The following is a 144,179-nucleotide window of genomic DNA, read 5'->3' on the forward strand; positions in this document are numbered from 1 at the left end:
TAGACGCACCATCGCATTGTATCTGCATAAAATAACACAATTTAACTGCTTTTATGCGATGAGTATTAGCGATCCAATTTCTTTTAGTTCGACGCATTAATCATAATATTGCCTATTTCAACATCTCTTTCTCCCATTGTTTTAATAATTTGAGCTTTAATAACTTGTATTTCAACCAGTTATTAGTATTAAAGAGTGTTTTTTGGTATATTTTTGGTAATTTTTAACGCGTTGTGACTTGTGAAGTTTGGAAAATTTTGTTGTAAGTTAAATTTTAATATTTGATTCTTGTTTATGTTTAGGTTGGAGTACTTGGTGGAATTTTGTAGTGATTTGTGTAAACCACGTGTTGGGTAGGTGGATTAAGTTTTGGTAATGTATGCATTGGAACTGGCCTTAAAGTTGAAATTAAAGTTATTTATGCTTTATGTTTAGGCGCCTTGATTCAAAAATTCCAAAGCCAAGAGGGAAGTTTAATTGCTTGATATTTAGGCTTAAAATCAAGGTAAGTTACCTACTATCAGTTCGTTCACAAACCTAAGTGTGTATTAAGTATTGGTCCCTATGTTGGTTTGGAATATTACAACATGTTTGTTGGTCAGTTGGAATTGTGGAAACTAATGTTTTGCCATGGAAATCTTGATAGTATGTTTTGATGCATGTTTGACTGATGGATGGATTTAGACATTTTCTTAAAATCTCTTAAGCATGATTTATGACTATAATTGTATGCTTATGACTAAGTTGAATTATAGTGGTTGTTAGCCTTTTTAACAGGCTATGCACATCATGAGTAGTGAGCCTTCGGGCTTACACCTTATGCCTATATATGGTGCCTAGGGTTGGCCCCCCATCCCCGCCCCCTTCCCCGCCAATTGAAGGAGGGGACGGGGATGGGGACGAGGCAGGAATACCCTCCCCATCCTCGTCCCATCCCTGACCGGATTAAAATCCCCGATTTTACCCCCATTAAACTGGGGATTTCCCGCCCCGATCAGGGTGGGGACCTAATCCCGTGAGGATTTTTTCCAACCCTAATGGTGCCCCTTGAGATCACCACTTATGTTTATGACTATGTCCCTCCGAGGTCACTACCTATGAAAGCGTGTCTACAGGTTCGTCTCTTATGCTTATGCCTATGCCTATGCCTATGCCTATGATGTATAATGTGCATCTAGTCTCGATAGGAAGTCTAATAGTTCACTTAGTGGACTCAATGGTGTGTCGCTTACTGGGTATATTTACATACTCATCCAATTCCCTTCATGTTTTTCAGATAAAGGTAAAAGCAAACCGACGAATGACAGGAGAGATCCATGACTCGCCCATTGGGATATGTTATCGCTTCCACATTCATGTTGCCATTTGATAGGAGCTTGTTTAAGAGTCTAGCATATCAAAACTCTTAGTTACTTCATTCATTCATTTATTAATTTGTTTATTTGCTCAATTTATTCTAAAATAAAATCAGGGGTACTCTGAACAATGTTTTCTGGATTTTAGTGTTTTTACTTAAATAAATAAAAGTTTTATTTATTTTATTAAATTTTTCTTTGAGAAGTTTATTCTCAAGCCTATGCATGCATATAGTAGCATCCTAAAAGTATCATAGAAATTTGGGTCGTTACAGTTAGTATTAGAGCCTAAGTTTTAGATTCTGAAGATTGACTTATTAGGTAAGTCCAGATTGTCCCATTGGCCACAAACAAATCCTTCGTCATCGCAAGGTATGTCCCTTAAAGAAAGTTCTTTAGGATTTTATGCATGAAACTTTACCTAAATTATAGTCGTAATTGACAGGATTTCTTTTAAGAGTTTTTGTTAAAAAATTTTCATATGGCTATTGATAGAGTAAACTAACATGCAACAGATGAAATCAGAATCAATAAGCAACTAATTACATTTAATTTGAATTTAAAGCATGCAACAAAACAGTTTTCTAAAGAGGGTTTCAAGAATTCATTACCTTTGATGTAAACTCTTCAAATTTCAGCGAATATCCACGAAATTGTCCTTCAATATTTTAGTAAACCCCCAAGAGAAACTTTTCTACTATCCTCAAGCTTGGAATGCGTGGTGGAAATACTAAATTGAAGGCAATTGGATTGAGATGGAAGGGGTTTGGAGAAGGAATTTTTTGGCAGAATCTCAGCAGCCAATTTTCTTACATGAACCACAATTTGAAGTCAAGACTTCAATTTATTGAGTTGGAACATGCAGCTCAACATCAAATGTTGAAGCCACTTCAATTTCCATTGAGATTGAAGTGGCATGTGATGGAAGATTTAGTGGAAAAATCTAAAATTGGATTTTCCCACTTTCTTCTCTTTTTTTCTTTTTTAAATTAATCCAATTTTAATTTTAATCTGATTCATTAAAACTTAGTTAAAATGTGATTTTAAAATTTCAATTTTTAAATTAAGTTTTAAAATATTTTGAATTTTCAAAAACACCAAAATTTCAATTAATCAAATTACCAATTTTGAACAAATTTCAAAATTTGAATAAAATTGGATAATTAATTAATTTAATTTAATATCAAATATTAAATATAATAATTCACCTCATCAAATATTTAAATTATTATTTAAATATTTTTTAACTCTCCAATTTCGTTTAATTTCAACAAAAACAAACGTTTTAATTGTACTATATATAATTGGTTAAAACCATAATCGAATTTGAACAGTTCAAATTCAAAACCCTAATTTCGAATTTGAACATTTCAAATCGGCTCGGACCTACAGATCATGAGCTCCAATGATTTAAGATTAATTTGCTAAACTCTTTAGACTGAAATAATCAATATTTGTTAACTACCGAGACATACTACTATAGCTCGATAATTGCACTCTCCTCACTGTAGATATATTTCCGTCCATAATCAGTAAGTCAATCATTCACAAGTTGTTAATATTTACAGCTAGGTCAAAATTGTTGTTTTACCTTTGTAAATACATCTTGCTCTTTAAGCTCCCACTGATCCTCTATTGAACAATTTGGTTGTTAGTCTGACTAATAAACCATAACTCTCTCAATTGAAATAGTGGTGTCTCGTTGTTCAAGACCAGAAATCAGCGTTTAAGAGAACAACCTATCTGCTAACCCTAAGTCGGTAGGAGTGAATTCTATCTTGCAGAACTATGTCCCCAGCTATCTATCAGGTCTTATCCCCAAAATAGGAGACTTATTGAGTAGTACTGTTGGACGACCCTCACCTATGAAAATCAAAGGATAATCCCGAATAAATAGGAGTTCATAGTTAGCTCAGGATTAAGATCGAGTTATCTTAGGTCATTGAATTTGAAATAGTCAGTTTTAATAGTAAACGGTCGTTATAATGAAAAATAACTATTTCGAGGTCCGGTCTTATGCAAACTCATTGCATAGGATGCCTTCACTCACATGTCTCCACATGAATGATTTTGGGATCTCATCATTTGTATCAATTTACAAAATGGGCCGCATTCAATAGTGTCACCAAGATGAGGTACCCAATCTCATCCATATACTTATAAATCATTTTGGCTATATAATAAAACTTGATCCACTTTTATGTCGCCACATAAAGTTACATGGATTCGTTTTTATTGGATTTTTATAACAAAATGCAATATCAATAATAATTTATTGTATAAAATACTCAATAATATTTTTATTGATAAATAGAATATGTTAACAATATTTATGAACTGCGAGTTTTATGACATTCCTAACAGTTATCAGGATATGGCACCATAAACTAGAGGAAGAGGCGGTCAAGGTTAGTAGGGAGTAGACTCTGAGGTGAAAATCCCAGAAACACGGGACCTGCCACCTCTTGACCCTTCTGGGTCAACCTGGTAAAGGGTTAGAACAAGAACCGGGCCTCAAAATTCGATCACGCCCTCACAAGAACCAAGACCCTCAAAGATCCCGACAGAGTACACTGTCATGGCTGTAGCAATTGGAAACGTGGTTAGGAAGGTTATGGTAGGGCAACTAAGGACATTGTGGCCGAGTAGATAGTTCAGCATGAATAGTCGCAACATATGCTACCTCGTCGGCCTCGACACCACAAGTTCATAACCAAGACCAGATACTAAATCAGGTTGTCGCAAGTTCTTCTCTAGAGGTCAAATATTTATGGGACTTCAAGAAATATGATCCCCGCTGTTAATGGGTCTGTGAAAGACCCCACTAAAGTAGAGTTATGGTTTTCTATTGTGGAAGAGATTTTTCAGTACATGAAGTGCCCAAAAGAGTGAGAAGTTGCAGTGTGCTGCCTTTGTACTCTTCGATAACGCCAAGCATTGGTGGTACTCAGCAAGGAGAGTGATAGAAGTTAATGGGGGGCCAGGCAACGTGAGACCAATTCAAAGAGTGATTATATGAAAAGTACTTCTCTACCCACGTGAGGTACAACAAACATGCTGAGTTTATGAATCTGAAGCAGAGAACCATGACAATGAAAGAGTACGAGGAGTTTGACAAACTGTCTTGCTTCCCCCCTAACCTGATGTCCACCGAAGTGAAGGGAGTTGAAATATTTGTTCAGGGGCTTCGAGACGGGATGCGAGGCATTGTGCAAGCATTTGAGCCTACCATCTATGCAACAACGTTCCAAGCGATAGCACAAGTAGGCTGTACATCGGGGCTAGAATTTTTGAAGTCTTTGACAGCAGAACCCGCCTCAAGGAAGAAAAGGAAAGCTAAACAGAAAGTATCGGAACCTCCGCAGAAGGTTCATAACATAGACAAAACGTTAGGGCACATCAAGCAGCAAGCTGCTAATTCATGAAGAGTCTTGAGGGACAGGCCTGTGTGCAAGTCATGTGGGAGCGTCTGATAGCTCTAAAAAAGAGTTATTATTCCTAGCTAAGTTTGGGGTCGTTATTGATTTTTATGTGTTTATTTTTCTATTTTGTAGGTACCGAGCAACCATGAGGTAGAATTGGCGATTTGAAGCTAAACAGGGTTAATTTGGAGCAATTTGGAGTTGATTTGAGCATCTGGGCTTCAAAAGAGTTAAAAAGACAAAAATGCCCCTGTTAGAGCATCACAACGCTCATGATTTGCCTTGGCCTGACGCTCGCCCAACGTTGAAGGATAGAATAGGTAACATTGCAAGGCTCACTCTGAGCGTCGCAACGTTACGATGTTGAAGACAGAGAAACCCTCGCGCGCGCAAGTGAGCATTAGCCTAGTGTTGGACTTCTATGCCTAACGCTCAAAACCAACCGCGAGCGTTGCAACGCTATACCTTTTTATATAAATACTTCTCTTCGATTTTTAGGTAAAAGGATGCTGAATTTCAATGGAGACCGAGGAGAGGCCGCATTTTCTTCTTCCCCCTTTATGTTTTCAGTATCATTAGGCTACTTTTTAGTTTAATTTTGGATTGTGAGCACGGATTGGATTGTATCTCATGGGTTTTTTTATGAGTCGATGAGGTAATTTTCTATCTAGTTCTTGGATTAAGGATTCGATGTAATCTTTAGAGTTTTCGGCCCAATTTGATGTTTATAATTCAAAATTATGTTTTTTCTGAATCTTAATTGAATTAGACTTGCATTTGTGTGCTGGATTGACACCCCTATCATGATTGCAATTCTCTGCTAGTTAATTTCAAGTTCACACATTTTCTCGTAGTTCGTCTATGCTTGAATTTACCCCGGTAGTAACAATTGAACGTGTATGTTTAGGTTTACAGGCTGACCTTGAATCTTTACATTACATGTTTAATTTAGATTTGAAGAATATTTGGTTAATTGAACATGGCTTTTCCTGACAGTTAATCGATAAAGTTGAATCCTAAATCTTAATGCATGTGTTTCTAGTTCTTTATGGCTACTAAGAACCCAATTGAATCTAGGAGAACGGTCTTTCTAGTCTTAATTATTAATTAGGACACTTGATTAATTTCGATTTAATTGATTGTCAATCTTCGTAGAGATTAGTTAAATCGTATTAATTGGGTAGTTATGCATGCATAATTTGGTGACATAGTCAATTGGTAGAAAACAATGATTGAAATTACATTGAATGTTTACTTGATCTGAGAACTAGATTAACCAATTACGGCTTACATTTATCCCTTGAAATTTATTTTCTTGCATGTTTTCAAATTAATAAAAAACTAAAACCCCGTTTTTACTGTTTTCCTCAGTCAAATTTAGCTTAAAAGAAATTAATTCAATGTTTCTCTATGGTTCGACCCCACACTTACCACTATTGCTATGTTTCAGTAGTAATAGGAGTAGTACAGTTTTTACAAATTTTCTTTTAATCAAGTTTGAGGCTTATTAACGACGTAAGTATCAAGCTCTGTCATTGAGGACGTTGTCTGATTGGTACATGGACTTGCTTCAGGTATAAGCAGGTAGGACATACGGCCGACCAGTGCCCTAATAGTGGCTTTAGAAATGGTAGGGGTCAGCCCCGAATTCACAGCATGGGAGTATAGGTCAATAGCAACAGCACAACTGAGTTTATGCTATGACTTGACATGAGGCAAATAAGTCAGACTCAGTGATGATAGGTACACTTCCCATTTTGGGACATTATGCTTATGTATTGTTTGACTCTGGTTCGATGCATTCATTCATATTGTCTGTGTTTGTGAAGCATGCTAGTATAGAGTTAGAGTCGATGCATTATGTATTATCAGTTTCTACTCCGTCTAGAGATGTTATTTAAGTGATACAGAGAGTAAAAGCATGTCAGCTTGTAATAGCAGAGCGTATACTAGACGTGGCTTTGTTAGTCCTAGAGATGATAGATTTCGATATTATTCTAGGCATGGATTGGCTGGTTGCCAACCACTCCATCATAGATTGTTTTCGTAAAGAAGTTATGTTTAGTCCGCCTGCAGAAGCTAGCTTTAAGTTCAGAGGAGCTAAGACTAAGGCTTCACCTAGGGTAATCTCAGCTTTAAAAGCTAGAAAGATGTTTAGTCAAGGTGCTTGAGTCCTTTGGCCAATGTGGTTGATGTTAGAGCCCCTGAGGTCACCTTGTCATCCGAGCCAGTGGTGAGGAAATACACAAATGTTTTTCCAGAGAATCTCCCAGGTTTGCCACCATACAGGGAAATAGATTTCATTATTGAGTTGGAACCAAACACTACCTCAATCTCTAAAGCTCTTTATAGAATGGCTCTAGCTTAACTGAAAGAGCTTAAAATCAAGCTGCAAGAACTACTTGACAAGGGTTTCATATGTCCGAGTGTGTCACTATGGGGTGCGCCAATGTTGTTCGTAAAGAAAAAGGATGGATCATTACGCCTATGCATAGACTATAGGGAGTTGAACAAAGTAACTATCAAGAATAAGTATCCAGTCTCTAGAATTGATGATTTGTTTGATCAGTTACAAGGAGCTACTGTATTCTCCAAAAATTGACCTTCAGCCAGGTTATCACCAACTGAGGATAAAGGACAGTGATATCCCTAAGACTACGTTCTATTCTAGATACGAACATTATGAGTTCATTGTATTGTCGTTTGGTTTGACCAATGCTCCAATGGTGTTCATGGACTTGATGAACAGAGTGTTCAGGGATTTCCTTGACACCTTTGTAATTGTTTTCATCGATGATATCTTGGTCTATTCCAAGATAGAAGTAGAGCACGATGAGCATCTTCGGAAAGTCCTAAGAACTCTGAGGGAGAATAAGTTGTATGCTAAATTCTCAAAGTGGAAATTCTAGCTACGTAAGGTATCCTTTCTTGGACCCGTGGTGTCGAAGGACGGGGTTTCTATGGAACCAACAAAAATTGAGGTCGTTACGAATTGGCCCCACCCCACGATAATCAGTGAGGTACGTAGTTTCTTAGGGTTGGCTGGTTATTATTGTCGATTTGTAGAGAATTTCTTTTGCACAGCCACCCCATTGACCTAGTTGACCAAGAAGGGAGCTTTGTTTTTTTGGAGCAAAGCTTGTGAGGACAGTTTCCAGAACCTCAATGTGACATCCCAAATTTTTGGGGTTTAAAATTAATTATCTCGAACTATTTGGAATTATATTTTTTATGTTTGGAGTTCTACATTGAATTAAAGGTGATAAGATAATTAAGTTTATATTTAGTTATGTGGATTTCTAAATTATTTTTGTGGGAGATTGAGAGGTTTAAGGTGCAAAGGAAAAGGAAAAAATGTATATGTATATTGGGTGTTGACTGGTCAAATTAGGGTTTGACTCAATCTTAATATATATGTATGTGTATATATTAAAGGGAATCGACACTCGAGATTTCCATGAGCAACAGAAGCAAGACTATTCCAAATTACAATCATGAATCAACAAATCATTTACAGTCGACTTCAAAACAAATAGTTATACAATTATACAGAGAAATTACAGCATGAATAAACTCAAAAGAATAGAGATCAAACTCTATACGAATATCGGCAGAAGCGTCTCCACACTCCGATGTGCTACTCTGATCAAACAACAGCAACCACAAGCGCTCGATCTACATGACCGCAACACTGCAACAACACGCATGAACACTTCGCGCTCGTCCTCAATGATCTCCTCGGTCACAAATTCCTCCACAACACGAACGAACACCACACTCGTCCTCAGCAACACGAACGGCCTCCACAGCACCACGAACGGTCCCCAGAAAACCTCGACGGTGTCGAGTTGAGTCTGACACCACCAACAAGGCGACCTTGGTATTCTCGGTGTGAGAATCCAGGGTAGGCCCTGTTCAGACTTGGTATGAGGCAGGCGAATGGAGGAAACAACGATTGCGTACACGACTGGGCAAGTGGAAATTGGTTGAGACCTATCGTATAGGTCGATGCCCAATCGTTTACATAAAGCTATACGATCGTCTAGCAAAAGCTATGCGATCGTTTAGTCTATCATCTAGCTCAGTCTGTCGCCTATAGACTCTACACGATCGTGTACCTTGGGCCAGTGATCGTCTAGCAAAGTTATGCGATCGTTTAGTAAACACTGCACGATCGTTTAGCTCGCACCTACACGATTGTTTAGCACGTCCAGCCGTCATTTAGTAAATCTGTATTTACTTGACGACTTTTGTGAGTCTCTTTTCGCCGGAGAGAAAACTCAAAATCTTTTTCAAACTTTTGTAAAAACTTCTTTTTCAAAATAGGAAACCACTTTCCTTTTAAACTCACGGTTACCATGATTCAATAACCACCCACTACTTTGGTTATTTAAAAGAAAAAGTATTAATTATTTAATAATTAATATTATTATAAACATAAATGATAACCAACTTATCATACTATATTTATAACCTATAGTTTTAAGATTTCACCTCATGAAACATATAAACCATAGTTCTTTTTCTATTCCATGGTACTTAATGTAAATCTCATTTACATCAATCCTCCACTAGATGTATCTCATACATCATACCGATTATATCATATATAATCAAAATACCTCTTGTAAATTTGAACATTTCAAATCAACACCAAGAACTGATCCTCAATAGAATCCAAACTACCAAGGGGACCTCATGGTAGGGGTAGTCATTCAAACCACAAAAACCAAACCATTTCTAAAAATTGAACTGAACCGAACTGAAAACTCAGTGAAATCGAAAAATTCGGTTTGGTTCGGTTTCACTTTCGAAAATTAAATTTGAAACCGAACCGAACCGTTTTTAACTAATATATATACATTTATTTATATATTTCAAAAAAAGAGTAAAATCGAACCGCTTTTAATTTAAAGAACAAAATCGAATTTAAAACCGAACCGAATCGAACCATTTTTAATTAAAAAAAAGAACATAATATGGATTTTTTTAAAATGTCAAAACTGAATTTGAAACCAAACCGAACCGCATATATGCGGTTTGGTTTTCGGTTCGCTTTCGGTTCGGTTTGAACCAATCAATCGGTTCAATTCGGTTTGACCACAAAACCGAACCGAACCAAACCGTTTCGATCCCTACCTCATGGACCTGTAGATCCGAAGCTCCAACGGTACGTGAATAACTGACTAAACTTTTTATTCCTGGGATCCACCATCCGTTAACTGCCAGACACTCCACTAAAGATCGACAACTAAACTCTCCTCACTACAGATATATTATGTGTCCATCTTAACCAATCAACAGTGCGACAACTCTTCATAGATCGCTCATAAGTACAGTTAGGCCAATAACCGTTATGCCCCTGTAGTTACATCTGTCTCCTTAAGTACCACTGATCCCTCTAATGAACATAAGTCATAGTCCTACTATGATTGAGTCTTCTCTTCCAAAGACGAGTTGTAGCCACTATGTTCAAGCCCCGGAATCAACCCTTAAGGGAGCAATCTCTCTATTTATCCCTACTTTGGGAAAGGAGTGAATTCTATATTGTGGATTGAGTTCCCAACTCCCAGATCAGACAAGTCCCCAAAAAGGTAGGCATGTTAAGTTGGCAATCTGGCCACTTTCACCCATACTAATCAAAGGACCGCCCTCAAAGGTAGGAGTTCCCAAAACACTCAAGATTGAGGTCGTGTCACCTATGGTCGTTTAGGTGAGACGCAAGTCTCTAGTATTAACGGTGTTATATATAGAGTCTAGTCATTTCGTAGTTTAAGTCTTATACAAACTCTTTATATATGACACCCCCGCTCCACGTCTCCACACGAATGGTCAGAATCTACCATCTGTAGTAGTTTACAACACTTGCAAACCTCTACAAAGCGGGTCGTATCCGTAGTGTCACTAGGATCAGGTATCCCACCTTAATCCGTATACTACAGACCGATTTAGGTTATCACTTAAGGCATGATCCACTTGTATATCACATATACATGCTTAAGTTCACATAAGATAATCAAGAAGCTTTGTTTATTGGATATGAGTAAATGGCAGAATTAAATAACACTTATTTTATTCATTGAACAATGTGTATCTTTACAAAACAACGAGACTCCGGGAGAATTAGGACACCAATCCCAACATATATATATATATATATATATATATCTAAGGTTAAATAAATAAATAAAAGAAATTTGGTTTTTCCCTCTTCTTCACGCCTATAACCGTGGGCTTCCCCCCTCCCCGCCCCCTACCCCCTCCCCCCAATCCACAACTTTTTCTTCTCTTCCATTCGCAATCGTGCGCAACCCTCAGTCCCTAGAACCGCTGCCCACACAAAAAGCTCCAAATCTTTCGTCCTACGCCGCTCCGACCATGCAAGCCGCAGGTTCTCTCAACTGTGACCAAGCGCTGCTTGTTCCGTCGGAATTTCAGATTGCGTCGTGATCCAATCGTAGCCCACCTGATCTCCAGCCGCCTCATTTGCCTACTAGCGCTGTCGCTGGAGTCTAGCTGCCAGATTTGAAGTCGCGCCGCTATCCATAGTCATTCGTAGTTGGTGCTCAGCATGGGCATTCGTGTGGTTTTCGTCGGGTCGTCCGTTCTTTGCAACATCCACCGTTTGGTCTGCCGCACTCATCCATCACCGACCGTTGGTCACTACCACTGATTCTTTGCTTTACATTGCCAAATTTTTAGAGTTCAATGGGGTTCTGGTGAGTTGATGAGATTTCGTTGGGTTGTTTTTTATCTACTGGTGTGTCATTAGTTTAATTGAGTTTCAAATGTGACCATGGTAGGTTAGTCTAATTTCAGTTTTCTTATGCCACCTTGATCATAGATTTAATGTTCTGGAAAAATTCGAAGAATTTTGAAGAAATTTCCAGCAAGGTTGGGTCAACAATCAATGAGTTTTGTTGGATTCTTGTTTAACGGTAGATTACCCATTAAGCTTTGCACTGGTTTAAGTTTGTTGCTCACAATGCTTGTGTTAGATTGGAGCTTTGAAGGACTTTGAGGCACTATTCCGAAGCCGTTGGGTTTTTTTAAGTTATCTTAAGTATAATTGTTGGTAATTTAGTCATTGTCTTATTGGTGACTTGTGCATAGGCTGGACTACTTGGTGGACGTCTTTGAGTGAAATCTTGGATTTATCTTGTTTTGACCTCCATTTGGGCAAGTGGGTTAAGTATAGTTGAGGTAAAGTGTGTTGGAAATTTATGCTTTATGGGATGAAACCGATTATGGTTTATGTTTTAGGCTTTAGATTAAAAAGTTTGATAAATAACTGGATGAAATCAATTGGATTTACTCTAAGGTAAGTGATTTACTACTGGTTCGCACTCGAACCCAAGTTGATCTTAAGACTGTGATTGCACTAAAAGCATGATTCTATTTTGATGGGTTGAATTGCTATGACTTGCTATGGTTGAACCATTGAGGGTGTTATGGAAACTTGTGTTTATGTTACCAGAAATATGATATTATGTGAATGATTTGCTACGTTTGAATGATGGATGGATTGTAAAGACTGTTTTGGAAACTCTTGAGTGAGTATGTTCTAAGATTATGATTACATGCTTATGACTATGTTAGAGTAATGGTGACTGTTAGCATTCCTAACGTGTTGTGTACATCCCATATGTATATTTTGGCATCCTTATGGGATTGTCACCTATATTTATGATTTTTTTTGTGACTCTTCAAAGCCACTACTTATGAAAGCGTACCTTCAGGTTTGCCCCTTATGTCTATGCTTATGCCTATGCCGGGATGCACACATTTGTCTTGTTAGGAAGAATAACCTATACACCTAGTGGGCTCAGTAGTGGATCGCTTACTGAGTATTTTTATACTCAATATTTTCTCTATATGTTTTTTTTCCAGGTAGAGATAAAGATATACCGGTGAATGACAAAAGGAATCCATGACAGAGCCATTGGGACTTGACATCGCTTCAACACATGATTTTCTCAGTGTTATGTTTTGTTTTAGAGTTAAATATTTAAATTATTCAATTGTTTTAGTCAGTTATTTATTTAATTTATTTTGAAGTGGATTAGGGGTACCCGAACAGTGTTTTTATTTTATTTTATTATTTTATAGCTTTATTTAATGAAAAAGTTTTATTTTTTTATTGGATTTTTCTTCTAGAAATATGTTTTCAAGCTTATGCATGCATGTAGTGGTGTCCTTGAAGTATATTAGAAAGTTGGGTCGTTACACTCAAGCAGAAGTTGGTTTCTGCACCAGTTCTTACAGTACCAGATGTCAGAAGTTTTGTGATTTACAACGATGCTTCTAAGAAGGGGTTGGGTTGTGTGCTTGTGCACCATAGTAACGTGGTTGCCTATGCCTCCCAACAAGTTGAAGAATCATAAGCGAAATCATTCTACCCATGACTTAGAGCTAGCAGCGGTGGTCTTTGCATTGAAAATCTAGATACACTATTTGTATGGAGAAAAGATACAGATCTTCACTGATCATAAGAGTTTGAAATACTTCTTCACCCAGAAGGAGTTAAACATAAGGCAACGCAAGTGGCTCAAGTTAGTGAAGGATTATGATTGTGAAATTCTTTACCACCCAGGCAAGGAAAATATGGTGGTCGATGCTCTCAGTAGGAAGACAGCTCATTTGGTTGCCTTGATCACTAAACAAGTCCAACTATGTAATGATCTAGAGCAGGCAAAAATTGCAGTAACAGTGGGGGAAGTCTCCTCGCAGCTAGCATAGTTGATGATACGATCGACTTTGAAGCAGAGGTTTACTGATGTGCAGTAGGGCGATCTGTACCTTGTTCAAAAATTTTATCAGGTGGAGTTAAGTCAAGACAGTGAATTTTCAGTGTCCATAGATCATGGTCTTCTGTATCAGGGACAATTATGTGTATTTGCAGATAGTGGCTTTAAAAGCGAATTGTTGGCAGAAGCCTATAGCTCCCAATTCTTAATACATCTTGGCAGAACCAAAATGTATTAAGATTTGAAGTAGTATTGTTGGTGGTTTGATATGAAATGAGCAATAGCTGAGTATGTCAACAAATGTTTAGTTAGTCAGTAGGTTAAGGCCCCAAGGCAGAAGCAACGGGTTTACTGCAACCATTGAATGTACCAGAATGAAAGTGGGAGAGTGTCTATAGATTTCATCATGGGCCAAGACGACGAAAGGTTTTTCAATGATATGGGTTGTAGTGGACGGACTCACTAGGTGGCATATTTCGTTCCAGGGAAGCCCACGTATTCGATGAATAAGTGGGCTCAGTTGTACATGAAAGAGATAGTAAGATTGCATGGTATGCTAGTGTCGATTGTATCCGGCAGAGACCCTCATTTTACCTCTAGTTTATGGAAGAGCCTCTAGGAAGCATTGGGGACTCAATTGAACTTTAGGGCAACCTTTCACCCCCAGACAGATGGGAAAATTGAGCGCTTGAACCAGACGTTGGAGGATATGTTGCACGCTTGCACGTTGGAGTTTCCAGGGAGTTAGGACTCTCACTTGCATTTGGTAGAGTTTGCATATAATAACAGTTATCAAACTACCATTGGTATGTCGCCATTTGAAGCTCTATACGGTAAGGGTTGCAGGTCTCTTATTTGGTGGAGTGAGGTTGGTGAAAGAAAGTTGGTGGGAACTGAGCTAGTGGAGATGAAAAATGAAACCATGCAGAAGATTAGGGCTCGAATGCTAGTCACGTGGAGTAAACAAAAAAGTTACATCGATGTTAGGCGTAAAGACCTTGAGTTCGAGGCAGGTGATAAAGTGTTCCTAAAAGTAGCACCTATGACAGGTGTTCTGAGGTTTGGAAAGAATAGGAAGCTCAGTCTGTGTTTTGTGAGGCCATTCAAGGTGTTAGAGTGAATTGGTCTTGTGGCCTATTGGTTAGCGCGTCCCTCTCTGCAGTACACAATGTTTTTCATGTCTCCATGTCGAGGAGGTATGTGACAAATCCGTCTCACATGGTGGACTTTGAGCCTTTACATTTGAACGAGAACTTGAGTTATGAAGAGAAGCCTATACAGATTATTGCAAGAGAAGTGAAAGTTTTGTGCAACAGGGAGGTGTCATTGGTGAAGGTTCTATGGCGAAATCATCGGTTTGATGAGGCAATCTGGGAGCGAGAGGATGATATGAGAGCTCAGTACCTAGAGCTCCTAGAGCTCTTTCAAGACTAAAACTTTTGAGGATGAAAGTTCCCTAAGGAGAGTAGGATGTAACGATCCAAAATTTCAAGAAATTATATTTATTTATCTTGCATTTTTCAGTTTGTATTTCGAATTTTAGGGAGTTGGAATTTGTTTATTTTGAGGGGTAAATCAATTCAAATTAATCTTCGTGAAGTAAATGGATTTAATTCAATTATTAAGAATTAAATTTGATTTTGATTTATTTGGATGAATGGTTGAGATTTTATTTCATTTGGATTTTTTTTTTAATTTGAATTTTGAAAATAATGAAGTTGGGTGGAGTTGTTTGGTTAAGAGATTTGGGGAATTAAGGTTAAAAGAATTAAATTACACACACATACACATATATATATATTAATTAGGGTTGTCTCGAGAAACGTGCCAGAAAAAAATAATATTACGTTTTGCTTCTTCTTCCGTTAGCCATGCGGTGCGTCTCCTCCCCTGGTTTAGTTCGCGTCGCCGTGAAGCTTAACCGCCGACGACTCGCAGTCACGCCTCCCCACTGATCGACGTCCACCTCGCATCCGATCACCATCGAGCACCTTCATCGTCGTTCTGCTGCCTCTCCACGGTAGTTGCGCTGCCCAACCATTGTTCACCCGTCTCGGCCCAACTGCCTCTGTCCACTGCCGTCCGTCCCCCTCATCCAGTGTCCGCGGGCGCCGAATCTTGGTTTTTTGCCGGAATCTTGGTTTGGGGTGAGATTTAAGATTTATTGGGTTTTTTTTTCTTGAATGGGTTTTTGAAATGTCCATTCGAGTTTGTCTGGTTTGAGTTACCCACTATGTTTGGAAGGTTGATGGAAGTTTTAGAGCTACAAGTGTGCTGTCCAACGGTATTAAAGAGTGTTTTTTTGGTATATTTTTGATAAGTTTTAAGACGTTGTAACTTGTGAAGTTTGGGGAAAAAATGTTGTAAGTTGAATTTTAATATTTGGTTCTTGTTTATGTTTAGGTTGGAGTATTTGGTGGAATTTTGTAACAGTTTGGAGTAAACCACTTGTTGGGTAGGTGGACTAAGTTTTGGAATTGTATGCATTGGAAGTGGACCTTAAAGTTGAAATTAAAGTTATTTATGCTTTATGTTTAGGCGCCTTGATTCGAGAATTTCAAAGTCAAGAGGGAGGTTTAATTGCTTGATATTTTAGTTTAAAATCAAGGTAAGTTATCTACTGTCGATTCGTTCACGAACCTAATTGTGTGTTGAGTATTGTCCCTATGCTGGTTTGGAATATTATAACATGTTTGTTGGTCAGTTGGAATTGTGGAAACTAATGTTTTGCCATGGAAATCTTGATAGTATGTTTTGATACATGTTTGACTGATGGATGGATTTAGAGATTTTCTTAAAATCTCTTAAGCATGATTTATGACTATAATTGTATGTTTATGCCTAAGTTGAACTATAATGGTTTGGAATATTATAACATGTTTGTTGGTCAGTTGGAATTGTGGAAACTAATGTTTTGCCATGGAAATCTTGATAGTATGTTTTGATACATGTTTGACTGATGGATGGATTTAGAGATTTTCTTAAAATCTCTTAAGCATGATTTATGACTATAATTGTATGTTTATGCCTAAGTTGAACTATAATGGTTGTTAGCCTTCTTACCGGGCTATGCACATCACGTGTAGTAAGCCTTCAGACTCACGCCTTATGCTTACGTACGGTGCCCCTTGAGATTATCACTTATGTTTATTACTATGTCCCTCCAAGATCACTAACTATGAAACCGTGCCTCCGAGTTCACCCCTTATGCTTATGCCCCACCTAGTCTCGATAGGAAGTCTAATAGTTCACTTATTGGGCTCAATAGTGGATCGCTTACTGGGTACCCATCCAATTCCCTTCATGCTTTTTAGATAAAGGTAAAGACAAACCGACAAATGACAGAAGAGATCCGTGACTCGACCATTGGGATATGTTATCGCTTCTGCATTCATGTTGTCGTTTGATAGGAGCTTGTTTAAGAGTCTAACATATTAAAACTCTTAGATATTTCATTCGTTCATTTATTAATTTGTTTATTTGCTCAATTTATTCTAAAATAAAATTAGGGGTACCCCCAAACAGTGTTTTAGGATTTTAGTGTTTTAATTTTACTTAAATAAATAAAAGTTTTATTTATTTTATTAAATTTTTCTTTGAGAAGTTTATTCTCGAGCCTATGCATGCATATAGTAGCGTCCTAGAAATATCATAGAAATTTGGGTCATTACATATTGTATTTGATAAAAGTCGTGTGAAATATAGTTTTTTGACTGAAATATAATTACATTGTATTTGAAACATATGTTGGACCTCATCAAAATAAGATAATTGTTATGAAAATTGAGGAGCACAACGGGAATACGGATATGAAAAATATAATCTAATAATATTTTTATATAATAATAAATAAATAAATAAAAACTAAAATTATAAAATAAAATAACTAAAACATAAAATAACCAAAATCATGAAATTGGATAATATGGAAATTGGTGGAAGTGGAATTCTCACCAATGTTGGTGAGTTTTTAAGGTCCACCAAATGCCACTATTTATAGGCAAAGTTACAAGTAGGATGTGGACTTACATGGACACCAAGCATGAATAACTACATGCCACATGGACAACATAAATGATGACACATGGCATTTGGGACACTAAGCTATGGGCTTAGATGCCCATATATATATAAAATATGCCTTGTTAAAACATTACTACGAAAAACCCAATGGGAAAAACCCTAGTGAAAGAAAAAAGGTACATATTTCATATAATACATATTCCTAAAAAAAAATTCAATATATTTACTCCCCCAAAGTTGCGGTTGGTAATGTCTTTGTAAATAAGTCTGTCAGGTTATCCTACAAATTTGTTGTATAGTAATATCTATCTCCTTTAATATATCCTCCCTTGATTTGGGCTATGCAAGATGTGTTATCTTCGTATAATATTTTTGGAAGGTTTTATTAGAAGACAAGTCACATGTTTCATGAATGTACTGAGTCATTGACCTTAGCCATACACATTCTCGACTAGCCTCGTGAATTGTAAGAATTTCAACATGATTTGAGGAAGTGGTCATTATAGTCTGTTTCACCGATCGTCATGATATAGCAGTTTCTCCACATGTGAACAAATAACCTGTTTGAGATCTAGCTTTGTGTGGATAAGATAAATATTGAGAATATACATAACCAACTAGATCAAAATTTGATTTATTTGAATAAAAAAAACTCATATCGATTGTTTCTCGGAGATAACGAAGTATATGCTTAATTTCGTTCCAATGTCTTTTTGTAGGAGAAGAACTAAATCTAGCTAATAAATTTACTGAAAATGCAATATTTGGTCTTGTATTATTAGCAAGATACATAAGTGCACCAATTGCGCTAAGATATGGTACTTTAAGACCAAGAAGTTCTTCATTATCTTCTGGAGGTCGAAATATATCTTTTTTTTATATCCAATGAGCGGACTTCCATTGGAATATTTTATTGATGTGCTTTGTCCATATAAAATCTTTTCAAAATTTTTCCTGTATAAGTTGACTGATGATTAAATATTCCATATGTTAAATGCTCAATTTGCAAACCAAGGAAAAATTTTGTTTTTTCAAGATCTTTCATCTCAAATTCTTACTTAAGATATTCTATTGCCTTTGAAAGCTCTTCAGAAGTTTCAATTATATTCAAGTCATCAACATATACAGTTATAATAGCAAATCCTGATTGTGATTTCTTTATAAAAACACACGGCCATATTATTATTTTGATATCCTTCTTTCAATAAATATCCACTCAGGCAATTGTACCACATACGTCCTAATTGTTTCAATCCATATAGTGATCTCTATAACTTTATTGAACACCATTCTTGGGAATTTGATGTATATATTTCAGTTACCTTAAATCCTTCTGGAATTTTCATATAAATATCATTATCAAAAGATCCATATAGATATGTGTTGGGATTGATGTTCTAATTCTCCTAGTAGTCTCGTAGTTTGTAAACACTTTATGAACATATTGTTATTCATAAAATAAGTGTTATTTTATAAGTATTTACTCAATCCAATAAACTGAGACCTGTGGTTATTTCATGTAACTTAAGCATGTATATGGAGACATACAAGTGGATCCTGCCTTAAGTAATAACCTAAATGGTCTGTAGTATAAGGATAAAGGAGGGATACCTTATCCTGGTGACACTATGGATGCGACGCGCTTTGTAGATGTTACAAGTGTTGTAAAGTGCTACAAATGGTTTGATCCTGACCATTCATGTGGAGACATGCGAGCGGGGGTATCCTATACAAAGAATTTGTATAAGACCGGACCACGAAATGATTAGTCTCTTTATATAACACCATTGATAATTGAGATTTACATTCACTAGGATGACCATAGGTGACATGACCTTAATCCTAAGTGAGTTGAGAATTCCTGTTTATGAGGGCGATCCTTTGATTTGTATGGGTAAGAGTGGCCAAATTGTCAACTCAACAAGTCTACCATTTTGGGGATTTGTCTGATTGGGGAGCTGGGAACTCAGCTACACAAGTCAGAATTCACTTCTTCCCCGAAGTAGGGGTAAGTATATAGATTACTCCCTTAAGGGCTGATTCTGGATCTTGCACATAGTCGTCACACCCTCTCTTTGGAAGAGAGGACTCAGTCATTGTAGGACTATGGCTTATTGTTCATTAGAGAAATCAGTGGTACTTAAGGAGTTAGATGTAACTACAGGGACAAAATGGTAAATTGGCTCAACTGTACTTACGAGCGATTTGTGAAGGGTCATCGCACTGGTGATTTTTGAAGAGGTCATAAACCCCAAAGTAAGTTGTTTTAAATTATATTTCTAATGAGACTACTAAGAGTTCAATAAGAGTTGTTGAACAAGCTGATAGATCAACAAGAGTTGTTGATGTTGGTTCATCTAGTCAACCATCTCAAAAGTTGAGACTGCCTCGACGTAGTGGGAGGGTTGTGAACCCACCTAAACACTACATGGGTTTAACAAAAGCCCCAAACATAATATATGATAATGGAGTTGAGGATCCATTATCTTATAAGCAAGTAATGGAGGATATTGTACTGCTTTTGTATTGTACATTAGTCTCCCGAGGCATTAGGACAAGTGGGAGATTGTTGGGATTGGTGTCCTAATTCTCCTGGTAGTCTCGTAGTTTGTAAACACTTTGTGAACATATTGTTATTCATAAAATAAGTGCTATTTTATAAGCATTTACTCAATCCAATAAACTAAGATTTGTGGTTATTTCATGTAACTTAAGCATGTATGTGGAGACATACAAGTGGATCATGTCTTAAGTAATAACCTAAATGGTCTCTAGTATAAGGATAAAGAAGAGATACCTTATCCTGGTGACACTAAGAATATAGGCTAATTTTTAGATGTTACAAGTGTTGTAAAGTGCTACAAATGGTTTGATCTTGACCATTCATGTGGAGACATACGAGTGGGGATATCTTATATAAAGAGTTTGTATAAGACCGGACCACGAAATGATTAGTCTCTTTATATAAATTCGTTGATAATTGAGACTTACATTTTACTAGGATGACCATAGGTGACATGACCTTAATCCTGAATGAATTGGGAAATCCTGCTGATGAGGGCGGTACTTTGATTTGTATAGGTAAGAGTGGCTAGATTGTCAACTCAACAAGCCTACCATTTTGGAGATTCTTCTGATTGGGGAGCTGAGAACTCAGCTATACAAGATGGAATTCACTTCTTCCCCGAAGTAAGGGTAAGTAGATAAATTGCTCCTTTAAAGGCTGATTCTAGGTCTTGAACATAGTGGCCACACCCTCTCTTTGGAAGAGAGGACTCAGTCATATTAGGACTATGACTTATTGTTCATTAGAGGAATCAGTGGTATTTAAGGAGTTAGATGTAACTACAGGGGCAAAATGGTAATTTGGCCCAGCTGTACTTACGAGTGATTTGTGAAGGGTCATTGCACTATTGATTGGTTATATCCAATGGACACCGAAATATATCTGTAGTGCGAAGAGTGCAACGTCAGTCTTTAGTAGAGTGACCAATAGTTAACGGATGGTGGTATTTGTGATTAAAGAGTTTAGTCAGTTATTCATGTACCGTTGGAGCTTTAAGCCACATGTCCATAAGGTCCCCTTGGTAGCTCAATGGGCTCAAGTTAAGAATCAGATTTTGGATTAGTTTGAAGTGTTCAAATTAACAAGAGGAAATTTGATTATATATGATATGATTAAATTAATTCAATTATATGTGATATAATTGGTATGATGTATTAGTTACATTAATTGAAGGAATTAATATAAATATGATTTATATTAAATACCATAACATAGAAAAAGAACTATGGTTTATATGTTTCATATGATGAAATATTAAAACTATAGGTTATAAATATAATATGATAAGTTGGTTATCATATTTATTTATAATATGATAATTATTCTTTTTTTTTAATAACCAACTTGAGTGGGAGGTTATGCACGGTTATGGTAACTGTGAGATAAAAGGAAAATAGTTTTCCAAAATCAGATCATGATTCATATTTTGGGTCGTTTGACAAAAGAATTAACCATCGAGTAAAAGCTTTTTACTAAATGATAGTGTCTCATAGCCTAAACGATCAAGTATCGAGTTTACTATACGATAGTGACTCGATACTACACGATCGAGTAGTATGTCTATACGATAGGCTTTTTCTTATTATACGATCGAATATTTAGTCTATACGATAGACTTCAACCATCTCCCACTTACTCGATCGTCTACCTCATTCTTTCCTCTATCCAAAGTCACACAGAGCCCACAACTCCTGGATTCTCACACCGAAAATACCAAGGTAACTCTTGTGGTGGTGTTCTAGTTCCATTTGAGGATCGAGTTGAACTTGATTGTGATCGAGGTTCATCCAGCCATTCGTTGAGATCGATTTTTGGCTGTTGAGTTCGAGTTCGTTCTTTGAACCAGTTGCTAAACGATCGAGGGATACTTGAAGAAAGGTTATTCAAAGGTTTGCTTACTCTATCCCTTGTTTGTTCATTTAAAGAAGCATGTTGTAATTTATAGTATATGCATAATCTGTTCTCGTTGGACTGTAATTGTTTATGTTGTTTCTCAATGGGATTTGGAACGATCCACTTCCACTCATTAGATCTCTATGTTTAGTTTTCCTTCAATATGTTGTGACTACATCCATGAGATGTATATTCAGACTTTTATACACAGTCAAGCCTACTAAATATCTTAATATAATTACATCCACCACCAAAGAATACGTCTCCTTAAAATCAATACCAGGTCTTTGTAACAAACCTTGCTTTATATCTTGTGACCTCATTATTTTCATTTCTTTTCCTTACAAATACCCATTTGTATCCCATAGGTTTAACACCTTCTGGTGCACCTGACGTTTTGAAAGTGGGTTTAATTCTACCTCGAGTGCTTCTTTCCAATGAAGCCAATCTTTTCTATGTCGACATTCTTCAACAGATTTTGGTTCATGATCCTCATTTTCAGATATGATATCAAGAGCAACATTACATGCAAAAATGTTGTCAATAATTACATTAATTCGATTCCAACTTTTTCCTGTCATGACATAGTTTATCGAAATATCATTATTATCTTTAAGTATTTTACCTTTCTCACTAGTCATGTCGAGGATTTCTTTATGGGTATTTACATCCTCAACCAAGTCTTTTTCACTATTAGTTTTTTTTTTTTCGAGGATTTTTATCTTTGGAACCCACTAGTCTACCACGCTTCTGGCGTATTCCAGACTCATTAGTGATAACTTATTGTATTGGGATATCAAATTTTTATGGAACATTTGTAGTTGGTATATGTGACTTAGTTACTTCCTTTTCATCTATAAATGCATCTGGTAATTAATTTGCTATATTTTGCAAATGAATTATTTTCTGAACTTCAAGTTCACATTGATTTGTACGGGGATCTAAATGGGACAATAACGATGCATTCCATATAATTTCTTTTTTCAAATTCTTAATTCCTCCCTCTAATGTTGGAAAATTTATCACATTAAAATAACAATCAACAAATCGTGCAGTAAATACATCACCCGTCAGAGGCTCAGATATTTAATAATTGATAGGGAATCATTTCCAACATATATTCCTAACCTCCTTTAAGGACCCATCTTAGTGCATTGTGGTGGAGCAATTGGAACATATACTATACATCCAAAAATTCTAAGATGGGAAATATTTGGCTCATGACTATAAGCTATTTGTAATGGCGAGTACTTATGATAAGCTACTGGCCTAATGCGTATAAGTGACGCTGCATGCAACATAGTGTCCCCATACAGATGAAGGAAACTTAGCTCTCATAAGTAATAGTCTTGCAATTAATTGCAAACGTTTTATAAATGATTATGCTAAACCATTTTGTGTATGAACATGAGCTACAGGATGTTCAACACTTATCCCAATTGACATACAAAAATTATCAAAAGTTTGGGATGTAAATTCACCAGTATTATCAAGACAAATGGTCCTAATTGTATAATCAGGAAATTATGCTCTTAACTTAATTATTTGAGCAAGCAATCCTACAAATGCAAGATTTTGACTTGATAAAGCATATGTGTGACCATCTGTTGGATGCATCTATTAATACCATAAAATATCTAAATGGTCCATTTGGTGGGTTAATGGGTCCACATATATCACCATGAATTCATTCTAAAAATGCCCGTGATTCAGTCTCCATTTTAGATAGTGATGGTCTAATTATCAATTTTCCTTGAGAGCAAGCATCACATGATAATTCATTAGATTGAAGAATCTTTTGGTTCTTCAACGGGTGTCCATTTGAATTTTCAATAATTCACCTTATCATTATAAATCCTGGATGACCCAATCGCTCATGCCAAATTGTAAATATGTATGGATTCATGAACTTCAAGTTCATTGTTGCATATGTTTCAATTACTCGTATGTGTATAATACAATCCAAAAGATAAAGGAGGCAACTCTTCTAATATACGTTTTTCATTTGAGACAGTGGATATGATATATGGATATTCCACATTATTCTTACTATTAGTCTCAATATGATAACATTGCAACGTATATCTTTAAAACTTAGAAGAATTCTCTTTGATTGACTAAAGAACAATGCATTGTCAATTGTAAATTTTGTTCCTTTAGGCAAAATAATATTTGCTTTTCCAAAACCTTCGATCAAGTTTGCAGAACCTAATATTATATTTACTTTTGCTTTCAGCATTGTCAATTTGAAAAAGTATTTTTTATTTGTAAGTATTGTATGTATAGTTGCACTGTCTGCCAGACATAGATCTTCTTTGCATATTTTTGAAACACCCAACATATGAAAATGATCCATGTTTCTTCATTAAAAAAAAATAATTACAATAAGACAAATAACACTTAAAATATACAAAAGTTACTAAAAAAAAACATGAAGATAGATAAAAGAAAACAACAACATTAAGTCTAGATATTCTCAAAGTCAAAAGAAACACTTGATGTGCCACCAGTTGTGCCAATCTTCTCTTCAGGAGGTTCCAAGAAGTCCGCCACATCCGAATTTGTCATATGGGATGGGTCAAATATGTCATTATCCTAGTATGCAAAATTTGTTGGATTGTATTAGCAAGCAGCGGAAGTAACAAGGATCAATAAGCACTCTAATTCATTAATTTCGCAGAAACTAAAGCATGCTATTGCAGAAATAAATGGGTTTCAAGTCATACCTTTGTAGCACTATTGAAATCTCGATTTTCAGCTACAAATTTCTCCTAATCTCGTTGTAGATCACCTCAAAATCTTCCCTACTATCCTTTTGGATTTTTAGATTGAGTTGTGGGACTCAAAATAAGTTTGAATTAAGGGAATTTGGAGAATAGCATACAATAACAACCCAATTGAAGAACACCTTCTTCACCACGAATTTTTCAGCAAAATTCTACAAATTACATTGCCTCAAATTCACTCCAATCTTCTCAATATATTGCAGACTATCATGTAATGAAGATGGCTGCATGAGATGCAGCTCATGCTTGGAGTAATTGAAGCCTTAGTTTATGGGTTTTGTGTGAGCAACTTACAGGTGTAATGGAAAAATCCAACTTTTCATTTTTGTGTTTTTCTTAAATCTTTTTCAATTTGATTTCAAAAATCAATATTAATTTACAAATTAATTTCATAAATTAATTTTTCTAATAAAATTGATAAATAATTATTTAAACAATTTAAATAATTCTAATCAATTTAATATTAAATATTAAATTAATTTTACACAAATTCACCTTTATATATTTAAATCATATTTAAATATTAATTCTCCAATTTCGTTTAATTCTAATTTGAACGTTTCAAATTAATTTATCACGCTACTCTAAAACTAATCCATTTACGAGCTAGTAGTGGGACCTCGCGGACCTACAGATCATGAGCTCCAACGATCCGAGATTAATTGGCTAAACTCGTTAGATCGAATTAACCTCATTCGTTAACTAATGGGTCACTCCACTAAAGCTCATAGTTGAACTCCCCTCACTGTATATATTATGTCCACTCGATATAACCATGATTAGTAAGTTAAACCTTCACAGGTTGTTCGTAATAACGGTTGAGTCAAATCTCTGTTTTACCCCCGAAATTACTGCTTGTTCCTTAAGTCCCACTGATCCTCTAATGAACAATTTATTTGTGATTTAATCAACAAATCAAGTCCCTCTCAGGCCAATAAGAGGGTGGGGCCCCTTGTTCAAGACCAAGAATCAGCACTTAAGGGAGCAACCTCTCTGCTAACCCTAATTGGGTAGGAGTGAATTCCAAACCTCTCTGCTAACCGTAATTGGGTAGGAGTGAATTCCATCTTGCAAAGCTATGTCCCCAGCTATTCATCTGGTCTTATCCCCAAAATGGGAGGCTTATTGAGCAGTGTTGTTGGACTTCTCTCACCCATGCAGATAAAAGGATAATCCCGAACAAACAGAAGTTCATGGTTAACTCAGGATTAAGGTCAAGTTACCTGGGTCATCGCTTTAAAATAGTCAGTCTTAGACAGTAAACAATGTTATAAAGTAAGAGTGACTAATTTCGTGGTTCGATCTTGTACAAAACTTATTTACACAGGACGCCCCCACTTCTCATGTCATGACATGTACAAATTAGGACCACTTCGTTTGTAGCACTTTACAACTCTTTGTAACAACTACAGAGTAGGCCACATCTAATAGTGTTACCAGAGTAAGGCACCCAATCTTATTCATATACTATAGATCATTTTGACTATTTACTCGAACCTGATCCACTTTTATGTCTCCACATAAAGTTCAAGTACTCATGTAATAATCAAGGGACTTTTAAGTTTATTGGATTTCTAATAAGCAAAACATCTATTCAATAACAACTTATTGAATTTTCAGAATAAGTTTTATTGTTTACAAACCACAAGTTTTAGGACATAAAACCCAACAAACTCCCACTTGGATTAAAACTTCAGTGGTAACTTATATATTCAATATATAAGACTGAGTTTTTGAGTTTTATAGAGAAATACAATAAACTAGAGCATCCCATACCCATGGTTTACCATTCGGTATCCCATACCCGATATTTCTTCTACTTGCCCTAGGTTATTTACCTGGTGATTATAGTCTTACTAGGTGATTCTCAAACACTTTAGCCAAAAGAATCATTATAAACATGTTAGTGTACAATAGGCTTCTTTTTAAACTATATGGGGAATGCATCTAAATCTCAAGAATGACCAGGAAGTCATACTTTCCTCCCACTACATTAAGGTACTCTCAACTCTTTAAGTAAGACGCATCTGACCTATTTAACAACTCTTTATTAACAGTCGGATCTAGAAATCTTTAAACTTTCTATATTTTGATCTAATTGATTTCTAGTCATTTTAAATATCTGAATATTTGAAATGGCTTATAACACTTTGATTCTTTAACAGAAGTTGCTATGAAGATAGAATAAACATAATTTCTGAAAATGAACATTTCATTCACAACAAAAATATATACATTTTGTTCTTTACAAGATCATAAAAGCAAGTAAGATCAAGCAACAATATCTCCCCCTGGTCAAGCTGAGCAAGCGGTCCTCAGGAACTAGTGTGCCTGTTTAGCTTTCTCTGCTCTCTTCTCAGCAAGGTACTGAGGGCAGTTTCTCTTCCAGTGCCTTTCTTCGTTGTAGTGGAAACACTTCTCTTTGTCTGCAACATTTTTCTTGCTTTTCTTTTCAGTGAGTTTTTTCTTCCCTTTCCCTTTGTTCTTCTTCGCAGGAATACTCTTACTTTGTGGAAAGGAGGCAACATAAGGCTTGGAGGACGTTCCTCCCTTCTCAGCAGTAGTAACGTTTACTTCTGATTCCAGACCCTTAGTTCTCAACGTAGTCTGGAAAGCTTGTAGCTCATTCAGCAGAGTAGTCAAGTTATATTCAATTTTATTCATGTGTGCATTAGCGCAGAATTGCAGAAAACTCTTCGAAAGAGATTCTAGAATAAAACGACTTGACTTCTCTCGTCAACAACGTTGTTTACTTCTGCCACATTAAAGTGGACCATCATGTCCAGGACATGTTCACGAATAGAGGCCCCTTCTTTCATGCGGTTGTTGTAAACGTACTTGATAGCATCATACCTCAGGGTGAAGGACAATTGTCCAAACATCCCTCGTAGAGATTCCATAATCTCTTTGACAATACCCATATCCTCATGTTTCTTCGCCAAAACATCAGATATGCTGGCGAAGATATAAACACGGGCTTTTCCATTTACCCTGATCCATCTATCATACACATCCCAAACAGTTCGATTTGTATTAGAGCTCGGAACGGGAGGACAATCCTCTGTTAAGACGAACCGCAAATCGTCTATCACCAATATAGTGTTCAAATTTGATTTTCAGGTCACATAATTATCCTCGATTAGTTTATCCGATGCCAACAATTGTATTATCGAACTCGTCATTCTGAAATTATAAATAAACTCTATAAGTGAATTGCTTTTAAATCCAATCAAGTTTTAGCAAAGTGATAATAATGTACCCATAACCATTATTTATTTGCAACGATACTTTAGTGATTTAGAACAATTACTACCGAAGGGCAGTCAATAATTCCTTCACTGAAGCAAGACAATTCTTGACCAAATACTATATCAGAATAACTCTTTACTCCTATAGTTCTTTTCACTACTACAAAATCTACATTACTTGACACTTGTAGTTTTTAATTACTTGACATTTCTGTGGAAAAAACGTCAAGTAATATGATTTTGGATAAAAAAAATATCAAGTAAAAGGGTTAAAAAAGCGGAGATTGATGGAATATTTCGGATATTTTCATGCAAACCTTTACTTGGCACGATTTTCGTGTCAAGTAATATAAGGTCTTACTTGACACGTTTCACATGTCAAGTATAAGAAGCTCTTACTTGACATTTTTTTTTGTGTCAAGTAAAAAGGTTAAAAAAGCGAAGATTGATGAAATATTTTGGATATTTTCACGCAAACCTTTACTTGACACGATTTTCATGTCAAGTAATATAGGGTCTTACTTGACACATTTCACATGTCAAGTATAAGAAGCTCTTACTTGACATTTTTTTCGTGTCAAGTAAAAGGGTTAAAAAAGTGGAGATTGACAGAATATTTCGGATATTAGATAGTCCTCTAATTATATGTTGCTCATCGTCTACTTCTACTAAGCGATCGTGTAGCATTTGGTAGGCGATTGTATAGCATTTGGTAGGCGATTGTGTAGAAACTAGTAAGCTATTGTGTAATGTTTTGTAAGCGATTGTGTAGTTTTGGGTAAGCGATCGCGGGGTGTTTGTGGGCGATCATCTAGTGTTACTTAGCGATCGTGTAGCATTTGGTAGGCGATCGTATAGCATTTGGTAGGCAATCGTATAGAAACTGGTAAGTGATCATGTAATGTTTTGTAAGCAATCGTATAGTTCCGGGTAAGCGATCCAAGGTGTTTGTGGGCGATCGTCTAGTGTTACTCAGCGATCTTGTAGCTTTTGGTAGGCGATCGTATAGTATTTGATAGGCGATCATATAGAAACTGGTAAGCGATCGTGTAATGTTTTGTAAGATCATGTAGTTCTGGGTAAGCGATCACAGGGTGTTTGTGGGCGATCGTCTAGTGTTACTCAGCGATTGTGTAGCTGAGCTAAACGATCGTGTAGCAAAGCTCAGTGATCGTGTAGTATTTGGTAGGCGGTCGTATAGCATTTGGTAGGCGATTGTATAGAAACTGATAAAAGATCGTGTAATGTTTTGTAAGCGATCGCATGGTGTTTATAGGCGATCTTCTAGTGTTACTCAGCAATCGTGTAGCAGAACTAAGCGATCGTGTAGAGACTTTATTTTTTATTCAGCGATCGTATAGAGACTTTATTTTTCGTTTCCCTCTCAAATGAAATCTTTTTCTCCTCCTTTACTTTACTCAGTGATCGTGTAGAGACTATATTTTTTGTTTCCCTTCTTCTCCCATTTTCATTTCCCTCTCAAATTTGGTTTCCATCCTACCAAAATTATCAAATAAAATAATATTTCCCTCTCTCAAATTAAAAACTCTTTCTCTCTTCCTTCACCATCTTACTCACGACCTTCCCCTTCCCCCCAATTTTTTTCTTCTTTCGTGTGTCTGAGAGCTCTAACCGTCGTCAGCCTTCATTCTCCCCTCGCCTCTATTCGTGCCGTTGTTATTGAGTTTTTCATTCCGTCGTCTGTTCAGTCGCACCAACCCTCTCCCTCGTTGTCTGCTCAACTCCCTCGCCGTCTACTCAACCGCGCCAGTCGGCCAGCTGTGCACATCGTTCCCGAATCTTCAGCCCCACCCAGATTTGTAGTCGAACGCCCCCAATCGTTTCCGTCGCTTCAGCCGCGTCCAGATCTATAGCCGAACACTTCCTTTCGCTTCAGCCCCGCCCAGATCTGTGGTCGAACGCCCCCAATCCTTGTTTTGGGTAAGGTTTGGTAATTTTGTGGGTTTATATGCATAATCTTGATTATTGTTTGATTTTTGGATTAGTTCTGATAAAAACCCATTATGTTTGGGTCATAGATTCAAGTTGTGGCGGAGATTGAAGATTGGAAGCGTGTTGTGCAGGGTTGCAAGGTTTTGACTTTGGCAAATTTTGGTAACTTTTAGTAACTTGTTATTAAACTTTGGTTTGATGTATATTCAGACTGGACAAATAAATCAGTGTATGAGTGTTCTTGTTCCTCTTTTGTTTTCTTTTCAGGAAAGTTGGTCGAGGCTTGAGTGAAGCATCAATTTGAGCAAACACTTCGGGTAAGTGTTTTGGATGTATTTGAATGAATTTGTGATTTGGGTTTTAATGTAGCATCTTCTGTAATGATTTGCTTGTTTGAATGTTTGATGATGAGATTGATTTTGAAGTGTTGGAAGGAGTTGAGTTGCTGTCCAATAGGTTTGAGACCGATCTTGGCAAGGTTTTGGTAATTTTGGAGGTTAGTATTAATAGTTCTTTGTTACCCATTGAAGTATTGGTCAAATAATTGAGTTATTTTCAATTTTTGATGTTCAATTAAAAATTTTCAAGGGATTGGAGCCACTGTCCAACAAAGTTAACGATGTTTGGATGTTTTGATAGGTATTAAGGCCTTGAAACTCTTTTGGAATTGTTACATAGTTTCCGGAATTTGCGTTTTGTAACCATTATTATTGAACTTTTCGTAGGTTGGATTACGTTGTTGTATTTTAACACTTATTTATATATTTTGAAATTTGATGTTATCGCACTTTATTCTATTTTGCAAGTTGACTTGCTTAAACATGGCTTGCCTGACCCTTTGTTCTCGATCTTTAGATTTCAAAGCTCAATGTATAAATTAAATAATGTACTTTGCTGAGAGGTTATTTATAAAACAATTTATCACTTTTGTGTTTGTTGAAAGTTGAGTTTTGTATACAAAAGCAATAGTTGAGATTTTATTTTGTGTATGTACATGTGAAAGAGAAATATTGTTTAATTTGTGAGGAGTATTCATAGTTGAATATATGGATTTTTAGTGAATATATTGAGTTGATAGATCTTAAATATATAATGTTTATTTATTTGATGTAATTATATTGTTGGAATACAAGGTAGAAAATGAGAATATCGATTGGGCATTTAATTTGAAAACAAAAAGATATATACTTGACACATAAAAAACGTCAAAGAGTATCACACTAAACTTGACATACCACCAATGTCAAGTGTATTATCTTTCTTGACACGAAAATTGTATCAAGAAACATATTACTTGACGTTTTTCGGAGTCAAGTTATCATACTATACTTGACACTCGAATAGTTGACGCTTTTATAAGTGTCAAATATACCCTTTACTTCACACTGGAAAAACATCAAGTAATCCAATTTTTGTAGTAGTGTTTGGTTATCATTTTCGGTCAAGATCTTTACTAACAATTAATAATTCTTGTAAGTGTTGACCTACCATTTTTAGATCTTATAGAACGGTATAAATATGCCCCTGAAATAGAAGACAATACCCAAGATGGAACTATAAGACCCTATTCATTTTACTGAAGCCTGGGTTGTTACGAATCCTATGTTACAACCCTCTGAGGGGATCGTCGTGGTTAACGACTAGCTAGTGCCGCCTAAAAATGACAGCAGGCGCAACATAGGAATCCCACGGTTCAAACTAATGGAAGAGACCGTAGGACAATGTTGACACATTTCCTTCACCCACTTACTACGAACTACTTCCCCCATTCACCTTATTATTGACCCATGCAAACACTTTTCGAATGGAGCAGTCGCAGTAAAAGCGACACGAAGCCGAGCATGGATTTCACGGTGTGCACTCTTGAGGACATGAGAGCTAATAACTATTAATCTCCCATGAAGTGTTCTATATGTTTGGGTATTTACTTAGGTTCTTTTCGGCTAATAAAATTAACCCTAAGTCTAGGTGGTTTATCCAAGTATAACACTTATAAATATATTTAAACCTATGATGTCTAGGTGATAAATTGTTTTATTACCTCACACCGCTCACGTAAACTTATAAAATTAGTTAACAACGCTCAATCTTTCAATCATAATCCCCAGATATGAGGTGTTCTGTAAACCACCAACTTAAGTACCCTCAGTCTTAGATAGGTTTATGAACCAATTTGAGTTTGTAACCTAATTTTATAAGGTAACAATTTATTTTAACGATTAAAACTAGTTGTTAATCTAAGTGAGTATGCAGTTGTTCTTCGTTATGGATTTTAAACGTCTAACCCAATTTTATAACAGCTTACAAAATTTTAGACATGCTAAACATCCACAACATGCAACAAAGGCATTCAATATCTAATATAACTATTATATTAAATTTAAAAAAAAAAAAAAAAAAAAAAACCCTAACATGCATACTATATATTATAACATTTTATAACATACTTTCAATGTATGTAACATGCTTCCAACGGTGGGGTTTTAAACCTACATGGCATACTGTATGCATATACATGAATTATTTAATTATTACATACATCACAGGCATAAACAATCAAACACTAACTGATATGGTTTTAGTTTTGGCATAAACAAGCAACAAAAACCTAACTATTACAAACAACTTCTGAACTGCTTCCAGACCGCTCGAACCACTCCAAACCGAACCTAAATAGCTTGAACCGGACCAGCAAAGTCTAAACCGGACTGGACCTCAAGAGAATCGGTCGAACCGGCTACTCTCGCTCCATGCTCCAAATCTCGCTGAGGCTCATCATGTAGCATTGACAACTATTGTGTAGTGTTTGCCTTATCGTGTAGCACCATCATATAGCGCCTGACCAAGCTACATGATCGTGTAATGTCTTCCATCTATTGTATAGTGCCATCGTCTAGTGCCGGATAATGCTACACGATCGCTTAGTGTCTAACACTATCGTGCAGTGCCATCGTTTAGCGCGGACAAATAATATACGATCGCATAACGCTCCTTCTTGATTGTTTAGCATGCACATAGCTACACGATCGTGTAGCGCTATCGCATGGTGTTTCAACGCATCGTTTAGTTGTCGCAGAAAGCTACACGATCGTGTAGTGTCATCATATAGCACTTCAGAAAACCATATCAGTGCAACAATTTCATATAACTCATGAAAAACACCCACCATACCAAAAATAAACCGAATTGAATGCTTATATGATGCTCTGATACCAAATGATGGATTGTATCAGCACACAACAGAAGCGATAAGGATCAATAAGCACTCTAATTCATTAATTACGACAAAAACTAAAGCATGCTATTGCAGAAATAAATGTGTTTCAAGTCATACCTTTGTAGAACTCTCGAAATCTCGATTTCCAACGGCAAATTTCTCCTAATCTCGTTGTAGACCACCTCAATATCTTCCTTACTATCTTCTTGGAGCTTTAGATTGAGCTGTGGGACTTAAAATGAGCTTGAATTAAGGGAACTTGGATAATAGCTTACAACAGCAACCCAATTGAAGAACACCTTCTTCACCAAGAATTTTTCAACAAAATTCTACCGATTGCATTGCCTCAATTCACTCAAATCTTCTCAATATATTGCAGACTATCATGCAATGAAGATGGCTGCATGAGATGCAACGGAGATGGCTGCATGAGATGCAACTCATGCTTTGAGTAATTGAAGCCTTAGTTTATGGGTTTTGTGTGAGCAACTTGAAGGTGTAATGGAAAAATCCAACTTTCCATTTTTGTGTTTTTCTTAAATCTTTTTCAATTTGATTTTAAAATAACATTTGATTTCAAAAATCAAAATTTATTAATTTACAAATTAATTTCATAAATTAATACTAATAAAATTAATAAATAATTATTTAAACAATTTAAATAATTCTAATTAATTTAATATCAAATATTAAATTAATTTTACACAAATCCATCTTCATATATTTAAATCATATTTAAATATTAATTCTCTAATTCCGTTTAGTTCTTAAAATTAAACGTGTAATTATATCTCATATTATTACTAATTTCTTTAATTCTAATTTGAACGTTTCAAATTAACTTATCACGCTACTCTAAAACTAATCCATTTACGAGCTAGTAGGGGGACCACGCAGACCTACAGATCATAGGCTCCAACGATCCGAGATTAATTGGCTAAACTCGTTAGATCGAATTAACCCTCATTCGTTAACTAATGAGTCACTCCATAAAGGCCATAATTGAACTCCCCTCACTGTAGATATATTATGACCACTCGATATAACCATGATTAGTAAGTTAAAGCTTCACAGGTTGTTCGTAATAACGGTTGAGTCAAATCTTTGTTTTACCCCCGAAATTACATCTTATTCCTTAAGTCCCACCGATCCTCTAATGAAAAATTTATTTGTGATCCAATCAACAAATCGAGTCTTTCTCCGGGCCAATGAGAGGGTGGGACCCCTTGTTCAAGACCCAGAATCAGTACTTAAGGGAACAACCACTCTGTTAATCCTAATTGGATAGAAGTGAATTCCATCTTACAGGGCTATGTCCCCAACTATTCATCCGGTCTTATCCCCAAAATAGAAGGTTTATTGAGCAATGCTGTTAGACTCCTCTCACCCATGCAGATCAAAGGATAATCCCGAACAAACAGGAGTTCATAGTTAGCTCAGGATTAAGGTCAAGTTACTTAGGTCATCGCTTTGAAATAGTTAGTCTTAAACAGTAAACAACGTTATAAAGTAAGAGTGACTGATTTCGTGGCGCGATCTTGTACAAAACTCATTTGCACAGGACACCCTCACTCCTCATGTCATAACATGTACAAATTGGGATCATTTTGTTTGTAGCACTTTACAACTCTTTGTAACAACTATAGAGTAGGCTGCATCTAATAGTGTTACCAGAATAAGGTACCCAACCTTATTCATATACTATAAATCATTTTGACTATTTACTAAAACCTGATCCACTTTTATGTTTTCATATAAAGTTCAAGTACTCATGTAATAGTGAAAGGACTTTTAAGTTTATTGGATTTCTAATAAGCAAAACATCTATTCAATAACAACTTATTGAATTTTCAGAATAAGTTTTATTATTAACAAACCACGAGTTTTATGACATAAAACCCAACAAAATTTGCTTCCACATTTTTATCTTTTTCCTTCAGAGAGGCCTGATAGAGGCCAGCTAAGTGTTTTGATGTACGACTGATACGTGACCAATGCCCAATCATTCCGCGTCGGAAGCATTTGTTTTCAACACTCTTTGAACTTTTATCTTGTAGAGCTTTCCTTTGTGATCATCATTTTGTGTGGTTCTTTTGAAATTTAAATGATTAGAACGACCATAAAATAATAATTATTTCTTTTTCTGCAACGGTCACGACCTCGACCATGATTATTATTAAAATTCACTCACTTCAGGGAATGATGTTGTTCTGGTTGGTCAAGATTTATGATTGTTCATCAATAACTCATTATTTTGTTCAGCCACGAGAAGACATGAAATTAATTCAGAATACTGTTTAAACCTTTCTCTCGATATTGTTGCTGCAAGAGCATATTCGAGACATGAAATGTAGAAAATGTCTTCTCTAACATATCAACATCAATAATTTTCTCTCCACATAACAACAATTTTGAACTGATTTTAAATAATGTGAAGTTGTAATCACTTACTAATTTGAAATCTTGTAGCCTCAAGTGCATCCACTCATAACGAGCTTTAGGAAGAATAACTGTTTTTTTTATGATCATACCTCTCTTTTAAATTTTATTCATAAGATACAGGGATCTTTTATTGTAAGATACTCCATTTTTAATCCCTCATGGATATGATGACGAAGGAAAATTATAGCTTTTGTTTTGTTCTAACTGGATGTCATATTTTCTTCTTTAATAGTCTCCCCAAGATTCATAACATCCAGGTGAATTTCAACATCAAGTACCCATGACAAATAATTATTGCTATTAATATCAAGGGTGAAAAATTTTAATTTTGTGAGCATCATAAAATATTGTACTTATGTTAGAAATTTAATAGCTATTGAATATGCAAAATAACATTAAATTTATTAATTATAACGAAGAGAGAAAAACCGACATACCTTTAGGACCTACCTTTAGTGGGGAAAACGACATGAGTTCGTGCTGATAACGTGTTATGAAAATTGAGGAGCACAATGAGAATACGGATATGAAAAATATAATATAATAATTGTAAACCCGAGACTTTCCTTGGATTATTTGCTTTTGTCACATATTGTAGGATGTTGGATTTAAGTTATTGTTGTTCTATTATTGAAGAGAAATGACAAAGCTTTTGGTTGAAGTTGTCTTTGATAATTTTGGAATTTATTAATAAAGAAAAAAAATAAAGGAATAAAGAAAAAGAAAAGAAAAGAAAAGAAAAGGAAAAGGAAAAAGGAAAAAAAATGAAAGGAAATGGAAACCTATTCGGCATCACCACCTAACTCATTTCAGCCCATTTCTCCATCATTTTTCATCATATTTTCAGAGCATTTCGAGAGAGGGAGTGAAGGAAGAGGAATAAGAAGCTTGCTGCAGGTTGGAGGTTGAAGAAGGAAGGAAAAAGTTAATGCAAGTGCAATCATGGAAGAATCTGGGTTCAACCTGCCTATCTCTGGTTTTTAAGTTGGTTTGAGCTACACAAGAAGAACTAAGAGGTGAGGTCTGACTTCCTTGAAAGTTAATCCATTTTCTAACAAATTTCATGAAGGAAGCTTGAGCTAAATCTGATGATAAGATTTTTTAAAAGGAAAACAAAGCACGAAATTTTTGTGCAAATCAGAAGGATCTAGGATTTTCTCTGGTTTTTCGAACATTCTGGGGTGTACAGGTTGAATTAGAAGCTTAATTGGGTATAGTTGGAAAGCTGATTCAATTTCCTATAACTTATATGAAGAATTCGTGAGCCAAAAACAAATAGAAATAGGTTTAATTTAAGGAGAAAAGTAGAGGGTAGAAGAGAAGTACGTATCTGTATTTGCTGTGTTTGGGGGATTTCTGGATAAATCCATTGGGAATCTCGTTTTTATTCCTTCAGATAAGTTGTAGAGAGTTCCAAAATGAAGAGTTTGATATATAGTACGTTAATTTTAGCCAAGTATTGAGGAAGTTATGAATGTTGGAAATTAGGGTATTGAATCTAGAAAATCTGGAAAAAAAAGTGTGAAGTATGATTTTATTTCTAGAATTTAGAATTCATGAGCATGGAAAGACAAGATGATTTATAGTTCTGATGCTCGGTTTTGGTTTGTTTGACAGGCCAAGAGGAAATAGGCCGAGTCTACAGACTAGGGAACTAACCAAGACTGTGAGTGACAAAACGAAATTTGAAAATGATTTCTAAACTGTAATTTATGCTTTAAATGGTTTACATGCTTGAATATGAACTTATGAATGATACATAATTTCTATGAATGGTTTCAAGCATAAGGTTTGAGCTTAGATTTTCTAATGAGGTTTATATATGAGCACGTGATTATTGGATTCCTGAAAAGTAGTTGAAATGATATCATTTAAAGTAAAGTATGTATTAGCGAGTACTGTCAAAAGATTTTCAGTTTTCACGAGCAAGATGAGTAAGCTTGAGTTTTATGAAAGATAAAGATAAGCATGCATGTTTTAGTATTTTTATGTGGTTTTCTGAGACTATTATTGACTACATGACTGAGATATTGAGCCCGAGGCTATATGGTACCGTGTGCACACAGGTTATATTTCGTTGTTGATGTTGTGTGTACTCCGTGACAATGATGCTGTCGTGAGTGATGGGCGGGCCCCACTATGACAAAGACGATAGGAGTGCTAGACGGGCCCCACTACATCGTAGAGCTAGTAAACGTTGGTTGTATTGGGCGTGGCCTACACAACGTTAATTTGTCATGTTAGGTAAAATGTTTTATATACTTGATATGCTTGCTAGATTTTAATGACGTACTTGCGGAATATTTGAGAAAGCTTTTATCGTTACACGTTTATGTTTAACGCTTTGATTGAACACGTGTAACTAAGTCATTGCGGTTTACAGATTTACAGTTTTAAATTAGTCACTCATTAGGCTTCGTAGCTCACTCTTTTAAAATGTTTTCCCACTTTTCAAGTAGAGATCGAGCTCCCGGTGCCTGATAATTGCCAAAGTCTGTTTTCTGCTAAAAGCTTCCAAATCAAGCTCCATACGTGGGTGGAGTTGTACATTGTGTCTATTTGTATTGTAAATTTCTTTGTAAGAACTGGATAGTTTATGGTTGTGTAAGCACTAGATGTCGTGATTGTGTAAACCCCAGTTGGATATATTTTTAGTTGTGATATCTCTATCATGTTATTTTCCAAACCGAGTTATGTTAGGACTGCACTTCATGTGTGTCTAAAGGTTTTCAGGGGTTCCGCTGTGTTGTGTTACATGTAAAGTATTTTATATCTAAGATTAGTAAGTTTATCAGGTTCAACGATTCAGCAGGGTCAACAGGTATCGTTAGAGGAGGACGATGTCTGTTGGCTTCATGCCATCTCCCTGACTAAGCTAGTAGGTAGTTTGGGAGGGGGTGTGACAATAATATTTTTATATAATAATAATAAACAAATAAAAACTAAAATTATAAAATAAAATAATTAAAACATAAAATAACCAGAATCATGAAATTGGATAATATGAAAATGGGTGGAAGTAGAATTCTCACAAATGTTGGTGTATTCTTAAGATCCACAAAATGCCACTATTTATAGGCAAAGTAGCAAGAAGGATGTGGATTTACATGGACACTAAGTATGAATAACTTCATGACACAGGACAACATGAATGGTGATACATGACCTTTGGGACACTAAGGAATAAACATCTATTTTCTATTATAATATTCATAATAATAATCTAATTTTCAATGATTAATGTTCTTAGAAGATTGGGAGAAGATATGTTTCTGTATTATTATTCAAATACAAAATTAGTAAAATAAAATTAGATTTGATAATAAAAGATTAATTTAAATTTAAATTGTGAGAGAAAAACCATGAAGATTTTGCTTTATTTTGAGTCAATAGTAGTTATTGAAATCTAATTTGGTAATAAAATATAAATTCAAATTTAAAAAATGACAAAAATATGAGTATCGCTATTTTTTTTTTAATTGAATCTATTAGGTAGGGGTGTTCAAAAAACCCGATGATCCGAAAAAACCGATAAACTCAACCCAACCCATGCGGTTTGGGTTGGGTTATCAACTCATTTGGGTTGGGTTGAAATTCAAATAAATAAAAATTTTATGGGTTGAGTTGGTTCATGAGTTCACCTAATATAACCAAAACTAACCCAAACCAACCTGAATTTATTATTAACTTTAAAATATATTTTTTATTACTTATAACACAATTATTTATACATATATTGATTTTTAGTTTTATTTAATTTCAATATTTTTTGAATAATTTATTCTTCAACAACTCTTTTCATTGCACTATAGAAAAAAAATTTCACTATATAAATTGAAATTGAGTTGTTAATCTTAATTCAATATAGGAAAATAATTAAATTAGATTTTTACACATTTACGTTTTGCTTCTTTTTAGAATAAAATTTTAAATAAATGACCCAATTAACCCAACCCAAGTATTTCATGGTTGGGTTGAGTTTGGTTCATTTTTTAATAATGGTTATTTAGGTTGAATCATTGTTTGTTTGTTATTAATTCAACAAAAAAAGAAAAAGAAAAAGGACAAAAAATGCGTCTTTTTTTAATGGAAGATTATAATTGGTTAACAAACACTTGTCCATTTACACTATAATTCTAATTCAACTATCTCCACGTTATAATAAGTTGTGTGACACAGGCTAGGTAAAAAATCTTATTATTTATGGATTTTAGCATAGAAGTAAATGAATCTCGGAATGTTAGCATTTTATCCAAATTTTCTAGTAGGACATTATTAATATTTTTCAAAAAATGAAATGAATATGATGGTGACTGGCTTGGCTGATGCTAGAATTAAAAAAAAGGCAAAACCAGAAAATAAAACCTAGACGGAATAATGTGATGACCGATCAGAAAAGGGCGTGACGTAATAGATTGGTGGAACTGTGCCGTGGGAGAGATCCACGAAGGCCGCCCCCCCTCCGTTAGCATTTGCAAACCCAAACGAAACCTTCTTTCTTCTACTTTTTCTACTCTCCCAATCACTTCCACCTTCTTCTCTCTCTCTCTCTCTCTCTCTCTCTCTTAAACCTCTGCACTTCCTTCTTAAGCTAGGGTTTCCTTGGCGATCCATTCAAATTGCAAGGGAGGCGGCCAATCCGTCTTCATCTTCTCCGGACTCTGTTTTTCTTTTCGGAAAACAACCATTTGCATCGCTGCTTTTCCTGTTTCTTTGTTTCTTTGTTTCTTTGTTTCTTTGTTTCCTTTCCCTTTCTCTCTATCTTCTATATGCGGTTGATAGGGTTTTGGAGATTTCTTGTTTGGGAGGAGGGTTTTTGATGATTGGCCCGGGAATCTGAGTGAAGTTCAACTTAGTGGCGATTTCGCGATTTTCCTGTCTTCGAGGGTTCTGCTTGCTCGAGTTTTTGGGGGAGATATAGCTATGGCTTCTTACAGGCCATATCCTCCACAATCGTCTTTCGGTCCTGCACCAGGTCAAAACCCGGTACCGCCTCCACCAACGCAATCGGCTTCCGTTCCAGCGCAACAGCGAGGAGGAGGTAGTCAATATAATCAGAATTGGGGTGGTTATGGCGGTGATGGGTCCATGCCTCCTGCTCAATCTTCGTCGTATCCCCAGAATTACAACCAAGCTCATCAAAGTTCTAATTACCACCAGCAACATTATGGTCCGCCGAGAAGCCAACACCCTCCACCTCCTCCTCCTAACCAGTCGTATCCTTATGCACCACAGCCGCCGCCACCGCCTCCGGATTCTTCATATCCACCGCCTCCGCCCCCTCCAGCGCCTTCGCAACCTCCTAATCTTTACTACCCCCCTTCACAGTCAATGCAGCCACCACCTCCGCCCTCGTCTCCACCACCGAGCTCTTCAATCCCGCCACCTCCACCCCCAAATTCTCCACCACCTCTATCAGCGCCTCAGCAAAAAGCAGAGGGTACAAACATGGGAGCACACGAACGCGATAAAGGGGTTTCAAAGGATCCCTCATATGGTAGGCGTGATCGTGAAAATTCAAATCATGATAAACACCAGAGGCATTCTGGTCCCCCAATGCCTCCCAAGAAAGCAAACGGTCCTTCAGGGAGAATGGAGACAGATGATGAGAAAAGACTGAGGAAGAAGAGAGAGTTCGAAAAACAAAGGCAAGATGAGAGGCACAGACACCATCTAAAAGAATCCCAAAACACTATACTGCAAAAGACCCAGATGTTATCTACTGGGAAGGGGCATGGATCAATTGTAGGATCCCGAATGGGGGAAAGGAAGGCCACTCCTTTTCTAAGTGGTGAGAGGATAGAAAATAGGTTGAAGAAGCCAACAACATTTTTGTGCAAGTTGAAGTGAGTATGTAGATATTTTCATTGTTATGATCTGGTTTTAAGTCGTCTATAATTGTTGACGTTTACTAAGAGTTCTTTGGATGAGTGAATGAGCGGAATGCTCAGTTAATATTTATACTTTATATTATCATTATTATCATTATCACGATTTTCTCATTCCTTGTGCTCAGGAAGGCATATCTTTAATAACACAAAAGTACACTGTCCTTTCTCAGGGGATTGTTTTTAGTTTCAATCCATGGATTAGTGCCCTGTAATATTGTTTTGAAAGAAACCCAATTTATTAATGTCCCTACCAATGTTCTTTTGGTAGAAATAATATTTCATGCTTCTTCACTTGTCGATGTCTATTGATTTTTATTTTCTTATGGCTAATGATATTGTACATCGACTATCATGCATTTCAAAGATTCCGGAACGAGCTTCCAGATACAAGTGCTCAGCCGAAGCTCATGTCACTACGGAAAGAGAAAGATCAGTATGTGTTCTCTTCTTTTCCCTCCAAAGTTTGAATAGATCTGCAGCTTGGGTTTACTGTAATGTAGGGTGCTTCTCTATTTTTGTTCTTTTCTTCCCTTCATCCTGCCCCTCATTTTGCTGGAATACTATTATGTTATTTTGACGATCTAGGAGTATTTGATGTAGTACAAAGATTATCCTTGTTGTGGTAGTGAGCATTGAACAACAAATGAAATAGTAGAACTTAAGTGAAACGTCTCTTGCTAGACATGAGCAAGGTACATGAGAGCACTAGTTGTGATATTGAGAACTCAGAAAGCTAAAGTTTGATGTATTTTCTTATAAATGTTCACCTAGACAGACAACCTTACTTGAATAGGATCTGTCCTATAGTTTGTAGAACTGTCCTTGAGTTCTAAAAATGTTTGCCTATATAGAGTCCATCTCAAGAAGCTGGGTTGGCACTGTGTTCTTTTAACCTAAGTTGGAAAAAAATGTAGTTCAGAATCATGTGACAGTTTAGCTCTCGGATTTATTCTCCTATGCAAACAATGACTTGAAAGACAAAAGGGAAGTCATGTGACATGTGTATTAACATTTAAGATTGGCCATCAACTTATTTTGTGAAACAAAATAGTTGGTGCTACAACTGTGTTTAGGTCGTATTGGCTGTTTCCACTTAAAATTATTAAATTTCTTGATCTTACGGTGCTTTTTTATTTTTATTATCTTACAAATAGGTTTGACTTAAGTAATAAGAGGTGGCATCTTCTATTTTTTGGGATGTTGCAGCTATACAAGATATACAATCACATCACTAGAGAAAACGTACAAACCTCAGCTTTACGTGGAGCCGGATCTTGGAATACCTCTCGATTTGCTTGACCTCAGTGTATACAAGTATGAATCCTATCAAGAATCCTATAAATATTTTCTTTATAACGTGACCATTCTTTGTGTGCCATTATTCTAACTTTTCTCTATGCATATGTTTACTAGCCCTCCTAGTGTTAGAATACCCCTTGCTCCTGAAGATGAGGAATTGTTACGTGATGATGTTTTGAAAACTCCAGTTAAAAAGGATGGTGGTATAAAAAGAAAAGAGCGTCCTACTGATAAAGGTGTTGCCTGGCTTGTTAAGACGCAGTATATCTCTCCTCTCAGCATTGAATCGGCAAAGCAGGTATTGATATTGAGGTTCTTTCATAGAAATAATTCTGTTGTAGTTGTGTTGGTGCTAACAAGGATTGCATCTGCAGTCGTTGACTGAAAAACAGGCCAAAGAACTGCGAGAAATGAAGGGAGGACGCAATATTCTTGAGAACCTAAATAATAGGTTCGTCTTTTAACTTGGAGAAGGAAAAAAAAGTTATATGTCGTGTGATTATATTCTTTACTGAATGATCTTTATGTTTTCCAGGGAACGGCAAATTAAGGAAATTGAGGCATCCTTCGAAGCATGCAAGTCACGCCCTGTTCATGCCACTAACAAGAATTTATATCCTGTTGAGGTTTTACCTCTTCTACCTGATTTTGATAGGTACAAAATAATTCAATCCTTGATTGTGGCAACTAAAATTATCATAGTACATTAGCCCAAGAATTTTGGGTCAACTTCTCTTCAAGGCTACCGTACAATATACAACATTAGGATTTAGATGGCACTAGATTCACTTTTCAAGAAAATTTGATTGCTATCAACAATATAATCTCTGATAAAGGTCTATAAAAGTTACATTGTGTCCCAGCACTTATTAATTTTGGCATTCCTATGATTTGTAACCATTGGAGGAAGTTCGGAGGCAGTGTGCCTTATATCTCATTTGTCGGTGAAGTAGTTTCTTATTCAAAAGAATATTGTTATTGCATCAGGTATGATGATCCATTTGTTGTGGTGGCGTTTGACAGCGCTCCAACAGCTGATTCAGAGACTTTCAACAAGTTAGACCAATCCATTCGTGACACTCATGAATCACAGGTCAGTTGTTGGGGTTATTTATACTTCAAATATATTGTTGAAAGGCTGATTGTTAAAGTTCATTTCATTAACTCAGATATTAATGTTATTTTTTTCTTACAAAAAGAAAATAGTATTGGTTTTAGTGTTTGATGTAGAATTTGTTTCAGATTTTTGTTCATCTGAGGGAAGGGTTTATGTGACATAATATTGATCGTCGGATACTTCTAACTCTGGCAAGGGTTTTTGTGGATTAGATTGGTTAGGTTAGGAAGTATTTTGGACTTAATCTAAATGTTCATGTTGGAAATTGGCCTAGTTCAATAGCCTTAGTTCAGTGATGAACCACTTGTTTGAATTGGTAACGTTATCTAATTTTAAAATTTCTATAAAAATAAATAAATAAATATAGTGAGATAATACAACAGTAGTTTTCTGATGTAATAATTAAATCTTTAACTTGCCCCTTTGGGGACGTGCCAAATCAAGCATAGCCCAATTGACATGAGTGTATTAGTAACCAAGTCTCTGGTTCGAATCCTCCCATTTGGGGATGTCCGAAAGAATTAAGTTATCTTACTCAATGCTTTTAGACTTGAATTGGTTGTTTTCTGGAAATTACTTGAGAAATTTGAGAAACCATTCGGCGGAATTAAATTTAAAGAGGTACATATGTAATTAGTTTTCATAATAGGAAATGTCTGAGTAGAGAAATTAATTAACTAATTTGTGAGTCCTAATCTTTAGTATTGTACCAAATTATCAATGATAAGTTTGCTTTTTAGATATAAGTTTATAACATTTATCATAACTGCCTTGCTCAGTTAATAAAGCTTTTGTCTTAGTGATATATATAAATTTGCCTATACCCACTAGCTTAAACTTTTTGGTAGGGGTGTTCATGGGTTGGGTTGAAAGATTTTTTAGACCCAATCCAATTGTTCGGTTTGTGAATTTCTTCAACCCAAATAATCCTTATTAAAAAATGAACCCAACCCAACCCGACTATGAAATATTTGAGTTGGGTTGGTTCGGGTTAATCAGGTTATTTATTTAAAATTTTGTTCTAAAAAGAAGCAAAACGTAAATATGTAGAAATCTAATTTAATTATTTTCATACATTGAATTAAGATTAACTACTCACAGTGAAAATTTCTTTCTAAAGTGCAAAGAAACTACTTTTAAGAGTTGTTGAAGAACAAATTATTAAAAAAATATTATAATTAAATAAAATTAAAATCAATATATATATAAATAATTGTGTTATGAGTAATAAAAAAAATATATTTTAAAATTAATAATAAATTCGGGTTGGTTTGGGTTATATTAGGTGAACCCATGAACCAACCCAACCCATAAAATTTTCATTTATTTGAACTCAACCTAACCCAAATCGTATGGGTTGAGTTGGATTGATTGGTTTTTTTCGGGTCATCAGGTTTTTTGAACACCCCTACTTTTTGGTTAGTTGGTGATTTAAGGTGGTATCAGAACAGGTGGTCTAGGGAGGTCCCATGTTCAAGCCCTTGCATTGTTGTTTTCTCCTCAATTAATATTCATTTCTACTTGTTGGGTCTTCTTTATATTTCAAGCCCACAAGTGATGGAGAGTGTTAGTGATATATAATTTGATTTGCCTTTATCCACTAGATTAAGCTTATGGGTCATTTGGTGATTTAAGAGCTTTTCTATTTGGTGCTGTACATTTTTTTGATAAGAAAGAATTTCCAATCTGGGAAACAAGTATTTGTTACCGAATTACATTGCTAACCTGCAGTATGAAATAGTTAATTCTAACCCCCGTTGGTTGATCCTTACCAGGCTATAATGAAAAGCTATATGGCAACAGGCTCAGATCCTTCAAAGCCTGAGAAATTTCTTGCGTACATGGTTCCTTCTCCAGATGAGGTTGGTCAATTTGTTGTATATTTTTAATATTATTATTTTCCATTGGAATTATAGTTTTTTGTTTTCCTTATCTTGCCAAATGCTAAAGCGAAATGAAGCCTGTGCATTCTTAGCCGTCTTCGCTATTCTAAAAACAAAAGGAAGATCTTAAACGTTGTGTATTCTACAAGGCAAAGATTAACAACACCTTCACTTTGTGTTGGGTGGATCCCTACGATATTGATCAGCGGTGTAGCATTAGATCCATTCTCTTTTATGAAATATCTGTTTTATGTCCATTCCCTTTTATGACGAATCTGTTCTATGTTTTACCTTTCTTTTTATTGAAAGTCGCCCCCTCTCTCTCACACACACACATTCGCACTCTTATGTGAAGCAAACTAAATAAATATAAGTATCATTTATCTGAAACAAGTTCAAAGTTATCCTCTTGTTTGATTCAGCTATCGAAGGATATTTATGATGAACAAGAAGATGTCTCATATTCCTGGGTTCGTGAGTACCATTGGGATGTAAGTGCAGGCATTTTTAATTAGTTTACAACAATAAGTTAGAATTTTGACCACACGCTTGGTGAGATTTCTGATGAGACTTATAACAGGTACGGGGTGACAATGTGGATGACCCCACTACATATCTCGTTTCATTTGATGATACAGAAGCTCGTTATGTGGTATTCATCTCTTGTATCTCTTCATAATTGATTGGAATTCACGTATGATGTATTCATGCCTTGTTCTTGGTTTAGATATCTACTCATCTGTTCAATTTCAATTGTAGCCACTTCCTACAAAGCTTGTTCTTAGAAAAAAGAGGGCTAAAGAAGGGAGATCAAGTGATGAGGTCGAACATTTTCCTGCACCTGCAAGAGTGACTGTAAGGAGAAGACCTACCGTAGCTACTTTGGAAGTGAAGGATCCAGGGGTATCGTTTAAGTTTATGAACTTCAATTAGTACTACCCACTTTTGTGGTTAGTGATTTTATTAACTTGGTGGTGCTTTCAGGTTTACTCGAATTCGAAAAGAGGATCGGATATTGAAGATGGTCTTGGGAGATCACATAAACATGATAGACACCAAGACATGGATCAATACAGTGGAGCTGAAGATGAGATGTCTGATTGATTAACTCTTTGGTACAACCAATTTAATTTGGCTTCCCATGGATTATCTACCTGATGCAAACGCCGCTAATCTGGCAGTGACTCGGCCCAAAAATTTTTATACCACCAGATGTTTATGGTGCTGTGTTGAGTGTGTACGTTACATACCCCTATTGCCACACTAACTTAGTACTTGTTTGCATTATTGAATTTCTTAATTTAATCTGTATAGTTTCTTCGGCACGGCAAGAAAAACGAAATATGAAAAAAAGGTTTTACATTAAACACTTCCATTTGTTGTAATGATCTTAAGATGATTCCTTTACATGCAATTATCTCGTGTGATGTATGTTGTAAGGTTCCTGTACACGTCTTTGATAATAAAAATTACATTATTTAAGTTGATCATGAACTTTCATCTCCCAACCTTGTATTTTAACAGTTTGAGTATCAAAGTTCCTTGAATTATCGTGTACTCATCTTGTCCAAAGGCAACACGTAAACTATATTAATTTTCTTTTCACAGATCATGTTTCTACAGCTTTTTTCTTGTAGGAAAAAAATGAATCAACTAGCTACTATCCAGAATAGAGAGGTGTGATGTATGAATCAACTAGCTACTATCCACAAAAGAGAGGTGAACTGGTACATGTACATTGAATATGAGTAAAAGGAGACAATATACACTCTAGATTTTGCTACTTCAAACGTGCTCAGCTGCCAGCCTTGCTGAGTCACTATGTGAGACCAGGAAAATTGCTCCCAATGGACCATTAGAAATGAAGACTTCTTGATGCAATTGATGCCCTGTTTGTGAATTTATAAATACAAATTAAGCACAATTTAGTCACCTTCTGCTAATTACTAGTAAAATGTTACAGAATCATGAAACACATTGCACAGAACTGACCATGCTTGTCGACATCTGACAGCTTCCTGTCGAACAGCTCTCTTGGGATCATCAAGAGCTTTCGATATTGCGTGCAGAACCTGAGAACGGAAGAAAAACATTCAGCATTATAAACAGGACAGAAATCACAATCCCAGATAATTGATTGCGAGGAATAATCCTCGGGCTACCTGTCTCCTCATGGGGTATATCCTTGCATGGGGCAGTTCAGACACAGCGACTAGGCACTGAATTGCAGTTTCTCGTACAAGCTGGATAATGCATGTCCTTCAGGTATTAGTACAACAGTGTAATATACCAGCATCATCGCTATCGCCAAATACAGCTACTAAAAATTATCCTAAATGACTTTGATCAACGTGCTAGTTTTTTATGTAGCTGACCAATAAAATACCACTGAATGTTTAAAACGGAAAGAGTTCGGGCCTCCTAATCATGCAAGGAAAAGTAGATACAAATTACTAAATCATATCCGGATCACACAATTGGGAGAGGACGTTACAAGTGAAAGCAAAAAGCTGATAGTGGAAACAGTTGCCTTACTCGAAGTATTTCAAAGAGGACCAAGAAAAATCATTTATACAGCAGGAGAATATCAGCAGTGGAACCCATCACAACGACTGCATTGCAATAGACAATAAAATGATGATAAAGAAAATGACTTCATACCATCATATGAGAGAAGGCAGTAAGTCCAGCAAGGCAGTCAACAATTTTATGTGCATTCTCTGTGACAGCTTCTTGTCCTGCAGTATGACGGGCAAATCCTCTTAGAACTGGATCAAGGAATTTGTTTAGTTTGAGACCAAAGCATTGACAGAATAGTTGTTTATTAGATCCAGGGTTCCAAAAGAAAGGTAAGACCCAATCATGAGAACTTGAGAATTCCTGGTTATCTCACTAACGTTTGGCCCTCATTCCTCACCTCCCTTTCCTTTCAACTTCAACCATTCTTTCCCCTAGCACTAAGCATAGTCTATCAAAGATTATACTCATGTGCTCCCCACGTGACTGACTTTTTGTATTAAAAAAAAAAACTTCGGTTGAGCCATTTTTACTATTGATTCTCTCTTTAGAATTATGTTTTCTGTAAGGCTAGATGTTGGCCTATATATAAACATGGGCCATGTACCAAGTATGGTGGACTGAGTGATATTGTGATCAATAAAATATTCGCCGATAACTGAACTTACCATAAGGAGTAAGTTACCTGATGACGAAAGGGACGGACCTTCCTAGCCAATAGAAAAAGTTGCAGAAGAACTCACAAAGCCTTATCACTTTGGCTCATCGGTTTTCTCCTACTAGAGACTGATTGTGTACAATAAGAAACTGGTTGAATAAATTTCGAACACTGCTCCAAAGTGTAACTTGATGCATTTTGTTCTTGAAAAAATGTAATAGTGACGATTTCATTAGATACTGGAATCCCTCCTTTAGTTCCCCAAGGCAACCTCACTCCTTTCCCACCCTCATGTTCCTTTTTCTCCTTTAGCACCTTTCAATTAGTAACCTTGCTTGGTTATAAGCGGGACCTAAAACTCTGTCACCACTCTGTGAGAGTACTAGTTAGGGGTATATGAGTAAGATTAACAGGACATTAGTAAGTGGAATTATGGACACTAGTTAGGGGTATATGAGTAATAGTGTCTTGGTTATAAATAAGAGGAGCTTGGCACCCTTAGGGGATCATTTTGGTGAAAGTTTCCATGGTGAGATTTTAGGAGAGAGATGGCCCTCTTGAGAGGCTAACATATTGTAATTTTTTTCATTGGTATTGCAATATAGTTATCTTTAGTGTTTACTTATATTTTCGATGTTTGGGAACCTAATACATTCCCTTAATTCCTTTCCTCCTATGTATAACTAGAAATTTCAAATCACACTCGGATTCATAAGCTCAAGCGTGGCCATTTACACATTCTCTATAAGTGGAAGATGGGTCGTGTTCAATAACCACTAAAATTTGTAATAGCGGGCCAATGAGTACTAGTCTCGATTACAAAGCTAACATGTTAATGTGCATAATAGAATAAAAATTACACAATAATGAAAAAAGAAATAGCAAATCATGGAAATAGATCAGAGTCTTACCATTTCTACCCATCAATATCCCAGACAAAACAAGGAGGAGGCTATAAACCACATCCTTATTTATGATGTTCACACTTAATGTTAACAACCCATCCAAAAGCATAGGAATAAGCTGCAAAAATTAATGTGATATCGTGTAAAAAAGAAACCTGAACAACAACAATAGCACAAATAAACCCAAAAATAACACTTTGTTTACATTAAAGCTAACCTTCTTTGCATCACTCAATACAGCACTTAGTGGAGTATCAGATATAACGTGTGCAAATGCCTGGTACAACATATATCTGAAATACAAAGCGGCATATCAGTACATGGCTACCAAAATTTCTCGTTGACCAGCACCCAGGCATGTTTTAGGGCATGGTTATAGTAAATGCTCCAAACAGGTATTTTCATGCACATTTTTCACTCCAATGTTAACAAACACCCAAGCCCGAGTTGAAGTGCAATTACTTCCATGAACACAATCAAACGAATGGGTCAAGCAGAAATAACCTATATTATACATCTGCAGGAATAACCTTAGACTGCATAATGACAATTCATAAGGTATTTATTAAGATGTTTACTTTTGATGTCCTAACTGTAAAGCTGCATAAACTCTCTAAAGAAGATACTGCCTGGTATGGTATGAATATTATCATGATCATAATAAACTCAAAACTGTGATCGGTTAGACCAATCTTGCTATGTGATTCAAAAGGATAAAGTAAACAACCCTAGATCCAAAAATCGCAGGTTTCCAAATCAGTTGTTTGAGATGTAACAATAAAGAGACTGAAACATGCTTTTGAGTTGCAATATTGCAGTGCTAAATGATGTCACAGTACTACGAAGGATGACAAAATTGAAAGGAAACTTCAACATGGTAGAGCTTGTTTAAGATCATTCATCGACGCAGGTCTATTAGACTAGACATTAATTGTTTACATTAGCATTCAGTTACATTCTTCTTAGTCTGGAGATTGCTAAGACAGACAAGAAAAACTCATGCAATATGCTCATCGAAAGAAAAATTAATTTATCCATGGGATAAGAGACAAATGCGCCTACCTAGAAAGTGACGTATCTGATTTGCTTACTAGAGTCTGGAAAATGGGCATCATGGTGGAGAAAAAACGCTGCTTATAAAGTGGCCGTACTATTGCATGGAATTTTCGGTTCAAACAAGCTTCAGAATCACTCATAAGAATGTGAAATGCATCTGCTGCAACTTCCATTACTGCAAAGTCTAAGTTTGTTTGGTTATCTTTTTCCAGTATAAACTGCTGCAAGGGTGAGGCATCTGTTCTGCTTTTTGACACTAAGCACTGCAAGAAAACCATGGTTATATCTCGGACCTTTTCATGACCGCAAAGGAGCAAGCCTTTTCCAATCCATGATAATCCAACCACAGCATGTACTTGAAGAGAAGAGCTTTTTTCAATGCTAGAGCATAAATCAGTGAGAAACATTCTCATTTCACTGCCATCACCAGCACTTTCATTATGGAAGCACCTAAATTCTGTTTTGAAAATAATGTCCATAGCTTCTTCCAAGGAAACATAACTTGAGTCTTCTACTTTATCAGATTTCATGCTCAATTTATTGATCATAGAACCCAGTGCCTGTGCAGCTAGTACACAGCCCCTGGTGATGGATAACATAAGCAAATGCATTACTAATCTCACATCTGGAACATGTATTTGTGGACGAAGTGCTATTATGACTGACGCAAATAATGAAAAAATCCATTCATCTCTAGAAAGAGGATTATCTTTCTGCTGCAGAAGTTGTAAGTCCTCCATCTGAACTGGTATTGTAGTAGATAATGCTAGTTTCAAAGGAGAAAAACTGCTTGTTAATAATACATTGAATGCCTTTTGGATTATAACATTCTGGCTCTCTTTTGAGCAACTTCGAACAGAGAGTTTCAATGCCAGCATGGTAGCATCTAGAAGCACCTGAATTCATTAAAAAGGGGGAGAAAACAAAAACAAAACAAGAGGCTACTATTCAGTAAAAAGCTTGCAACTGATTTTAGGAAACTGGGGTGGTCATTCAAACCGCAAAAACCGAATTGTTTCTAAAAATCGAACAGAAAACTCAGTGAAACTGAAAAATGCAGTTCGATCTGGTTTGAAGAAATTTTGAAACCGAATTAATTTGGTTCGGTTCGGTTTCACTTTCGAAAACCGAACCGAATCGGTTTAACTAATATATTTATTTATTTATTTATATATTTTAAAAAAAATAAAACCGAATTTAAAACCAAACCGCTTTTAATTTAAAGAACAAAACCGAATTTAAAACCGAACCAAACCGAACCGTTTTTAATTGAAAAAGAATATAACATGGATTTTTTAAAAATGCCAAAACCGAATTTGAAACCGAACTGAACCGCATATGTGCAATTTGGTTCGGTTTGAACCAATAAATCGGTTCGGTTCGGTTCGGTTTCACATTTTAAAAAATTCGGTTTGGTTTGGTTTGGTTTGACCACCAAACCGAACCGAACCGTTTCCACCCCTAAGAAAAACTACACAAAATTAATTGACAACAAATAATACAAAAGAGTAGAAGTTTTACTCACTTTATCCATCAAAGTGCTCAAAGTTGAACACTTTTCAATTTGATCCCAAATGTTTAGTGCAAATTGCAATATGACTTCCTCAAAATCTCCAGCTTCATCAAACCTACATCACCATGCAAAAAATTCAAGCATCGCATTTATAACAGGAAAATGAGAAGAAAACATGGCTGTTCGTGCCTTGAAAGTAGACGAACACAGGAAAGAAAATTCAACTTTTTTGTTTTTTGAAAATTAAACTTATAATCATTACTTCTCCCTATTGGTTTCTCTGCATTTTTTTATACCTTTTAGGAGTGTTTTCAAAATCCAAGCCAAGTTTTAAAAACTTATTTTTGTTTTTGAAATTTAGCTAAGAATTGCATGTTTATTAAGGAAAGATGAAAATAATGATTAAAAAACAGTAAGAAAACCAGCACAATTTTATAAAACCAAATGGTTACTAAACGGGACATTAGATATTTATAATTTGTCCACAAAAAAAAATGTATAAGATATAATACAACCATTTACCATGGCAGAACTTTGTTCGAGTAGCAAGCCAACAGGGACAATAGAATCTCGACTGATTTTGCATTGCCATAGACCTAAATAAATAGAATGTGCAGAAGGCCATTTGGAGGGGGGGGGGGACAGTAATTAGCTCCGAATTTGATATAATAATAATGGGACTACACCATGAAAAACAACAAAAATAGAGAGAGAGAGAGAGAGAGAGCTCTGATGTTCCTTGAAAATCAAATGAAGTTCTTCCTCTGAACAATATAACTCTTTTCTTTTTCATTCAAAGAGATTTGGAATAAAAGAGATGAATAACCTCAAAATACGTCATACTATTAAAGAACTCAGAAATTATCTTCCAGAGAAATTGTAAAATATTGAAGAATACTAAGAAATTATCATCTGTTGGAGGCTTTTCTCTGATATGTTGGTTTTTTTATCAAGAGAGGTGAAAACATAGCATGTCAAGAAGAAACAAATGAAAATTCATCGAAAAATTAATTAGGCAAGAAAATAAGGATCAGTAATCGACTGGAGTTATTCTGGTACGTTGCTTGTGGAAAAAGCGAGAAAGGGGGGAAGTGGATGGTATTAAAGGAAAACCGAAAATGTAATTGAAAAAAAAAAGTCAATTAAGCTGGGAACATTGATGATGCCTATGCCTATGAGGAGCATCTAGGATAAATTAAAGATTATTAATCTTTTAACACGTACATAAACCTCGGATAAATGGAAGAATATTGCGTCTTCAATCCCCAGAACAATTTTCAGCATATAACTTCCCCCAGTTCTACCAATGTCAAATGCCATCTCAAGTTTAAGCATCAGTGGCAAGGCCTCATCATGAGGACAGAACATCGATGCAATCTTTTCAACAACTATATGCATGTAACTTTGTGATTCCACAGACCCATGATATTTGTCAACAAATGAACCAATATGCTGTAATGCCTTCAAGGCATGATTCCACAACGATCCAAATTTGAAGTTCACTGTTATAAATGACATGAACTCCAACAAAATATCCTCAAATATGACTCTTGATACTGGTGAAGAGCCCACAGGGAACGTGGACAAATTCCGCAAGCCTTTTACTGCAAATCATTTCAAACTTCAGTCACAGCCTATATTGTAATTAACCAATCTTAGATTTAAACCAGTCAAACATATGAGCAATAATAAGTTAGAGACAAGGCAAAGATAAAAAATAAAATTGTTAGGGACAGATATAAATGGAAAATTGAAAAGACGGTGAATTGCAGTAATTGCAGCTCCTATGAGGAATTGAAAATCATCGTATTTCTTCAACAAAAACGTGATGAAAAAATAAATGAATATATCCTTAAGCCTAAATTTGTAGATAAGTTGAGTCACTAACTCGTTGATTGATTGAACAGATGTGACAAGTCATACGTATGTATGTGTACATTACACAGACATGCGCCCCATCAAACGGTACTCAACACTACATTCAAATATAAAAATAGAATAGCAAAATTTCAGGCAAACAATGTCATCCAACGGAACAACCTCAAAAGAAGATACCTGCACAGTAGAATTCTTCAGTATCATGCAGATCTTTTTTAACAATTCCTGAAAAGGTAGAACTGAGGAGCTGAACCAGTGAACATGAAGAAGTTTGAAGCATGCAGTATGATTTCTCTTTAACAGAGCATGTGGGTTCATCAGAGCTTGCGATCAAGTCTCTGCAAGCTGCAAGAAGTTCAATACAGAGATAGAGGGCTCCAAAGTTAAAATTCCTTGAGGGAGAAACTTTGTTATTGTGAGACCGACCCACAGAAATCCCCACAAAATCCAGCAAACGAGGGAAGAAACTTTCAAACACATGATCACAGGAAGCAACAGATGCATTTGCTGACTTGTAAAGGATATGGCCCACTGCATTCAGTCTCTGCCTGCTTTGCAGAGGGAAGTCGTTGTAACAAGTATAAATATTTAGGATGTTGAAAATATCCTTTATATCTTCATCATCGATAATTAATCTTAAGAAAAATTCATTACTCTCCACAACCATCTTCTGCAGGAGTATTAGAGCTTCTGTTGTTATTTCATTCTCTTGAAAGCTAGGACTATTTAACGATTCTATGTTAATGGACAAAGAAGGCTGTCCTATTGAAGTAAATATGATCTCCTTTACCGAAGACCAGATAGCTTCACTATGCTTTTTCATTCTATCTGCCCCATAATTTAAGCTGCAATCACTTAGATACTTCAAAGAATCGATCTGCAATCATTGAAGTTATTATTCAGCAGCTTGGACAATCAAAACAAGTGACTCCTCAATAATAAGCAATTACTAAATCAAGTAAACAGAGAAATTCAGACACACCTTTGCTAATGGCAATGAAGATGAAAGTTTCTCAAGAAGTAAAGGAATTGCAAATGGCTCAAAGAGAGGGGTAGATGAGAAGGCCCTCTGCACAGTAATATTAAAAAAATGCAATCAAGTTAAATAATATGCAAGTGCAGATTATGAATATGGTGCAGAATTCAACATAGGTGTTGAAAATAAATAAATAATGATGGATGAGGGTAATATATTAATACCAATCCCGGGCACCACTAAATTTATAACTGACCAATAAAAGTACAAAAATAATCTGAGGGCTCGAACAAAATGAGAAAAAATAAATACAATCAGCATAATCATAGATGTATGGAGAGTTATGATTGCAACACAATAGATGAACACCAAAATTCTCAAGCGGGCATGAAGAAACCCCATGAAACATCAAGAATATTGGTATATTGCTAGAGAAAATAAAACTCTTTTTTGGGCGTAGGGACAAGGGAAAAATTATGAATATCCAAAATTATCCAGAAAGCAAATCATAAAAATTAACTAGAACAGTAGACCTATATTCAACTTCCACAGAACGTGAAGAATATGTAATCCTGGACAACTCCAACAAATCTTTGAGAGCTCTGGTTGCTGAGAAACATGGAAAACAGATCCTTAACAGATCATATGTGACAAACCTGGAAAACAAATTTCTAAAAGAAATTAAAAAGATTTAAGTTCTTTGAAGACTCAGTTTATGGGACAGACATTTGAAGAAGCTGAAGCTAACAAGGTTCCCTTGGGTTTGAATAAAACTCTGGATCCGTATGAAAGGCTACAATTGTTTCTTGGTCTAGAGTAGAAAATTTCCTGTTGGGTAAGTTCTAACTGCATGAAAGGCATAACGATCAGGATACTGGGCACTATCTCAAAGAGAAGTTTGGCTAAATGAGCATGCCATAAAAAGTAGCCTATTCATACCTAGATAGAAATACCCTATGAAGCTTTCCTGTGATTTTCCCACTATTTTTCATTCATAATACATTTCTTTTTTGTTTTTGATTAGAGACAATTTCATTGATGAGTGAAATTACAAAAGAGGGGGAGAAAAAAAACCCCAACAAAAAGGAGTTACAAAGGAGATCTCAAAATGGACAAAAGTGAATCAAAACTATAAGATTTGAAATCTTTAGACAATTTAAACCATGATATAGCAACGAAAATAACATGATCAATGAAGGGGTCTATTTGTTGACAATCATTGAAAATCCGACCATTTTGCTCGAGTCATATTGACCACAAAAGGGATCTAACAAGGTGCATCCAGATGAGCCTCTTCCTACCTTTGAAAGGGTGACCCTCGAGAATGAGGCAAAGAAAACTAGAGTTGTCCCCAGGAAAAGCCACAGACCAATTAAAGGAGCTAAGGACAAGATCCCAAAATCTTTTGGAGAAAGAGCAGAGGATGAAAACTAAAGGGCGCTATCTTTGCAAAACAAGCAACGAGACACAAAATCACTTTTTCATTCATTATACATTTCAAAACTAGAGATTAATGATCATCCATTTTTCATTCATAATTCTTTTTGCAACTAGAAATTCGTGATCTTGCACAGAGTTTTCATACGTGAGAACAACATTTCTCATGCAATTTTTTATGGACATTTTTATGCAAAGGACTTGACGTATAAGAAAAAACTTCAATATCCATGTCTTATTCATAATAATAGTAATAAAAATAAACCATCATGGATTGGCCTAGTGGTAAATACCAAGCACGACCTTAATAAAAGGTTAAGAGGTCATGGGTTTAATCCATGGTGACCACCTACCTAGAATTTTATATCTTACGAGTTTCCTTGACACAAAAATATTGTACAAGGCGGGTTAAAAAAAAAAATAGTATTGATAATAAAATCCATGGTTATTAAGAAAGCATATATATTAACCAAGTTCTTCATATTACCTTGAAAATGCTAATTTTTGCTTCAGATTACATAGAAAACATTGCCACACATAGGTAGCTAATTAATTTCACGCAACCACGAAAAATAAGCAAGTTGTTGCAATTTAATGCCGCTGGCACTAAGATCTACCAACACCCACTGACTAAAACAGCATTCCTAGAAAATCTAGAATGCTATTACTCTTATTCAAATTCTCTTGTACAAAATCTTTGGTAACAATTAAGACCTCAAATAACAATGTAAGCCAGTAAACCGATGTCCTTGTACATTACCATACCATAAGAGCCTGCGAAAGATCATTCCTTCTTACATCTACATCCTCCTCTTTTCCCTGGAAAATAATAGTATATAGAAACATTATTAACACACGGAAAGCAATAGAGAGAAAATTAATGGGCAACGTATACACACACACGTAGAAGAAAAAGTGAGCAAAACAAAGCAGAGAAACAGAAGAGCATCAAGAAAAATGTATGCAGTATCCATTCAAATCCTAAATTCTCCCTGAAGCTTATTCTTAAAGTATTCTATCCAGTGATTGTTTGAAATTCAGATTCCCTCACCATCCCTGAGATCACAGTTTGTAGATACTAAAAAATGCCCTATCTAACATTTTTAATGCTGTTACTCTCTTTTTCATCCCACAATGTTAAGAACCCCATTGAACATTCCCACACTCAACCTCTGTCATTGCTTGATCACAGTCTACGATACGTAGAAGTCCTGCTTAATAGCATTACGAAATTGGTTATTGTAGTGATTACATTTAGTTGTGCCTTGCTCCTAGTGCTTATAATCCTGATGAGCTCCTCATCATTGTAAGCTTTCTCAGAGGTTTTCTCGTGAAGTATCTTTAGCCTCTGATATGGCTAGGGTAACTGGTGTACTACCAAATGTGAAGTAATTTTCAAAATGAATCACTTCTCAAAATGAGAGAGGAGATCTTATTTATAGAGGGTATTAGTTACAAGATGTTTAACTAACATAACAACTAACAATTAGCTAACTCCTATCCTTTTAGCTTAGCTTTTACAAAAGGACCCTTTCGGCCTTACACCAATCTACCTCTCCCAAAATCAAACTCGTCCTCAAGTGTGCTAAGAAGCTAAATGAAAGTCGTCTGGCGCAAAATATGGCTTGATGGGGTTGACATGTAGATCTTCCGGTAGCTCAATTTGATAAATATTGGTACCATATGTTGCTAGTACTTTACATGGTCCAAGCTGTCTATCCTTCAATTTATTATAAGTTCAAGTAGGAAATCGGCTTGGTTCAAGTTGAAATTTAGCTCCCTTTGATCTTGGACAAGACTTTTAAGTGTTGAAGGTCAGAAAGGATTCAACGCATTTTTAAGATACGTCACTTTATTGATTAGGCCATTTTGAGATGACTCCGGTCAATTCTTCCTTGGTGCTCTCTTTCCAAACTTTTATAGACTATTCAATTCAAGTCATTGTTAAAGATGTAGTGGTTTATTTGTTCTTCTTCTTTAGTTAGCTTGTGTTCTATTGCTAAGTGTTTGCATTGTACTTGATTTCATCTCTTGTTGGTTATTTTTGTTTCGTCTCCATTATTGTATTGAGCATTAGTCTCATTTCATTATTTCAATGAAGAGGCTTGTTTCTATTCAAAAAAAAAAAAAAAACACTAACAAATAGCCAACTCCTATCCTTTTAGCTAGCTTTTACAAAAGGGCCCTTTCGGCCTTACACCAGTAACATTTACCTCAGAGCCATCATATCCATATGCAATCAGTTGCAAGAGGAATCAGAATCAATGAAGAGCATGGTCGTGAAGAAGCAAAACTGGGGTAAGTTATTGGATGGCATTGAAGTCGGTCAATCGTGGGTCAGGGATAGAGAAAGGCGAAGGGTTGAAAGGAAGGGTACAATGAGGCTAAGAGAGCGAAATTTAGGGGATTTTTAGCGTATTTGATTATGCGGCTTGTTGGGTTATATGTCCTAAAACTCACAATTTGTAAACTTTAAACATATTCCTATTTACAATAAATATGTTATTGAGATTATTTCAATAAAATTGTTATTTAATATATAAATTGCATTCATAGATTCCTAAATCCTATAAACTAACGGACCTATGGTTATAACATGAATACTTAAACTTTATGTAGAGAAATAAAGGAGGATAAGTTTGAGTATATAGCCAAAATGGTCTATAAGTATATGGATAGGGTTGAATACCTTATCTTGGGGACACTATAGATGCGACCTGCTTTGTATATATCAGCAAACGATGTGATCCCAAAGTCGTTCATGTGGAGACATGTAAGTGAGAGCATCCTATGTAAAAGATGTTTGCATAAGATCAGACCACAAAATAGTCACTTTCCTTTATAACGACCGTTTACTGTTAAAACTGACTTTCAATTCGATAACCTAAGGTAACTCGATCTCAATCCTGAGCTAACTATGAACTCCTGTTCATTCAAGATTATCCTTTAATCTGCATGGGTGAGAGTGGCTGAAAATCGGTGCTCTATAAGCTTCCCATTTTAAGGGTAAGATCGGATAGATAGCTAGAGATATAGTCTTGCAAGATAGAATTCACTCCTACCCGTAGATAGGTTGTTCCCTTAAGTACTGACTCCTGGTCTTGAACAAAGGGGTCTCACCCTCTCTATGACTGAGAAGGACTTGGTTTATTGGTAGGACCATAAATCAATGGTTCATTAGAGGATCAATGGAGACTCAAGGAGCAAGATGTATTACAGAGGTAAAATGGTAATTTTGACCTAGATGTAAATATGAACAACCTGTGAAGGATCGACTTACTGATCATGGTTAAATCAAATGGACAAAAATATATCTAGAGTGAGGAGAATGCAACTACTGAACTATAGTGGAGTGTCTTGGTAGTTAACAAATATTGATTAATTTGATTTAAAGAGTTTAACCAATTAATCTCAAATCGTTGGAGCTCATGATCTGTAGGTCTATTGGGTCCCTCTACTAAACCTTACAATAGTGTGCTGAGAGAATTTGAAATATTCAAATTCAGTTTAGGGTTTGAATTATTATATTCGATATAATTAAGTATTTAATTAACGAATTAAACGGTTTTGGAAAGTTGGAAATATTTAAATGAGATTTAAATATTAATTACATGAATAGGGATTCATGTTTTGGATTAGGGTTTTAATTAATTTAATATTTATTATTAAATTATTGAATTAATTAATTAAATTTGTTTAATTATTTATTTATTTTAAATAAATTTGAATTTTATTTTTCAAATTCAAATTAAGTTTTTTTTTTAAAAAAAATTAATTTGGTTTTATTTGAAAATCAAAATTAAATTAAAAGGAAATCAATTAAAAATCGGAAGTGGATTTTTCCCACTTTTTCCATTTGACTTCCACCGATTCCACTTAATTAGCGGAAGATTGAGGGTCAATCTCCTACTTTAATCAGTTTGCATGTTCAAATTACATAAATATGTGTTAATTTGACGAGATTTTTTTCATGCAATCTGATTTTCAAAAGTGAAAAATTCTGAAAAAAAAAATTTCACTCCAACTCTCAAAACCACACCAAATCTCTCTCAATTTGGGTTCCACCACCCAATCTAAAGCCTAAGATTAGTATAGAAGACTCTTGTGGTGGTCTACTTCAAAGATTGAAGAAGAGATTTAAGGAGATTTGAAGCAATTTGGAGGATTCATCAAAGGTTATATGTTTAAAACCCTATTTCTGTTATTTTATGAACTTGCATGTTAATCCACTAAAATTAATGTAATTAGAGTGTTTAAGATCTCTTCCGCATGTTGAATGTCAACTCTATCACGACTGCCTCTCTCGTCTTCCTCTTCTTTCATCGCCAAATTTCGCAATTTGTCGTTGTTCGCTCATAAACCCAGATTGACCATAGATCCATTGCCCTCTGCCTTGTATTCCCTACTAGTACCCAAATCCATCACCGCCATCCGTCCAACACAACCATAGTCGATTGTTGTCCAAATCTTTTGTCGAGCCACAATGGTGAAGGGAAATGAGAAGGAGGGATGGTTCGACAAATAACGCCTGTTGCAAACCTCGACGACTAACGATGTTTGGTTGTGACAGGCGAACGGCGAACGACAAGTGATGAACACAGGCAACTAGAGGTTGGCGTTGGTCCTTCACGCGAAGAAGAAGATGGCTTAATTTGCTTCAAGTACTCCACCCCTTATTCCACAAAAATTCATGTAGAATAACGAAGTACTTGCCCACGCCAATCTTTACTTCATCCTCCAAGGATTTTATCTTTGTCAATCGTAGGCGTAGTATCTAGTTTGTTTTGAGATCCAAATGTAAGTAAGATTCGTAGGAGGCTTTCATCTTGGAAGAAGAGTTTCTTTTCAAAAGGGAGTAGACTCACTCTCATTCAACCAATGTTGACAAGTCTCTCAAGCTATTACCTGTCCCTTTTTAACGTTCTTGTGTCTATGAGTGAAGTGTTAGAAACTTAATAGGATTTTCCTTCGAGAAGGGTTGATCAAGGGAAGTGTGTTAAATCGTCTTGATATGGGGGTTTGGGAATAGGAAATTTAAGGCCCTTGATAGTGTGCTCCTAGCTAAACGGCTTTAGCTTCCATCATGAGTCTAACTCCTTGATATGGCAAAAGGTAACTCTTGTGGGCAAATATGTAGTCACTTCTTTTCTCAATTTTTTTCTGAGAGGATAAATGGTTAAGAGATAGACTCTTATGCTCTCTTTTCCCTCATTTGTAACATTTATCCTTTGTTAAAAGGGAATTAGGGTTTATTCCTGTTGAAATTAGGGTTTTCGCCCTAGGGGCAATTTTGTTTTTTTTATTGTACCCTAGGGTTTCCCTGTTCTCTATTTAAGTTGTTGGTCTACTGTATTCCATTGCTCAGTTTTCTAATAAGAATCCTTTTATCCCGTGGTTTTTCTCCCTAATTAGGGTTTTCCACGTAAATCTTTGGTGTGCTATTTTCTTTTCCCTACTCTATTTTTCATCATGGTATCAGAGCATGGAGACGAAACCCTGGCCACCATTGAAGAAAATCCAACAGGAGAATCCCAAACCAATAACCCAGATATAACCAATATTATCCAAAAAGCCATTGACAGATACTTCCAAACCCTTCTTCCCCACTTCCGTGAAGACCAGCCATTGCCGCCCTACCCACCACCGGCCATCTCCTTTGCAGATCCAACAACCAGCCGCCAGACCCAGCGAACCGGCCGCTACCCACCCGATCCAGCCATGCGAAGACAGCAGCGAACTAGCTGATACCTACCCGGTTCGGACGCACGCAGACGCGGTCGACCAGCAGCCGGCCACTCGAATCCTGTCCGGCCGATCTCAGACGGTGCCGACCGACGCATTGGGGCCCCGATTTGATGTACCCACCGGCGACAGGTCCAAATTTGTGATGCCCACTGCCCATTTCCGTCCGTTGGAGCCCCAATTTGCTATTCCCACTACCGACCGATCCAAAACCAGCGCCGATCAGTCAAGTTTCCGTCCGTTGGGTGTGCTACCGGCCTTCTCTGAAACTGAAACTGATTATATGTTGTGGCATTATCATCTTGGCCATCCTAATTTCCAGTATATGAACTATTTATTTCCTCATCTTTTCCGCAATATTAATATTTCTAAATTGAAATGCGATGTGTGTGTCCAGGCAAAACAGCCTCGTGTTTCTTTCTCTTCTCAGACCTATAAGCCCTCTAAACCGTTTACTCTATTCCATAGCGATGTCTGGGGTCCTTCACCAGTCACTACCATAACTGGGAAGCGTTGGTTTGTAACCTTTATTGACGATCATACTCGTCTAACCTGGGTTTTCCTTCTGACAGATAAATCAGAAGTCACTTCAGTTTTCCAACAATTTTACAATTCCATAGAAACCCAATTCAACGCTAGAATCGCTATTCTCAGGAGTGATAATGGTCGAGAATACCTTAGTAACACCTTATGAGAATTCCTTATCTCCAAAGGTGTTGTCCATCAGACCTGTGCGTACACTCCTCAACAAAATGGAGTGGCCGAACGAAAAAACCGTCACCTGGTCGAAGTTGCCCGCTCTTTTATGTTGTCAACCTCTCTTCCCTCTTATTTGTGGGGTGATGCTATCTTGACAGCAGCCCATCTAATAAACCGCATGCCATCCCGGGTCCTCAAATTCCAAACCCCTTTAGATTTCTTCAAAGAGTCTTACCCCAACTCCAGACTTCTTTCTGATATACCCCTTCGTGTCTTTGGTTGTGTGGTGTTCGTCCATACACACGAACCTAATCGTATCAAGTTTACCCCTCGGGCACAAAAGTGCGTTTCTGTAGGGTACCCTCTACATCAGCGTGGGTACAAGTGTTATCACCCTCCTTCCAGAAAATACTTTGTCTCTATGGATGTGACCTTCTTCGAAGATCATCCATTCTTTCCCAATGGTTCTCTTCAGGGGGAGCATTCCAGTGAAGAAACCAATTGGAGTCCCAACCTTTCTGTCTTACCTGAACCTGAACCCATCCTTGATGTCAATGTCAGTACCAATGCACCTATCCTCCCAACTGAACAAGTCCCTTGGATCACATACTATAGAAAGAATCTTAGGAAAGAAATAGCACCACCTGTTATCTCTCTGGCTCCAGTTCATGAGTCTGAACAGAGATCAGTTCCAGGTACTAGTAGTCCTATCCGTGATCATGATAATAAATGTGATAACACTGATGCTTGTGTTGAAAATGTTGAGAGCAAAAGCAGGGAAGATAATGCCAGTAGGGATGTGATTAAGGTTGATGATGGTGCAGAGACAGATGAGTGACTCTTGAAGACATGGTAGAACCTGGAAAAGAAGCTTCTCTTATTCCCGCTGGGGAAAAATGTTGAGAGTGGGAAAATAACAGAACCGGAGGGAGAATGCAGTATGTCAGAAGAAAATAAAGATAGAGATGAATCCCTTGATCTTCCGATTGCCCTAAGAAAAGGTATGAGATCATGTACTAAATATCCGTTGCAAAGTTACTTGTCCTATAGTAATTTATCTCCTGAGCTCAAGGCCCTCACTACAAGCCTAGACACAGTGGTGATACCAAACAGTATACACACAACTTTGGAAAGTCCTGAATGGAAAGTAGCAGTTATGGAAGAAATGAAAGCTCTCAAGAAAAATCATACGTGGGATCAAGTCAATCTTCCAAATGGTCATAAAGCAGTCGGATGTAAATGGGTGTTCACAATAAAATATAAGCCCGATGGAACTGTTGACAAATACAAAGCCAGATTAGTGGCCAGGGTTTTACTCAAACGTTTGGGGTTGATTATTCAGAGACCTTTTCACCAGTTGCAAAGCTAAATATTGTTCGGGTCCTCCTTTCTATTGCAGTTAATAAGGACTGGCCCCTTCACCAGCTTGATGTGAAGAATGCTTTTCTCAATGGAGAACTGGAGGAAGAAGTCTATATGAGTCCCCCCAGGATTTGAGAAACAATTTGATCACCGAGTTTGCCAATTGAGAAAGTCCTTATATGGGCTAAAACAGTCACCGAGGGCTTGGTTTGGAAGATTTACTATGTTTGTAAAGTCTCAAGGATATAAACAGGGTCATTCTGATCATACTCTGTTTACTAAAAGGTCTGTATCCGGGAAAGTCGCTGTTTTGATTGTATGTTGATGACATTGTTATTCAGGTGATGATACCTCAGAGATTGACCGATTGAAGGCAAAGATGGCTGAGGAATTCGAGATCAAGGACCTTGGAAAACTAAGATACTTCCTCGGAATGGAAGTAGCTCGATCAAGAGAAGAAATTTCAGTTTCCCAACGGAAGTATACTCTGGACCTGCTCAAGGAAACATGTATGACGGGGTGCAAACCAGTTGATACCCCTATAGAAGCCAATGCAAAGTTAAGTAATATGAGTAAAAGTGTTTCAGTGAGCAAAGAAAGATATCAGCGACTTGTTAGAAAATTAATATATCTTTCTCATACTAGACCCGACATTTCTTATGCAGTAAGTATGGTAAGTCAGTTCATGCAGTCACCATACGAAGAACACATGAGGGTAGTAGAGCATATTTTGAGATATCTGAAAAACTTCTCCAAGGAAAGGCTTGATGTTCAGGAAAACTGAAAAACGATGTATCGAAGCTTACACCGATGTTGATTGGGCAGGATCTGTAGTAGACAGAAAATCAACATCAGGATATTGTACCTTTGTGTGGGGCAATCTTGTTACATGGAGAAGCAAAAAACAAGGTGTTGTTGCCAAAAGCAGTGCTGAGGTAGAATACAAGGCCATGAGTCAGGGAATCTGTGAAGAGATCTGGCTTGAAAAAGTCTTAAAAGACCTTGATCAAGAGCATACCAGTCCAATGAAACTCTACTGTGATAATAAAGCAGCCATAAACATAGCAAACAACCTTGTTCAACATGATAGAACAAAGCATGTGGAGATTGACCGGCACTTTATCAAAGAAAGACTCGATAGTGGCAACATTTGTGTTCCTTATATTCCCTCCAATCAACAAATTGCAGATGTCCTAACAAAAGGGCTTTCCAGACAATTGTTTGACGCTTGTGTGAGCAAGTTGGGACTTATTGACATCTACGCCCCAACTTGAGGGGGGGCGTTGAAATTAGGGTTTTCGCCCTAGGGGCAATTTTGTCTTTTTCATTGTACCCTAGGGTTTCCCTATTCTCTATTTAAGCTGTTGGTCTACTGTATTCCATTGTATCAGTTTTCTAATAAGAATCCCTTTATCCCGTGGTTTTTCTCCCTAATTAAGGTTTTCCACGTAAATCTTTGGTGTGCTATTTTCTTTTCCCTACTCTATTTTTCATCCATTCCTAATTATTTATTTTCCATCATTATTTCCTATTTGCTATTTTCTATTTATGTATTTTCTTTTATTGGTTTATTGATATCTATTTATTCACTTGAAGAATGTTGATTATGTACTCTGAATTACTCTGATTTTGTTCAATAATATACAAATTTAACATGGTATCAAAGTATCAGGTTTATTAGAGTTTTGTCTCATTGAAATCTAGCCGCCACAACCATATTCGTTCTCTACCTACGTCAATCGGTCGACGGAGGCAGACCCATCACATAGACAACCTAATCGCATCAAAAAGCCTATGTGAACTTCCGACAACTCCCAACCAGCAACCAATAAGGAACTGATGATGGACTTCATAAATGATGTTTGACGCCCTGCTAGTATGAGACAACTCTTGCCTTGATTAGACAAGTCATGATTTCTAAACTCCAGTCCAGACTCTTCGTTGCACCCTTACCACGTGCAGAAATAACACCCTCCAAACTTGTCTTCAGGGTTCAAATCACTTCTTCCATCCCTATCCTCAACTGTTTTAGCTATTTAAACAAGAAGATTCAGTAACCAATGGGTTCCATCACCTCTCCTTTATGCTAGCCCTTCTATCCACGCCCTAAAAATAATAATAATACTAATACAATTTAAAAATAATAAATAAACCTCTGCTGTGTTCTACAGTGATGGTTCATCATTTTCCCTCCCCAAAATGAGAGAAGTACACTACCAATAATCAATCATATGCAAGAGAAGAAAGGTCGAGAAACCAAGAAATGAAATGACGAAACAAGATGCATTGAACTTACATGTGTAAAATGGATTGGGAAATAGCAACCCAGGAATTCAAAAAGATCGCTAGAACTACTTGCAAGTGTTCCAGATGGATCTGGGAATAGCTTTGCTACAAGCTCAACGATGTGAAAAGTAAGCATTAAGCAGTGTGGATCTTTTTCACCGTCAATGGCTTCACAGATTCCATATACAAGATCATCACCCTGGATAACAGTGAGAAACCCATTGATACTATCTCAAAAAAAAAAAGGTCAAGTAAGTTAAAATAGTTGAGAGAAAAAGCTATACACAGCAGTGAAACATGAGAGTTGTCATGTAGATATTAAGATGTGATGTAACCCAAATAAGGGTTGACCAAATGGGTCAAGGGAACATTTTTTAATCGCTTCTCGTGGTTTTCATGACTCCTAAAAGAAGACACGGATTAAATGGCTGGAAGAAAGCAAGGAAAATGTAGTACCAGTGAAACAACTGCATCAGGATAATGTTCCAAAAGGCACGCCAGAAGTTCAAAACTCAGCTGTCAAAATAAATAAACCAAAGTGAAACAGAAGCAACGAATATCAGAGACGTTATTCAAATTTGAAAGCATTTGCCAGCAAATATGTGCATAAGTTTCCTACTTGTTAAGTTTGTTAATTCACCTTTCGATCGTGCTGTCCCAAGGACTGTACTTGAAGATTTTGAAAATAAGACTGGGCAACAGATTTCGCATCATTCTGAGAAATTGTCCCAACATTTGATTTCCTCCTCATCAGTGCCAAGCAACCAACAAGGGCACCTCGTAAAGCTTTCCAATCTGCCTGATAATAAGTATCAAGTCATCTTTTTAAAAAAAATAAGAATAATGGTTTTCATTGAGAAAGAAAATGAAAGAATATACGGACAAACAAAAAGTATCAAGTTATCTATCACATGAAACTTGCATGATAGTCTATTAAAAAGAATCTACAATATGAACTATTTGGGAGTGTTTTTAATGTTGACAAAAATGTTTTCAATTCAAATGATAAAAATCAGTTCCTCCCTCAAAGGCTTATTTAAAAAATAATAATAAAAAAGAAAGGAAATAAAAAACTTTCATTGATATAATGAAAAGAGTTTAATGCTCATATTACAAGGAGACATAATAATGCAAAAAGACGAGATAAAGAGATCAGCAGGTGCACCCGACCATCTCAACTAAGTCGACACCACCCTAGCGCCCTCATCATATCCCAAAAGATACAAGATGAAGATGTCAATGTTTAACATAAAGAGAAAATAATACAACTCAATAAGCTCTTAAAAACCAAAAAATAAAGTAGCATCTAATCTAGTGAAGTAAAAGCTCTCCAGACAAATATCTTGCACCGATAAGCTTGAGAATGCCTTGGAAAGTGAACACTAGGTGGATGCATCAAGTCTAGCCACTTCAAAATGATTTATCCACGATAAGGATTTTTCATGAAAAATTCTTTGGTTTCTTTCAAACCAAATTCCAACAAGAAAAACCATCACTGCATTTATCCATGGAAGATTGGCTTGCTTTTTCAACTTAGGACCACCCAAGATTAGAACAACATTATCTTTGAAGTAAGCACAGAACACCCGTTGCAAGTTGGAGAGATAGGGTAATGTTTAGTCCCTTATTAGATTTCATGTTTCTCTCTAGGATTTTTTTTTTTTTTTCCAAGAAACAGCTTCTCGAAAAAGATTAAATGTTCAAGAGATACAAATTCCCAAAGGAAATTGTTTTTTTTTTTAAATAATTATCCTCCAAGTCTTACTTTACTTGATTGGAGCCATTTTTTTCGTTTGACTCCTTTATGTAAGCTATATTTTTGTATGCCCTTGCCTCATTTCTTCACAATGAAAGCTTGGTATTTTATCAAAAACCAAAACAAAAGGGAGAAACCCATAAAATGAAGTTACAAAGATAACTTAATTGGGGATAAGAGAATTTAAACTATAAGTATAAAAAAAAGTTGAGACATAGCTAACAAATGAATGAGATCAATGAGGATGTCAGTAAGATCTTTCCTTTTCTTGAAGAGTTCTAGCATTCCTTTCATATTATTAGCTCAAAAAAAAACCCCATCATACTTCAAAAGAAAATTACTACAATGTAAAAGAATTCACAAAAAAGAATAAAGAATGAAACTTGTGTTTGGCGTTGGCCAATCCTGCAATATGGAGTATGCTTGTTTAAAGGAAAAGCATTACAACCTAATAGAAAGTACAACAAGGATAAAGAGAGAAAGATCTGTGTTTATTTGATCTTCCAGTTCGAAGTTGGAAGCAACCTTGAATTATTTTCAACACGAGGAAACAGTTACAAAGAGAAGAAAAGGCAATAATGTATAGAACAAAGACAAATGAAAACAAAAAATAATGGAAATCACAATCTAGAAAGACCAATAGAAAACATGATGTAATCGGTCTTACAACAATTATGATGATGAAACTTATTCAAGAACACCCGTCAATCCTGAAGTATTGGAAGAAATGAAGAAGGGAGTAAAGAAAATCCAAGGTCTGTTGGGAGAGATGACTCAATACGTGGAACAGCTTTTAGAATAATGGCAGGAACTTAAAAAAGAAATAATTCAAGAAATTCATTGGGAAGAAGAGAGGGATGAACAAAAATCGGAGAACCCACAAAATTTAAAAAACAGAAGAAAATATTATCAGAATTATTGGCACTGAAGCGAAAATTACTTGTTTGAGACTAGGATTCAAATTGAATACTGATGAAAAGTAAAGAGAGGAGAAAAAGGGCACACTTGTTACATGGAAAACCCTAGTACAGGGAGAAAAAACCACGGTGAAGAGAACTTTTATTATAATAATGTGATACAGAGTAATACCTAGAGGCTACAGTTTAAATAGAAAAAGATGAAACCCTAGGGTACACATGAAAAGACAAAAATGCCCCTAGGGCAAATATTCTATTTTCAACACTCCCCCTCAAGTTGGAGCGTAGATATCAACGAGACCCAACTTGCAAACACATGAGTCAAAGAGTTGTCGTGATAGCCCTTTTGTGAGTACATCTGCAATCTGCTGACTAGAAGGAACATAGGGAACACAAATATTTCCACTGTCAAGCCTTTCTTTGATAAAATGTCTGTCAATCCCTACATGCTTCGTTCTGTCATGCTGAACAGGGTTGTTTGCAATGCTTATAGCAACCTTGTTATCATAATAGAGTTTTATTGGCCCATCATGACTTTGGTTAAGATCAATTAGGACCTTCTCCAGCCATATTTCTTCGCATATCCCAAGGCTCATGGCCCTGTATTCAGCTTCGGCACTACTTCTGGCAACCACCCTTGTTTTTTACTCCTTCATGTAACAAGGTTACCCCAAACACTGAGCCTGCCCAATTAGCATCTGTATATGCCTCGATGCATCGTTTGTCTGATTTTCTGAACAATAATCCCCTGCCTGGAGAAGCCTTTAAATATCTCAAAATTCGTTCCACTGCCTTCATATGTTCTTCATAAGGAGACTGCATAAATTGGCTAACCACACTTACTACATGTGCAATATCTGGTCTCGTATAGGAGAGATAAATGAGCTTCCCGACCAAACGTTGATACCTCTCCTTGTTAACTGGTGCACTACTACTCATATCACTCAGCTTAGTATTTGCTTCCATAGGAGTGTCAACTGGTTACATCCTGTCATACCTATCTCTTTAAGCAAATCTAGCATATACTTTCGTTGAGAGACAGAGATGCCTTCCTTCGACCGGGCCACCTCCATTCCAAGAAAATACCTTAACCTTCCAAGATCCTTGATCTCGAATTCTTCAGCCATCCTTTTCTTCAATCTGTCTATTTCTGAAGCATCATCCCCCCGAGATTACAATGTCATCAACATACACAATTAGAACTGCCATTTTCCCAGACACAGATTTCTTTGTGAACAAGGCGTGGTCTGAATGTCCCTCACTGTACCCTTGCGATTTTACAGTAGTAAATCTGCTAAACCAGGCCCTCGGAGACTGTTTCAACCCATATAATGACTTCTTCAGTTTACAAACTTTGCGACTGAACTGATTTTCAAACCCTAGAAGCGGACTCATGTAAACTTCTTCTAATTCTCCATTAAGGAATGCATTCTTCACATCAAACTAGCGCAAAGGCCAATTCTTATTAACTGCAACCGAGAGGAGCACACGAACTGTACTTAACTTTTCTACTGGAGAGAAAGTCTCTGAGTAATCTATCCCAAAGGTCTGAGTGAAACCTCTGGCCACTAACCGTGCCTTATACCGGTCGATCGTACCATTAGGTCTATACTTAACAGTAAACACTCATTTGCAACCAACTGTTTTGTGTCCCTCCGGAAGAGTGACCTGTTCCCATGTGTCGTTCTTCTCAAGAGCTTTCATTTCTTCCATGACAGCAGCTCTCCACTCGGGAATTTCCATAGCTGCATATATGCTGCTTGGTATTGATATGGTGTCAAGGCTAGTAGTTAACGCTTTGACCACCGAAGACAGGTTACTATAAGACATATAACTCTGCATTGGGTACTTGGTACAAGACCTTATTCCTTTCCTTAAAGCAATAGGAATGTCAAGAGAGGCATCATGATCTTCCTGTTCTTCTGACTTCTCATCACACTTAGTATCTTGCTTTGTCTCATCTAGGTCTTTCTGATCTTCTGACTTCTCATCATACTCAATATCCTACTTTGTCTCATCTGTACCTTCTTCAACATTTTCAGTCGGAACCTGAGGTTCATTACTTCCTTCACCCGTACCAGCCACATTTTCAACTGTTACTGTCAGTACTATCATGGTGATCAGTATCCACATTAGTCACATTCTCGGTACTGTCTCTACTTACACTACTTTCAACACAAGCATTATCACCACACATGTTATCATTATTAGGAATAGAAGACTTCGTACCTGGAACCGCCACTCGTTCTGACTCATGTACTGGAGCTGGAGAAGTGATCGGCGGCACTATTTCCTTTCTAAGATTCCTCCTATAGTACTTGATCCATGGGACTTGCTCAATAGGAAGAATAGAAGCATTGACACTTGTGTCGGGAATGGACACAGGAAGGTCTGGCAGGCAAGGACTTAGACCCCAGTTGGACTCTTCACTTATACTCTCTCCCGGAAGAGGACTAAAGGGGAAAAAGGGGCGGTCTTCGAAGAAGGTGACACCTATGGAGACAAAGTACTTGCGGGAAGAAGGATGGTAACATTTGTACCCGCGTTGATGATGGGGGTATCCCACAAAAACACACCTCTGAGCCCGAGGTGTAAATTTGGTTCGATTAAGACCATGGGTATGGACAAACACAACACACCCAAACACACGAAGTGGAACATCAGAGGTAAGGCGGTTTCAGGATATGACTCTTTAAAATAGTCAAAAGGGGTTTGGAACTTTAAGACCCGAGAAGGCATTCAGTTTATTAAGTGAGCTGCTGTCAGAACAGCATCTTCCCAAAGATATGACGGATGAGATGTGGATAGCATGAGTGACCGAGCAACCTCAATTAGGTGATGGTTTTTCCGTTCAACCACGTCATTCTGTTGCGGGGTATAAGCACATGAACTTTGATGGATTATTCCTTTAGAGACAAGGAGTTCCCCGAGGTTATTATTAAAGAATTCCCGACCATTATCGCTCCGAAGAATGGTGATTCTCGAGTTGAATTGGGTTTCTATAGAATTGTAGAACTGTTGGAAGACAGAGGTGACTTCGGATTTGTCAGTAAGGAGAAAGACCCAGGTCAACCTAGTGTGGTCGTCTATAAAGGTTACAAACTATCGTTTGCCAGTAGTGGTTGTAACCGGAGACGGACCCCACACATCACTATGAAAATGGGTGAAGGGTTTTGAAGGCTTATAAGGTTGGGGTTTGAACGAGACACGAGGTGGTTTAACTTGGACACACACATCACATTTCAAGCTAGAAACATTAATATTATGAAATAGATGGGGAAATAAATATTTCATATAATGGAAACTCGGATAATTGAGACGAAAGTGCCATTACATATGATCTGTCTGGAAAAACAGGAAGACAATAAACTAGTCCTATCACAAATCCTAGAGGAGGTATCTTCAGTAAGGAAATAGAGCCCTCCATCATACCAGGCAGTGCCAATCGTCATCTCCGAGTTCAGATCCTGAAAAATAGCAGCATCGGGTGAGAAGATAAAACGACATTTCAAATATCTGGTAATCTTACTGACAGATAGCAAATTGTAAGAAATTTTAGGCACATGTAGAACGTCTTGGAGAGCAAAACCCTCAAAGGGTGATAAACGGCCTTTCCCGACCACAGGGGCGAAGGATCCATCAGCGATCCTGATCCTTTCATTCCCAGCACTCAGGTAATAAGACAAGAACTGGTCGGACGTGCCAATTAGATGGTCCGTAGCTCCTGAGTCTAGAATCCATGGTTTTCTACCGTTTATACTAACAAGGCCACAAGAGTGATGCGTACCTGATTGTGCGATTGCACTGACACCTGCTGTACTAGAGCCGTTTTGACTCGTCTCCTGATTCTGTGGTTGAGGACCAGCTGTCGATTCACTTGCTAATGCACGTCCATGTCCCGATTGTCGTCTTTTACTATTTGGAGGACAACCATGTAGCTTCCAGCATTGCTCTTTTGTGTGTCATGGCTTCTTACAATGTTCACAGACCGGAGGTATTTTTCTATTTTGTTTGTCAGTTCCTGATACTTTAAATGTAGCGGAATCAGTTGACTGAATTACTAGATTATTCATGGCATTAGACCGATCTTCTTCAAGCCGGATTTCAGAACACACTTCCATCAAGGAGGGTACTGGACGAGTTCCTAGAATTCGACTTCGCACAGCATCAAATTTTGGATTAAGTCCTACCAAAAAATCATAGACTCGATCTGTCTCTTCGGACTGATAGTGCAAAACTCCTCCACACGGACAGCTCCAAATCAACTCTCGACATAAATCCATTTCTTGCTAAATCACAGAATAAGCTGTGACGTCCATGATCCCCTGTTTACATTCATGGACTTGTTTACGAAGCACATACAGTCGAGCTCCATTTTGTCGTGTGGAGTACAACTTCTTCACAGCCTCCCAAATATCCCTTGCAATAGCAAGGGTGTGCCAATCTAGGGTTCCATACTCCCTAGTAACATAGATTGGAGTAGAGAATCCTCTCCTTTCCATATGCGTTCCTGAGGGTCGCCTTGTCTAGGTTTTGGTATTTCTCCAGTCAAACACCCAAACTTATGGTGACCCTCGAGAGCCATTCTCACAGATTGGGACCACGAAAAATAATTACGGCCATTTAATTTCTCTCCTACAATACAGCAAGCAGGATTCCCAGAAAATAATTGAGCTGTAGATAAAGTAGGAAAAGAAGTTACCAGGCTTTCTGAATAAGCTGAGCAATTTGAGATTTCTCGTCGACCATTTGACGTAGTTTGGAGAGCCTCTCCAAGACTGGCCATCTGCTGTTGGATTGACTCATTCTGCTATTTAATCTGAAGCTGCAACTAGGCCAACTGTTCCTGAACGTAGTCAGATCCGCTTGGCTAGAAAGAATTAGAACCGCTCGATTGGAAGGAATTGTGAGCGATTCCGGCAGCCATATATGACAACGTCTTGAGAACGTGGCTTGAGAGATCGACGCTCGTGGCTCGAATCATCGCTAACTCACAAACTTGGGAATCGAATCTGGGCATTGCGTGCGGCTGGAATACTGCGGCTTGGACTGGAACGCGTGCGGCTTGGCAGGAGGATCGAACACCAACGGCTGGAAAGCGCGCAATTGGGCAGAAGGATCGAACACGACGGTTGGGCATTGCAAGCAACTGGAGTCTCGCGTGCGTCTGGAGCAGCGTACGGCTGGGCGGCAGCTAGGATCGACGCTGAAGGAAACCCATCGTCCGACGCGTGAGGCTTGGCTCCACCGACGGTTGTTGGGTATTCCGGTCGTCTCCATAAGCGGCTGGGATTGAAGACCCGTGCGGCTGACTTAGGCCAGAAGCCGCAGACCCGTGCGGCTGGAAGATCTGTTTTGTTCGGCTTGATCCGTGTAGCTTATCAATGGCTGATCCAATCATCTCCTGAAACCGAGGCATCATCATCTGAAAATACTGTTCCATGGCTGTTTTAACGACAACTTCGATTTCTGTAGTCGTAGTGCCAGATGGCCCTTGCGATTCTCCTATTGGGTTTTCCTCAATGGTGGCCAAGGTTTCATCTTGTTCTGATACCATGATGAAAAGTAAAGAGAAGAGAAAAAGGGCACACACTTGTTACGTGGAAAACCCTAGTACAGGGAGAAAAAACCACGGTGCAAAGAACTTTTATTATAATAATGTGATACAGAGTAATGCCCAGAGGCTACAGTTTAAATAGAAAAAGACGAAACCCTAGGGTACATATAAAAAGACAAAAATGCCCCTAGGGCAAATATTCTATTTTCAACAAATACGATAAGCCAATTAAAGAAGAAATAACCAATGGGAACGAAATCAACAAAATCCTTTCAAATTGGAGCACAAACAACCTAATTCGGAAGAAATCAAAGCCATTGCAGAGGTTAAAATACACAATAACCATGGGTGTCATACATCGAAACAAATTGAAAACCTAATTGCAATCGACCACGCATCAATGTGCGATATGATATGTTCGAAATTGGAAAAACTTGGGTTTTCGAGTAGAATTGACGACAACATAGAAGAGGTCGAATTGAAAGAGCAGACGAAGAAGGAGAAAGATGCACCATTTGTGAAGAAAGAAGAAGAAGGAAAACTCGTGGTTCTTGAAAGAAATCATCAAAAGCTAATTGACACACCATTCGCCATTGTACAAGAAAGAATATCCATGGAAGCTTGTAGACAACCCATATGCAGTCCAATTCGAAACTGAAGAACATGACGCAAACATGCAACCACAAGGTGAACATTTTCACGATTTTTTACCCGAATTTTCCTTTTTGACCGAATCAGAGACACAACCCCAAGTCTAACCCGATTTAAACAATTCCCCCACCCATTTTCTTTTCCCTGACCTGACAAAGAAGATCCAATCTTACTAAAATTGTGGGTTTTTCAACCCATGACCCACACAATTGGACCTCAAATCTTCCTCAAGCCCTGTTTGAATTTGAAGTCCGCCTTTTCTTCATGGAAATTGCAATCCAACCCATATCTAAACTTACTGAAATAATTAAAATCCATCCCCAACTGGATTTCTTCACACTTACAAAATGGGTTTTTCCTCATTTTCTAAGAATTCTGCACATTCTTTTTACAATAGAGGATTTTTTGAACAAATTAGTTCTTGGGTTCATTGGCTTGATCATGAAGATTGGATATTTTTTATGTTGAAACGTTGTGAGATGTTTTCGTTCGAGTGGCTTACTTTTTTATTTTTATCATCATTTTCGTTTTAAAACTCGAGGGCGAGTTTTTTTTGGGAGGGATAGAATATGATGTGATAGATTTCGGATATTTTGGTAAAATCAAGTTAATCTTGGTTTATCCTTGATTAATAACATTTTAATTATCAAATTAGTTTTTTACCTCTTTCAGTTATCCTTTTAGGATTCTTATAATTCTCTATAAACAGAGAGTCCCCTTGTATTTGATATTTTCTCATTCATAATAAAGACTTTGTGGGTTTCCTGAAGATTTCTCTCCTTTTAACATTTAGGCTACATCAAAACACCCATCACCCCTCCGTTTAGATTGGTAATTGGTACCAAGAAAAAGAAATTAAAAGAGCCCACTCACCAGTCTCTCTGTGAAGAATGCTATTAGGCTGTGTATTGTTGCACCATCCAGAGGCTTTGATGCAAGACATGCAAGTAGTTCCCCAAGAAGAAGTATACCTGAAAAGGATAACAAGCTTGTTGTTTCTTTTTCAACAATACAGAAGGATAAATTGAAAATGCAAGGCAACGTGTCAAAATTTCTACTACATACAGCAGGTGCAAACCACAAAAGATGGTGTGTGCATAACTGATATCTCGACAGACTAAGGCAAACAGCAAGGCACAAACATTGATGTATTTTTTTTTAGAGTTCATTTTTCTTAATTGCCCTTTGTTTTGTATTTTGTTTTAATTTTTAAGTTGCTGTAATTTTTCTCAATTTACCAGCCGGTAACTTTGTTTTTCTTTTAGGCTGCGTTAGTTTTGTAAGTTTTAAAAGGCTTAGTATACAAGCTGCCTTTCTTAAGATTAATGGGCATTATTGAGGTATTATTCATTTAAGTCTCTCTCTCCAATCTTGGACACACCAAGTTGGTATCAGAGAAAGATCTTTGAATCTTGATGGCTGGGAATCTCATGGTATTTAATATTCAAAGAATATTTGAAGAATTACCTCTTCTTTTAGAAACACCTTCGGGATTACCTCCAACCCGTGAAATACAACACAATACTGATCTTATTCAAGGCTATATACTTCCTAACTTACCACGCTATCGTATGAGTCCAAAAGAGTACTCCATCCTCCAAGATTGTGTTCAGGAACTTCTTGATAAAGGCCATATACTCCCTAGCCTAAGCCCTTATGCAGTTCCAGCCTTATTGGCTCCTAAAAAAGATGGAACGTGGCGCATGTATAGCGCATGTATAGATAACAGGGCCATCAATAAAATAACAATCAAGTATCGGTTCCCAATTCCAACAATTTCAAATTTATTAGACCAACTAGGAGGAGCTAAAAACTTTTCTGAAATTGACTTAAAAAGTGGGTACCATCAAGAATTCGAGGGATGAGTGGAAAACTGTTTTCAAGACAAATGAGGGGTTATTTGAATGGATGGTTATGCCTTTGGCTTATCCAATGCTCCAAGTACATTCGTGAGATTATTTTAACTGCTCATATTTATTTTTTGGGATTATTTTAAGTGAATTTGGAGTTACTGTAGATCCAGCCAAAGTTCAATCTATTAAGGATTGGCCAATACCGGGATGTGTTTGTGACATTCAAAGTTTTTTGGGCTTGGTCTCATTTTACAGGTTTCATTGAGAATTTTAGAGTTCTAGCCGCCCGTGACAGAGTGCTTGAAAAATGGAAGTTTCTTTGGCAACAACCTCAATTAGACAGCTCTCTGGTGATTTCTTTTCTAAACGAAAAGAAGACTTTCATTGAAAAAATGAAAGAGGCTAATGCTCAAAGTACATAATAAAGAAACAAAGCGCACTAATAGCGACTCCCAAGAACGAAACAAAAACAAACAAAATCAAATGATACAAGGAACATAAAACAAAACTAATCCAAACAACAGAAATGCAGAAAAGGCGACAATACAAGTCAAAAGAACAAACAATGGGGAAAATAAATTCTCCCCAAAATCAGGGAATGACTTGAAAGGACAAAGCAACAAATGCCTTAGAAAGAATGCACCATGAAGAGACGTTGAGTCGAGCCATCTCAAAACAAACCCACCACGATGAAAACTAACAATGAGAGACCCTTTGAAAGGAGACTAGTGGGTAAACTTCAAACTGATGTAGCCTAACTACTAAAAGGAGAGAAATCTCCAAGAAACCAACAAAGTCTTTATTATGAATGAGAAGATATCAAATACAAAGGGGACTCTCTTTTTGTAGAGAAGTATAAGAATCCTAAAAAGATAACTAAAAGAAGTTAAAAACTAATTTCATAATCAAGGATTAACAAGTATAAGAATCCTAAAAAGATTAATATCCCAAACCTATTACATCACATACTCTGCCTCTAGAATGAATTAACCTCAGCCAAACTTTGGACAAATATTGCAAACTCTTCCCCAGAAATTCTTCACAAATGACTTCTTCAAACATTGATTTTAAGACTAAGACTTCAATTACAACTTTATTACTAAAGCACAAAAAGAGAGTCAACCCAGCACTAAGCCGCAAGCCTCAACAATTGACAGAAGGTTGGAAGGGATATCAGACTTATTTGGTGGAGGAAAAATAGCACTCTCTGTGGGTGAAGACTTTCTTGCTATTGACACTGTTCTTCATCTCTTCTGAATTTTGAAAAAGATCGTTAAGTTCCTTTCCAAAGTTATCAACATATACATCTTCTTCTTGGGCAGCCTCTGCCTTAAAGCACTCTGAATCTTCACTATTAACACTTAAAGTTGAATCATCATCTGAAGCAACCTGCCCTTCTTGAGAAGACTTTGGAATGTTACTCGGAATATTTCTCAAAAAGTAGGAAAATTGAGCTTAGAATGCTGGAAGATTTGAGAAGGATATGGAGGCTTTACTGACATTTTAGTGGTTAAGTCTGGTACCTGAGCACGAACACGGCGTTCTTCTAGAAAATCAGAGTTAGCAAATGCAAAGAGAGTCTTGTAGGTTGAGGATCTTTTCCTTGAAACGTACTTAGGATATGGCTTTAATAACTTTGAGTACTTCTTGGGAGAATGCGAGGAGCCAGGAAACCAAGTAGTGGTAGTATCTTTATCCAAAAGATTTTTGGAGAGAGATACCTCTTCTTTATTAAATGCGCCAACATTATTAAGCCTTGGAGATGAAGCTTCTTGAGAAAAAGAATTTGAGCCGCCAGAAATAATCTTACCTGAAACTAAAACAGGGCTATCAGCCTGTCACCAACTTTACCATTGCATCAAAGCACACCAGTGACTCCTCCCCTTCTTTTGACTTTGTGGGGACGTTTGAAACAGGGGACAGTATCAATATGGATTTCAACAACTGAGCATTTTCCTTTGGAAGGGTATCTAAAGGACTTCTCGATTGGCAAATTTTGAATGGAGGCAAGGAAGGTGATATCAGGATATAGAATACTACAATCAATTCCTTCATCCACCCAAAACATTAGTTATTTCAATTGTTGAGGGCATGAATCCACAAAAGTTTCTTTTCACTTCAATTTTTGCTTCAGAAACGTAAAGAAAATTAAACATGCAATACTTTCAAGTCCCCCAAAATAAGCTCTGATGGCTTCAAATGCGCTTCTTCTCCAATAGTCTAGTGGAAGGTTTTTGATCTTGATCCAACCTCCAAACCTTTTGTAAGGAATGGCCGATTGTGACGAAACTTGTTCCATTTCTCGAGGAGCATATGGAATGGACCTAAATCCTATCATTTGCCAATCAAATCCTCTTTTCTACCATGATCAAGCTCAATAAAGGCATTTTCATCAAATAAAGGATTAATGGTGACTTTGGTTTGAAAAATTCTTCCAACAACTTAGCTATCTCCTTCCATCCATTAAACACAAACAGTCTTGAATTTTTTTTTAAACGGAAACGAAACTTTTCATTGATATAATGAAAAGAGCAATAGCTCAATTACAATGAGACAAAATGCAAAGAGACAAAATATCAAACCAAAGCAAACAAGAACTGAAAATTGAAAACTAGGGATCAGTAGGTGCACCAGGACATCTCAACCTATTTTTTTGAAAAGGAAACGGCCTTTATTAATCATTAAGATTTAGTACAAGAGATGTGTACTTGAAGATAAAGGCGAATACAAATAACCAAAATTGAAACCAAAGGATCAGCAGGCGCACCTGGGCATCTCAACTAGGTTGACACCCCCATAGCGCCCTCATCATATCCAACAAAACTGATGAACCCTTATAAACCAGCGATAACAACAATGAAAAGAAGACAAATAAAAGCTTCACAAACTGAAGCTGCACAAAACTAAGAATATAGCATTGTTGAAATTAGGGTTTGCACTCTAGGGGCAATTATGTCTTTTTCATTGTACCCTAGGGTTTCCCTTTTCTCTATTTAAGTTGTTGGTCTACTGTATTTCTTTGTATCAGTTTTCTAATAAGAATTCCCTTATCCCGTGGTTTTTCTCCCTAGTTAGGATTTTCCACGTAAAATCTTGGTGTGCTATTTTTCTTTTCCCTACTCTTTTTTCATCATGGTATCAGAGCGTGGAGACGAAACCCTGGCCACCATTGAGAAAAATCCAACAGGAGAATCCCAAACCAATAACCCAGATATAACCAATATTATCCAAAAAGCCATTGACAGGTACTTCCAAACCCTTCTTCCCCACTTTCGTGAAGACCAGCCGCCGCACCCTACCCACCACCGGCCGACTCCTTCGCAGACAGAATGACCAGCGAACCAACAGCTACCCATCTGGTCCGGTCGCGCGCAAACAAAGACGATCAGCTCGAAGGTACCCATCTGGTCCGATCGTGCGCAGACGAAGACAACCAGCGACCGGCTGCACGAAATCTGTCCGGCCGATCTCAGACGTTGCCGAACGACGCCGACCAGCCCCGATCTGCGATGCCCAGCGCTGACCAGTCCAGATCCGTGATGCCCGACGCCGACCGGTCCAGTTCCCATCTGTTGCCCTTGCCGCCGGTCTTCTCCTCTCAGATCGGCATCTCATCTCAACCTCTGCCGCACCAAAAGACAGATGGAAGAAGTGTGGGTGTTTTCCAGCCGAGTATGAGCAACCGAATGGGGCAGTTTTCGCCGATCATGGATGAGTTTGGAGGGGGTGAGTCTTCATCATACCACCAGGACCAAGGAAATATAATCCAAGATCAAGTTACCAAGTTGCAGTTGCAGATTAAACGACAGAACGAGATGTTTCAGCAGTAGCTGGCTGCTATTGGGGATGCCCTGGATCGACATCCAAGATCCAACCAGATCTAAACCCATACCCTGAAAACTCGGTAACTTCGTTCCCCACTTACCCCTCAAATTTATGTTCTGGAACTATAGGCAATTCTTCTGGCTTTATTATAGGAGAAAAGTTGAATGGTGATAATTACTTTTCTTGGTCCCAATCTATTAAAATGGCCCTTGAGGGTCGTCACAAATTTGGATATTTGACAGGTGAAATACCAAAACCAAGGATCGGTGATCCCCAAAAGCGAATGTGGAAAGGAGAGGATTCCTTGTTGAGATCGATTTTGGTTGGAAGTATGGAACCTCAGGTTGGAAAACCTTTATTGTATGCAGCTACAGCCCGTGATAATTGGGAGGCAGCCCAAAAACTCTACTCCAAGGGACAGAATGCCTCTCGTTTATATACTCTACGTAAGCAGGTCCATGAATGCAAACAGGAAACGATGGACGTTACTGCTTACTTTAACAAGTTGTCTATGTTGTGGCAAGAGATGGATTTGTGCCGTGAAATGATTTGGAATTGTCCTTGTGGAGGAGTATTACATTATCAGTCTGAAGAAACGGATCGCGTGTATGACTTTCTTACAGGATTCAACTCTAAATTTGATACAGTGCGAAGTCGTATATTGGGGACCAGACCTATACCATCCCTAATGGAAGTCTGTTTTGAAGTTCTCTTGGAGAAAGATAGGTCGAGGGCCATGAACAGTACACCTATAACAACAACAGATTCCGCTGCTTTCAAAACATCAGACCCTGTCCAAGATAAACAGAACAGTAAGCCGCCCCCAGTATGTGAACATTGCAAAAAACTCTGGCACACGAAAGATCAGTGCTGGAAACTTCACAGTCGACCGCCAAATGGTAAGAAACGAAAGCCAAGCCAGGCTCTTGTAGGTGAATCTGTTACTGGAGATACTCAGACTCAGAATCAGGAAACTACTCAGAGCACTACTACTATAGTGGGTGTAAGTGCAATCGCCTATACAGGTACTTTTCACTTCTTTGGCCTTGTCAGTATAACTGGTAATAAACCAAACGAAAGAAGTCACTATCAAGCAGCGAGCCCTTATTAGTCAAGCTTGTTGAGAGTTCTCTTTTCTTTCTATTTCTAGACCAGACCCTTTTTTAGACCGTCTCCGTGGATATTAGACTCGGGAGCCACAGATCACTTAACTGGCTCCTCTGATCAATTTTTATCTTATCAACCTGGTGCTGGAAATGAAAGAATCAGAATTGCAGATGGGTCCTTTGCTCCCGTTGCTAGAAAAGGACAGGTGTCACCCTTTACCGGCTTAATACTCCAAGATGTGTTGCATGTGCCAAAAGTGTCTTACAATCTGTTATCTATTAGTAAACTTATAAGAGATTTGAAGTGTTGTGTTATCTTCTCACCTGATGATGTTGTTTTTCAAGATCTGAACTCGGGGATGACAAGTGGCACTGCCCAGCATGACAGGGGACACTATTTCCTCATTGAAGAAGCTTCCTTTAGGATATGTGATAGGACTAGTTTGTTTTCTTCCCATTTTTCTGTTTCTGAAACTGATTATATGTTATGGCATTATCACCTTGGCCATCCTAATTTCCAGTATATGAATTATTTGTTTCCTCATTTTTTTCGCAACATTAATATTTCTAAATTGAAATGCGATGTGTGTGTCCAGGCCAAACAGCCTCGTGTTTCTTTCTCTTGTCAGCCTTATAACCCTCTAAACCGTTTACTCTGTTCCATAGCGATGTCTGGGGTCCTTCACCAGTCATTACAATCACTGGGAAGCGTTGGTTTGTAACCTTTATTGACGATCATACTCGACTAACCTGGATTTTCCTTCTGATAGATAAATCAAAAGTTACTTCAGTTTTCCAATAATTTTACAATTCTATAAAAACCCAGTTCAACGCCAAAATCGCTATTCTCCGTAGTGATAACGGTCGAGAGTACCTTAGTAACGCCTTACGCGAATTCCTAGTCTCCAAAGGTGTTGTCCATCAGAGTTCCTGTGCGTATACTCCTCAACAAAATGGAGTGGCCGAACGAAAAAAACGTCACCTTGTTGAAGTTGCCCGCTCACTTATGTTGTCAACTTCCTTTCCCTCTTATTTGTGGGGTGATGTTATCTTGACAGCAGCCCATCTAATAAACCGCATGCCATCCCGAGTCCTATAATTCCAAACTCCCTTAGATTTCTACAAAGAATCTTACCCAAATTCCAGACTTCTTTCTGATGTACCCCTTCGTATCTTTGGTTGTGTGGTGTTCGTCCATACACACGGACCTAACCGTACCAAGTTTACCCCTCGGCCACAAAAATGCGTTTTTGTAGGGTACCCTCTACATCAGCGTGGGTACAAGTGTTATCATCCCTCTTCCAGAAAATACTTTGTCTCTATGGATGTGACATTCTTTGAAGATCATCCATTCTTTCCCAATGGTTCTCTTCAGGGGGAACATTCCAGTGAAAAAACCAATTGGGGTCCCAGCCTTTCTATCTTACTTGAACCTGAACCCGAACCCATCCTTGATGTCAATGTCAGTACCAACGCACCTATCCTCCCAACTGAAAAAGTCCCTTGGATCACATACTATAGGAAGAATCTCAGGAAGGAAATAGCGTTGCATGTTATCTCTCCGACTCCAGTTCATGAGTCTTAACGGAGATCAGTTCCAGGTACTAGTAGTCCTATCCCTGATCATTATAATGAATGTGATAAAACTGATGTTTATGTTGAAAATGTTGAGAGCAAAAGCAGGGAAGATAATGGCAGCAAAGATGTGATTGAGGTCGATGATGGTGCAGAGACAGATGATTGTGTGACTCGTGAGAACATGGTAGAACCTGGATAATAAGCATCTCTTATTCCCGCTGAAAAAATTGTTGAGAGTGAGAAAATAACAGAACCGGAGGGTGAGTACAGTATGTCAATAGAAAGTAAAAATAGAGATGAATCCCTTGATCTTCCGATTGCCCTAAGGAAAGGTACTAAATCATGTACTAAATATCCGTTGTAGAGTTACTTGTCCTGTAGTGATTTGTCTCCTGAGTTCAAGGCCCTCACTACAAACCTAGACACAGTGGTGATATCAAACAGTATACACACAGCGTTGGAAAGTCCTTAATGGAAAGCCGCAATTATGGAAGAAATGAGAGCTCTCGAGAAAAATCATACGTGGGATCAAGTCAATCTTCCAAATGGTCATCAAGCAGTCGGATGTAAATGGGTGTTTACAATAAAGTATAGACCCGATGGAACAGTTGACAGATACAAAGCCAGATTAGTTGCCAGGGGTCTTACTCAGACTTTTAGGGTTGATTATTCCAAGACTTTTTCGCCGGTTGCAAAGCTAAACACGGTTCGAGTCCTCCTTTCTGTTGCAGTTAATAAGGATTGACCCCTTCACCAGCTTAATGTGAATAATGCTTTTCTTAATGGAGAACTGGAGGAAGAAGTCTATATGAGTCCTCCCCCAGGATTCGAGAAACAGTTTAATCACCGAGTTTGCAGATTAAGAAAGTCTTTATATGGGCTAAAACAGTCACCAAGGGCTTGGTTTGGCAGATTTACTATGTTTGTAAAGTCGCAAGGATATTAACAGGGTCATTCTGATCATAATCTGTTTACTAAAAGGTCAGTATCCGGAAAAATTGCAGTTTTGATTGTTTATGTTGATGACATTGTTATTTCAGACGATGATACCTCAGAGATTGACCGATTGAAAGCAAAGATGGCTAAGGAATTCGAGATCAAGGACCTTGGAAAACTAAGATACTTCCTTGGAATGGAAGTAGCTCGATCGAGAGAAGGAATTTCAGTTTCCCAACGGAAGTATACTCTGAACTTGCTTAAGGAAACAGGTATGACGGGTTGCAAACCGGTTGATACCCCTATAGAAGCAAATGCAAAGTTAAGTAATATGAGTAAAGGTGTTCCAGTGAGCAAAGAAAGATATCAGCGGCTTGTTGGGAAATTAATATATCTCTCTCATACTAGACCCGACATCTCTTATGCAGTGAGTATGGTAAGCCAGTCCATGCAGTCTCCATACGAAGAACACATGAGGGCAGTAGAACGCATTTTGAGATATCTGAAAACCTCTCCAGAGAAAGGCTTGATGTTCAGGAAAACTGAGAAGCGATGCATCGAAGCTTACACCGATGCTAATTGAGCAGGATCTGTAGTAGACAGAAAATCAATATTAGGGTATTGTACCTTTGTGTGGGGCAACCTTATTACATGGAGAAGCAAAAAGCAAGGTGTCGTTGCCAGAAGTAGTGCCGAGGCAGAATACAAGGCCATGAGTCTGGGAATCTGTGAAGAGATTTGGCTTGAAAAAGTTTTGAAAGACCTTGATCAAGAGCATACCGGTCCAATGAAACTCTACTGTGATAATAAAGCAGCCATAAGCATAGCAAATAACCCTGTTCAATATGACAGAACAAAGCATGTGGAGATTGATCGGCATTTTATCAAGGAAATACTTGATAGTGGCAACATCTGTGTTCCTTATATTCCTTCCAATCAACAGATTGCAGATGTCCTAACAAAGGGACTACCCAGACAGTTGTTTTAAGTATGTGTGAGCAAGTTGAGCCTTATTGACATCTATGCCCCAACTTAAGAGGGAGTGTTGAAATTAGGGTTTGCACTCTAGGGGCAATTTTGTCCTTTTCATTGTACCCTAGGGTTTCCCTTTTCTCTATTTAAGCTGTTGGTCTGTTGTATTTCTTTTTATCAATTTTCTAATAAGAATTCCCTTATCCCGTGATTTTCCTCCCTAATTAGGGTTTTCCACGTAAAATCTTGGTGTGCTATTTTTCTTTTCCCTACTCTTTTTTCATCAAGCATAGTTAATTATCACAATCAAAATGACAAAAGAAAAACTAATTCTGCTACCACGTCGAGCGAGCCCTCAGCTAAGCTTCCATTTGGATGAATGCCTGCCAATTTGAACTTATGTCTTGTAAGGAGTAAGCTTCAAAACATTTAGATAGGGAGCACCAAAGAGAAGTATTGAGCTTTGCCGCCTCAAATCTAGCAAACCAAGGAGTTTCCTTACCATTGAACATTCTTTGGTTTCTTTCAAACCAAATTTCAACCAGCACTGCTTTTGTCCCATTAATCCAAAGTAAATTTGAGTTTTTCTTGAGAGATGGACCAGAAAGTAGTTGTTGTACATTGTTTTTAAAGAAATTGTCGAAGACCCAAGAGGTGTTGAAGCATTTGAGAAATTCTCTCCAGCAATTAATGGCAAAAATGCAATCGAAGAAGAGGTGTTGGAGATCTTCCTCAGCTGATTTGCAAAGGATACACCAATTGGGGGCAATATAAAAGTAGGGCAGCTTCCGTTGCAGCACAAAGGAGCAGTTAAGGGATCCAAAAAGCATTATCCAAATTGTTATATTAACTCGCCTAGGGCCGTTGGCCTTCCAAAGACCCTTTTGAAGGTTGGCTGAAATTGGAGGGGCCATAGAAAGGTGGTTTACCAGTGATTTAACTGAGAAGGAGCCATTATTTTCAAGGGACCAAGACATCTCAACTATGTTGACATCCCTATAGCACCCTCATCATTTCCAAAACGAGATACAATAATTCAGAAATTACGAACAAACTAAACACTTGTCTTGATTACATAGAGAATAAAAACGCATTCCAATTAAGACAAATATCCTGGATAGAATAATCTTCAAAATGCTTTGATTGTGAACTCCAAGTAGAAGCTAGTAGTCAGACTGACCCCCATCTATCAAGCCAATCTATAAATTTATCATGGAAAACTCTCTGGTTACGTTCAAACCAAATCTCAAAAGTCAAAGTTTTAATTGCATTTGCCCATAATATCTGAGCTCTATAGGCAAGAGAAGGGCCAACCAACAAATGAAGAATGTTGTCCTTAACTGAATTCCCAAAAACCCATTGCACACCGAAGCAAGAAAATAATTTCCACCAACAATTACTTGAGAAGGAACAATCAAAAAACAGATGTTGCATTTCTTCCCCGTTCGCTAAGCAAAGAGGACATATTGAGGGTGAAATAAGTTTGTTTTGTAGCTTGTGTTGCAATGTGGATGAGCAATTGAGAGAACCAAATAGAAGAATCCACACCAAAATATTAATTCTTTTAGGACTCTTTGATTTCCAAAGAGCTTTTTAACATGCTTTATCAATTGGAGAAGAAGCAATCAAATATTTTGACAAAGATTTAACCGTAACAGTCTTGATATAACCCAAAGGTTGTCAAAATCTACATTAAACACATCAAAGTTTATTTTAACCCAGGAAGCATCCAAATTCTGTTTCTCTTTCACTAAAATAGGGATCTGTGTCTGACTCATCTTTTTATCTAAGAACCCATTTTGTGTTGAAGTACTTGGAACAGAGGACGTTGAACTTTTCCTCCCTCCATCTGCATAGCTTGAGCTCTGTGCCTATAAAGTGGGGGACTCTAAGGCGTCCTTCTTCGACTGCAAAACTTTCGTGACATTGAGCAACGGATTTGGTCTAGCCTCCCTTTTTTCCATAAAACCTTTGAGCATTCCCACAAAATATCACCAACCTTGCTTTGAAGCTACCAAAGGAACGTGAATATAGGATCGACCTTCTGTTGCTGGCCAAACAACACATCTCAAAACCCAATTAGATAAACTTTTAAATTTCAGAAGTCTTGTTGCACCACAATTATCTTGATTATTTTTCAAGAAAAATTTATTAACTAAAGCTTGAAGTGCATCTAAAATAGCTTTCACAAACTAACTCACATAAGAAACGAATAATACAAGAGTCTTACGAAATTCCATATCTTCCACATAAAATGGCCCAAGATCAAACCAAATGCAAAAGAAAAAATCGTCAACTTTAAAGCCTTCTATTTCCATAGCAAAGTACCCCAACCAATCGTGAATAGAAAAACAGTAAAGAAGATCACATAGGACTATGTTTAGGGAGTTTCACGGTGGAGATAGTGCTTGGATGGATGGCAAAAGGTAGAAGGCAGAGGCCAGATAGTGGTGGGCGGAGAAATCTGAGAAGGATTGCAATGGAGGATGAAACAAGGGGCGGCAAAGGTTTTGGGTAAATATTCAGGGAGAGAGAACGAAGGTGTGGTGAGGGAGGAAGACGGACGAGGGACGGCTAAGGTTTCGTGGAGAGAAGATAAAGGGAACGGGGAGAGAGAAAGCTGAGTAGACGTCGGGAGGATGATGGAGGGAGCAAAGGACAGACGGCGGGAGGGAGAAGGTGGAAGGCAATGGACAAATAATGGAGAACGTCGAAGGTCGATGATGTATGACAGAGGTCGATGGTGATCGGACCAGTCTGAGGTTGATGGCTAGGGTTTCGGAAATCGGCTAGGGAGAGAGAGAGTCCATGTTCCACCGACAGCTTTCTAGTGATTAAAGAAAAACTACTCCGCCCCCAGTCTTTGCCTTCCTGGACTTCTCAAGACCATTTGAAGTGGTTGTTGATGTGTGCAGTAATGGCATTGGAGCTGTTTTATCTCAAGGCTCCTATTCAATCGAGTATTTTAGTGAGAAACTAATTGAGGCAAGGCAAAAATAGTCTACATATGAGCAAGAGTTGCATTCCCTCGTGCGAGCACTTAAGGTTTGGGAACATTACTTGTTAGGTAAAGAGTTTTTTTTTTCCCCGGATCATGACTCCCTAAAATTTCTTCAAACACAAAAACAGACAACTGAATGCATGCAAGGTGGCTCTCATTTTTACAACATTTTGATTTTCTTATTAAACATAAAGCTTGACATTCTAACGTTATGGTTGATGCTTTGAGTAGGAAGTCTCATTTGTTAACTGTTCTTAAGGGTGAAATTGTTGCATTTGAGGATCTTCCTTCCACTTGTCCCAAGACCTTGATTTCGGAACAATCTGGGACCTTTGTAATTCCGATGTTAACTTGGGAGACTTTCATCTTCTCAATGGCTACTTGTTTAAAGGAGACCAATTATGTATCCCTTGCACATCTTTGAGAACTTTTTTACTAGCCAAACTCCATGGAGAACTTTTTTACTAGCTACTTGTTTAAAGGAGACCAATTATGTATCCCTTGCACATCTTCAAGAACTTTTTTACTAGCCAAACTCCATGGAGGTGGGTTGGGTGGCTGTTTTGGGTTTGACAAAACATGCCACTTAGTATCCAGTAGATACTATTGCCATCTTTATGCAAGGATGTTCAAAACTTTATTAAACATTGTTATATTTATCAGACTGCAAAGGATGTTCAACAAAGTACAGGTTTATATACTCCCCTTCCTATTCCTCAAAGTATTTGGGAGGACCTATCTACAGATTTTATTCTTGGTCTCCCAAAGACTCGGTGGGGATGTGACTCTGATTTGGTTGTCGTTAACCGCTTTAGTAAAATGTCCCACTTTTTACCTAGCAAGAAAACTTCAAATGTTGTTTTATGTGGCTAATCTTTTTTTTAGGGAGGTGGTTTGATTACATGGTATTCCTGAATTGTTTCTGATCAAGATGCCAAATTCCTTAGTTTTTTTTTGGAAAACGCTTTGGAGGAAGTTTCATACTAACCTTCAATTCAGCACTACTAATCATCCTCAAACCAACAGGCCAAAGGAGGTGACCAACCGTGTTTTAGGAAACTTGATTCGCTGCATTGGAGGGGATAAACCGAAGCAGTGGGATCGCTCCTTGCCACAAGTTGAATTCGCCTATAGTCATATGCGAAATAGGAGCATAAGGAAGTCCCCATTTGAGGTGTTGTATACTAAACTTCCTCGTTCGACTGTTGACTTAGCTAATCTCCCATCTTTTGTTGATTTGTTTGGAGGCTGAAGAAATGGCTAAGAGAGTTGCTATTTTACACAAAGAGGTTATGGACCATTTGCAGCAAATGACAGAATCTTACAAGAAGCAAGCTGATAGTCATCGTCGTTTCAAGGAGTTTAAGGAAGGGGATCTTGCCATGGTTCATCTCAAAAAGGCATGGTTTCTAGTTGGTACTTACAATAAGTTAAAGCCGAGGAAATACGGTCTTTAAGAGATATATAGACAATGCTTATAAGGTGGAACTTCCGGAAGATTTTCGCATCAGCCCTATTTTCAATATTGCATACTTATCCGAGTACTTTCCTCTGGACACCCTCACCATTACTACTTGAACTCGAGGACAAGTTTCCTTCTTTTTGGTGGGAGGGAACTTCATGTATTGTTCTGAGAGTTTATTTCTGTTAGTTGCCCTTTGTTTTGTGTTTTCTCTTAATTTTTAAGTTGCTGTAATTTTTCTCAAGTTATCTCCCGGTAACTTTGTTTTTCTTTTGGGTTGCGTTAGTTTTGTAAGTCTTGAAAGGCTAGTATATAAGCTGCCTTTCTTAAGACTGATGGGCATTATTGAGGTATTATTCATTTTAGAATTTCTCTCAAATCTCGGGCACACCAGACCAAACATGGTTAAATAACATCCCTAAAAGAAACAGAAGGTAGGGATGTGTTATTTAATAGACAACTCGGTGTTAGGCACCAATGACAACATTCAGAATTTGTTCGCTCATTGTTGTCGAGGAAAATTGGATACCGCTTTTTAAGCCATAAACATCAATAAGGCAGTATCTCTGAAAGTAACTTGTGCTTTGGCTAGTCTTTGAAATAAATTTTAGGAAAGCCAGGTCTATCTAGATAATAGCTATACTGCCTATTTTACCAAAGCTGTGGAAAGAAAGAAACAGGAGGATTTCTGATGGACCAAAATTTTGGGGTGGGTGAGGTTTAGTGCTTCCAATAGGTTATGTGTCACACAAAAATTCACTTAATTGCTCCTGTGTTTTAGCCGACTAGAGCCTTTCAGCCTAGAGGGAGAGTCATAGGTGCAAAGTATAGACCATATCCACGACCAACCATCAACCATAGACACTTAAAACTCAATGACATAGTTGTACAACCTATAGAACAAATCCTATTCAAAAGTTAAAGCAAGCAAGTAAAATATACAGAAAGTACAATTAACAATAATTTGTAATGGTAATAATAATATAACAAAATCAGAAGTTTATGTAGTAGTACCTCTGCCTCGAATAATGTTATCAGTAATTGTCAAATACATCCCCATTTCTCTAACCTAATTCATGTAAATCAGAATTTAAGGCAGTATAGCAGCATAGAGTTAAAGGAAACATGAACAAAGAGGAAGGGAAGAAGAAGCAAGGCAGAAAATACCAGTGTTTCTATCGTTAGTACATTGTTCTTCGCAAGGGAGGTGATTGCTTCCAAGCTTGTGGCCTATACTATCACATAGATTCTCGTTAGTCCATTGTTCTTCATGGTGTTCCTAATCAGTACATTGTTACACAGATGAAACATCATAGCATAAAGAAATACACATAAGCAATATACGGGCTTCCCAAAAAATTAAGGTTAGCAATTTCCTCATGGTCTTTGCCCAAAAAATAAAAATAGAAGCATCAGTTCAGACTGAATAAACAATATTGGTGTCTATCATTGGTCAAAAGGCCATACATCAAACAACACCTAAAGTAAGTTTTACATCTTCCTTGGCTATTTTCAATCCAAACTGCCGTAAAAAGGTCCTCGCACAGAATTGAAGTGAGATAAGCTGATAAAGACCGTCCTACAAGAATAGAGACCAGATAGTCTAAAGACCACATTGTCCTGTCTTCTATGAAGTATTCAGACTGAACTGAAGCAAGACCAAGAGGCTTAGCAGTTAACCATTCCTCTAACAAGAGAAAATGATTAGAATAAATCGATCTCTTCATGGAAGAGAGGTTTGTTAGAATGACCACATCCCATTTGCAATTTTCTACGTCCAGACAATCACTAATTGCCGGTTCGTTTTGGTTAAAAATTGTGCATGTCCTGGAAAGAGATTGTTGGGAGGGGAAAAGAATTAGTTCAATTATCCTCCCATAATCTAATAACTTTTCGATTGTCAACTTAAGCTTTAAAAAAATCATTGAATATGTTTTACTCTTTCATCACTGATTAACTCAAAAGCTTAAGTTCATCTCTAACCTAACTTTTACAGCAAATGTCGTAGTTGGAACTAACTTCCTAACCTTAGCTATGTAGACGACATTTGTCATCTTTGCCAAAAAGTAACTTCCCAAACCTCACACTGTTTTACTGTTTTCTCAAAAACACTTACATACACACTGCAATTGTTCAGCTCCCGGGACTGCCGAGCTTTCTAATTGCGTTTCTGACTAATTAAATGAGGAGAACGAGTCGAGCTATAAGTGGTAGCCATTAGTGCAAAAACAGATTAATTTGCAATGGTTGAGTTCAGAAAGTTCAACCCGCTTTGATGATCGTCTAGTTTGCCATGCAGTATTGAGAAATTGAGAGTTCAAAAGTGAAATGGGAATGGAGCAACAACCTGTTGAGACGGAGTACGAGATACGTCGACGAAGGACTCGATGTACTGTGTAAGCTTACTGAGCTCCGCCATTTTTGGGTGCTGGAATGGGTTTAAGCTGCGCGAGCAATTGGTGGGGAAAGGTTTCCTGACTTGAAGAAATTAGAATAAAAATGGATGTAAAATTCCAAGTTTGAAGAATCGTTTCTTATGCACGCTACTCGTTCGTTTTTTTATTTTTCTTTTTTCTTTACGAGAAAGTTACTTTTTTTTTTTAGTCCCTCAATCTTATGTATCAATAATTTGATGTCTGAATTTTTAAAATAAACTCCTTCCGTCCTTGAGTACTTTAAGAAGAATTTGAAAGGTTTGTTCTTGATAACTAACCCTTAAATAAAAGGGTTTTTTTTATACCAATGGCCTCATTTGGGAGGTCCAAAAGAAAAATGGTCTCCTGTAAAGAAAATAATGGAAAGTGGTCTTCTGCTTACATCATAAGCATGTGATTTTACCGATTCGTCCCTGAGATGCACCCCTCGCGCGCACCAATATGAATTTACTCGATCTTCGATGGCTCGTCACACGTTCCTCGATGCACGATCACTCGATATGGCTGCAATCGACACGTGTATACTCGATCATATTAACGTCATACTCGATGCTTTATTATTTTATACTCGATGTTTGATTATTTTGTACTCAATTATTTTGAATTCATAACTCGTTTGAAGGTCACTTGAATTATTTATACTTGATGCTCGTCACACGTTCCTCAATGCACGATCACTCGATACTCAGCTTCATGGTCACTCGATACGACTGCAATCGACACGTGTATACTCGATCATGTTAACGTCATACTCGATTACTTTATTGATGACGTAAAATTAGGTGATGAACGCAATATGCGAACGCATGTCTTAGGGTATGCGTTTATACTCATGCGTCGGTGGTCATGCGTTGGAATGAAACTATGCAATTACGAATATATGCGATGACTATGCGTTCCTGTCACAAGTTTTCTTATGTTCTCGCCAAGTATAACAAGAACACAAGTTTCTCGGGTGATCCGAGGTCAAACTCAGAGACTTGTAGCTAAATGCATGCGATGATGTGTATGCGGCAGATGAATAAAAGAATGATAGGGGTTGTAAGCTAAACACTACTCCTACTACTAACTAACAGATTAAGCGATGAGAATATGATTGAGAGGTAGAGACACGACAACTATTGACACGTAGTAAATGTATGGAAAATAGATAAAATGTGAGGATGTCTTCATTGCAACACTGAGCTTGACCGCAAGGGCGACCCCAGCCAACGCAAGCTATGCGATCATGCTACACACACTTGTGCCTAATTCTAGGACGCATGCGATGTATGTGCGATAGTGCCGAGAAGCTTATTTCAAGCCTCCATAACCCACTCACGTGCTTTCGCCACATAAGCGTGATAGGCACATACCACTGTATCATAATTATAGACGCATGCAATATCCTATCTATGAGGTGCATACGCTATGTAATAGCAAACAGAGCTTATCTCTAAGTTCTCCATTCTTGCTTATGCGATCCAATCCGCTCTCTCGAGACTTAGATTTGATTTCTAGACTACTCTTCCGAGTATACCTAAATGATGAATGATGCGCTCATAAGACAAGGTTATCGCATAAACCTGGCAGACGTAAGATTATTCCTATCTCTAATGAACACTTGTTTACATTGCTTAATGCAACCAACCACTTACCCTCCCGAGCAGTTGGTTGTTGTTGACTTTACTCATAGACAAGCATTGCATCCGCTTATAGATAAGCGTTACTACAGCTTCACACTAAGCAAATAAGGTTTTTTCACACACTCACGTAACGCACACCTCCCGGTGGTTTGCTACATGCTTCATATTCCTATGTCGCATGACTAAGTATATGATACTCTAACAGTCTAACTTGGTGATGCAATGAAGATTAAAGATGCTAAGTAAATGAAGATGAAGATAGAGTCGAAGGAAAATATAGAAATACATGGATCACAAAATGTATTAATTTCTTAAGTCAAAATGTAATACAATACAATATAAGGAAAGAAGATAAAATGAAATGACCAGTTGGAAGCAATATTTTGCTTCCAGCAGATGTGTGTCAAGGCTGCCGGTGGTGTCATGGAAGGGCGGTGGAGCAGACTCTCTCGAGCTATGACTCAGGTCGTCACTTGGAATGGATGAAGGAGATGAAAAACTCTCAAGCTTTCTTCTCACGCTTTTGTCTGGATCACAAGGATCCACCCGAAGGTAGAAACTTGGATAAAATGAAATTCTGCTCAACAGCTTCTATTTATAGAGCTTGATCGCCGACAGCATTAATGGACCTGTTCTGATTCTGACATTCACAACGCGATGGTCCTTTTCTGAATCTCTGTTGCTAACGGTATGGTAGGTGAAATGTCAACATCATCTTTTGATTCTTCCGAGGTATGCGTTCATGTTGCATTCCACCAACCTTGCGTTCATCCCTCTATTATGGTTATCATCATGTAGCCGCAATCTCCTTGCAATGACCGCTTTGCTCGATGACCACAACTTCTCATCGATGATCGCATTCGCTCAATGATCGCAACTTCTATGTGATGGACACATGCGGCTGATGACCACAACATCCATGCGTTGAACGTATGCGCTCGCCTTTGTAATGGAGGAATTCTCCGCATGCAGTCGTCTTTGCGATAGCCCGGCTTCCGCGTATGCGTCCACTTTTTATGTTAGCTACAAAAATAAACAATTTTGAACACATAATAACGTATAATAGTGGGTTAGCTGATATTCTTGATGTCGAACGACGCAAACTCATTTTCTCAAGAATTCCTAACATATTTGCCGCATATTTCACTTAACAATCCTCATAATTCTAAATAAAAGGCCTAAGATGACGTGCATTTCTGCACATCATCATTTATACTCGATTATTTTGAATCCATAACTCGTTTGAAGACCACTTGAATTATTTATACTCAATGCTCGATTACTTTATACTAGATTGTTCAAGTTTTAACGAGTATTGTGTATCGAGTATTTATCAGAACTTCAAACGCCTTCAAACAGGTTTTGAATTCAAAATAATTGAGTATAAAGTAATTGAGCATCGAGTATGGCGTTGATATGATCGAGTATACACATGTCGATTGCAGGCGTATCGAGTAACCATGAAGTTGGGTATCGAGTGACTATGCATCGAATAACATGTGACGAGCCATCGAGGATTAAGTAAATTTGTATTGGCAGGCGCGAGGGGTGCATCTTATGGGCAAATCGGTAAAATAACATGCTTATGACATAAGCATAAAGCCACTTTCCATTACTTTCTCTACAGGAGGCCATTTTTCATTTGAGCCTCCCAAATGAGGTCATCGGTACAAAAAAACCCTAAATAAAAACAAAAAGTTGACTAAGTACCACGTGAGATGTTGACTCTCTCATGCTACTAGCCAACTCCACCTTCCGTCATCGACTCTGTCACACCAATTGCTCGATTTAAGGTACTTTTCTCAATTTCAAACTCTGTGACATCTGCAAAATTGACGTGTTGTTATTGCTAGAATACAATGCTATGAGTAAACACCATCAAAACCACCAAAAACACCGATAAAACCAAATACGTCGCAATCAAACAAGGTATATGGAGACATAAAGACGGATCGAGTGCGATTAAATAGCCAAAACGGTCTATAGTAAATAAATAAGGTTGAGTGCCTCGTTCTGGTAACACTATCAAATGCGGCCCAATCTTTAGTTGTTACAATCTATTGTAAGATGCTACAAACGAAGTGTCACACCCCCTCCCAGATTACCCACCTAATCTAGAAAGAGGTGTGAAAATGCTAAACATCACCTCCCCCGATGACATTTAGCATCTTACTAACCAATTTAACCTATGTTTAAATTTGAACAGTTACACAATAATCCTTTAGTACATTTAATTTCCATTCAGCATATTCCATATTACGATATCCATAAACAAGTTTCATAAACTTTCTATCTTCTGTTACATACAAACCATGAACAGAGTTTAGGCACAACGGAAACACTTTCAGACATTACACAATAAAACAACTCCTCTTGTCCCATACTCCCAAAACCATGACACGTAAGGTTCGTGATATGCAATCTATTTACATCAGTGCAAGGCCTACAATGTAGCAGGAGACTCTTGTTGTGTGGCAGTAAACAGCTCAGCGTGTTTCCGGAACTTTAACGCTATATGGGGGGAAAACATAAAATATCGAAAACATGAGCTAATGCCCAATGAGTAGTAATTGAATATAAACATAAGTTATCGTTTTTTAAATCATCAATAAAAGTAATTAAATCATTTAATAAAACATTGGCCAAGTATAAAAGATTCAATAGCATCTTAAACACGTGCTAGTAAAACAGTGGCATGATCAACTCTCATAAGCACATTTTAAAGCATTCAATCGTTATCAGAAAACTACACCAACTCTGTACCCAAATACTCGTTTACAATGGCGGGTTACTCTGGACAAAGAATGCCCCCCGCAGTGTAAACCAAATCACAAGGTCATACGTGCACACAGAGCTGCCTCAAGGCTAAGCATAAATACACAGCACAGGCCTAGGTTACTCTGGACTCCCCGGTATACTCTGGCCACATCTGACCCCGGTGGTAGCCCCTTGATAGCCTAGGTGGTGCTACAGGCGCAGGTTTCTCTGGACTTCCCAGTATACTCTGGCCACATCTGACCCCGGTAGCCCCTTGATCGCCTGAGCGATGCTACTGAAACACATTCAAGTAGCACGAGAAAATAACCATCTCTCGGGTACAAGAATCAGTAGTTGGAAACCATTTCTACAACCATTCAACAACCTTGATTCCACCATCAAGAAATTTTCATAAAAACCATACAAATCACAAGTATGTAAACTATGATTTCAAGCTACATTTTAATTAATCAAGATTGTATAAAACCATCGAGAGTTTAGAAATCATGATTTAAACATTTTTGAAATATCAGTCAAGTAAAACAGATCATGCCATCACATTTCATAAATCATAGCATACTATCATATATAATTACTTTCTATATCAAAACATTCGAAAATAAACCACTCACTATCACTGGCATGAGCTCCTTGGGTTGTAAGCCTTTCCAACCTCAATTTAACCTGAAATAAAGTTCCAAGGTTAATAGACACTCACGATAGGTAAAATCAACCAAAATAGCCCATAGTGATTCAATGTAACCACTTGAACTCATTTTAACACCTAAACATTCACATTTTGCTCCTTAAGTCCATTTTCCTCACATTACCCAAAATGGCCCAAAAACCTGTTTTTAATCCAAAAGTATTCATTATAGGGTCAAAATATCAAGAAAATCTTAATTGAGATTCAAAAATGCTCACCAACACCCAAAATGCTAAAAAACAAGCAATTGGTCACTAGAAATGGGCATGGGCGCGGGCTGTGGGCGTGGGTGGGCGAGGCTGGCCGTGGGTGGGTAGGGCTGAACAGGCTGAGGCGTGCTGAGGGGCACTGGCAAGGAAGAAGGTGCGCTGGTGGGGCTGGCAACCTTAAGGGGGTGGCTGGCCTGCTACTACCCTGTTCGAGAAAACACAGGTTTCACTTTAACCAACTTTTAACCCAACTTAAAGCAAAAATTTGCACATACTTACTTCATGAAATATGTTAATACCTTTAAGCTAACTAACCTCAAAATTACACCTCTTAACTCGTATTCCATAGCTCAGAATCTCTCCTGGGCTACACCTTACTCGAATTTTCCAGTTTTCCGGGTAACCTTCACTATTTTCACGATTTCTTCAGTTTTTCGACCCCAAATCTCTCGAGCAGCCCTAGAATAGACTCACAACTCAATAAAATTTAACCTGGTTTAAATATGGAAGCTTTTGCACGAGTATTTTGGGAGAACCATCACATTTTCAGACCCTAAATTTCTGGCCGAAGCTGCACATTTTTTCCTCCAATCAAAGTCCTCCACCTAGCTGCTTGTTTGCCCTACTATGTGGCTTTTTATTTATTTTCCTTATCTTTTATAGCCTTACAAGACTTATCAAGTTAAATTAATTTTAGATTTTAGCAAATTAATCCAATAATTTTTTTTTTAAAAAAAAAAAAACAAACAACTTCAATGCCCCTCTCGGCTAACTTGCATTTCCTACAAAATTTCTTCTTTCTTTCCTTGTAACCCTTAGCCAAGAACAAATCATGTTCACTATACAAGTGCCCAATCATGAAAAATTGTTCCAATAATAACATGTATTAATACATTTCTAAAAGAACTTGCATTTGTTAAGTAATTTTCAACTTTCATTCGAACACTTAAAATTAGAACTTTCTTAGGTCATACAATCCAAGTTATTCATTTAGGTACATAAGCTCACTTATCTAGGTTGATGCTACGCATAAACAAGAGAAAAAGGGATAAGGGCTTACACGAAGTGATCCTGATTCGTTCATGTATTGACATGAGAAGTGAGAGTGTTATATGCAATGAGTTTGCATGATATCAAATCGAGAAATAAGTCACCCTTACTTTATAACATTGTTTAATGTTTAAGACTTACTATTTCGTTTAGATGACCTAGGTAACTCGATCTTAACCCTGAGCTAACTATGAACTCCTGTTTATTTGGGATCATTCTTAGATTTGCATAGGTGAGGGTTGACTCAACAACATCGGGTCAATAAGCCTTCCATTTAAGGGATAAGACTAGATAGATGGTTGGGGACATATGGTGTAAGATGGAATGCACGCCTACCCAATTTAAGGATAAGAGGAAGGTTGTTTTCTTAAGTGTTGAATCTAGGTATTTAACAAGGGGTTCCACTCTCTCATTGGCCCGAGAGGGAGTTAGTTTAGTGATTGGATCACAAACCAATTGTTCATTAGAATGATCAGTGGAACTTACAAGTTATAGTAGTGTGACTCGATAATTAATAAATATTGATTAAACCATCTAAAGAGTTTTAGCCAATTAATATAAAATCATTCAAGCTCATGATCTGTTGGTCCATAAGGTCCCTCTACTAGTTCGTAAAACATGAACATCTTAGATTAGTAAATTGAGTGAATTTGAAATGATTTCAATTTAAAGTATTTAAATTGAATTTTAATTTGAAATGTTCAAATTGAATTTAGGGTTTTCAATTTGAAGTGTTCAAATTCCAAATTAGGATTTGAATTTGAATTGTTCGATTTCAAATTAGGGTTTGTATAATTATATTCGATATAATTAAACGTTTAATTTATTAAAATTAAACGATATTGGAGAATTTATAATATTTAAATATTGATTTAAATATTAATTACATGAATAGGATTCATGTTTAAAATTATATGTTTGATTAATTTGATATTTAATATTAAATTATTATTAATTAAATTTGTTTAATTAATTAAAATCAAATTAATTTTTATTTTAATTCAATTTCAGAAATTGAATTATTATTTTTTTAATTTAGTTAATTTTGAGTTAATTAAAATTAGAAACAAAAGATGGAAATTAAGGTTGATAGTGGAGATCTCCCATTTTTGGAAATCTTGATGCGTGTTCACAATACCATTCCACCTAGCTCACTAAACTTATCCAGTTGAAGTGTCTTATTAGTGTTTGCATGGTTTTGATGAACAAAACTCTGAATTTTCTGAGGAAAAAAAAAAAAAAGAGAGAGAGGTTGTAGATTTTGAGGAAAATTCTGAAATTTTGTCTAAAGCACTCAAACTCTCACAAAATTCCTTTCACAATTCTCTTTAATCTTGAGTTCCATCACTCAAATTCAAGGTTGGGAATAGTAAAGAAGATCTCTTAGTGGTTCACTGAGGTGTTGAAGCTAAGATTTCGTGAGGAGCAACTTGGAATTGGAAGATTCATCAAAGTTATCAATTCTGAAACCCTCTTTGTTGAAAAACCTGTTCTACATGCTTTTTAGAACTCAAATTAAATGTAATTATAATGCTTATTGATTCTGATTGCTTCCATTGCATGCTTCTACATTCCATTAAATTGGTATCAGATAATGATTTAAGCACTCAATTAACGTTAATTTAAATTTGGTGGGTGAATTTCTATGATTGCATGTTTTGGGACCGATATGGTGCTTTATCAAATTTGGCTTTAGATTTCTCTTTAATTCCCCAGTTAAATTTGTAATCGACTCTTGTTTGATGAGCTTATATGTGTGCTATAGATTCTGTAATTTATTTGGATTCAATAGAGTTGAAATTCGGTTGTTATCAAAGTGAGAAATAAGTGTGGTTGAGTTGCAGATTTCTGGACTAAAATGTTGTTCATCAAGCGTTGCAACGCTTTGGGCATAATGATGAACAACATTGCAACGCTGGGATGCAGCGTCACGATGTTGTTCATCCCAGCCAAGAACAACGTGCATCAGTGAGCCGGTTTATGCGGAAGGTGATCGGTTCGACTGGTCTGGCTTCGTTTGGTTTGCTTTCAGCTCGGTTTGGTCCGGTTCAACATCTTTTGAAGCTCTGGAGGTCTGGTTTAGGTCGATTCGTGCGGTCCATATCAAAATTGAAGTTGTTTTTGTACATTTGTTGTTATAATTTGATTATTATTGCTTGCTTAGGATGCTAAAGTTTAACCATAACAATGTAATTTAAATATTTGTCATGTGATGTATGTTATATTTAAATTAAAACATGTATATGCATATTGTATGCCATGTAGATTTAAAATCCTACCATTGGAAGCATGTTAAATACATTGGACATATGTTATAAAGAGTTATAATATATAACATGCATGTTTAGGGTTTCTTTTGTTTAACATAAGTGTTATATTAAATGTTGAATGCCTTGTTGAAGTTATGGATGCAACGCATGTCTAGTTTTATAAGTTGTTATAAAATTGATGATTAAAATCCATAACAAAGATAAGTTACATGCTCACGTAGGTTAAACACTTGTTTTAAATAGTTAAAATAGGTCGTTATCTTATAAATCGAGGTTACAAACTCAACTGGTATATAATCCTGTCTGAGGTTGGAGGTTTTTAAGTTGACGGTCTACGGAACACCTCCTACTTGAGGATTATAGCCGAATAAATTAACATTGTTAACTAGTTTTATAAGCGTACGTGAGCGGTGTGAGGTAATAAAATGGTTTATCACCTAGACATCATAGGTTAAAATCTATTTATAAGCGTTATACTTGGATAATCCACATAGAGTTAGGGCTATTTAATTAGCCAAAATAAATATGAGTATAAATATACCCATACAATTAGTAGAACACTTCAGTGGGAGTTTAATAACATATATGATATGTTGTTAGAACGCTTCAATGGGAATTTAATAACGTATATGATATGTTGTTAGAGTGCTTCAGTGGGAGACTAATAATATATACGATATGTTATTTTTAACTCTCACGTCCCTAAGAGTTCACATCGAGATTCATGCTTCGCTTCGTGTCACCCTGGGAGTGATCTCCATTTGGAAAGTGGTTGCATGAATCGATATCTAGGTGATTAGGGGAAGTTGTTCACGGTAAAATCAAATATACAATGTTTTTATTATAATTCTCATGTCCCTAAAGAGTTTACACCGTGAGGTTTATGCGACACTTCGTGTCACCCTGGCAGTGACCTTTATTCGAAAAGTGTTTGCATGAGTTAATATCAAAGTGAATAAGGGGAAGTTGTTCATTGTAAAATCAAATATGTGATATATTGATTTCAACTCTCACGTCCCTAGAAAGTTCACACCCTGAGATTCATATGACACTTCGTGTCACCCGGAGAGTGACCTCCATTCGGAAAGTGTTTATATGGGTCAATATCAAGTTAAATGGGGAAGTAGTTCATAGCAAGTGGATAAAGGATATGTATCGACGTGTCCTGTAGTCTCTTCCGCTGGTTGGATCGTGAGATTCCTATGTTTCACCTGCTAATTAGCTTTAGTCGGCCTTTGTTAGTCGTTTAACAACTACTATCCCCTTGGAGGGTTGTAACATAGGATTCGGAACAACTCAAACTCCATAAATGGATAGGATTTCTTAGGTCCATTCCCAACCTTGACTCTCCAATTCATTATCATTGTTGGGACTGACATTTGAAGTCTGAAAATAGAGGGTTACACTTACAAAATTACTAAGTGTTAGTAATTTCTAACAAAAAACGGTAACTAAATGACTATAGGAATAAGAATTATTCTGGAAATAGTATTTAGTCAAATGTCTTGCTTTAGTGAAGGAGTATTTGACTGCCCAATGGTAGCACTTATTCTGACTCACTATTGTATCGTTGCAAATAAATAATGATTATGGGTATATTATTATTTTTTGCTAAAACTTGATTTGGATTTAGTTACAATTCACTAATAATAATTTGTTTAAAATTTCAGCATGTTGAATTTTTCTAGAATACTCGCTTCCGCATTAGTTAATGGTAGTAATAATTTTACATGTAAATTACTAGCAAAAGATGATTCAAAACAAGTTTTAACATAGGAAACTCTATCTCCTATCTCATCTAAAGTTTTGAACTATATAGGTGAGAGTATGAAAATCGAACAACATAGTAAGTATTTACTATGTCATCCAAACATGCTTAATAGAAAACGATAAGAAGACCTAGATAATAGATTCAGGTGGCGCTAATCATATCTGTATTTTCTCTCATGAAACAAATTCCTGGAGACAATTAATAGAAGGCAAAGCAACCTTTAAGGTAGGAACCTGTTTAAGCCAAAGCAGTGGGAAATACGAAGTTATTTGTAGGAGATAGATACATTTTACTTGAAAATGTTTATTAAATTCCTTCTTTATTATCTATCTCATGTTTACTGGAACAAAATTATAAAGTTTCTTTTGAAAATAATGAAGTGTTCATTACTTTGAAAGATATAAAAATTTGTTCTGCAAAACTAGAATATAACTTGTACATGTTAAAACCGACTGAGGTAAAAGCCGTTTTGAACATAAAGATTAACCGAGACTCAAGATAAGAAATGAAATTTTTTTCCAAATGTCTATCTTTGGCACTTAAGACTTGGTCAGATCAATCTCAACAGAATTGAGAGATTGGTTAAGAACGGTCATCTAAATCAGTTAGCAGATAGTTCATTACCGCCATGTGAATTTTGTTTTGAGGGTAAAATGACTAAAAGATCTTTTTCTGGAAAAGGTCTTATAGCCAAAGAACCCTTGGAGCTAGTACATTCAAACCTTTGTGGTCCAATGAATGTTAAAGCTAGAGGAGGGTATAAATATTTATTAGTTTCATTGATGATTATTCAAGGTATGACCATATTTTCCTAATACATCATAAGTTCGAAATACTTGAAAAGTTCAAGGAATATAAGGTTGATGTTGAGAACCAATTAATTAAAAGGCTTAAAACACTTCGATCAGATCGATGGGGTGGGTATATGGACTTAAAGTTCTATGACTATTTGATAAAACATGGAATTCAGTCGCAACTCACAATACTTAGCACACATCAACAAAATGGTGTAACAAAAAGAAGAAGTAGGACCCTATTAGACATGGTTTGTTCAATGATGAGTTATGCCTGGTTGCCAAGTTCTTTTTGGGGACACGCAGTTGAGACTGCAGTGTATATATTGAACACGGTTCCCTCGAAAAGTGTTTGAGCAACACCTTATAAGTTACGGAGAGGACGTAAAGGTAGTTTACGTCACTTCAGGATCTGGGGATGCCCAACACAAGTGTTGGTACAAAATCTTAAAAATATGGAACGTCATTCGAAGGTATGTTTATTTGTAGGTTACCATAAAGAGACAAAGGTGATTTCTTTTATGGTCATCAGGAAGATAAGGTATTTGGATCGAGAAATGCGACTTTCTTGGAGGAAGACCACATTAAAAATCATCAACCCGACAGTTGGCCAGTAATAGATAAAATGACCAGAGGAACGTCAAATGTATCAACAAGAGTTGTTCATCAAGCAGGTTCATCAACAAGAGTTGTTGATGAAACTAGTATTTCGCATCATTCTCAAGAGTTGATAGTGCCTCGACGTAATGGAAGGGTTTTGCAACAGCCTGGCCGGTATATGGGTTTAATTGAAACTCAAGTCATCATACCAGATGATGGCTTAGAGGATCCATTGACTTTCAAAAAAGACAATGAAATATGTAGATAAGAAACAGTGGATTAAAACTGTGGACCTTGAAATGGAGTCAATGTACTTCAATTCAGTCTGGGATCTTATAGATCAACCATAAGGGGTAAAACCCATTGGTTGAAAGTGGATCTACAAGAGTAAACGAGACCAAGCTAGTAAGGTACAGACCTACAGGGCTAGGCTAGTGGCAAAAGGGTTTACCCAAAGGGAGAGCTATGAAGAAACATTCTCTCCGGTTGCATGATAAAGTCTATTAGAATACTCTTATCCATAGCTACATCTTATGATTATGAAATCTGGCAAATTGATGTTAAGACAGCCTTTCTAAATGGCTATCCTGAAGAAAGTGTCTATATGTCCCAACCACAAGGGATTATTGAATAAAGTCAAGAGAAAAAATTTTGCAAGCTTAATCGATCAATTTATGGATTGAAACAAGCATCTCGATCCTGGAATATGAGATTTGAAACTGCGATAAAATCTTATGGCTTTGAATAGAACGTTGACAAAACTTGTGTTTACAAGAAAATTGTTAACAAAACTGTCACTTTTCTGGTTCTGTATGTTGATGATATTCTACTCATAAGAAATGAGGTGAAATTTCTAATTGACGTCAAGAGATGGCCTGCTATGTAATTTCAAATGAAAGATCTGAGAGAAGTACAATATGTTCTTATCCAAATAGTTCGAAATCGTAAGAACAAAGCTTTAGCATTATCTCAGGCATCTTATATAGACCAGATGTTGTCTACATATTGTTGGGATTTGTGTCTTAATTCTCCCGGAGTCTCGTTATTTGTAACTATACACGTTGTTTATGAATAAAATAAGTGTTATTTCATTCTGGCATTTACTCGTATCCAATAAATAAAGTTCCATTATTATCTTATGTAAACTTAAGCATGTATATGAGATATACAAGTGGATCATACCTTAAGTGATAACCTAAATAGGTTTGTAGTATAAAGATTAAGGTGGGATACCTGATCCTGGTGATACTACGAATACGACCCACTTTGTAAGGGTTTGTAAGTATTGTAAACTACTACAGATGGTACATCTTGACCATTCATATGGAGACATATGAGCGAGGGTGTCCTATACAAAAAGTTTGTACAAGACCGGACCACGAGATTATTTGTCTCTATATATAACGCCATTGATACTGAAGAATTACATCTCACCTGAACGACCATAGGTGACGTGACCTCAATCCCGAGTGTTTTGGGAACTCCTGCCTTTGAGAGTGGTCATTTGATTAGTATGGGTAAGAGTGGTCAGATTGCCAACTCAACATGCCTACCTTTTTGGGGACTTGACTGATTTGGGAGCTGGGAACTCAATACACAAGAAGGAATTCACTCCTTCCCCGAAGTAGGGGTAAGTAGATAGATTGCTCCTTAAGATCTGATTCTGGGGGCTTGAACATAGTGGCCACAACTTCTCTTTGGAAGAGAAGACTCAGTCATAGTAGGACTATGTATGTTCATTAGAGGGATCAGTGGTACTTAAGGAGTTAGATGTAACTACAGGGGCATAATAGTTATTGGTCGAGCTGTACTTACGAGCGATATGTAAAGGGTTATCGCACTGTTGATTGGTTAAGATGGACACATAATATAACTGTGGTAAGGAGAGTTCAATTGGCGGTCTTTATTGGAGTGCCTGGCAGTTAACGGATAGTGGATCCCGTGACTAAATAGTCTAGTCAGTTATTCACGTATTGTTGGAGCTTTGAGCTACAAATCCATAAGGTCCCCTTGGTAGCTCAATGGATTCAAGTTGAGGATCAGTTCTTGGTGTTAATATGAAATGTTCAAATTGACAATAGGTAATTCGATTATATATGACATGATCGGTATGGTGTATGAGATACATTAAGTGTCATGGAATAAAAGAGCTATGGTTTGTATGTTTCATGAGATGAATTATTAAAACTATAGGTTATAAATATAGTATGATAAGTTGGTTATCATTTATATTTATAATAATATTAATTATTGGATAATTATTTCTTTTACTCTAATAACCAATTGAGTGGGAGGTTATTGGTGGTTTCATGGTAATCGTGAGATAAAAGAAAAAATATTTTCCTAAATTAAAAAAAAAAAAAGTGAATTTTGAGATTTCCTATATCGAAAAGTACTCACGGTATAGTTGTCAAGTAGATCAAATTTACTAAACAACAGCTTGGAGAGACTAGACGATCGTGGAGTGTTCTTACACAATAGACACTCAACTAGACGATGAGCTAAACGATCGTATAGTTTTGGTAGACGATTGCATAGCTTTTGTTAAACGATTGGGCATCGACCTATACGATAGGTTTTATCTTATCCCATTTGCTCAATCATTTACGTGATTGTTCTTCCTCCTGTTTCTCACTTCTAACCAAGTTCACACAGAGCCCACCCTCTGGATTCTCACACCGAGAATACAGATGTAACCTTATTGGTGGTGTCATACTCAACTTGACATAGTTGAGGTTCTGTGGAGGCCATTCATGGTGTTCGTGATCGTGGTGATCGCTTTGTTAGAGTTTGCTGTGAATGTGCAGTGTAGCGGTCGTGTTGTACGAGTGTTCAAATGTTGCAATGTTGTGGAATTTTTTAGCGATCGTGATCAAAGAACTTGAAGATGAGTCTTCAAAGGTTTGTTGATTTCTGCCCTTGATATGTAGTAAAACATGTAATTTTGTTTTATGCATAACTGTATGTTTTCGTTTGTGATTGTAATTGTAATGTTCATATACGATTGAAATTTGGAAAGATCCTTCTGTTGCTCATGGAATTCTTCATGTCCGATTTTCTTCAGATATAAAATGCAAAATTCCAAAAAAGGTATGTTACCTTTCAGACATGGAATTCATATGTGTAAGAAACAATGTCTTAAGACATCTCAAGAAGTCGAGGTTATGAAACCAATTCCATATGCATCAGCAGTAAAGAGCTTAAGGCATGCAATATTGTGTACTCGTTCCGACATATGCTATGCAGTTAGAATTATCAGCAAATTTTATTCCAATATTGGATATGATCATTGGACTGTCGTTGAAAACATCCTCGAGTATCTTCAAAGAATGAGGAATTACATGTTCATGTATGGAGATATAGATCTGATCCTTACAGGATACATTGTTCTGACTTCGAGACCAATATTGATTCAAGAAAATCAACTTTGGGGTCAATATTTACTGTAAATGGAGGAGCGCTAGTATGGAGAAGTGTCGAGCAAAGTTGTATTGCTGACACCACAATGGAAGCTGAGTATGTAGCTACAAGTGAAGCAGCAAAAGAAGTAGTATGGCTCAGGAAGTTCCTAACTTATTTGGAAGTAGTTCTAAATATGCATCTGCTGATCACCCTACATTGTGATAACAGTGGAGCATTTGCAAACTCAAAGGAACCTAGAAGCCATAAACATGGAAAGAACATCGAGCGAAAGTACCATCTCATCCGGGATATTGTACATAGAGGAGATGAGATCGTCACGCAGATAGCCTCACTAGACAACTTAGTTGATCTATTTACGAAAGCCCTCTCGGCTAAAGTGTTCGAGGGTCACCTAGTGGGACTATGACGACGAGATACTTAGAACTAGGGTAAGTGGGAGAAGTGATGGGTATCTGATGCCCTAGTTTATTGTATTTATTCTATTTTATGTTTTCTCTCATTTAACTCAACCTTGTATATATTTGTATAAATATCCACTAAAGTTTTAGTCCAAGTGGGAGCTTGTTGGGTTGAATGTCCTAAAACTCACAGTTTTGTAAAGTTAAACATATTCTATTATCAAGAAATATGTTATTCGACATTTATTCAATAAAGTTGTTATTGAATTTTGCAAATTGTATTATATGAATTTGCAAATTCAATAAACTAAGATTCATGGTTATTATATGAATAATTGAACTTTATGTAGAGGCATAAAGATGGATCGAGTTCGAGTAAATAGCCAAAACGGTCTATAAGGTTGGGTGCCTCATTCTGATAACACTATCGGATGCGGCCCACTCTGTAGTTGTTACAATTTCTTGTAAGGTGTTACGAAGTGATCCTGATTCATTCATGTATTGACATGAGAAGTGAGGGCGTCTTATGCAATGAGTTTGCATGAGACCGAACCAAGAAACAAGTCACTCTTACTTTATAACACTGTTTAATGTTTAAGACTTACTATTTCGCTTAGATGACCTAGGTAACTCGATCTTAGTCCTGAGCTAACTATGAATTCCTGTTTATTTGGGATCATTCTTAGATTTGCATAGGTGAGAGTTGATTCAACAGTGTTGGCTCAATAAGCCTCCCATTTAAAGGATAAGATCGGGTAGATAGCTGAAGACATAGGTGTAAGATGGAATTCACGCCTACCCGATTTAAGGATAAGAGGAAGATTGTTCTCTTAAGTGCTAAATCCAAGTCTTGAATAAGGGCCCCCCTCTCTCATTGGTCCGAGAGGGACTCGGTTTAGTGATTGGATCACAAACCAATTGTTCATTAGAAGGATCAGTGAAACTTAAGGAGCTAGATGTAATTTCGGGGGTAAAACAACTTATTGACTCAACCGTTATTATGAATAATCTGTGAATGGTCGACTTACTAATTATAGTTAAATTAAGTAGACATAAATATATCTACATCGAGAAGAATGCAATTATCGAGCTATAGTGGTATGACTCGGTAGTTAACGAATATTGATTAAATCGATCTAAAAAGTTTCAACCAATTAATCTCAAATCGTTGAAGCTCATGATCTGTAGGTCCATAAGGTCCCTCTACTAACTCGTAAAACATGAACACATTGGATTAGTAAATTGAGTGAATTTGAAGTGTTCAAATTGAATTTAGGGTTTCAATTTAAAGTGTTCAAATTGCAAATTAGGATTTGAATTTGAATTGTTCGATTTCAAATTGTACAATTATATTCGATATAATTAATGTTTAATTTATTGAAATAAAAAGAACTTTGAGAGTTTATAATATTTAAATATTGATTTAAATATTAATTACACGAATAGGATTCATGTTTAAAATTAGGTGTTTGATTAATTTAATATTTAATATTAAATTATTATTAATTAAATTTGTTTAATTAATTAAAATTAAATTAATTTTCATTTTAATTCAATTTCATAAATTGAACTATTTTTTTTTTTTTGAATTTAGTTAATTTATAGTTAATTAAAATTAGAAACAAAAGATGGAAATTAAGGTTAATAGTGGAGATTTCCAATTTTTGGAAATCTCCACTATTAACCTTAATTTCCATCGATGTGTGTTCACAGTACCATTCTACCTAGCCCACTAAACTTATCAAATTGAAGTATCCTATTAGTACTTGCATGGTTTTAATGAATAAAACTCTAAATTTTCTTAGAGGTTACAGATTTTGAGGAAAATCCTGAAATTCTGTCTCAAACACTCAAACCCTCACAAAATTTCCTTCACAATTTTCTTCAATCTTGAGTTCCACCACTCAAATTCAAGGTCGAGAAGAGTAGAGAAGATCTCTTGGTAGTTCAATGAGATGTTGACACTGAGATTTTGTGAAGAGCAGCTTGGAATTGGAAGATTCATCAAATGTATCAATTCTGAAACCCTCTTTGTTGAAAAACTTGTTCTACATGCTTTTTAGAACTCACATTAAATGTAATTAGAGTGATTGATTTTGATTGCTTCTGTTGCATGCTTCTACATTCCATCACTTTCCACGCCTAGATGTTTCATCTCAACCAAACAAACGACAAAAATTCCAACAACATCTCCAAGTTGTACATCGCCAACACTACATTGTTGGTGAAGTTTAAATACGAAACCCTGACAAAGATGGGGATGCAGATCACAATCCCAATCCAATGGCGTGTTGAGACCATATGGCTCTAGTTGTGAAGAATTTAGGAAAAATTCCAATTTTCGCCATGCCCAAAATCTGGAATGCGTTATTGCTCAATTAGGCTTTGAATAGACTAATCGTCGATAAAAAAAAAAAAGAGCTTTGACTTCCATGAGGATTCTAAGACAATTTTCGTGCGAGGACTCTATTGGTTGGGCGTGGGATCTAGATCTTCAGACAAAATTTTCTACTTCCATGGCATTGTTGACGACCAATAGTAGGATTAAAAAGGCTTATCTTAATCAACAAGCCATGTGGCACTTAGTCATTTTTCCGTTATCGTTTAATAGTCTATTAATAGGAAAAGACCTTTTAAAATCATTTTTAACAACTTGGGGACTAGAAGGGTCCATTTTAAAAACTCGGGACCAAACACACATAATACATAAAACTTATGGACTAAAAAAGTAATTTTTTCGAAAGGGAGTACATGATTTTTTTGTACGAACTTTCCATTTTAAAATGCCCAATATAATCTCGTCATATTTTCAAAAGTATATTCTTTTGACATTTATTTATTAAAACATCATATTGTGCATCTGGGTTGGAATTGTTGGGATTTGTATTCTAAAGCCTCGTAATTGATTATTTGATTCATTTAATCACTAATTATGTAATAATAAATTTCATTAACCCAAAAAATCCAAGGTTATTCCATGAAATCTTGAACATGTATATAGTTAACATACAGGTAGATCATGTTCAATAAGTAACCTAAAGTTCTATAGTTTATAGATAAGTTTGGGTGTCTTATCCTTGTGACACTATAAATACGAACCACTTTGTAATAGTTGCAAATAGTTTGATCCAAACTGTTTATGTGGAGACATGTAGGCGGGAATATCCTATACAAAAAGTTTGTATAAAACCGGATCGCGAAATATTTAATCTCCCTTTATAAATCCGTTAATTGATGAGATTAATATTTCATAGGATGATCATGTGCAACTCGATCTTAATCCTGAGTGATTTGTGATCTCTTGTCTGTGAGGTATGTCCTTTGATTTGCATGGGTGAGAGTGACCTACGTTTCCGACTCAATAAGCCTACCATTTTGGAACTTGACTGAATGAGAAGCTAGGAACATAACTTCATGACATGGAATTCACTCATTCCTGCACAAGGTACAGATTAGTTCTCTTAGGCGCTGATTTCAGATCTTAAACAAGGGACCTCACCTTTTCACTAGCCAGAGGAGGACTTAGTTTATGGTTGGATCATAAACAAATTGTTCATTAGAGGAATCCGAGGTACTTAAGAAAATGAGATAATTATAGGGGTAAAATAGAAATTTGAGCCAACTATAATTATGAACAACTCGTGAAGGATTAACTTGTTTATATTGATTGCATCCATGGACACAACTTGTCCTACAGTGCATAAGAGTTCAACTATGGGTCTATAATAGTTTGCCCTCTAGTTAATTGATGAAGGTTAATTTAAAATTAAAAAGTTTAATTAATTAATCTTGGATCATTAAAGTTACAATATGTAGATCCATTTGGTCCCCTTATTAGCTCACTACGGACCAAGAGGATCGAATATGTTGAAAGAAAATTGGAAATATTCAAATTTATAAGGAAAAATATTAATTGTATTGAATATAATTAATTAAGTGAATTTATTATAAAGTTTATTTGAATGAAATTCAAATTATAACTTTATTATATGGAAAATTATTTTATTTGAACATGATTCAAATAATTAATTATTTAATTGGATGAGATCCATATAAATAAAAAAATATTTAATTTGAATAAGATTTGAATTAAATAAATAATGGGAGAATAACTTTATTTGAATGTGATTCAAATAATTAATTATTTGGAGGAGATTCATATAATCAAGTTATTTGATTTAAATAAGATTTGAGTAATTATATAAATAATTAATTAATTAATTAATTAATTTGAATTGGATTCAAATAATTTATATATTTAATTTAGATGACATTCGAATTAAATATTGTGCAAGAGATAAATATTTAAATATGACTTAAATATTGTATACCTTTAATATAAGATATTATTCTGGTAGATATTTATTAATATTTGATGTTATTGAATATTTAATTTAAAATCTTTGCAAAAAGGGTTATAATAGGAGTAACCATAGAGTTCTATAAATAGGGTCATTGGGAACCCTCGTAAAACACATTCTTTAGAAGAATAGTCTATAGGATTACTCTAAAATTCTCCCTCTGAAAATTCTCTCAAATTTCTTATAAAAGTTATAACAAAACTCTTCTTCACTATTCCCTGTATTCTTTCAAGAAGTGGTTCATATTGAGTTGTATGTCCTAAAACTCGCAGTTTGTAATATTAAACATATTCTATTATTAATAAAGATGTTATTGACGCTTATTTAATAAAATTGTTATTGAATATGTGAATTGCACTTGTAAATTCTAAATCCAATAAACTAAGATTCATGGTGATTATATGAATATATGAACTTTATGTGGAGACATAAGAGTGGATTAAGTTCAGTAAATAACCAAAATGGTCTATAGTATATAAATAAGGTTGAGTATCTTATTATGGTAACACTATTGGATTCGGCCCACTCTGTAGTTGTTACAATTTGTTGTAAAGTGTTATAAACGAAGTGATCCTGATTCTTTCATGTATTAACATGGAGAGCGTGGGCGTCCTATGTAATGAGTTTGCATAAGATCGGACCAGCAAATGAGTCACTCTTACTTTATAACGTTATTTACTGTTTAAGACTGATTATTTCAAAGTGATGACCTAAGTAACTTGACTTTAATCCCGAGCTAACTACGAACTCCTGTTTATTAAGGATTATCCATAGATTTGCATGGGTGAGAGTTGACTCAACAACGCCGGCTCAATAAACCTCCCATTTCAGAGGTAAGACTAGGTAGATATCAGGGACATAGGGTGGAAGACGGAATTCACTCCTACCCACATTTAGAGATAGTAGAGATGTCGTTCCCTTAAGTACTGACTCCAAGTCTTGAACAAGAGGCTCCACCCTCTCACTGGCCCGAGAGGGACTCGGTTTAGTCATTGGATCACAAACCAATTGTTCATTAGAGGATCAGTGGGACTCAAGGAGCAAGATGTAATCTCAGGGGTGAAACAACTTTTGACCCAGCCGTTATTACGAATAACTTGTAAAAGGTTATTACGAATAACTTGTAAAAGGTTGACTTACTAATCATGGTTATATCGAATGGACATAATATATCTACAGTGAGAGAAGTGCGACTAATGGACTTTAGTGGAGTGACCCGGTAGTTAATAAATAGTGGTTAATTATGTTAAAGAGTTTAGATCATTAGAGCCCATGATATGTAGGTCTATGAGGTCCCTTACTAGCTCATATCGGACTAAACCTTAGAACAGTGTGACGAGTGAATTTGAAGTGTTCAAATTCGATTTTTGGAGCAAAGCGATAAATATATACGATATGTTTAACCTAATATTTAATTGTGGATTAAACATAAAGAGAGAGAAAATTTGAGATATTTAAATAATATTTAAATATCAAGATTATGAATAGAGATTCATTATTATTGAATTTAATATTAAATTAATTAATTAAATTGTTTAATTAATTATTTAATATTAATTTAATTTTAAAATTGATTATTAGAATTAATCTTGAAATTAAATGAAATTGGTCAAAATTGCATTAAAAGTCAAAATTGTTGATTAGGTCAAAATTGCAATGAAAGTCAATATGTTGACTTTCGACCTTGAAAGTCAAAAAGTCAAATTTGTTGACTTTGGACTTTGAGAGTCAAACTTTGACCAAGTTAGTGGAAAAATCTAACATTTGTGAGTGGAAAATGTTGACGGAGATGAATGAATCAAAGCTATGGATCTCAAAATGGAGTCTATATGTGTTCAATTCTATGGAATCTTGTAGATCAACCTAATGAGGTTAAACCTATAGGTTGTAGATGGATATACAAGAGGAAAGGGGGTGCTGATGGGAATGTGCAAACCTTCAAGGCTAGACTGGTGGCAAAGGGTTATACCCAACTAGAAGGAGTCGACTATGAGGAGACTTTCTCGTCTGTTGCCATGCTTAAGTCTAATCGGATCCTCCTATCCATTGCCTTATATTATGACTATGAGATTTGACAAATGGATGTCAAGACTGCTTTTCTGTATGGCAATTTTGAGGAGACCATTTATATGGTACAACCCGAGGGATTCATAACTCAAAGTTAAGAGCAAAAGGTTTGTAAGCTTAATTGGTCCATTTATGTAGAAACAGGCATTTCGATCTTGGAATATAAGGTTTGATAATGAGATCAGATCTTATGGTTTTGATCAAAATATTGATGAGTCTTGTGTATACAAGAAGATCATCAACAGTTCAGTAGTTTTTTTAGTATTATACGTAGATGATATTCTACTCATTGGGAATGATGTAGGTTTACTGACTATAGTTAAGAATTGGCTAGCGACCCAACTCCAAATGAAATATTTAGGAGAGGCTCAGTTTGTTCTGGGTATACAAATCTTTTGAGTTTGGAAGAACAAAATGCTAACACTATCTCAAGCATCGTATATGACAAAATGTTTGTCAAATATTCAATGCAGAACTCCAAAAGGGGTTTATTACCTTTCAGGCACAGAGTTACATTGTCTAAGGAATGGTGTCTTAAGACACCTTAAGAGGTATAAGAGATAAGACAGATCCCCTATGCATGTGGTGTGGGCAATTTGATGTATGCGGCGTTATGTACTATACCTTACATCTACTATGCAGTGAGAATAGTCAGTAGATATCAATCTAATACAAGATTAGATTACTGGACAGCCGTTAAAAACATCCTCAAGTATTTAGGAAAACGAGGGACTACATGCTTGTGTATGGTTCTAAAGATTTGATCCTTACGGGATATACAGACTCTGATTTTCAGACTGATAAGAATTCTAGAAAATCCACATCAGGATCAATGTTCACTCTTAACGGAGGAGCAGTAGTATGGCGAAGAACCAAGCAAGGGTGCATCGTTAACTCCACCATGGAGGCTGAGTATGTAGTGGCTTGTGAAGCTGCTAAGGAAGTTGTTTGGCTCAGGAAATTCTCGACTGATCTGGAAGTTTTTCCAGACATGTCAAAACCCATCACACTTTATTATGATAATAGTAGTATTGTGGCTAATTCTCGATGGCATAGGAGTCACAAGCGTGACAAGCATATAGAGCGGAAGTATCATCTCATCCGAGAGATTGTGCATTGAGAGAACGTGATTATCACGAAGATAGCTTCGGAGCACAACATTGCTTATCAGTTTATCCGTTTACAAAGGCCCTCACGACTATAGTGTTTGTGAATCACCTGCAGAATATGAATCTAGGGGACAGGCCACGTCTACACTAAGGCAAGTGGGAGATATTGTACTGAGCATGTGTTATGCCCTAGTTTATTATTTATGTACTTTGTATTTTGATTATATTATACATCCCACTAGCTTTAGGTCAAGTAGGAGATTGTTGAGGTTGATGCCTTAAATCTCGTAGGGTTCTATAGTTTGTAGACATGGTTGAACAAACTCTTTATATATTTAATAAAATATTTGATATTTTATTCATTGTCTATAAAATAATGATATTTTAGTTGTATTAACCACAAACCAATAAACTAACATCCAAGGTTATCTTTGTAACTTAAACATGTATGTGGAGACATAAGATTGGATCATGTTTAAGTGATAACCTAAATGGTCTGTAGTAAATGGATAAGGTTGGGTACCTTATCCTGGTGACACTACAAGTATGGCCCGTTTTGTAGGTGTTACAATTGTTTTAAAGTGCTACAAATTATTTGATCCTGATCATTCATGTATTGACATGCAAGCGGGAATATTCTATACAAAGGAGTTTGTATAAGACCGAATCACGAAATTTTTAGTCTCATTATATAACACCCTTCATAGCAACATACATTTCACCAGGATGACCATAGGTAATATGACCTGAATCCCAAGTGAGTTATGAACTCCTATCTATGAGAGTGGTCATTTGATTTGTATGCGTGAGAGTGGCCAGATCGCCGACTCAATAGGCCTACCATTTTGAGGATTCGTCTGATTGGAGAGTTGGGAACATAGCTACACAAGATGAAATTCATTTCTTCCCCGAGGTAGAGGCAAGTAGATAAATTACTCCCTTAAGGGCTGATTCTAGGTCTTGAACAATGTGGTGTCATACCCTCTCCTGGCCCAATATGGGTTTAGTCATAGTAGGACTATGATCTATTGTTCATTAGAGGTATCGGTAGTACTTAAGGAGTTAGATATTACTACAGGGGCAAAATAGTATTTTGGCCCAATTGTACTTACGAGCAATTTGTGAAAGGTCATCGTACTATTGATTGGTTATATCCAATGGACACAGAAACATATTTGTAGTACGAATAATGCAATTGTCGATCTTTAGTAAAGTGTCCGACAGTTAATGGATGGTGAATAATGTAATTAAAGAGTTTAATTAATTATTCATGTGTCGTTGGAGCCTCAAGCTACAGGTTCATAAGGTCCCCTTGGTAGCTCAATAGGATTTAGTTGAGAATCAGTTTTTGGATTAATTTGAGTTGTTCAAATTAATAGAAGGATTTAATTATATATGATATAATTAAGTTATTTCAATTATGTGTGATATAATTATCATAATGTTGATACATTATAGCTTAATGAGAGGAAATAAATATTTGAATGAGATTCAAATATTTTTTTTTTATGAATTGGATTCATAGTTGTTAAATTTAATATAAATATAATTTATATTAAATGTCATATAATAGAGAAAAGAAACTATAGTTTATATTGTATGTGATGCAATATTAAAACCATAGGTTATATGTATATTTGATATAACATATATATATATATATATACATGATAAGTTAGTTATCATATTTATATTTATATTATTATTGTTATTTTGATAATAAGAAAGGGAGTTACAACTCCCTTCCCCATCTTTTCTCTCCACACGCATTAGTGAGGGTGGTTATTCTTTATGGCAAGGAGAATAAAAGAAAATCGTTTTCTTCTTTTCTATCGTTGATGTTGTTGAACGATATAAAAAAGACAGAAGTGTTTTGTGTCTTTTAAGTGTTCTTGAGAAAGTTCTCAATCTTCCTCCTCTTTACATTAAGCTCTTTCCTTCTTAACCAAAATATTCAGAGCCCACCACTCCCTGGTTCTCACCCTGAGAATACCAAGGTTTTCATCGTGGTAGTGTCCGGGTTTTGGTTCGAGATTAATCTTGAAGAAGGTCTTCAAGAAGTTCGTGATCCGTACGAGGGAAATTGTGAAGATGAAAGGTGATGTTTCTTGAAACCTTTTATTGTAAAGCATATTGTAATTTAGTTTTAAATGCATATTTGTTTGTTTGTTTACTGTAAACTTTGCATTCAATAATTAATAGAATTTGGTCGATCTGCTTCCACTCAAGGTTTTTCTTATACGAGTTCCTTCAAGTAGGACATCGTGTTGGGTATAGAGTATGTCCTAGGAAATATGTCTCATCGATTTTTCACCAGCTTCAGTGCATGTGAGAGATTGTTAAGATTTGTGCCATAAAATCTTGTAATTTATAAGTTGATTAATTTAATCATTAATTATGCAATAATAAATTCCATTAACCGGAAAAAAAAATCCAAGGTTATTGCATGAAGTCTTGAACATGTGTATAGTTAACATACGAGTGGATCATGTTCAAGAAATAACCTAAAGGTCTATAGTATATGGATAAGGTCGAATGCCTTATCCTAGTGACATTATGGATATGACCCATGTAACCCCCGAATTTTCATTTTTATATAATTTCAGTAATTTTGCTAGTGGAGGACATTTTTGGAATTTTGGAGTTCAAGTGTAAATGCAAGAATTTAATTTTTGACCTTACAAAATTATTCAATTTAAAAATTTATGACAGGAGTTAATCTCACTTTTTGAAAAATAAAAGAAGTTAATAAAGTAAAGTGGAATAAGGAAAGTAGTAAAATAAAGTTTAATTTATTTCATTTTTAAGTTTCAAGTATTATTATTATTATTATGATTATTATTATTATCTTTTTTTATATAAAAACAAAACTTCCTTCTTCTTCTTCCTCCTCACCATGTGCCCCCCTTTTTTGGGAAAACCCTAGCCGTCGAAACCAGCAGCCCCTCTTGAGTCCGCCGCCGGCCATCCGCACCTCCAGCCAGACATCAGTTCCGCTAGTCGCTCGCGGAACGCCTCAGTCGCTCGGTGTTTGCAGTCTGAAGCAGTTGCTTGTCGACCCCCAATCGCCGCCGCCTGCCACCGAAGACCCACCCCCAGGTTAGCTGTCGCCCCTACCTCCTCGCGTCAATGGTCTGAGCCACACGCACAAGGTCTCTCCCCAGTCGCTCGTGGTCGCTGTCGAGGTGTTGCTCGTCTGCCCGTGGGTCGCCGCTGCTCAGACCGACGTCAACGAACTCGAGCCCCCAGCCACCGTGAAGCCATCGACGCTAGCCTTGAGTTTTGCAGTCGCCAAGCCTTCGTTTCGACGTGTATCTACAGTCAATTTTGTGTCTGAAGCTCGACTGTAGTTCGACTTGAGCAAACACTTCGAGGTTTGATTCAAGATTCTTTTTAAGCAAGAAAGGAGATAAATTTGTTTGATTGATCTCAAACTCTAAGGTAAGTAATCTTACTACTGGAATTGCCTTTATGTCGGGCGATAAATTTATGATTTATTTTTTGAGAATTTTAAGACTAGTTGCAAGGATACTTTTGACTATTCTGAGATTTAATGGATTGTTTAGAAAAGATATAGGAGCATGTGATAATATGTCTGAAAAATTTTAATGTATGAGCATGATTTAGAATTTTATGAGTTATATTAAAAGGATGATTGAGCATGACCCTTAAATGTAAGTTAAGTGGCACTTCTACTGGAATGTCTTAAATTAGATGAGGATTCGACATTTGCTGATTCATATAGTTATGCGATTTATGATGAGAATGTGTAGACCGTACTAGATATTATGAAATCTCAAATACTTAGATTGTTTACATAGTTTAGTGCATGAAAGTGATGTACTAGAGGAAATCTCAAATACTTGATTGTTTACATAGTTTAGTGCATGAAAGTGATGTACTAGAGCAGATCCATTAACACCAGATTAATTACGTATGTTGAGGTTAATTAATATGACCTTAATGAGGAGATTTTAGAGGATTCATGATTAGGTGAATGTTATATGTAATAGGAAGTTAGATGCCATTTTTTCCTTTCCAGACTATGTGACTGCATGAAAGTAATGCACGTCCAAGGATCTAGTACATGAAAGAGATGTACTAGGGCTGGTGTGTATGAAAATGATACATACCTAGAGGGTACTGGGGTGTACGAAAGAGGTACATACTCAGTGGGTTATGTGTATACGAAAAAGGTGTATGCCTAACCATGTGTACGAAAGAGGTACACATCCCTACATTTATAGAGAGGATCTGGGGTGTATGAAAGAGGTACATACTTAGTGGATTATGTGTATACGAAAGAGGTTATACATAATTAGATGTACGAAAGAGGTACATACTTAGTAGGATAGGTGTATACTTAACTAGGTGTACGAAAGAGGTACACCTTCAGTGGGTTATGTGTATACGAAAGAGGCGTATACGTAACTAAATGTACGAAAGAGGTACACATTAAGTGGGTTATGTGTATACAAAAGAGGTGTATGCATAACCATGCGTATGTAAGAGATTGTGTTTCCTTCGGGATTCACCAGAGGTTGTGGGTCCTACGGTACTTACTAGAGGTAGTGGACATATTCAATTACCTTATGATAGAAATAAATTTTTCATGTATATATGTATTCCTAGCCTGACCCCAGCAATGGGGTTATTTACGGAGTATTTCATACTCATTCTTTCTTATGTTGATGTTTCAGGTAAGGGTAGAGATGCACCGGTGATGGCGCAGCGGAATTCGTGATCGTGTCACTGGGACTAGTTTTTACGCTTCCGCATCTTGAAATTTAGAGTCCTTATTTTTCCTTTAATGTTTAGTTGTACTGTTTGAAACTTATTATTACGGATTATTTCTTTTATATATATACTTTTAATAGTCTTTACAAATTACGAGTACCCTAATATTGTTTTAACAATTACATTTAATGAATGTCTTTTGAACTTCTCTTGTTTATTTAGCATTTATTTCAACATAACTGAGCGTCGTTTCAAATTCTATGCATGCATTTATTTTAGTAACGGCCTAATTTAAATCCTAGGGGGTCGGGTCGTTACAACCCACTTTGTAATAGTTATAAATGATTTGATCTAAACCGTTCATGTGAAGACACGTGAGTAGAGGTATCATGTACAAAGAGTTGGTATAAGACCAGACCGCGAAATATTTAATCTCTCTTTATAAATCCGTTAAATGATGAGATTAATCTTTCATAGGATGATCACATGCAAATCTTAATACTGAGTGATTTATGAACTTCTGTCTATGAGGTTAGTTCTCTAATTTGCATGGGTGAGAGTGGCCCAAGTTGGTGACTTTACTAAATGGGGAGTTGGGAACATAATTTCATAAGATGAAACTACTCCTTCCTGCATAGGTCAAAGTTTGACTATCAAAATCCAAAGTCAACAATTTGACTTTTTGACTTTCAAAGTCAAAAGTCAACATTTCGACTTTCATTGCATTTTTTACCTACTTAATAATTTTGACTCTTAATGTAATTTTAACCAATTCCATTTAATTTCAAAATAAATTGTAATAGTTAATTTTAAAATTAAATTAATATTAAATAATCTATTAAATAATTTAATTTAATATTAAATCCAATATCAATCCCAATCAATATAAATCCCTATTCATAATCTTGATATTTAAATCTTATTTAAATATCTCTTATTTTCTCTCTCTTTATGTTTAATTCACAATTAAACATTATGGTAAATATATCGTATATATTTAACGTTTTGCCTCAAAAATCGAATTTGAACACTTTAAATTCGTTCGTCACATTGTTCTAAGATTTAGTCCGATATAAACTAGTAGGGGGACCTCATGGACCTAAAAATCATGAGCTCCAACGATACGAGATTAACCGACTAAACTCTTTAACCCAATTAACCACCATTGTTAACTATCGGGTCACTCTACTAAAGTTCAGTAGTTACACTCCCCCTCACTATGGATATATTGTGTCCACTCGATATAACCATGATTGGCAAATGCAACCCTTCACAGGTTGTTCGTAATAACGACTGGGTCAAAAGTTGTTTTACCCCCGAGATTATATCTTGCTCTGTAAGTCCCACTTATCATCTAATGAACAATTTGTTTGTGATCCAATCACTAAACTGAGTCTCTCTCAGGCCAATGAGAGGGTGGGGTCCCTTCAAGATCTGAATTCAGTACTTAAGGGAACAACATCTCTACTATTCCTAAAAGCGGGTAGGAGTGAGTTCTGTCTTCCACCCTATGTCCCCAACTATCTACCCGGTCTTACCCTTGGAATGTGAGGCTTAATGAGCCGACAATGTTGAGTCAACCTTCATCCATGCAAATATAAGGATAATCCCGAATAAACAGGAGTTCATAATTAGCTTAGGATTAAGGTCAGGTTACCTAGGTCATCGCTTTGAAATAGGCAGTCTTAAATCGTAAACAACGTTATAAAGTAAGAGTGACTTATTTCTTGGTTCGATCTTATGGAAACTCATTGCATTGGACGCCCCCGCTCCTCATGTCAATACATGAACAAATCAAGATCACTTTGTTTGTAGCACTTTACAATAAATTGTAACAACTACAGAGTGGGCCGCATCCGATAGTGTTACCAGAATAAGGTACCCAGCCTTAATCGTATACAATGGATCGTTTTGGCTATTTGCTGTACTTGATTCACTCTTATGTCTCCACATAAAGTTCAAGTATTCATATAATAGCCATGGATCTTTAGTTTATTGAATTTAGGTTCTTTCTAAAATGAAATGAGCATTTCATATATTGAACAATAACTTTATTGAATGAAACCTCAGTAACATCTTTATTGATAACATAATAAGTTTATTATTTACAAATCACGAGTTTTAGGACATAAAACCCAACAAACTCCCACTTTGACTAAAACTCCAGTGGTAACACATGTATTCACATAATGTTGAGTTGTTTGAGTTTTAAAGATAAATTATTGATAACATAATAAGTTTATTGTTTACAAACCACGAGCTTTGTGACATAAAACCCAACATGTCCAAGAAGGACTTAATTTATGGTTGAATCATAAACAAATTATTCATCAGAAGAATCAATGGTACTCAAGGAAAATAGGTAATTACAAAGGTAAAACGAACATTTGATCAAATTATAACTGTGAACAACCCGTGAAAGATTGACTTGCTTATATTAATTATATCTATGGACACAACCTATCCTATAGTTCATAAGAGTTCAACTATGGATCTATAGTGGTTTGCCCTGTAGTTAATGAACGGAGATTAATTTAATTAAAGAGTTCAATTAATTAATCTTGTATCATTGAAACTTATAATTTGTAGGTCCCATTGCTAGCTCACCACAGACCAATGATCAAATATGTTGAAATAAAATTTGGAATGTTCAAATTTTATAAGGGAAAAAATTAATTGTATTGGATACAATTGATTACATAAATTTATTATAAAGTTTATTTGAATGAGATTCAAACTATAATTTTATTATATGGAGAATTAATTTATTTGAATATGATTCAAATAATTAATTATTTATTTGGACGAGATCCATATAAATAAATAAATTATTTAATTTGAATAAGATTCGAATTTAATTAATAACGAAAGAACTGATTTATTTGAATATGATTTTTATTGTCTACTTGATTTTTAATTGTTTCAAGAAATCAAAGAAAACGATCACACGCTTCCGCCGAGATTCAATTTCCTCTAGAAATAACGCTATTGATACTCCAGCGATTCGCTTTAGTTGCTCTTGCTCATTAAGGTTTAGATTTTCCTGCTCTCGGTGCTCTTCTATTTTCTCATGCACTATTGCTTTTTGCTCTTTCTATTAAAAGTGAATGAATAACAAGAGTATGTGATAGATAGGATTAAGAATAGAAAGTAAAGATGTATGATGGTATGAGTAGAGATGTCTACGGAGCAAGGCGGGGCCAGGATGCCATTCCTCATCCCCATCCTCACTCCCCATTTCATTCTCCATCCCCGTGAAATTTTCCATGGGGATCGGATGCGGGGATTCCCCGCGGGGAATTCATGAGGATCGAGTTTTCCGTGGGGAATTTCTTTTCGTTATTTTCTTTTTAAAATAATTTAAGTCACTAACCTTATCACTAAATTGTTTATTACAGTAAGTTTTATATAACAATCTAAATTTAAAGATAGATTACTCAAATTTTGGCATAAAGAAACTAATCAATTTTTTAGTAGAAAGAAATAAATATAAATCAAATTATTCACATATATAATCTAAATTTAAATATTCAATTTAAACATATTAATTATTTTGACGAATACACGATCAAATTTGAAATTTAAATATAATATTTATATAATAATAATAATATCAATAACATAACATTAAATAATTATATTAAATAAATAAATATAACCTAATTGGGATAGGGGCACTGTCCCCATCTCCGTTTAGCTCATGAATTTTTTTTTCCCACTCCTTCCTTAGTAAAGTCTGCATGACTTGTCTCCATGGAAAAATTGGACATCTCTAGATATAGGTAGAGATGTCATTGGAGCAGGGTGGGGACGGAGAAGGCTTCCCCATCCCATTCCTGTCCCCTGTTTCATACCCCATGTTTAGAATTTTTGTTCGTTTTTTTAATATATTCATTTTTAGCAATTTTGTTTATTCTCAACAAAATAAAATTATATATATTAAATGAGTTATTTCCAATAATTTTTTCATTTAAAGAAAATAGTATAAAAATTTATTATAAAAATAATGCTATATGTAAAAATATAATTTAATCCTATAATTTATAAAAGTTAAAATTTAAATATTACAGTATCATAGTCAAGCTTTCCATTTAAATACTATAACATTTATGGCTTAAAGTAGAAAATCTTAAATGTTAAAACAATTTAAAAACCTATTAAAATAGGTTGAAATGAAAATTAGAAAATAACTAACTTTTTATACCACAAATTTTGTAAAAAAATATATAAATATAATAATAATAATAATAATAATAATAATAATTATTATTATTATTATTAAATAAAAATAATTATCTAATACATTTAAAGGGGTGGGTTGGGGACAGGGATGGGAAATTCGTTCCCATTTAACCAATGAGAAAAAAATTATTCGCACTCCTTCTCCCATTCTCCGTCTAATTGGAGATTTCTCATTCCGTTCGAGCAGGTCTATGCAAGATCCGATCCTGGGGGATAAATGAACATACATGGATATAGGTGAGAGTCAAAAGAGTGTTTAACAAAGGCCATTTGAGTCAAGAGTGTCTCTTGCAACATGGTGGCTAAACTTTCAAATAGTAAACCGTTTTAATAATTTTCCACTTCAGTCAGATATCAGAAGCCCAAGCAATGTGTTTAACCAAGGCCCAATCGAATTCATCAATTGCCAAGCTCAAGCCCGCAAAATCTAGCGTTGTCGTTGAATTTCTCGAACCTAGACGAAAGCTCGTCCAGGTGGAACCCGGCAGCCTGCCGACACATTTCCCCCCACTGCACAACGTCATCAGCTGGCGCGTCAGGATCAAGCGCCACCGTGAACCCTAACCCAAAATCCACGCGGCGGCCAACAGTTCCCGGGAATTTATCAGAAACTACCATGGCCATAGAGAATTTCGTGGAAATTCAAATTCCGCATCAGAAACACTACCATGGAAGTTTTTTCCCATTAGTTTTATCGCCGTCTTCGGCTTCTTTCAGCATTTCGTCCTTCACTCGAGCTATAAAGGCTCAGAAACCAGTGATCGATTCCCTGATTCTCAAGTCCGGAGCAGTACTCTTCAGAGGTTTTCCGGTAGAAGCGGCATCCGACTTCAACGACGTCGTCGAGGCATTTGGTTACGAGGAGTTTCCGTACGTCGGAGGTGCAGCTCCTCGAACTAAGGTCGTTGGTCGGGTTTTCACGGCCAACGAGTCACCGCCAGATCAGAAGATCCCTTTTCATCACGAATTGGCCCAGGTACACATTGTATTCTGTCTCACCTGTTTGAGCCTTTTGATTTTAGGAAATTCTACAAGATCTTTATAGTTCATGTCTATGTTTGGTAATTGATTGCTAATCAGCCCAGTTTAGCTTGTAGCTCATAATTAACAATTTAAATAAGGAGTACGATGTCTGAAATGGCTTGGGTTCGGTCGAAATAGGATCTACTTTACCACTTCGTTGGCTAATAAGAGCCTTTGTAATTTCATAGATACTCGAATTTTAAGTAAGAAAGTTGTGGGTTGATGCTGTGTTTTGCTGGCGAAGTCTGAAATTGAACGGGGGTTGGGTGTTTTTGTATGTTTCAGGTGCCGGAATTCCCCGCCAAGCTGTTTTTCTATTGTGAAGTAGAGGCTAGTAGTGGAGGAGAAACACCCATTGTCCTCAGTCATGTTGTTTATGAGAGAGTGAGAGAGAAATATCCAGAGTTTGTTGAGAGGTTGGAGGAACAGGGCCTCATTTATACCCGCGTGTTGGGAGAAGGTGATGATCCATCATCTCCAATTGGCCGTGGTTGGAAATCTACATTCTTGACGGACGATAAGGGCATCGCTGAAGAAAGGTTCATAATCAAACCCAACCCCCCACCAAAGAAACAAAAAAAGAGACTAAACTATTAAAAAAATACCTCTAAACTTTACCTTGGTTTAAAAAACATCCCTACTCTTTTAAAAGTTGTAATATTATCTTTTACTTTTCAAAATAACTCTAAGAGTAGAAATCAATAGAATTTCAGATGAAAATCGAGACATGCATCATTACAACGACGAACTAGAATGATGTGGTGATCCAAATTTTCATTATAAATCACTTGTCGTGTCGTTTTATGTCTCAATTTCTTCGAAATTCTGATAGATTTATATATTCAAGTTTGTTTTGAAATATTTATGAGAAATCAAGTAATATTTAAACTTTCGAGAGAATAAGAATATTATTTAGAGAAAGGACAGAAATTCAGAGCAGTTTTTATAATTTAACCCAACCAATTGACGCTGAAAAGTAGCTTATCTATAATATTATATTGGCTGTTTCACTGTCCAATAGCTAACATGTAGATTTGCTAGGTGAATGCGCTTGAACATGGACTAGGAGAATTACTTCAAAGTGAGGACTGAGGAAAGCCATATACTGATGTTTTATTTGATTTGAAATCAAGTTAGAATGCATTAAAGTTGAATATTTTCTAAGCAAGGAAGTTGAGTTACTTGAAAAGATGTGGATTGGTTTCCACGACAATCAAATGTGTTTTACTGCACGATAATAGAGCCTATGAGCACTTGGTCTTACTAGAATCTGCATGTAGTTGTCTAATATCAAACATTTTTGCACCTAACCCTTCTCACTACGTCTTGTGTACTGTATCATATATTACTTCAAAATGCTTTGTTTGCAGTTTGAACAAGAACTTCAGTTGACAAGTCGGTTTAACTAATCTAAACTTTCAACAGGGCAGCTAAGTTGGGTATGAAGTTGGAGTGGTTAAAAGATGGAGTGAAAACAGTTATGGGCCCAATACCAGCCATCAAGTATGATGAAGTACGGCAGCGTAAGATTTGGTTTAACAGCATGGTTGCAGCTTACACTGGCTGGGAAGACGCGAGAAATGATCCTGTAAAGGCAGTAACGTTTGGGGATGGTACTCCGTTGCCAGCCGACATCATCTATGGCTGCTTGAGAATTCTGGAAGAGGAGTCTGTTGCCATTCCTTGGCAGAAGGGTGATATTCTGCTGATAGACAATTGGGCTGTCCTTCACTCTCGTAGGCCATTCCTCCCTCCTCGCCGTATACTAGCTTCACTTTGCAGGTAAATACATCAGTCTTGAAACTTAGGGAAAGTCATGTAGGTAGGACCAACACTATGGCAATTCTGAAGCAGATGATTGATTTATTGACATCAAGTGAAATCAAATTAATGTTGTTCTTCAGCTGTCTATTTATTGAAGGTGCTTATGATCTCTCGTTCTCTCCAAATCCCTTCTCTCTCATGTAAAGTAAAGAATGTAATCAATGGAACTGTGTAGTGTTAATAATGTAATTGCCTTTGGCTTTCTTCAGTTAATTGTGTAGTGTTGTCAATGTGAGGGGATTTATCTACATTCATGGATGGGTTGTGGTTTGTGTTTGTTAAAAACAGTGAAAACATGAAATACAATTTCATTTTCTACTACACTTCGTTTTTGTTTTTAACAACAATGTGAGGTGAGGAAACCAAACCTCCAATTTCAATTCCCTCACCTCCAATTTCAAGGTTGACAGTACAAACACTATGTCAGTTGAACGATGTTCATTTTTGCGATCACAAATCAATTAGTCTCCAAATTTACTTGCATCCTATAAATGATCAAGCAACTATATCTAAATACCAAAACTAAAAATGTATGTCTAACCATTTGGCAATGGTGGTTTGGTTAGTTGTATCTCTTTTTAGACTTCAGAATGTATGGATAGATAAATTTAGTCAAAATAATGTGACCAAAGTCAAACAAATCAATGCTACATAACACATCTAATTCAACCACCCCCACCACTACACCCATGACTTTCGCCACTTTACCACTACCATCACGACATTCACACATATGATGTTCTCTTTGACTTAATATTGAAATACTCCTCTTTAAAATATTCCCTACAACCTTTACAACTTTAAATTTTCTCAAAATGAGACGTGAGAGAGAAAAAGAGTGTCTGTGCATTTTTTTTTTCCATATAAAACAAATTAATGCATCAATTAGTTGTTCATCTTTAATGTAATTAATATAAACTTAAAAGAAGCATCTTTTTCCTTTTACATTGTTGTTGATGGCTTCTTTGAGTTGCATGTACATAATATTGATAAATGCACTTTTTGAAGACACTCTGACCCACCATTATTGCCATTTTTACTAAAGCTAACTGCAAATCCATGCATGTTTCAGACACTAATATCCATATGTCACATAAATCCCATCTAATCACTACTCTAGAATTTCAGTTCCCATAAACCGATTCATTTTTACGACTTAGGAATTTTACAAATGGCATTTTCTCAAAGGAAGATACTATAATGAGTTCAATTAATTCTTCAAAAATAGTGTCTTGTGTTAAGGGGATAGATTCAGGTCCGCTATGTTGCCCAACCACAGGTGGTGGACACATGTTCGGGCCCTAACTCGAAGCATGCCAAGGTGAACACCAAGCTTTGCCAAAGCCAACCTCCATCAAGCATGGTCTTGGCTGTCCCGTCCTCCTGGTTACAAAACAACATAGTGGATGCAGACCACAATGTACAAGCCATCAAGTATGGGAAGAAATCGTTCACACACCTCCCCTAAAAAAAAACGCAATCAACATTCCTTTATAAAAGCAATATAATCGTTAACTTAATTCGAAAATTCAAAAGTAGTCCTAACTTAAACTTGAGAGTATACTCAGCAGTTAGCTGAGCACCACTCCGATGCTAGGTCTCGTGACAAGTACTTTAAACAGTAGACTAAAGAGCTTCTTTCAGACATAAGTTCACACATTAATTATCTATAAGCCTATACAATGCTATCGACATTTCTTTACAAATGCATTCAGTCTTAACTAAGCTCTCTATTCCATACTAATTCGAATAATGGAGTACTTGCATAAGCTTTAGAGTGTTAGTATAATATAAGATTCTGTAACAGGTGAGTTTCATTTAAATGCTTTGAATTGCGTGTCAACTGCATATGGAACACTTTTCTTTTCAAAGATTCATGATATTTTGATAGTGTAAAACATGTTGTGCTGTAAGGGATTATTGGGTTAAATCCCACGACAAAATGCAAATATCGTGTTTAATTGTCATTATTAACAAAATAGACAATTGAACAGATGAACTATGATTATAAATTAGAACAAGGTATTTAAAGGCAACATCAAGTCATCATATCTCTTATTTTCTTGCCAAGATCACATGTTGTAGAATGGTTAGGACAAAGGATCTTTTAACACATTTCAAACTTTTTGTCAAATTCAATGGTAAAAGAAATTGAATTTTTTTTTTTTTGGCTTTCTTTTTATTGTTTGATTCCCACTCTATGCCCATAAAAACTCTTTAATGCATTTTCCAAAAATGCTCTCCTCTCTTCCATTCTCATGACCTTTTGAAGAGTGTAAGTCTACTCCAAACGCTCAAACACTAGTATCTCTCGATCTCTTCATACAGAATATTTTTTCAATAACTGTGAGACCGAGATATCGAATCATCAACTTGTAAAGTGATAATTGGTATCTTATCTACAAAGATATATGTTTGAATTAAATTAAGTTGAATTTTTTGTTGAATTAAATTAGATTTTGAACTTAACAATTGGTTAAGAAGGATACAAACCTTTTACATGAGAAAGGCGAAAATCATACTGAACAAAGCAAAAAAGGGGGAAAAAAACAAATATTAAAAATAAAATCGCTATCCGACGGAGAAATTCGTTTTAATGGTTTTGATTCGAATGGTATGCACAACATGAAAAATGCTCTCTTTTTTTGAACTCGTAAGTGGCTTTGAAGGACGTGCATTTGCTCCCACCACCACTCTCTCTTCTAGCTGTTCCGTACTGTTCAACGAAGATTTTTTTTTTTTTTTTTTTTTTCTTTTCAATTCTTGGATATGATTCTTTAGGAAGGAAGTAGATTTAATATGCCAAGTTCGATAAATGAAGCTTCATTTTAATGATATATATCAGACAATACTTTCCTTTTTATTTGCACCAATCCTAATTTCAGCTGTCATGTAACCTTTTTTTTTTTTTTAATTAAAAAAAAAAAAACACAATTTATGAGTTTTATAGTCTTTTAACATTATACTTCTACTCAAAAGATCAACTAAAAAGAAACTTAACAGGAGGGGAGTATAGAATCATTTTTCAAACCCCATAATATTTGCAGACCGATATATATATAAACTTGACTTGATTTTCTAAAATTTAGTCGAAAATTAGTATTTATAGATTTAAATTTTGAAAAAAAAATTATGATAGGGTGTAGATTGTTTATGAAGTTAAAAATTAATGGTCTGAGTCTTCCTTCAACGTTGTTGAATTAAGAATAGAAACATTCAACTGATAGAACTGGAGAAGTGGAATAGAATCATTTCTCAAACACAATGGAAGAGAAGTATTTTGCCTTGATAATTTGATCAACAAATGAAAGTACAGAAGATACCAAGATAGATACATAAAGTTACTGAATTGTTCATATAAATTAAAAAAAAAATTACACTCATGATGGCAGCTGTTTCCACTGAATCACACCCAACATTAAATTAAGACCACCAAAAAAGAAAATAAAAAAACAAACAGAATCTAGCTAGCTAGGCTTTAGAATTTGCAATACAATATATATAATATATGGTGTAAGCTTTTGTTTATAAGCTGTTTATAGACTTGTAATTACTCATAAAAGCTTCTGCCAGTTTTGGATATTAAAAAACAACATAAGAGGGAAACAAACTATACGAATCCTAATCCTCATTTATTCTCGTAATTTCCAGTTAAGTAACTAATAAATTTATATAACAGACTTCACCTTTATTATTATTTTTTATTTTTGATTTTTTATTGTAAAATTAAACTGAAACGCAGCGTTTTAAGTGCCTGGCTTTGCCCTGTGTGCCTGACCATAATTCCTTTGTCTACATGTTGTTTCACAAATCAGCCAAATTCCAATTAGGCTTTCTTGCCAAACACATAAACAATCTCAGCTTTAAACAGAGAGAAACAAAAACACCCATTTTGAGAAAATCCCTCAAAATGGGGAGAATAAAAATAAAAAAGATGAAGAAGAAGAAGAAGAAGCCTTTTGTCCTTGTAGAGCTGAATTTGAAGAAGATTACATACTGTGGTGCTGTTGAGAAAAGTGCTTCTTGATGCCAACAATTATATAGTGAAATTAGTGGAAGTTGGAAAATGGGAATTTGACTGAGACCTTCATTTTAATTGGTTAATTCACAGAAAAAACAACTTGGATATTTGAAGGTGATAGTTATCAAATAATGGAAAAGGGGTATATTTTGGTGAAGAAGATGATGATGAAGAAGGAGGAGGAGGAGAGAAGAAGAAGAAGAAGAATGTTGATGGGTTGATGGGTTTGGCAATACCAATATATAAAAGTGTTTGGCACTTGAGAAAATTATAGGCACTGGCGTGACACTTTAGAAAAACCAGAAATCTTTTCATATTAATTATGGGCTATCTATAATATGATGGTTTTGGGTGTCATTTTGCTATGTTGAATGTGGTTTTTTTTTTTTTTCCTCCTTCCTTCCTTTCAAACTAGCCTAGCTCAACTTGTATACCTATTATAAAAAATATTTTTTTTTAAAAGCTCAATCAATATACAAGATATATAGTGGGAGGTTCGAATCTCTAACTATTTGATTGAGAGTACAACCTGTTTATCCCTATAACGTTTAGACATGAAAGAAACTCAATATTAAATCATAGGTGGGTGGTCATCAACTATAGATTGAACTCATTCCCTCTAAGTCTTTTTATTATACCCATGACACTTATTGACTACTAAACTAACCATGATATAGTTAGAGTGGTTATATAAAAGTATAAATTTTCCTTTAATATATAAATATCCATTAAAACTTTAAATTAATCATTTGTCTAAATTTATATAAAGACTCGCTAGGAATTCTGGAAGATAAATTTGACGCTTTCTTAAATTAGACATTTGTTTAAATTTCAGTCATCTTATGTAAAGGTCAAACTACCAATTTAGTCAAAAAAAAAAAAAAATAATAAATAAATAAATTGAGGTTTGTGTTTGCTAGCTACAAAATCGAAATTTTAGAGTCTATCTTAAAAATAAAATTCAAAGTTATATTTAATAGGTGAGTTCATATTTAAACATTTTAAAATTGTAAAGGACTGTAGACACATAATTAAAAATTTGGAAATTCATTAGACACAAAAAAGAATTTATTAAAATGCCTTAAAAAAGTTAGAGAGATTAAACTTGTAACTTAAAAAAAAAAAAAAAAAAAAAAAAAAAGACTAAAACGTATATATTTACTTTTGTTAAACTGAGTGTATAAATATGTATATATTATTCCGTTGTCTGGATAGTGGGTAATGAAATGTGATGCTGACCAAAAATTCAACTGGAAACTCATTGCTACATAGACTAAGTTACTGAAAGAACGAAGAGGGGTGAGGAATTTGGAGCACTTCCACTTGGGTTTTTTGTTTTAAAAATAAAAGTATTTTATTTCTGGGAAAAACTATTTTCAAAGGATAGAAGTGTGTCGGTCAAAATTTCATTAATATATGAAGCCTAAATCGCTTTCGGCATTTCTCTGCGTTTGCTTCGGATATTAGGTTACACTTTGTTGGACTGTAATCAAACTCAAGTTTTCCAACAAATCATCATTGCCCCACTACTCTTTATTATCATTTTTCTTTTGTTCTTTTGCAATAAAATATTTTGATTATTTGAAATGGTTGGAATCTGTTTGCTAAAAGAGTTAAATATTACTCTTATCTTGGTGAAAAAGATCCAAGGTATTTCTTGGAATATCGAATTCAAGACATACAGATTACAGATAGTTTTTAAATTCTCGAACTTCGTTTGCTTTTGTTTTTTGCAAAACAAATAAATAAACGTTTCTAGAATATAAATGTCTCTGGTGGGAATTCAAAACCTTCATATTATCTTAATAAGTTTGATTTGAATGAAATAAATAAATGTTTTTGTAAAAGAAAAAATTTATTCAAAATAGCCTTTAATTTTTTTAATGAATTAATAAATGGCTACTTAAAGCCTTTTCCATAATAACGTTGAGGAAACCCAATTAGTCGGACCATTAAAGAAGGAAAAAGGAAATTGGTAACAGGTTGTTAATTATTATAAAATTTAGTCACGAGGCTCAATTCTAATTGGCAACTAAACTTGGTCTACAACCCACTCAAAGCTGTCAAAATTAACTCATCAAATTACCCCATATGGAATCTATGTTCAAAATAATTTAAATTCGTCACATCAAATTGGATAATAAAATCTCTAAATTTCCCTGTGAATTAGCTTATAAGAATTCAAAAGTAAATGACCACAAAAACAGATATTTGAAGCAAGTTGCCATGTGCCCCAATGCTGTTCAATCATATTCAAGGACGATAGACAGATATACATCTTTGAAAATATACTATGCATATACTTGATTCAAAGAAATATACAACAAATTCAATACATTTTCAGGCATCAAATTTTTTGGGATTGTTTCAAGCTGCAAGAATGAAAACAAAAACAGAAACGAAAAAACTTGCAGACAGAGAAAAAGAGAGAGGTTGGAATCTGTACTAACACAAATAGTTGTCTGTATTAACACAAATAGTTGGTAAATTACAATCAATGGTTGAGGAACACCAAGCCAAGTAGTAGTTTGTTCGTAAATCTAAGAACTTAATCCCATTTCAATCCCAATATTTCTTAAAGAGATAAAAAAAATATAAAAAAAATAAAGGCAGAAATACAAAACACTTCCCCTTCCCTCCTCGCAACAATTAACAAAAGGGTTGATGAATATATTACAGACGACTATGGAGGTGGGGATGATGATGAAGATGATGGGGTAGCACCCAACTCAGCAGCCAAAGCAGTGCATATTAGAGAGAATCCCAACAAGCCAAGGGAGCCTTTGAGGCTCACAAAGCTCTTGAAGAACGGTTTTTTTTGTTGAAGTCATTATAAGTGCAAGCAAGTATCATCAGTACACAAAGAACTTTTTACTTTGTGCATAATAAATTTTCTGATGGTGCATTTGTAGGTATAAAGAATGTGGGCACTTAAACAAAAAGAAAAAAGAATGACACGCCAAGGCCAGCAATTCAAATAACACTTACCCCGAATGGACAGGCTTCCTTTCTTTATTTCTATTTCTTCTTTGGCCAATACGGATTGTATTCATGACTGTATAGATCATCATATTATAATGCTCTTACTTTGCTTTCTCTCACGCGGTTGAGGCCATACTCAACCTGGTAAAAATATGAAAAACCACACAAAAAACCAGGAAGAGCAGTATAAAGACAAAACAAAATATAAGCAGAGCTCAGAAGTAGCATTGAATCTTTCTTTAAAAGGAAACATGCCTTATCACTGGGTTCTGGATAGTTGTAGACTTAACCCCACCTCCAGGATTTAATGCCATCCCAAGCACAGCATTTGGCTTCACATGTCAAACCAGAATAAAATGAAAACATGTAAGGTAATAGAGAGAAGGACCATAAATCAAAACCAAATATAACCAACAAAAGGAATGAAAGCCCACACCTCTGTCTCCATATGCATGCTATCTCCATTTACACAGCTATCATCCAACTGAAGTACAGAATCTGCCTCACATGAATCAACAACAGATGTTCCCGGATTGTTGCTTTCATCAGCACTTTCTTCTATACTCCCAGCATTGCCTTCACTAATACCTGCTGCTAATGCAAACCCAACATTCTCGCAGGAACTGCTTTCACTTGTTAAGGTAGTGATCACACTGGAATTAGACGCACATCTATGAGATTCAATTTCGGTAAGAGGAACTTTGTCTGGTTCAAATATCTCTGCAGTAGACCCCTTTTCACTCTCTACACTGCTAGATTCTTTCCTTGAAAAACCACTACCAATACTAGAGCCACCAAAAGTCAACTCTTCGTTGTCGCGAGTGATAGTCTGACACAGACTATTCTTCTCAATGATAGTTTTAGCTTCAATGTCAGCTTCCGGACGCTCAGAAGAAGCAGTATTTGAAAAAATGCTGATATTGGATGAAACTGAATCCTGCCTTTTAGGACTAATAGATTGCCGTTTTTGGGGAGAATCATCCTCCCCTTCAATTCGAGCAAGATCATTTTTTCTCTTAAGGTATCTTTCACTATTGCAACTCCTACCATTTTGTACATCTTGATTTGGTCCATCAGAGCATTGCAAAGCTGACAACCTTAAAGCACGAGATCGTCTATGACCTTCTGGGAAGACAAAAGGAGGGATCTGCCTTCTACGGACATGAGAAACAAAGATTTCCATTCCTGGTTTCCAGAACATGTAGGAACTCGTATAATGCTTGAATTCATCAACTGATGAACGTATATCAAACTGCTGGCCTTCTTGAACTATCTCTCCCTGCTTTCTCTGCAGACCCATGAAAAATGCACAATGGGCACATGGCTTGGATGTGTCAACATATTCATGTGGATAAGGATGGCACTGTAACTTCCCTTCAGTCTTCCTCTCAATCTGCAGATGATTACAAAAACCATGGACAAAGGAAAGATATCTCTATAACCAGAACTTTTAATTTAATTTCAAGTTGAGAAACAGTATATTATCATCACCATGATTCATTCAAATGTAAGAAAATTTACCAACAATGTCAAATGCCTAAGCCGAGATTCTACCCATCCTTTCCAAGAGCGTAGGTCATCCGCGTCAGCTGCTACTATATCAACTTGCAAATAATTCTTGTAGCTTTCAAAAAACAAATATGGCTCAAAAAGAGAACTCCACTGCGCTTTATTCAGCTCAATTTCCTAATTAAATTTCCACAAATAATTAAGTAATGAAATACTGTCATAAGGATAGAATAACAGAAGATGCCTCCTGTACTCTTAATCTCCTCTATTAAATATTAATCATGTAAAAATGTTCGTTGCATGCATAGGTAATACCTCACAAACTTTGTTACCAAACTGGAACTGTTCCATCATAACTCGGAGCGTACTTGTAGAAACATTGTAGCTAGAGTTCATGCATGGATATGCAGGTGTTATTATGGGCATATGATGAGTTCTATCACGAGGATTTTTACGAGGATCCCATATAGAACACCCAAGATCATCCTCCTCAATTGCACACAACATAACAGGGTTTGGCCAACGCCAAAGGGTATAAACTCTAAAAAATCGAGACAACAGCATACTGGGTACTGCATTTGGATAAAGCTGACAAACTCGTGCTACAAGAAGTGCCCAGTTTACGCCACCAAGAAACCCAGTCACCTGTTCATGCATGTGAGTAGAGGATTACAAGAGGAAACAAATGTATCATATCAACTAATCAGCCATATACGCATGGTATTAAAAGGCAAACTCACATTTGAATAAACACCACGCCTTTTAGCCCAAAACTTCAAGCATCTAAGTGCTGTTCGAAAATTCTACAAACAAATGACAAAACAAAAGGAGATTACAGTTTCTTGACAGGAATGTTTGGGTGCAAGAATTTCACAAAAAGAAATCTGTGAAATAGAAAGTCGCCCACCTCAATATTTGGAACAAGTTTTAAAATTTGATCAGCAACCCGACAACCATTAAGACTCCGAACAGTAGGCTCATCAACATTATATAGCACAGACACGTCAGAGATATCCAAATCCTGAAAGCAAACATTAATGACAAAAACCAAAAAAAAAACACAATCTTTACAGCCATACCATGAGGAAGTTCAAATGAACATGATGCTAAAACAAAGAATCCATTATGTTCAAGCAATGCAATTAGGCAATGTTAAGCCACATGATAATGAACAAGAATCAACTGTCACTTACTTCAGGCACAACCAAGCAAGATATACTAGCATAAAGTAGGTCAATGGATATTCCATCGAACTTGAATTTCATCACTGGGACATGAGCATCTGGAACTGGCTGCAACTCAGACACTTCCTCCATTTCTTCCAAAATATTATGCAATATATAAAAGAAATCTTCCTGGAAAAAAAAAAAAGGATTAGGTCCAAAATAATAAAACATCTCGAAGCATGAGAACAAAAGCTCACCTCCCTGTTCACATAAGATGGCCCAACACATAGCGTGTCTATGTCAGCTCCAGGTCCATGCACCTACAACATTACAAACTCATGCAACAGCTGATTGACAAGTACGAAACAAATCCAAGAATAAATAAATACATAAATAAAGCCACATAAGGCATGTAAGACATTGAAAACAAAAAAGGAAAGGAAAGGAAAGGAAAGGAAAACATTTCATATTTTCAATATTAAGGCGGAGTTATTGAAGCTTTGGGCTGAGGACAATTGACAAAGTTCACAAAAACCTTCACAGCTGCTATTCAATAATAGCAATACTTGGGTGCATCCCACTCACACACACACATAAAAAAATGAAATAAAATATTTTTTTAAAAAATAAGATGAATTTATCAAGTGGCAAATTATGATTGGAAGATTTGGTAGAATGCACAAAGATAGGTGTTGTCCAGGATGCACCTAAGTATTTTTCATTCAGTAATTGCTTAGAAGATGTGATTCCTATGACCATATAGCTTAACTTAACTACTGAACGCATAAATCACATAACATCCACAAGTGTAATGAAAGAAGCACGGACTATTCCTTAGAACAATAGTCCTCAATGACACAGTTGTACTACCTATAAATCATAAAACATCTACGAGCGTACGGAGGGAGGAAAAGAAGAAGAAGAAGAAGAAGAATCACCAGACCATTTCATAGAACTCAAGGACACAATCGTACGACCTATAGAACACATCTAGTTCAAGTAAGGTCATCAAAAAGTACCAGACTGTTTGTATACATCATGGGGAAGAAATACCATAGCATTAACCATGCTTACCCCTAGACGATAGGAACCAAAGGTGAAAAGCACAGCATTTGCATCCTCCACCATTTGATCTGTATAACCTTTAATGCGGGTAAGTTGTTTCACCCAGTCTTTCACAATCTAAAGAAGGGAAATAGAAAAACCCACGAGTTAGGAAGATAGAATACAAAGTTAAAGAAGCAAAGTAATAAAATATCGACCACTCAGCAATTTGCAACTCACAAATTGAAAACTTTACAACCGTAGGAATTCTAATTTTCAGAATCATCACATGAGCACCATATTCTTAGGAAAATAATCATCTGATAAGCTAATATATTATCCATCATACATCATCATCTGTATGTAACATGGCGCCAAACATATCCAACATTATAGACATAAGCATCGAACTTCTGTACCTAATAGTGGTTGTGCAATACCTTTTCTTCCTCTTACTAAGTTCCATCCCTAATTGCCACTCTAGTAACTCGCCATTGATAAAAAGGAAAAGAAACTAAAGATTGTGTTCGACAGAACATAGTTCATCACCTGTCCTATACGGGAAAGAACCTCTTCTCTCTTGGCAGATTCCTCTTTGCTTTCGTACAAGCCAGCATCAACCAGAAACTATTACACAACAAACCAAAAAAATAAAAACAAAAACAAAAACAACATCAACCAACCTAATTCGAATCATGCACTAAAAGAGAACCACAATTTATCAATTAAAACCTTTTCTAGCTCCTTGTTTCTTTGCACATCAGTGTCACAAGGCCCCGCCATCGATATCGGCTTCGTCACACCATAGCACTTCGGCACCGCTTGATTAGCAGGTAACGGTGAATTACCCAGCCCCTCTGCGCTCCCCATCACGTTTCGCAAAGAGAAAAGAAGTTTCCTCCCAAAAGCCTAAAATTTGAGAATAAGAATCTAGAATTCTCGATGCCCTAAACCGAAAATTGACGAGGAAAACATCCCTCAACCAGAACGAAACCGAATCGAAATCCCAACCCACGAAATATCAGACCCAGATGAAATAACAGCGACGGAAATCAAACGAGAAGAAATCGACACAGAGACCTAATAGATTCAAGCCCTAAACGGGTTTTTTCGAAGTTGAAAATCTCCCAAAAAGTGCAGATCGCGAATGGAAACTCAGAAGAAAGTACCCGAATATGAAATTTTGGTCAAACGAAAATTTAAAAAAAAAAATGAAAAACAAAAACCCAATTGGATTTAGGAATACGAAAGGAGATTGCAGATGGAGGGACGGAGAGAGAAAGCCGAGGGAAAATCGTCGGTTAGGAATTCAAGATCGGTGCTGCCGTGTGGGTAAGAGCAGCGGCGGAAACTTGATAAATTCTATTTTCGTTTTCTTCTTTTTATTTATCTTTTTCTCCCTTTTCCCCCCTTTTTTTTCTCCTTATTATTCTTTTAATCAATATCGGAAGAAATAAATAATTAAAAGAAAAAAAATCTTATCTTATCCGTTGTTATCGAAATATGGCGCGTTAGATATTTATATTTAGGGTAAAGTGTGGTTTTAATTTCTTTAGTAATGTTATTTCCAAAAAAACAAAAAGAAATTCTATGAGAAATTGAATGAAAGTACATGTTAATTATTTTGATTACATAAGCTTAGCTTTAGTATCTTCAAGAAAAAATATTAAAAAAAAAGAGAGAGAGATAATGATAGCTTTAGCAAATATAATTTTTGTTCAATACATTAGATTTACTTTATTTCAATCAATTAACTTTTTTAAAAATGTAAAACTTGTATCTGAAATTCAATTTGGAAAATGTTTTCATATTATGTCTTATTTTAAATTCTAAAATAGAATAAAATTTTCAATATAAGGGTCATAGTTTTTTCCCTCTTTTTTTTTTTTTTTTTTTTTTTTTTGTAAAGAATGGGTGTCGAAGTTTTTTATTTTTTTATTTTCATTTTTATTTTTAACTCCAACAATTGCGGAATGGAGGCAAAGTATTTTAACCTTTAAATCAAATTTTAAAGTACAACAATAACATAATTGCATGTTAGGTTAATGAAATATCGTTCCTTTTTTTTTTTTTTTTATTGATTGTTGATTTATTTAATTAAGAATTTAAAATATTGGTTTTCAATTAACATGAGCGGTTTAAATATCTCTAGTAAAAATTCACGATTGTAAAATAAATAAATAATTGGACAGATGAAATATTTCTTAGGATGGAAGATTTATCTCCACTCCCAAATTTTTTAACCTAAAAAATGAAAAGAACAACTTAGTAAAATACATGTGATTAGATTTTGGTTAAATAATGCGTGAAAACCTAAAATCAGAATAGGATTTCAACTCGTTTAAATGTGAAATTAAGATTGAAATATTATTTAAACTTATTTCAAATTAACTCTGTGATTCAAAAATTTTATTTTCATTATCTAACTATGCATAAAAAATATATTTATTAATTTATAACATATCAATTTGATGTGATATTAGAAAAACTTTTATTTCAAGATTGATACTAAAATAATAAAAAAGTGACACTATAAAGTTTTGGGTAAACATCAATGTGTACTCCTAAATTGTGGAGGCTGTATTGATTAGAACCTGATAACTAGAAATACAAGTTATTTTATCTCTCTCCTCTAAAAGAATTAGAAAAAAAAAACTCTGAAAGTGCGACGTTTTTGTTAAAGAATTTATAAAGTAATCACAATATGTGATCTTACATCTTCAACGCCTGATTTATTTGAATTTTGAGCTAATGTCGCTATTTTAATGCAGACAAGAACTATCAGAAACAAGCGCATGATCGCATAACTAGTTAAGTCGATAACTTTAGGCGATGAAGCATGATATGACATGGGCGCTGGAAGTCAAATCTCAGATTGAGTTGGTGACTGAGAAAAAAACCCTGTCAAGAATCCTTCTCGTTCAACCATAAACACACCTTAATGAGAGCTTGGGTCTCTTGTAGAAGAAGAGAAGCTTCATTGTTCGATATTTGAGTGAAGCAGTCAGCATTAGAGTCAGAGGAAGCAAGACATTGCACATCACGACTTGATTCTCTATCCATTTCTTTATCTTACAGTGTATATGTGTTGTATCGTTAACATCGAAAAGTTCAAAGCATGCAATATAAATACATATTTATTCCATCCTTTGTTAATTTATCCATCATTATCATCAGTAGCTAAATTATTTTATGGGTTTATAAGCATATAACCAGCATGAACTAAGCAACAAAACGATTGTGCGATCACTTGTTTTATGCATGCATATTTGCGTCACTTGAATGAATCAAAAGATTATTCTAAGTAAATTGAATTTTGGTTTGAAAAAACTCAGATTTAGAACTCATAAAACAAGAGGAGATGCTTCTTAAAAATAAGTACACCTTTTACATATTGCACTAATCGCATGCATCCTAGAGATAAGGTGGTGTGGCTAGATACACTGAAAAGTGTTGGTCGTAATATCAAGTGCATTACTTGAATGCATGACTCTATAGTTGCTTAGGAAGTATTAGTGAAAATTCTTCTCAACCCTATCATCGCATACCAATATCCAACAATCACTACTCACATTGTTTCACTTAAAGCACAACCCACATCGCATATAGTTTAGAGTTAGAATAATACCAAAAATCAACTAGTTGTGTGAATATTTCATTTGCATTCATTTGCATTAGGATCAGAGTATTAGTTCATCGCATACTTGTAAACAATCCCTGAGTTCGACCCTAGACTTACCAGAACCCTGGTTGGACTTACACTTGGGTTCTACCAGGAAAAAAAAAACGTTATAACCTCATAATCATTATTCTTCTCATCGCATGGTACGAACGCATCAAAACCCTGAATAATGATCTTATCAATTTAAATCTTCTTGGTAGAAAATCTGAAAAACATGAATTTTAATACGAGAGATTCAATTAAAACATAGTTATATTTTATGTGCTTCAGATATGTGTTTGATATCAAATTAAAAAAAATTAAATAATTGTTTAAAATATGATTGGTATTATATTTATAAATCATAAAATTTGTTGTGGTTACCTGCTAAATATTAGTTGACAACAAAATGTTATTAATTTATTTATGAACATGTTTTAGCTTCATTTTTTATATAATTATTATTTTGTAATATTCTGAATGGTAATCTTGAGAAAACCATCTACATGGCTCTACTAGAGGGGTTCATTGTTCCAGATCAAAAGAGTTTGCAAGCTTAATAGGTCTATTTATAGGCTGAAACAAACGTCTAAATCGTGGAACATTAGATTTGACAGTGCGATCAAACCGTTTGGCTTTGATGAGCCTTGTGGTTATAAGAAAATCATCAACAGCTTGTAGCTTTCCTGGTATTGTATATGGATGATATCCTACCCATTGAGAATGATGTAGGCTTTCTGATTGACATTAAAAAAAAAGGCTAGCCGCCCAATTCCAAATGAAAGATTTAGGAAAGATACAGTATGTTATAGGGATCCACATCATTCAAAATCGTAAGAGTAAGAGGTTGGCCTTATCTCAGGCATCGTACATTAATCAAATATTGATAAGGTACAGGATGCATAATTCCAAGAGGGGTTTATTACCCTTCAGGCATGGAATTATTTTGTCTAAGGATCAGTGTCCTAAGACGTCTTAAGAGGTTGAGGAGATGAGACAGATTCCTTATGCTTCGGCTGTTGGAAGCTTAATGTATGCAATGTTATGTACTAAACCTCACATTTGCTATGTTGTAAGGATTGTTAATCGTTATCAGTCCAATCTAGGATTAGATCATTGAACAACGATCAAAATGATTCTCAAGTATTTTTCGGAGAACGAAAGACTATATGCTCGTGGATGGAGAAAAGGATTTGATCCTTACAGGATACACAAACTCTGACTTTCAGACTGATGAAGATTCTCGAAAATTGACATCAGGATCAGTGTTCACTCTTAATGGAGGGGTTGTAGTTTGGCGAAGCAAAGTCGAATACGTAGCCACTTGTGAATTTGCTAAAGAGGTTGTTTGGCTTAGAAAGTTCCTTACAGATGTAAAAGTTGTTCCAAATATGTCTTTGTCGATCACACTTTATTGTGATAACAGCGGGGCTATGAAAAATTCTAAGGAACCTCGGAGTCATTGTAGAGGCAAGCATATAAAACAGAAATATCATTTAATCAGGGAGATTGTGTATCGTGATGATGTGATAGTTACGAAGATCGCATCAGAGCATAACGTTGTTGATACGTTTATAAATGCCCTCACGGCTAAAGTGTTCGAGGGTCATTTGAAGAGTCTGGGTCTACGGGACATGCGACATCTTGTTTAGGACAAGTGAGAGATGATACTGGGGTATAGAGTATGCCCTAATTTATTGTATATTGTACTGGTTTTTCATGTATTGTACATAAGTCTCCTGAGCATTAGAACAAGTGGGAGATTGTTGGGATTGATGTCATAATTCTCCCAGAGTCTCATAGTTTGTAAACAGTTTATACACATTGTTATTAATAAAATAAGAGTTATTTTATTTGCATTTACTCATATCCAATAAACAAAACTTTGTGGTTATTTTATGTAAACTTAA

General features: G+C 36.2%; 5 protein-coding genes and 1 long non-coding RNA gene across 9 annotated transcripts; 4 read left to right on the plus strand and 2 right to left on the minus strand.

Moving 5' to 3' along the window:
- Positions 1–14,332: 14,332 nt before the first annotated feature.
- On the plus strand, positions 14,333–14,958 carry LOC120084521 (uncharacterized). Its single transcript, XM_039040315.2, has 2 exons — positions 14,333–14,583; positions 14,670–14,958. Exons 1-2 carry the CDS (start codon positions 14,333–14,335, stop codon positions 14,956–14,958), a joined length of 540 nt encoding a protein of 179 aa, XP_038896243.2.
- A 24,997-nt stretch (positions 14,959–39,955) lies between these two features.
- Positions 39,956–47,336, plus strand: ELF7 (hydroxyproline-rich glycoprotein family protein). The gene is made up of 12 exons (XM_039042595.2): positions 39,956–41,498; positions 41,908–41,976; positions 42,750–42,857; positions 42,957–43,140; positions 43,217–43,293; positions 43,378–43,497; positions 43,830–43,935; positions 45,735–45,821; positions 46,265–46,333; positions 46,423–46,494; positions 46,602–46,745; positions 46,827–47,336. Exons 1-12 carry the CDS (start codon positions 40,576–40,578, stop codon positions 46,944–46,946), a joined length of 2,079 nt encoding a protein of 692 aa, XP_038898523.1. The 5' UTR covers positions 39,956–40,575; the 3' UTR covers positions 46,947–47,336.
- A 69-nt stretch (positions 47,337–47,405) lies between these two features.
- On the minus strand, positions 47,406–93,101 carry MET18 (ARM repeat superfamily protein). Of its 3 annotated transcripts, none has more exons than XM_090317450.1 (20): positions 92,833–93,101; positions 91,653–91,715; positions 91,500–91,554; positions 76,626–76,723; positions 67,512–67,666; positions 67,328–67,387; positions 66,882–67,070; positions 57,548–57,601; positions 55,352–55,438; positions 54,547–55,246; positions 53,716–54,095; positions 53,014–53,087; positions 52,504–52,606; positions 50,985–51,874; positions 50,140–50,215; positions 49,929–50,040; positions 48,504–48,580; positions 48,005–48,085; positions 47,835–47,914; positions 47,406–47,731 (listed from the first exon to the last, which is right to left on the minus strand). In XM_090317450.1, exons 4-20 carry the CDS (start codon positions 76,693–76,695, stop codon positions 47,698–47,700), a joined length of 3,222 nt encoding a protein of 1,073 aa, XP_090173576.1. In that variant the 5' UTR covers positions 76,696–76,723; positions 91,500–91,554; positions 91,653–91,715; positions 92,833–93,101; the 3' UTR covers positions 47,406–47,697. The 3 variants fall into 3 exon arrangements, with proteins under 3 accessions (XP_090173576.1, XP_038898520.1, XP_038898521.1); XM_039042592.2 differs by having other exon boundaries at positions 67,512–67,670; positions 92,833–93,074; XM_039042593.2 differs by having other exon boundaries at positions 67,512–67,670; positions 91,653–91,764; positions 92,833–92,964.
- Positions 93,102–118,882: 25,781 nt separating this feature from the next.
- LOC150033567 (uncharacterized) lies at positions 118,883–120,947 on the plus strand. The gene is made up of 2 exons (XR_016531871.1): positions 118,883–119,501; positions 120,761–120,947. It is a non-coding gene; the product is annotated as an uncharacterized LOC150033567 (long non-coding RNA).
- A 4,432-nt stretch (positions 120,948–125,379) lies between these two features.
- LOC120087145 (2-oxoglutarate (2OG) and Fe(II)-dependent oxygenase superfamily protein) lies at positions 125,380–128,207 on the plus strand. Its single transcript, XM_039044047.2, has 3 exons — positions 125,380–126,015; positions 126,348–126,601; positions 127,488–128,207. Exons 1-3 carry the CDS (start codon positions 125,656–125,658, stop codon positions 127,846–127,848), a joined length of 975 nt encoding a protein of 324 aa, XP_038899975.1. The 5' UTR covers positions 125,380–125,655; the 3' UTR covers positions 127,849–128,207.
- A 6,146-nt stretch (positions 128,208–134,353) lies between these two features.
- Positions 134,354–140,019, minus strand: LOC120085532 (nuclear poly(A) polymerase 4-like). Of its 2 annotated transcripts, none has more exons than XM_039041551.2 (12): positions 139,341–140,019; positions 139,158–139,235; positions 138,639–138,746; positions 137,822–137,884; positions 137,592–137,753; positions 137,306–137,419; positions 137,139–137,201; positions 136,714–137,043; positions 136,411–136,575; positions 135,326–136,282; positions 135,145–135,221; positions 134,354–135,030 (listed from the first exon to the last, which is right to left on the minus strand). In XM_039041551.2, the coding sequence occupies exons 1-12, from the start codon at positions 139,476–139,478 to the stop codon at positions 135,006–135,008; spliced, it is 2,280 nt and encodes a 759-aa protein (XP_038897479.1). In that variant the 5' UTR covers positions 139,479–140,019; the 3' UTR covers positions 134,354–135,005. The 2 variants fall into 2 exon arrangements, with proteins under 2 accessions (XP_038897479.1, XP_090173577.1); XM_090317451.1 differs by having other exon boundaries at positions 137,822–137,911; positions 139,341–139,962.
- Positions 140,020–144,179: the final 4,160 nt, after the last annotated feature.

This window comes from Benincasa hispida, chromosome 9 (assembly GCF_027475165.1).
Source record: "Benincasa hispida cultivar pf3 chromosome 9, pf3_genome.v1.1, whole genome shotgun sequence".
NCBI lineage: Eukaryota > Viridiplantae > Streptophyta > Magnoliopsida > Cucurbitales > Cucurbitaceae > Benincasa > Benincasa hispida.

What these genes read in the sequence shown, in the direction of transcription:
- LOC120085532 (XM_039041551.2), bottom strand. Translation starts at nt 139,478, where the DNA reads ATGGGGAGCGCAGAGGGGCTGGGTAATTCACCGTTACCTGCTAATCAA. An exon ending in GGCGTGGTGTTTATTCAAAT is followed by an intron (nt 137,044 to 137,138) that starts GTGAGTTTGCCT and finishes ATGCATGAACAG; the next exon opens with GTGACTGGGTTTCTTGGTGG. An exon ending in GCATGCATATGGAGACAGAG is followed by an intron (nt 135,222 to 135,325) that starts GTGTGGGCTTTC and finishes TGACATGTGAAG; the next exon opens with CCAAATGCTGTGCTTGGGAT.
- MET18 (XM_039042592.2), bottom strand. Translation starts at nt 92,904, where the DNA reads ATGGCGGAGCTCAGTAAGCTTACACAGTACATCGAGTCCTTCGTCGAC. An exon ending in ATCTTTCGCAGGCTCTTATG is followed by an intron (nt 55,439 to 57,547) that starts GTATGGTAATGT and finishes ATTACTGTGCAG; the next exon opens with AGGGCCTTCTCATCTACCCC. An exon ending in TATTGAGTGATGCAAAGAAG is followed by an intron (nt 50,041 to 50,139) that starts GTTAGCTTTAAT and finishes TAATTTTTGCAG; the next exon opens with CTTATTCCTATGCTTTTGGA.
- LOC120084521 (XM_039040315.2), top strand. Translation starts at nt 14,333, where the DNA reads ATGTCGCCATTTGAAGCTCTATACGGTAAGGGTTGCAGGTCTCTTATT. An exon ending in CCTATGACAGGTGTTCTGAG is followed by an intron (nt 14,584 to 14,669) that starts GTTTGGAAAGAA and finishes CCTATTGGTTAG; the next exon opens with CGCGTCCCTCTCTGCAGTAC.
- LOC120087145 (XM_039044047.2), top strand. Translation starts at nt 125,656, where the DNA reads ATGGCCATAGAGAATTTCGTGGAAATTCAAATTCCGCATCAGAAACAC. An exon ending in TTCATCACGAATTGGCCCAG is followed by an intron (nt 126,016 to 126,347) that starts GTACACATTGTA and finishes TGTATGTTTCAG; the next exon opens with GTGCCGGAATTCCCCGCCAA. An exon ending in AAGGGCATCGCTGAAGAAAG is followed by an intron (nt 126,602 to 127,487) that starts GTTCATAATCAA and finishes AACTTTCAACAG; the next exon opens with GGCAGCTAAGTTGGGTATGA.
- ELF7 (XM_039042595.2), top strand. Translation starts at nt 40,576, where the DNA reads ATGGCTTCTTACAGGCCATATCCTCCACAATCGTCTTTCGGTCCTGCA. An exon ending in GCATTGAATCGGCAAAGCAG is followed by an intron (nt 43,141 to 43,216) that starts GTATTGATATTG and finishes TTGCATCTGCAG; the next exon opens with TCGTTGACTGAAAAACAGGC. An exon ending in TTCGTGAGTACCATTGGGAT is followed by an intron (nt 46,334 to 46,422) that starts GTAAGTGCAGGC and finishes GACTTATAACAG; the next exon opens with GTACGGGGTGACAATGTGGA.